Genomic DNA, 144,179 nt, shown 5'->3' on the forward strand with positions numbered 1-144,179 from the left:
TATTTATTTATTTATTTGTATCATTTCTAGGCCATCTTTCTCCTGGTAAATGGACCCAAGGCAGCTCACAACATTAAAAAAAGATAAATCTGATAACACAGCAATTCAACCATACTACTTATTAAACATCAACTAAGTGACTTAAAACATATAAGACTATAAAATTAAACTATATTTTTAAGAAATAGATCAGCATGTGTAGCCTGCATAATTAACTTGTAAATTGCCCAGAGAGTGCTCGAAGCACTATGGGGTGGTATATAAGCAGCATGCTTTGCTTTTTTGCTTTTTATTCTGCTTGAACCTCCTTCAGCCAGATTTTCATTTTATTCCTTGAAATGTAAGTGAAAATGTCATACTCAAAGGAAAATGGAAAGCTACCAACATCATTCAGATTAGCAGTATCTGTCAACTCTGCAGCACCAATTCCTTAATGAAATACTTCAGTTCGATGAGGTATCAGGCCACTTTAGTGTGGGAATATGTGCACTCCACATCCATAAGAAGATAGTCAAGGAAATAACATCCAAGCATCCCATCCCCCTGCATTTATTTTCTCTCAGGTTAACATAAAACAGATTGACCTTTTTGCAATTCATAATAATAGAGTGGAAAAAGAAATACCCTTGTCTGCCATGTTGTTGCCGTGACTTGAGACAGAGACAGATTTATAAAGAAACATTTAAATAGAAGAGGGTTTGCTCAAATATTGTAAGGCTAATAAAAGTCAAAAGCCATAATCCTTGTCTTTAACAAAATCCTCCACCCCACTTTCAATGAAGCAATTCAGATTCCTGAATCTTGTCAAAATGTCGTTCTTCTGCTGAGGGGAATTTATGGGCTGGTAACAGCATAATAGGTGGGTTAAGAGGTAGAAACAGGAGGAATCATCCTGCTTTCTCTCAAAAATTATGTCCAAGCAGGAAGAAGTATCTAACAAGGCCAAACAAGGAAAGCCACAATTAGGGTCAAAGCACTCCAGGAGGCAGCAACCAGAGTCCAATTCTGAAATTCAAAATAAATTTTAAAAGGCATTTTAGGGCCAAGGCAGTATGTCAGAGGTGAGGAACAAGAGTTCAGACTTACACTCCAACAATCAAGGGTATTGGTACAAGGTTGACTTGTTCTGGCACAAGCAAATTGTTGTTTTCAATAGTCAACAGTTGTCTTCATGTTATTCTGTGGTTTAATGATGAAGAAAGTCTCATGGACACCACCTACTCACATCTGGGAGAACAACGATTATTTCAAAGTGGGCCGACTGAAGTGTTGCCCTAGCCAACAGTCCTCAACTAAGGGGGCGCTCTTCGACTGCTGGAGTCCCACTCAACTGCTAGTCTTTGGCCTGTTGAAAATGCATTTCAGCTGCAAGGTTTGACTTCTGGCCTCTTGGAAAAGAAGATTTCCTTCAAGCAGGCCACCGACACTGGAAGATACACTTTCTCTCACAACTCTTTCCCTGTGGCCTGCCGCTTTGCTTGGTCACTTCCCTGCAGAATTATATTTTCAGGCTGCACGCCCTTAATGGATTGGATGGGTGCCCAATGCAGGCCCAGCTTCTTGACTGCCTAGGATCTGCAGGATCCAGCTGTTATCTTCTGGTTATCTTATTATAGGCACCTTTGGCTAATCCTCACAAAAAGGCAGCTCTAATAAGGCATTATAAGATAGAATGGGAGGTATGCTTTTCAATTTGATTTGTGCCACTGTTTTGTATTCTGTGGTTAGATGAGGCTATGTCCTGAGTGCCTGAGTGAGAGGTGGGGTGGGGAATTAAGGAATATGAACACAATAAAAGTTGATATTCATATTTATTTTCCAGGGGTACAGTGGTGCCCCGCTTGATGACGATGATCCGTTCCATTAAAATCACTGTTAAGTGATATCGTCGTCAAGCGAAAGTAAAAAAAAAAAACATTGGAAGGCATTAAAAACTGGTTAATGCGTTCTAGTGGGCAAAATACTTCATTGTAAAGCGAAGATCCTCCATAGGGGAAGCCATTTTTGATTGCTGTCTTCCAGAAATAGGTCTGGAAAACAATGGAAGGCCATTTTGAAAACCCATTGATCAGCTGTTTTTGATCGTCATGAAGTGAAAAATCGGTTCCCGAAGCAGGGACCAATTCAACGTAAAGCGAAAAAAACCCATTGAATTGTTTTGCAATCGCTATAGCTATCACAAAAAACTAATCGTAAAGCGATTTCATCATCTAACGGGGTCATCGTGAAGCGGGGCACCACTGTATATGAAGCAAAACACTGTCTGTCCTTTTCAGGCCACACAGAAAGAATGCTCCAGACAGGTGCACTTCATGATGATGGCCTCCTTCATGATGCCATACCATGCTATTCCACTAGGCATATAATAGCCAATAAGGCTTACATTCATTCATTCATTCTTTGAATATCCCTCCTATTTTCCAAGAAGGCTATTAATGATCTGAGCATATATAGAGCCATATAATAGTGCTAGCAAAACATGCACTTTGTGGAAATGTATGGCACAAGTGTGTCTAAAAAAATAAAGAAAACACCAATGTGAGAAGTACAGCCAGCAAATAAGGTTAACTGTACGAGAAGAGCTGCATGAATTGGTGGTGGGTTTTTTCACATGAAGAAGTAATGAACTGAACTAAGTTTTAAGAAGTAAGTAACTGAACAAAGAAACAATATTTCAGCATTTGCATTTAAAATGTGCCATTAGTGAGGGGCCTATCATGTTGGGCTTGTCTGACATCTATTTTGGTATATGTCCCATTGCTACCTGCTTTTAAAAACTGTATTGCTTAAGCTGTACTCATTTTTATGCAGAAAAAATTGTTTCTGCACAAAATGTAACATATAGTCTAACATTTGAATTGACAAAGCATAAATGAACAATTAGAGCAAACCAGAAGTAATGCTTCATTCAATTCCTTGGTATGACATAGATCGTAAAGTTTAACATTTTTGTGTTTGTAGTGTCTTGATAATACTTACGGATGTTAAAACGAGAAGCAGTGGCTCATATTTCTGTTCATAAAAGAGAACTTTCTCATCTTTGGACATAGCAGTCCATTTATTCTTGTTCTCATCCTCCCTCACTTTATTTTCATACCACCCCTGAGGTGTAGGTCAGGCCGAGAGAATGTGACTAGTACAAGATCATCTAAAGGAGTCCTAATTAGGATTTGAAGACCGACGTCCGTGAATCCTTGTTTAACACTCCAAATGTTACATCCAACTGCTCAGTTAGTCAACCAGAAGTACAGGGACTAGCTTTCCTTTTTATTACTAAATGTACAAATTACATCTTCCCTTTATAATTAATGATTAATGAGAAAAATTGGTGCACTCGCCTTTCCTAGCACCCCAATCCTTGCTTAGATTAGGTTGTCTAAGAAATGACCCCTAGTTATTTTCAAAGATCAGAATATATGGATTAGGATTAGGATTTAGAGTCACCAACGCTGTAACTTTTTAAACGTTGTGCAAAAAGGCATCAATACCGCCTTGCATCTCTCTTATGGACCAAAACTGATTTTGAGATCCAATTTTCTTCTATGATTCTATGAAACATTTCTTTTTCTTCATAAAAATAAAAGAGGCATCTTTTTCTTTAATTTTACTACATGTAATTGATTTGAACCCTTGTACTCATTTTTGAGATCCAAGATGCAAATTACATTACAGCTTCCATGAGTGCCTTGAAGATTGAAAGTAGATATTGTAATGAAATGTTCAGGATTCCATTCTTTAGTTTCAAGATACTAGGAATGTCAACCTTATATGTTTTCCACCTCAGTAACAAACTGAGAGGGAAACTGCTTCTTTTTCTCCATGGAGTGACAATTCTTTGTGTAAGATTTTTTAAAGAAATTTGATGGGTTTCCATGGATGTTTCATGCTCTCTTCCCCCCAGAAAAAAAATGCAAATCTCCACAGAATTATTATAGCTTCTTTTTTAATATTTTTTTTTATTTTCCAAAATAACATTTACAAATATACAAAGACAGCACCATATATAAAATGGAAAAAAAACATATTATAAGGCTTAGCTTACAAGCAATCTTATACACTGATATACTTCTTCTGGCAAGATTTTCTCCATATTGTTCATTTTAATTTCTATTTATTACGGAACTTTTGCTTTCCACCAGTCATAAAATAAATTCCAGCTCAAGTAGAAAATTGATTTTTCTTGTCCTTTTAATCTCTTTGTTAGTCTGTCCATTTCTGCGCATTCTAGTATTTTTTAAATGACCATGTCATCCTTTGGTGGACCTCCCTCCTTCCAAACCAGACCTGTGCCCATACTAGTCTAGCTGCTGTCAATACATGTGATATTAGGTATATTTATATTATTTGATAATAGTCCCAACAAGAAAATTTCTGGTTTAAATTCTAATTCTTGCTTGGTCATTTGCTTAATCCACATATGAATTTTGATCCAATATTTTCTTGCTATGTCACATGTCCACCATGCATGGTAATAAGTTCTTTCCTGATTTTTCCATTTCCAACATTTGTTTGACATATTTCCAAAAAATTTTGCAAGTCTGGATGGAGGGAGATGCCATCTATAGAACATTTTATATAGGTTTTCTTTATAAGAAGTTGCTAATCTTAGTGGGTTTTTTTTTTTTATCCTGGTTGTAGATTAATTGTAATTGCATTTGGGGCCACCATGAAAAAGTCAGCCCTTGGCTTTCCAGTTGAATTCTTATCTTTAATAGTCCCTCCTCATTTAGCGGCTCATTATATGTTGTTATTTCCCCAAAATTTAACAGGTTCGTGTGCATAAGTGCTTCCATGGGTGAGATCCATCTAGGTGTTTTCACATATATTTAACTCAAATAATAAAATGGTGAAAAAGGAAATGAATATGCTGAAACACAAATTGAATCTTAGTGATACAAAAGAAATGGCTCAACAATATTGTATTTCTTGTTAAATTGTTGTTTGATATATTAGATTGTTCTTAGTCTTTTTATTGTTAGCCGCCCAGAGTAGATGTTGTCTAAATGGGCAGAATATAAATTTAATAAATAAAATAAACAAATAAAGGCTACAAAGCAAAAAAAAAAATTGAAAACACAAATAAATCAGGACGTTGGCTAGCATATAAAGTGAAGAAACAGAAAGAAAGGAGACAAATAAATAGATTAAAAGATAAAAAAGGTATATTACAAACTCAAAAGACCCAAATACACAATATAATAATGGACTTCTATACTAATCTCTACAAAGTATGAGTAATAGATGAGAAGAAGATAAGAGATTACTTGGAAAGAGCAAATCTTCCTAAACTATCAGAGGAAACTAAAAGGATGATGAATGCTGAAATTATGGAAACTATAAACAAACAAAAAAAATGAGAAAACCCCTGGACCAGACAGACAGCCTGCTGAATACTATAAAATATTCTGAGAGGAAATTGTGGAACCATTTAAAAATGTTTGTAACCAAGCACTGAAAGAAGCGAAGATTCCAAAAGTTGGTCAGAAACAAATATTACACTAATACCCAAGGAAGGAGAGGATCGGACACAAATAGGGAACTATTGGCCAATTTATCTTCTCAAAGTAGATTACAAAATATTTGCATCTATTACTGCGGAAAGATTGAAAAAGTACCTAACACAATTTATACATGAAGATCAAAACGGTTTCATCCCAAAACAACAACTGAAGAATAATATAAGAATAATAATAGATATCCTAGAATATTACGAAGCACATCTGGGAAAACAAATGGCTCTTCTATTCCTAGATGCTCAAAAAGCCTTTGATATCTTAAATTGGGAATTTATGAAGACACAACTTGAAGTGATGGACTTTGGACAAAGTTTTTAAATATGATAGAAGCAATCTATACAAAGCAAACAGCAAAATAATTGTAACTGGAGAAAGAACTGCTGAAATTGAGATTGCTAAAGGAACACAACAAGGATGTCCACTCTACCCATTGTTGTTTATTCTTTCATTGGAGATATTGAATAGAGTAGTTAGATGGAATGAAGGAATACAAGGAACAAGGATCAAGATGAAATCTATAAACTTTAAGCTTTTATAGACGATCTGGTCTTTATTTTAGAGAACCCAATAGAAACAGTTCAAGTCTTACTCCAACAAATTAAGGAATATGGCAAAGTAGCTGGACTAGAAATTAATCAAGAGAAAACAAAATTCTTAACTAAAAATCTAACTCCAAAACAAAAGACCCAACTCATCTCAAACACAGAAATTCAAATAACAAAAAAGTAAAATATTTAGGAATTAATTTAACTGCTAGATGTTCCTCATTGAAAGAAGATAACTATACAAAACTCCTTGAGCAGATCAAACAAAAGTTGGAAATATGGGAGAAATTACAACTATCATTTTTAAGTAAGATCGCAATGGTGAAAATGAACATTCTTCCAAAAGTAATCTTCCTCTTCCACAATTTACCAATTAAACTAGAGCAGAAATTCTTTGAGGAGCTAAACACCTTAGTTGCAAAGTTCATATGGCAAAAGAAGAAGCCGAGAATCAAACGTAAAATATTACAAGATGCAAAAGAAAGAGGAGGATTTGATTTGCCACACTGGAATCTACAGTATATTATCAAGCAAGCACCTTAACATGGATTAAAAGAATGGATAAAGCTAAAAAAATAAGAGAATATTGTACCTAGAGGGACATGATTTGCAAGCAGGCTGGCATGCCTTTCTTTTGAAAGAAATATAATAAGGAATTCTTTGTTAAAAGTCTGGGGAAAAATTAAATGTAAAATATATGTGAGAATTATTTATTTATTTATTTATTTATTTATTTGATTTTTAACCCGCCCCTCTAGACCATGTCTACTCGGGGCGGCTTACAAAATAAAACAAAACAGTATAAAAATATATAAAATCATAAAAATTACAACTACAGTTTCAATTTAAAACAATTAATTTAAAGAGAGGATTACCAAGATGGAATAGCAAAGAAAAAGAAAAAGAGAAAGACTTACAGCTTCTGTGTAAAAAGAATTATTTCCTGCACAAGATTCCCTGGAAAGGACACTAAGCAGCAGAAGATTTGGCAGTCTCTGGCACCAGAAAACAGGGAAGAAAGATAGTGGCCGGCAACGGGGGAAGAGGAAAAAATAGAAAGGAGAAAAAAAATATTATTCGCATCCGTGTCTGATCATCCTGAATTCAGGATACTGTTATGTACCACAAGTTCAAACAAAATTCAGAATGCCATTCAAGGTACAATTCTAGACTTCAAATATAAACCAAACCCTGTATGAACTTTTAAGAGCCAGGAATGATGAAGGTCACATCACAGTGCTCTGAGTTAGAACACTTCCTTGACATTGGTGCCCATTTTCAAGAGTTGGAGATGTGTAAAATTGATTTTAATGCCACCTTCAAACACAATCCTTTACTTCACGTTGCTAATGGAATTTTTTAGGCACAGGAAATAAAATCTCACATGCATTCTAGACTCTAAATTCAACACAGTGTGATGTGGATTCCACACTCTACCTATTTAGAAAATGATCCATCAGCTCAGCGGGAACCTATCTATGTCACTAATTACACAGTTCTCTGGCTGCAAGACATTATCAGTGAATAAATTATAATAAGGAACAGTTAGAGTTCAATAATGAACTTTGGAAAAGATAATAAGATTGTCATTAGACTGACAGAGCTTTGCCTGGGAGTGAGGAGAGAAGTGGGCTATCAGATGCAGCGCTTTCGCAAAAAGAGTGTGCCATCAAATGCATGAAAACGTATCTTTCATTTAGTTGGGCAGAAAACACAGAAGCCCTTCACTCCTTGAGCCAGCAATATGCTGGAAATGAGATGATCCAGCCTATGAGGAGTGCTAGATTTCTGTGATTGCTGTGTAGGTATTTAGCTGGTTAGTTAGTTACATTTACCCCTTGCCTACAATTGAGAAATGTTACTATGATAGCTTACAGATTCCCAAAGCCCAGCATGGCCAATTGTCAGAGAGTCTAATGGAAAGACTAACAGGGAAATATCTTCATCCAAACTATTTATTTATTTATTTATTTATTTATTTATTTATTTATTTATTTATTTATTTATTTATTTATTTATTTATTTACTTACTTACTTACTTACTTACTTACTTACTTACTTACTTACTTAACTTACTTACTTAAAACATTTTTACAATGCAGTAAGGCTCACCATCCATTTAAAAACCTCAGCCAGTCACTAAGGGATAGCTAGCTTGAAGAGAAGGATCTTTGCCTGCTTGCAAAAGGACAGAAAAGATGGGGCCATCTTCCACAAGGTATTGTGTCACCAAGAACATTCTGGGTCTGATCATGATCTAAGCTAGTGTCAGTGCAAGTGGATCTGGTCAGAATCTCTGTTTGCTATCAGGAGGACCCACAAAATTAAATGGAATTCTTTCCTAACGAAGAAAAAATACAGTATGCAGCACTTCTACACAAAATGAAGACTCAGACCAGATTCCATCCCACATCTGCTCATAATGGTAGAGCATGCTATAGATATGTGCCCATAATGGGAGCTGGGGGCAGGTTGTATGAACAAGAATTATCTCTGGCCTTCTTGGGACAGAATTCAATTTGAAAATGACATGTTTTTTTTCTAATAACAGTAAGTATAATTAATTGTGAGCAACTTACAAAATGGTGTGGTGTCTGCAAATGCATTAAATGGAATAGATTACTGTATTTGTTGGCGTATAAGACTACTTTTTTGCCCTGAAAAACATGCCTCCAAGGGGGGGGTCATCTTATACACCTGGTGCACTTCAGTTGGGATAGACATAGCTGCCCATAGTGGCCTTCTGAAGCTCGCCCGGTGCCCATAGTAGCCTCCTGATGCCTGCCCACCTCATTCTACATACCATCCAGTATTGCGTGGTATCCAGCATGGCCGTGGCGAGCAGCAGCAGCAAGACAAGGGTGCCAGCCTTTTTGACATGACCAGCCCGTTCTGCTCAGTGGGAAGAAGCGACACTCTGGCCCACTCCTTGTCTACGCAGAGCTCACACATGTGCACTTTTGCACTAATGCCGGTCACAGGGAGATGCAGGGGCAGGCTGAAAGTGCTGTGGTCGCGCTGCAGCGTACAATGGTGACAATGAATAGCGTACAATGGTGACAATGAATAGCACCTTTTATTTGGTGTGTGGAAAATGTGTGGAAGACATACGGTGAGTATATAACAAACTCTATATTTTGAGTGGAAATGTTGGGGGGTCGTTTTATATGCCCAGTCGTCTTATACGCCAGCAAATATGGTAACTGTGCCTCTCAGCAATTATATGATTTTACCCCACCTTTGATTAGGAAATAATTTTGTACATAAGGACCCAAAACATTGGACAAGTGTTTAGATTTGGATCATGTTTAATGGGGGTTACTACACAATGTGGCACTGTGATATAGCTGGTTTATGAAGTCAAGGAGAAGAAAACATGGAAATATGCATTAAAGGTGGAAGAGGCAACACATCCATTATTTCACAAAATTAAATGTATGCCTGTCAAGTTAAAAAAAAAAGAACTCAGCCATTATCTGTTTTTAATATATGGCAATACTAATGGAATGGGCTGAAGAGATCTGAAAGCAAATGCAGAAGCATTTGTACAAAGAGTCAATTTTAAAAATCAGTCTAGCTGACATCTGATTTAGCTGCCATCAATCCACTCAATTGAAATGTACTCTGTTTCACTGTTGGGAAATGTTCCCTAATGAAGGTATCTGTTCTTCCTCTTGTTGTACTCATAAACCCGTTCAAAATCCTTGGAATGTGATAACTACTGAGCATAGCAGAAACTGCTGTCAAAGATTTGGCTGGTTGTTTCTGAATCAGTATGCAAAAGAACCAAGATGCTTACTGAATGAGTGAAACTGTGACTGGAAAAAAAAGGCTGTAATTGAATGGGTGGGAAAGTTATGCCATATAGGCAGTATGGGAATTTACCATGAAAATGAGTGCTAACTCAAGGTAAACCATCTAATTGTTCATGTTTTCCAAACTAGGCACCAGTTTTTAAAATCACACCTCCACTGCTGTAAAAATTCTTGTAGCAAAGTTAACGAGAATAAATACTCCCCGAAACAACAGCAAACAGAGACAGCTTGGCCCACAGTGAGAAATAATAAGTTGGCTCATCAAAATTTCTGGCTGAATCATTTGCGATTCGTAGGGCTCAAACAAAGCTGGAAAAAACACCTAAAATGGCGCTGCAGAAATTGAGTCTATATAAGGATAGAAAAAATGGGCTACATTTCTTTTATTCATTTATGATTCATTCTAACGACATAAAAGAGAAGAGGGGAAAGCAAGCACCTGGCTAAATTATCCCTGGCCAAGATACTAACAGAATGGAAATGTTAGAACAGATGAAAATGAGGTCACTCTTGTTTAGAGAGGTTGGTGGGTGAGATCAAAGTGCTCCTCTCAATGGTGTCTGGTCTTTCATTAGGATCTAAAGAACAACCTGATTAATGGGAAAGGGGCAAGGCTGCCACTGGCTTTGATGAACTGAGATACATGCAATAGCATTAAGGTGGGAGTGAAATAAATCAAACTAGGGGGAGTCATTAGCATTCAAACGAATTTATCACTGTCTGAGTTCTGCCAGGGTGGGGAGTGGGAAAATGCCATATTATTTCCAGATTACCTATAGTTGTGGTTGGCACAAAGAATCAACAATTAAGCATAACAGTCTTGATCCAGCCCTGACTATATGGAGGCTTTTTTTGTAAGGAAGCAGTTCTTCTGATTAGCTTTTCACCCAGGAATGAGGACAGGAGAAACTCAGCCACAAGTCCTGTCTCCACTCAAATAGATTTCTAAATTGGGTTTGATGTGCAACTCTGTCGGGGATCATGTTGGGTTCTCTGAGTCTCACCAACCTCCCCTTCTGGGGGCCCAGAAACCAAGGAGTACCCTTGGCAAAAATTTTGTCACCCATGCGACATTTGATTAAAGGCACAGAATGAGACCCTACTGCCCCATCCCTTGCATTCATAGAGGGGTTCAGTTTTCAGCACTATTCTTCTGGGTACAGTCCATCTGACTGGGCCCCCAGTTGACTTCACTGGAGACCCAGAAAGTCAAAGTCTGGAAAAATGGGCAGGAAGTATGACCCCCCCCCCCAATCCAGGCTGGAATTCTTTTAGGGAGAGTTGGTAAAGGTAGGTGAGGGAATTTGGGCTCCACAATGCTATTTCTCCTGGAGCTTGCTTGGCCACACGTGTTGCAGCTTCTGTCTCCAGTGCCAAAGCTGGGTTGGGGTAGATGCTGCAACTCCTGTTGGGTCATGAAGATGCCAAGGCTGGGGTGACACTGGATTAGCTAAGGGCTGCATTGCCAGAACTTTAGGTCACTGATTCCTTCCTTGTCTGAATGGGTTGGTCAGGAGGAGATGGCTCCACTTGTCCTCTATGTCTGCTTTCACCTCTATGGAGTCGTCGAAGATGGGGTCCCACTGTTCCACTGAGTCATTGGTCACAATGACTCAACTCTGCAACTCCTGCCCTCATATTCCACATCATGCAGTGTTCCTTCTTCCACCTGCAGTGGCATATCCTCACCAGATAGGAACCCAGGAGACATGCTCTCTCCTGGGCTCTCCTAGATTTATGTGATGGAGTCAGACAGCCTGATGGAGACACACTAGGCAACCCCCTCATAGTGTCCAAATCATGTATCACCATTTTCACATTTGAGAGTGGTTCAGCTGAGGCTGCAAAAAAGCTTATTTCGGTGCTTGGATTATTGGTGTTAGTACTTTGGTTTACCTTCCTTTTTTCACCTAATACTTCATGCACGTGTGGCGACCATTTCTATTCACTCAGTATCAGAGATATTAGATTTTATCAATCAAACAACCATTTTATTTATACCCTCTTTCTTTTCAAAAATATGACAAAGTAGCAGGCCAGCAAGCAGAAGGAAAAGAAGGAAGGAAGGAAGGAAGGAAGGAAGGAAGGAAGGAAGGAAGGAAGGAAGGAAGGAAGGAAGGAAGGAAGGAAGGAAGGAAGGAAGGAAGGAAGGAAGGAAGGAAGGAAGGAAGGAAGGAAGGAAGGAAGGAAGGAAGGAAGGAAAGAAGGAAGGAAAATATAAAAATTATCCATAAAAAGTAACATATCCAGGCAATGAGGTAGCAGTATGCAAAAACAGTATTAGATGTGAGGGATGTACAAAAACTAGACACATTTTTTGGCAGGATGGAATGACAAGACCACCTCCAGTTGAGCAGAGGCCATTCCAGTCCCACAACCACTCCACTTCATTGGTTTCCACTTGCAGAAGTTGGAAAATCTGCAGTGTGATCACTGGGGAACAGAGGAGGAGGGGGGAAAAAGCAGGGCTCCATGTGAGCAGCATAGCTCTTACAACGTCTAACTCTGGCCACAAAATTCTATGGATGCGCCAGGTCATATGAAGGATACCTAACTGTGCAATAATTTCCCTCATGATTTTACATGAACTGATATCTGTGGCAACCAGAATATGAGCAAAGAAGAGAATTAGGGATTCCATTGTTTGCTGGGGAATCTCTGTGGTCATTGCAGACACAGAGAAGCAACTGCAGAACCAGGACTTCCATGTGTGGTAAGGTATATGGCACTTTGGTTCCCTAAAAAGCTGATGGAAAGGTTTTTAAACATTTAAACTGCCAAAGAATTCAGGATTTATCCACAAACATTAACTTATATCATTTTGCTCCAAGACAGCTTGGGATTGGAAATGTGCTGGTCGCTGATTCGAAACTGACCAGATGGAGCAATAACTTGAGTGGGTGGATTTGCAATTCATGGGACTCATCATCTATGTTGGGGAGTTGTGGAAATTACTGTAGCAGCTGTTATTAATAATGAGATATTTTGTGCTGCATATGGCACTTCTCTTACTTTTATGACACCTGACACACAGTACACGTGTTGGTCAACAGAACATTATTGAAGAAGTAATTCATCATTTGCTGTGCATGCAAAATTCCAATTAACATTAGGCATAACTTGAAATTGTGAAATGTATTCCTCCACAAGCAATCAAAGCTGCCAAAAATGCAAAACATCACCTTTGAAGCTATTCCGACAGAGACGACAATTGAGGCAAATATATTCTGCCAGTGCCATCACCAAACCCAAAGACAAAGAATCCTCAGAACATTTCAATTATCTTCAGTTTTCTAAACTCAAACCTAGTCAACATTTTTGTTTGAGGAAGGGTGGATAATGATGGTGATAATGACAGGGGCACAAATGCAAGGTCATGCTTGTGTCTATCTTTCATATAAATTAATTTGGATCACCCTGTGGCCCCACACAATTGCTAAAGGTTTCTATGAGTAAGTTTTGTTTCTGACCCTTTGCTCTCCCTGAGCACATGGTCTGAGGGGGCGGGGCTTCTTCTTTGCCCCTGGAAGCTTAGCAGCTTAGCTCCATACAAGTGCTTCCAGCAGCTTCAAGCTCAGTCTCTGCACAGGGAGCAGAAGGAGAGCTGTGTCTGGGAGGCCATCTTCGACTGGGTGTTTTTGGGTTTTTGTGTGTGTGTGTTTTAAGGTTTCTGTGAGTAAGTTTGTTTCTGACAATGTGCTCTCAGTGCTTGGCAAACAGGCAAGGCATACAGAGGTGCTTACACGGTGTTTAGCAGGGGGGTTTAAGGGAAAGGATCAGACTTCCTTTCTTCTTCTGTCTCTTTTTTTAATTGACTGACCTAATTGTTCAATATGGAGAGTGATGGAGTTGCTCCAGTCACCTGAAACAGCTGTGTCATGTTTGTATTCTTGCCAAAGGATGTGCCTGGCTACACATGCACCACGTGCAAGTTGGTGGCCCACTTGGAAGATGAAGTCTGGCAGCTGGAGACCCATGTTTCTAATCTTTGGATTACTAGGGAGCATGAGGATTTCTTGGATGGGGCAGTGAAGACCATCTTCAATACAGAACACATGGAAAACATCATTGAGGAGGAAGGCAATTCACAAACACAAGAGGCAGACATGTGGAGGAATGTCACACACAGAAGTAGAAGGCCCAAGAACCTTACAGAGAGTTTGGAGCTACAGAATAGATTCTCACTTATTAATCAGGAAATGGAACAGCAGCAAGAGCAGCGGTGTCAGCCTGCAGAGAATATCCAGAGGATCCAGGAACAATCTGAACATCAAGTGTCCCCTACCAAGCTTCAGAGGAGACTAACTGTGGTGGTTGGGGACTCCTTCCTCAGAGGAACAGAAGCCACAATCTGCAAGACTGACAAGATGAATTGTAAGGTGTGCTGTCTCCCTGGAGCCAAAATTCATGATGTAAAAGAGAGACTAGACTGACAAGACTCATTAAGCCCACTGGCTCTTACCCCTTCCTTTTGGTTCATGTGGGAACAATGACACAGTGAGGCATAGCTTTCAGGACATCACTAAGGATTATGAGGATATAGGTAGGAAGCTGAAAGACCTGGGTGAACAGATTGTAATCTGATCCCTCCTCCCTGTTGAAGGACATGGCCCATGAAGGGAGAGGTGAACAACTGGCTCCACAGATGGTGCTGCCAGGAACAGTTTGGCTTCCTGGACCACTGTCTGCTATTTCACAAAGATCGTCTTTTGGCAGTGGATGGGGTGCACCTCACAGAGGCTCACCCTAAGAGGCTCACTAATCTGATCAGGAGAGCTTTAAACTGAGTTCGGGGGGGGGGGAGAGACAATAGTTTTCAGAGCAGAAATTCAGCAAGTGCTGGCAAGAAAAGCCCAGCAGGGCAAGTAGTACTAGAGAACAACAAGGGGAAGAAAAACACACATGGTCCTAAATGTCTCTACACTAATGCACAGAGCATGGGAAATAAACAAGATGAACTGGATCTCTTAATACAGCAAAATAAATATGATATAATAGGTATCACTGAAGCCTGGTGGGATGAAAATCATGACTGGAATGTAGTTATTGGAAGGTATAAACTATTTCAGAGAGATAGACCTAGCAACAAAGGAGAAGGAGTAGCTTGATATGTTGAGGATGCTTATACTTGTGAAGAGATCCAGGACTTAAATCCAGGAAGCCAGGTTGAGAGCATCTGGGTAAGAATTGATGGGGGGAGAAGCAAGAGGGATGTCATTGTGGGGGTATACTACAGACCAATAAGCCAACCCGAGGAGTTGGATGATGCCTTCCTGGAGCAGACGGCCACACATTCAAAAAGGAAAAATGCAGTAGTAATGGGAGATTTCAACTATCCCGACATATGTCGGCAGTCAAACTCTGCCAAGAACATAAGATCCAGCAAATTCCTCACTTGCCTGTATCAGCTATTTTAGATCTGATCTTAACCAACAGGGATGGTCTTGTTAATGGGGTCGAAGTGGTGGGATCCTTAGGTGGGAGTAACCACTCTCTCTTGTTATACAGTGGGAAGGGGAAGCCAAGTGCAATGAGACATGCATTCTAGACTTTAAGAAGGCCAATTCAGTAAACTTAGGGTATTACCGGCTGTAATTCCATGGACAAAGATACTAAAAGAGAAGGGACTTCAGGATGGATGGGAATTTCTTAAAAGGAGGATACTAAAGGCACAATCTAAAATTGCTCCAATAAGAAAGAAATATGGGAAATTATGTTTCTGTGCTGTGATGGGTCTTGGGGGGTTTGTTTGTGTTTTGGGGTTTTTCCCCATTTCCGATGGGTCTTGGGGTTTTTTTGTTGCCTTTTGGTGTTTTTTCCCATTTCCAATGGGTATTGGGGAGTTTGTTTTTTTGGCTCTCCCCCATTTCCGATGGGTCTTCTGGGCTTTGGTTGCTTTTGGGTTTTTTTCCCCATTTCTGATGGGGGGCAAATCATGGACCCTTGCTTTTTCCATTGTTTTCTTTGCATTTCCGACCTGCCCCCTTTGTTTTCTGTGCATTTCCAATGGGTCTTGGACACTTGATTGCTTTTCTCCCCCCCCCCTTCAGCCGGAAGGGATTAATCACGTTTCCAATGAGTCTTGTAGTTCCTATGACCCTGCCATCTTCATCCTCTTTTATTGGATTCCGTTCCTTCAGCAGGTTCTCCCACCAGCCATGATTCAGCTTCTACTGTTTTTTTCTTTTTTCTACATAGCATACCCCAAGCCACATGTTTCTATCGTTCTTTGTTTTGCCACATGTACTGTCTTAAATCCATTTTCTTCTCTTTTTTTGCAGCCCGATGTGCTCCCCTTAGTCATCTAGACCAATTTAGGTTGAGCTTGATGCTTTGTAATTATATAAATCTGTTCTGTCAGAGAGGAAGTGAACGTGATAGTGCCACAAAAGTAATTGTGGTTGCCCAGTAGGCCAGTTGTGCTTCATTTTTTAAGAGATTGTTCCTATTGGGAAGAAATTATTCAGGTTCTCCAAACACAGCCTGCCATGGCCCTCTGTGCTTTCTGGCCTCTCTCACCCATACTGGCAAAAAACCCAGATACACTTGCATGTGAAATTTCTTATAAGTTAAGGATGGGAGGTCAAGTGCTCTCAGTTACCTAAGACCACTCAGTGTACAAAATAAATGGACTTGGCATTAAAAGCTGACAAGAAAGCAGACATGCAGGTGGCTAGGTGATATGCTGCTTAGAAGCACTGGCAATTCAGGAACGTTGTGACACTGAATTCAACTTATGTCTCTGTTGGATTCTAAGTTGTCTTCCCCCAAAAATGTTCATTTCCTCATCCAGGTCAGGCAGATCCTGGTACATTTACTCAAATGTAGTGGGAAAAATAAGGATCAATGGATTTTCTTCCTTCTCTCTTTTTAGAGAGGAGTACTGAACATTAGGGGGCAGCACTATTTGCATGGAAAATATAGTTGTAAAAATGCCACAAATACAATGGTGTTTGCTCAGTATGCTGTTCTTGCTTCAACAATTTTTTATTATTTTATTCTATTTTATTTTTTGCCACAAGGTTCAATCTCTGGCATCTCCAGTAAAAGGAGAGCCGGGAAGCCTATGACACTTCAGAAGTTGTTGAATTCCCATTTCTATTAGCTCTTGCCAGTCTTGTCAAGTGGTGCTAGTCAACAGGAGTAATTCATCAATATCTATTTTACTAATGGTTCTAATTATTGAATTAAAGGTTCTCGGGTAGCAGGACTAGGAATGGGGGTTTTTGATCTTCAGTATGTCTGAAGATCTTGACAGTCACTGACAGCCTTGGTAAATAGCACTGGATCAGATGGGGCAGTGGTCCAATTCAGTATAAGAAACAGTGAGATCTCAGCTGCCTATACAGTCAGCATGCAACACAAACAACATATGATAAAACAAGGGCCAAAGCAGGAATTAAAACTCTACATGAGCAGCAGTGCACTGGAAATGAAGCATATTTTGTGCATGCTTTCTGGCTAGTGGTAGGACAACCATCATTGTTTAAGACAGATGTATGCAGAATGGGGAGATGCCAATGAACTGGGCAACTTTTCAAACTAGAGGCAATGCCCTTGAGATGAGAGAAGGAGGAGGAGAAGGAGAAGAAGGAGAAGATGATGATTATAATGGATGCTTTACTATTAAGAGGATACACCAGTGAAGTACTTTTCAGTAAAGTTCTCTGCTATAACCATCAGGAGCTGTTCTATCAAACAAGGACATAAAATAGTATTATTAGATGCTGGCAGGCGTTCTAGGCATGGGATGGGCATTTAAGTTTCATAAGCCATCAATAGGCTTTTTATAGCAGCAGTCCTCAGGCTGCTTTGATTTCTGGATGTGTGTTTCTCAGTGTACTCACAGATGCACCAGAATTAATATAGTATAGCTATAAGACTAGAGCATTCAGCTCCTTAAACAGCTCCTGGGAAGTCTCTGTATCTAAAACTGCAACAAAAAGTCTAAGAAGATTACCTTCTGTTTAGATAATATTCTACTAATTGTGCTGTTTTATTTTCATTGTCATTTCTATTAGCCCATTTCTGATTCCTTGTCAAGCAAAGCATTCAGCTGTATTTTATTTGACAACATAGGCTGCAAGGCTCCAAGAATGCTGACTATTTACTTCTAAAGAGGGTTATATTCCAGAGCAAGTTTGCCAGCTGCATCCGTAACTTCTTTCATTGTGTCGTAATGGAAATATACACTTTATCTCCTTCAACCCCTTTCTAAACACTCTTCTGAGTCTTGAAGGGTAGAACCTGAGCTGTCTGTGCCCACAGGAAGAATGAAACAGTCACCTCAGGGAGTTCATTTTTGGTGCTGAAACTGTTAGTAAATGGCAGTAAATTGCTACTTACTGAATGTATTTTACTGCCTAGAAGGAGATGAAGAGACTGTGGAATTTTCTGTCTCATGTACCAAAATAATCTGGCTTGCTTATTGAAGAGAATGGAGTTTGGAATTATCACTGAAAGCTGTCTTCAGTGAAAGCATTTTTGAAATGGAACAGATACTTGTGGGAGGACAAAGGGGTTAGAGTTAGCTATCCCTGGGTGCTTGTCTGAGGGACAGAAGGTGAAGAACAGAAAGAGATGGGAGGAAGTGAGGTCTGCTTTATAGACTGATATCTTTATAGATGTCAGTCTATAAAGCAAGGGAACAACAAAACAGGCAATATAGACAGGAAATACTGCTCACAAACCCTGACTAGCTCTATCTATTTTGTATTGCTTCCTAGGGCGTTTCCCCATCACTCTCAGCGCTATGTGCCTTGTCTTCTGGAGAGGGCATGGAGTATAATTTGCTCCTCCATCTCAAATAGCTAAATGTCTTGGGCTTATAGTTAGAGGTTTAGTCCTCAGCATCTCCATAGGAAGACTCTAAGGAACCAGCTAAGAAAATCCACAATTGAAAACAAAACAGCTTCTGCAAGTTAGGCGTATTGCCTGATGTTATAAAGCAATTTCAGCTTCTTAAGCCAGCAACTGACCTTAATTTTTACATACCCCACAATTTTTTAAAAAAATAAAAAAATAGCTATGGTTTCTTCCTTGCTCATCTCTTAAACAAAAAGAGTCAAGGTAGAGATATTAAGAGGGAAATGCATTCACTACATTTAACTCATTTAGCCCAACAGGATGAAATCGGTAGAAGGTGCTGGGTGACCACACACTGGTGTCTGAGAAACTGAGAGGGGCCTCCTGGAAGATCTTAAAAAGGAGATGGAGTTGGGTGTCATCAGCACACTGGTGCTACCAGACCCAAAATTCTGGACAGCCTCTTTCAGATTTTTCATGCATATGTGAAATACTACAGGGAATCATGGAACTCTAAAACACTCCACAGGCTATTTGTGAAGGCTTTCACGTTGATGGGTATCAGCTGGTCTTTTGTGTGTAGCGATCACCGGTCCTTGTGGCTGGTAGAGTTCGTTGACTTTTTGCACGCTGTATTTTTCAATGCTGGGAGCCAAGTTTTGTTGAGTTTCAAACTTCCCTCTTTTTGTTGAAGTTCTGCTGGTGTTTGTGGATTTCAATGGCTTCCCTGTGTAGTCTTAACATAATGATTGCTGGTCTTGTCCAGTATATATCCAGCCAGAGTGCTGTCCTCTGAAGATGCCGGCTATAGAGACTGGTGAAAGATTAGGAAGAATAACTTTCAGAACACAGCCTAAGAGCCCGAAAAACCCACAACAACTCCACAGGGTAATGGTCAAGATGTTGAACAGGAGTTCCCCAGGACCATTATCTTTCACAAAGTGACACAAAACAAGGGAAAATCCCAAAAGCTGACTCCTTTTTTCATCAGTTAAACACTTCTCACCCAAACACAAAACAATTGTCAGGGCTGTTTTTCAACAAGTGTGAATGGTAGGGGGTATTCTGTAGAAAAGTGAGCAAAAGAAGGTATTCTGTAGACCTTTTTGACTGCTGCTATTATTGTTGTCAGCGTTCAGGCTGTGTTTTGCTATGTAAAGCTTGGCATGCTTTTTCTTGCTGGCAACATGGGCACAATATTATGCAGCAATATTGGGCTATTTCCTGGCTTTTTGAATCATGGCTATGAAAGCACAATATACCACATTCATAAATTGGAGATTTTTTAAAGAACAGAATTATTCATATAGCCATCTGAGAAACAGCATGCTGTAGAGAGGGGATGGTGACAATTAGAACAATATGGTTTATACCAGTGAAGTCGGACTGTGGCAAGTAGACCCCCACAGCACTCCAGTATCTGAGGAAACCACCATACCCTGGCTAATGGCCTGACCAACCCTACACCATTCTGTATTTCAAACAAAATGTCTTGCTTTGGCTATGCTTTATAATAATAATAAAAAAATTCACATGAACATGGCCCTATGCAAAACTAGAAAGGCACATCCAGTGTTGCATTGCTGTGTGTAGATTTCTTCCACTGTGTCAGACAACTCCTTGGACCATCTGTGCCTTAGCTACCTGTCCTTGGACTAGGGAATATTAAAAGTCAGCAGGGAGACACTATAGTTATAAAATATCTGGGGATGGAGGGCAAACAATTTGTATGCAGTGCTGAGGCAGTGAAGAATTTAATGACTTTGTGCCTCTGATCACCAGTAGAGGGAGATAAAACAGCAGCAGCTGAGGCCAGCTTTGATTCTTATTTAATAGGTCTGGAGAGGAGACCCAAAATACTGCCTTTCATGCCCTGAATGTTTTGAATGATCTTTAAAAAAAAAAAAAAAAACAAAAACTTTGTATTTCTTATTCCTAAACGATCTCACTGCCCACAGTCAGTGAAGAAATAGTTAAAAGTGTAAAGCCATTGATCTGAAGAAATAGCAATGAAATTAATAAAATGTGGGGACTTGACAAACAAAGAGTCTTATTGGGCAAGCCAGATTCTATTTCCAGAAACCTGTCAAGTAAATCTGGAACACAAGCACTGGTGTGAACAGAGATATTCCAGATTTAATCCTGCAAGTTATCTAAGCGCAAAGCTCTAGGACTTCTTGTTTATATGAATGTATAAAGTAAAATCTCTTGTGTATATATATCCTCTATATGCATATTTCCTAATGCCTTTGTATGGCATTAACAGCAGCATGTACACACAACTTTAACCTCTCAAAATATAAAAATGTCTAGATTATATATACAAATCCCACTATGTCTACTGAAAAAAAATGACAGAGAACTGCAACATTAAAAGACCTTCCTTCCTTCCTTCCTTCCTTCCTTCCTTCCTTCCTTCCTTCCTTTAGCAAGACACAATGCAAACCAAGATCTTGCTGTAAATCTTAGTCTCCCCCACATTTTTTTTTACACTTAGCTGATCCACACTGATCGTGGAGACTAAGTAGTGATTTAGGAACACGGGAACATAAGGAGCTGCCTTATATTGAATCACACTATCAGCCCACTTAATCCAGTTTTGCCAATTACTGGCAACAACTTTCCAAGCTTCATACATGATTCCATCCTGTTACTACATAGAGATCCTTGGTATAATTGGGTGGCATTCCATCTTGGGAAAAGCCAAGGCTGACCCTGCTTATTATTTGCAATGAGATAAGACCAGGATGCTTTGGCATGGTGGAATAACATGCTTGAAACACTGGTTGGGATGTTTTATTTGCATAAATACTGTTGCTTTCCTCCAGCCCCCCCCAACCCTAAAATCATAATTTGTTGTTTTATTTTAATTTTTAAGGCTGGCTCACAGCAATCTCATATATTCAATTCACTTTTTGCAAGCTAGCTTGGTAATGCTGATTAACTAAGTGGAAAACAATGGCCTCTCTGAAGCAACAACAAGGATATTTTTCAGGAACAAACTTAGTTCCTTTTCAGCCCTGCTGAAAATGAATAGAGAAGCATACTTCCAACAGAAATTAACTCAATTTTAAAAAATGAAACTGCTGTGGCTGCATCCAATTTTTGCATAATGGCACGTTGCATCAAGATTACCTTCAGTCTGAAGAAGTGTGAAAAATCAAACTGAATTTGCCTTTGATACAGCATTCACAGATGTTACATAAACAGTGCAGCGCTTTTCCAGTGGTGGCATTCAGAAGTCTGGCCATGGAAAAGTCACAAACAACAGATGTTGCTGTAATGGACAACATTTTGCAGCTCAGCATCTTTGTACTAAGCACTCCTATGCTACAAATAAATTGTTCTGAAGGTAACTTGGTTCTAAACTCCACATTACAAACAGTTTGTTAAGTAAGGAAATCAAGGGTATGGTCAAGGAGAAAATGAATTCATTTCTACAAATTTCACCAACAGGGGCTTTGATGAGCCTCAGATATAACAATTAAAGAAACACAACACCATTCCAAATTTGATCCACTGATAGAGAAGATCATTCTAGGCAGCGAAAGTGGTAGATTTCATGGGGAGACCGAAGAGATAGAAAAGAACAAAGAGGAAGAGGAACAGCAGGAGAACACTGCATAAAAATTGTGGCAATTATTTATTTATTTAGAGTTTTCCTCAAGCAAAAATCTCAGTTCTTTGCAAAATCAAACAGTTGGCATTATAGTTTAAAAAACAGGAAAAAAAATTAGAGCAGCAAAACAGACACAAAATGAGCCGTCTTAAATATAACAGTTTCATACATTAAGTTTTCTTCAACATAGATGCAAAAGTGCCACCCATCTTTTTCCCAGATGTTCATGCAGGAGCAAAAGGCTTATCAGGATTCACATCCTAATGACACTTTGAAATGCTTCACTTTCTCCAAAACTGGCTTCTTTTCAGGTAATCTTAGGAGCACTTTAATAACTATGCAAGTAACCTACAGTACTTCCTTGCAGGAGCTTCTCCTCCTGTGACAATCAACTCTCCTAAGAGATGCTTGACTGTTCGGACAGAGAGTAATTAGAAGCCTGTGCCCCCTTATACAGCTGGGTTGAGTGCTGGTGACCTCAGCCAAGGGCTGCCCCAAAACTTCTGCTTACAAGTCTGCCCTAAAAGATACTTCAGCAACTTTATAAAATTCCAAAAAAAGAGAGAGAAAAACACATGAGTTATGTAGTCTTTAGACTAACTGAGCTCAATCAGGTAGGACTCAGTAGCATAAATATGGCCAAATTTCTCCCTCAGGGTAATACTAAGACAGCTATACCATTCAAGAGGCCAATTGATTTTTATAATTATTATTTTATTTAAAAAGATATAAAGATTTACAAAACAAAGTCAGTTTAATGCAAAAGCAAGCATATTACCATTTTCATGGCTTGATACAAAATATAAATGAAGCAACAATTCTCTTTAAATACAAAAACATTAAAAATCCTAAAAATCACTAAAAAGCTCTATTAGGGTAGGCAAGAGGCATAAAGCCCCCCTTTCTCCCTAGTCTCCCTACATCTCTATCAGTCCTTTACCTGCACTGCCCAGCAGGCCAAAAGGCCTAGAAAAACAGTCCAAAAAGGTCAACGATTGAATGAAAAAAAGAAAGAAGAGTAAGAGTTCCTTTTTCAAGCTTCGCTGGAACCTCCCTTCTTCTTCGACTCTCAAGCTGTCATCCAATCAAGGCACGAGGTCAGGTAAACAGTTACTCCTTTTCTTCTTCCTTTTCTTCTCATGGGAACAGGTGTTGTTGTCCTTAGCATGTCTGCAGCTCCGCCATAATAAATGACCAGTCTTCTTATCTAGGAATGTTCTCCTCAGGCCTACAAGAAAACATCCCCACATCCCTCTGGAAATACACTGCCAGCATACAGAAATCATTTATACTGAGAACCAATATGGAATCCATTTTACATTGTTCACTACTACATATCCCATCTTCAGTACAAGATTTAAACCACACAAACCAATCCATGACATAGCTCTCTCTCTCTCTCTCTCTCTCTCTCTCTCTCTCTCTCTCTCTCTCTCTCTGTGTGTGTGTGTGTGTGTGTGTGTGTGTGTGTGTGTGAGAGAGAGAGAGAGAGAGAGATTTGAAAACTAATTGAAAGGTTCTGAGTCAGAGGCTCTTACTGTGGAAATGAACATTATGGGAAGCACCATAAAGCTGCTAAACCCCACTCCCCTGGAAGAAACAGAATAAAACTAAACCATGTTTTCAGCAGAGCTGAAAAAAGCATCAAATGTCACAGAAAATGTCATTGTACTAACAAAAGGAATGTCATATGGGTGGTGAAGAAAATACTGATAACCTTACAGAGTACATTACAGAGAGCAAATGCTCTGTCTAGAAGAAGACTATGATAGCCAAGAGGAAAAAATTAAGAGTACTGGATGCATTATAATGTTTATTCATGGTAGTGAAAGAAAACAAAAAAAAGCTGCTATAGGGAATTTCTCTATGGAGAGGATTCAAAAGGTGGGGTAACTAGTGATCATTAACCTCACTTTGTAAGATGGTGGAATCCAGAGCCAAATTTAAGAAGCCGATCACAAAACTCAGACAGGCTTGCACATGAAAAGACAGTCTTTTGAGGCTCCTTGTCCCAAGCTATCTAGCCTTTGTAAATTGAATTTTTCACTTTGAATTGTATGCAGAAACAGACTGGATACCAATGTTTATGTTCTTATATGATACATCTTCTGCTTTGTGAAGGTGCCAAATCAAGAATAAAGGAAGCTTCTCTGCAGACAGGCTTTTAGGGGAATGGACATCAACAACAGAATGATGGTTGAAAAGAACAGCAAATGTTTGTGGAATTTGGGCAGAGTTATCAATAAACAAAATGAGCTGTGGTGATTCATCTCTATTTGACAGTAGCCAAACATAGGTGAAAGGGCTTAGGGAGACTGGAGCCAAGCTGAACAAATGGGCAAGGAGGGAAGTGACATCAGTAATGCCATTTTGAAAAGCATTTGAAAAATATGATTGGGATTTGGAGACTATATTTCTGTTAACACATCCTAAAATAGCATTTCCTTTTTTTGCAGCCACATCACACTGTTGGCTCATATTCAGCTTTTGATCTACAACAATTCCAAGATCCTTTTTACTTGTAGTGTTACACAGCCAAATGTCCCCCATCGGCATCTGGATCTGTTTTTTCCATGGTTAATTCATTAAAGTTTTCAGTTCTGTGTATATGTGCATGTTTGTGGGTACATGTATATGCCATAATTAAGGGAATGGTGAGCGCACTGGTTACCTAGTTGCAGAGGCTGAGAGTTTAGTGCCCCTCTATGCTTCCTGGAAGAAGATTGACATTTGTAGCCTTGGACAAGTTGCACAGTCCCAAAACACTCCCAGAAAGAGAATGGAAACTCACTTTGGAGTACTATAGAAAATCTTGGAAAGGGTTGCTATAAGTTGACAACACATAATAATTATTATCAGCTCTTAGGTTTCTGGACCGTAGATGATTTTGAAAAAATTCCACCTGATCATAGCATGTCCCAAACTCTGACAGATCTCTACAGTACAATGTGTAAAGTTGGAACATATTGCTTTAACTGCACCTTTAACTTATATTAATTATCTAAAGATGTTATTATCTATCTTGTAACACATAGCTTGCAGGCTTATATTCTTCAATTTTGAAAAAAAAAGGTGTATGTTGTTTTTTTTAAAAAAAACTTGAATATAATGAGTGGCTTTTGTTAGAGGAATCATTTAGTTATTAAAGCTGAATTGCAGTAAAGGTAATTTTTTTGGTGTAAACAACATACAGCATCCACATGAATCACTACAATTTCACAGTGATCAATGCTATTTTTCTGCTTTCAAGAGGTTTGCCAGATCTTCCAAGTACTGTAGGTTAAGTGATTTCTCAACCTTCTATTTAATACAATAAATTTTGTCAGAAGTTGTTATGAATTTTTCTTGCTGTGAACACTATCCAAAGTATAGCAATTTGCATAAAATCCCCCTTGACATTATAAGCATTTTAAATGGGTAAGAAACAAAGTGACGTTAAAAGAAAGATTTTAGCAAGGTAGCTTTTATTTAATCTAGCTAAAACAGCATGTAATAATAGACCTTTAAAATGTCACTAGTATTCTGGGAGAAAGAGTTGTTCACCCTGACAATGTAAACCAAAAGCAATGACAATCATTGTCTCTTCGTGCAGCTGTAGCACTGGGTGCCTAACACATTGGAAGTTTTTGATGATGTATCAAGCTGATTTAGACTTTGATAACTTTTCTACTCTGTGATATATCTTCCATATTTCAATAAAGGTCAGGGACTATACAGCAAGGTACATTAACTGCAACACAATGTGGATGATCACAGCTGCAGAAAACTGATGAAAATAGGTAGAAGACCTATGGCGAGAAGAAGCTGAGTATGCACAGGCTGCCTTTGAAATCATATGACAGCAAAACAATCTAACACAGAAAACACTTTAGCTAATAAACCACACAGAAAACATCTCAAATATTGTGGGATTTATAGGTGTCACCTAATTTATTCTGAACAACAGGATTAATAATGAGGATCGTATAACTTGTCCATGCCTTTTTTTTCTTTCCTTTTTTTTATCTAAAACTTTAGAATGGTTAAACTGCACTTCACATAAACCAGACCTACTGGACTACTTCTAGATTTGTCTCATTCTGTCCTCTGGAGTAGACAACGAATAAATGTAGCATGTGCTCTGCACCAAGGATGGGCAGATGGATGAAAAGGTGAAGAAGAACAGAGCACTCTTTTTGGACCCACTTTCCCACGTCATAGACATATGTATTAGTCACACTTGTCTTTCACCTGTGCTATTCACATGATTGCTACACTCACTGATTCTGGATGCTAATGACTAAAAAAGGAAATGGGAATAATGTAGACATCGTAGCTTTACCCCACTGCCAGATCCCATCCACCAGATGTAATGGCTAAAAAGAGTTGGGAGGATAGGAGCAGCCAATAGTTCAAATGGAACAGTCTTCCAGTGAGAGAGATGCTCCTGTTTGGAGGGTACTGTGTCTCCTTAAGATAAAGATGCCAGAGTCACCAGAAGAGATAAATCTGACAGTTCTTTTCAGTTTGGGTAAATGAGTGATTGGTTGGTTGGTTGCACTTGTATATTGTGCCAATTAGTGCTGAGCACTATGCTGGGCAGTTTACATCCAAACTAATATAAACCTAAAATAAATCACTAATAATATACTTAAAATAAACCATACTTATACACAAATGAAACAGCAATCATCTAATAATTCAAAAAAGAACCAAAATGATGGCAAGCAGGAAAAATCAAAATTATCTATCTGTAAGATATTAAGTGGGGATGCTTTCAACAGCTTGGGTAAATAACCTTGTTTTAAGCATCCTGTTAAAGCCTTTGAGGCAAAAGACCAGTTGCAGCTCCACCAGGACAGCATTCTGATGGAACACGAAAAAGCAGAAGATGCCTCGTATATAAAAGCTATCTCACTTGGCAACTAGATGTTATGTTGTGCCACTGTGCATATGGACTGTTGACATTTTGACTGAAAGGTATCTATCTCCCTGTAGCAAAACAACTAGTCACATGTCTACTTTTAAACCTCATCCATTTTTTTAGTCAGCCAAATTCAAAGAAAAAAGAACAAGTAAAATAAAATAAAATTAAAAAGACAAAAACCTTGTGGCGCCTTAAAGACTATTATACTTTAACACGAGCTTTCGTGAATCGAGTCCACTTCTTTATTGTTTTAAGAGGTCAGAGGTGTCCTAATATGGCACATCAACTGACACCTATAAGACCATATAAGATTGGAGAAAGCACAAACTAAGAGCGTTGCATGTCATTCCTGATATAGTAATGGCAAAAACCTTTTTGTTGGTAGTATAGGTGGCTTGTCACCTTTCTAAATATTGAAAACAAGGCACCCCACATTCAGCCCACAAGCTACTGATAGCAAGAGAGGATGGATATAAGAGGGCACCAACATACCTTTAAGCCACAAACCAAACATTTCTGACCCACTCTCTGTGGCACAAATGAGGCTCTTATCATTTATCGATATAGTCTGAGTATTTATTTCCAATGACACTTTGTTGCTTCTTCGGTTTCTACTTTCTCTCTGGAATACAGCCCAGAGTAGTGCTGCACCCAGTGGTCCATCTGCTGTGCTCGGTCCTGGATGATCACGCCTGTAGCAGACTTCAAGGGAGCAGATTTCTCCTGTATTGGACCTAAAGCCTGCTTGACCCCATCATACATTCCCTTGATGTTACCTGTCTCTGCTGCTAACTGTATCTGAGAGCAGAGCTGAAGCCAATAATTGTTTGAACATCTCCTGGCAGTCTGTTGGACTTGGCTAGCTCAGCCTGGAGGCATGGGGCACATCACGGCCTCTCCCAATTTGAGGAGACCCTCACCCAGCAGGCTGAGGCAAAGAGGCAGTCACGAAAGCAGCAAAATCAGGGAGCTAGACAGGGTACAGATTGTATTTGTCCTCAGTGTGGAAGCGATTGTCACTCTCGAATTGGCCTTCTCAGCTGCACTAGACACTGTTCCAAGTCCTCCATGCAGAGCACAATACCATAGTCTCTCAAGACTGAAGGATGCCTATGCTATGCACTTTGTTGAGAAGAACACGGCCAACGAACCATTTGAAACATGGTTTGTGAGTTAATCTAACGAGAGATGGACAGAATTTCATTTCAATTTGCTTATATAAAATATTTCCAAAATTTGCAAACCTCAGATTCAGAATGGAAAGAATAGCTATAACTATTGAACCTTGGTCAAGATTTCAGTCCAGTTTTTTTCTGAAGGGGTCATCAAAATTCTCAGATGAAAGAGAGAGATAGGGAGGACTAGACTGAGAGCGATGAAAATTTGTGGATTTCCCCATTCCTAAAAGTAATTAAGAAGGCTCTGCGCTGAAATTCCACTAAAATTTTGTAAGATCATAGGCATTTCTTTTGCTAGAGGTCAAGAAAGCAAAAGGCCAGGCCTACTGAGTTTCCCAAGGAAAAAAGAGATAGAGATATGCACTAGAGATATGAAAGTGGCAACTGAGGATTATTGTGCCTGAAAATGAGCATGCAAGAGTTTTGTCCATTAAACAACGACAAGGCTCCAATACACAGGGGAGAGAGATATCACAGAAACAGACTGAGATGGTGATTACATGATCAAATAAGTTTGGATTTGTTCTGCATATAAAACAGGTGAATTTGAAGTATATTTTAGTTCCTGTATGACATTATATGATTCAACTCAATCCCATGAAAAGCTTTTTTTTCCTCTGCCAGTACAGAGGGCTTCAAATTTTCATTCCAGAATAATTTGATCCAGCAATTTCCCCTGCATATGTTTTGGTAAAGATGGAGTTCTATCTTTCGTTGGTGTGTTTCAGTGACATAAGCAGACTGGGTGTGTCCAGGACCATGGAAAGGCGCTTCCATATTCATTCCTCTACCCTGATTATCCTCCAAAGTTTTAATTTATCACACACACACAAAGCCAGATGAAATGAAAGATGTTTGGAATACTGCCACCTTTTTCCGTAACCCAGCTATCCATAAAAGGTAAGAGGAGGCTGGACCAAAAGGAAGGAAGGAAATAAGGTGTGGTAGGTGGAATTGTGAGTCACATCACAGACAATATGAATGGTGAACACACAAATCAGTCCGTAGGCCTTATGTCTCCACTGTTTGCAATTTGAGAAGTAAAATTGGTGGTGAATCATATTGCAAAAAAGCTGAGTCCTACTAATTTGTTTCTGCAATGCAGTTATGCCCTGAGATGGACAAACCAAGTTCCTGTTTGAAATAAAGCCTTTAAGTAACATGATATATCTACAATATAGCTAGAATCAAAATATTAAGAAAAACTGAGAGGCAGATAGCAATAATGTTGAGCAGCATTAGTAATGTGCTTAGCTAATTTTGAAAATACTATACTGCATGTTGTTGGCTTTTAAGAGGCAAGTAACAAATTGAAAAGAGACATGACTACAATCAATATGATTAGCATCCTAGTCTTGTTCAGTTGCTGTTGCTGTTCCACTGCAAATACCAAAAAGAATACCATGGTATGGGAGCAAGAGCTGAGAAGAGCCACTCTCCTTGTATATATAGTAGATCAGAGAAAGGCTTCCATTTCAATGCTGTTAACATTGCCTATTTTGACTGATAGCTCCATTGAAGAGCAGCTGTTTTTGACTTTATGTACATTGCACAATGGATGAAATGTTGCCTGTAGCATTCAGCTGCTCTACACAAATAATGAATAAGCCATGGGTGCCCCTGAAATAGCGATGCTCAGTAAAGCACAAAGGGGCTAAATAGTCACTACACAAGATGAGAGTTTCTTCAATTTGTTCCTGAGCAGGAAAGAATAGTTGATCAGTAAAACTGAAGGAAATGCAAGGGAATGGTATAATGTATTGGTTATCAACATAGCAATGTATCATAAACACATGAGGAAGGAAAAGTCTCTCTGACATAAGTCGATAAAGTGACCTTCTGAAGAGAAGTGATTCCTGTATCCACAGACACTCCCCACAAATTTTGGATGCTGGAAAGTCATTAAATCTCACCATGATGGAATGAGAGAAAAAACTAACTCAGCTTGATGAGCTTTGCCAACCGGTTTTTAGTGATTACCCTTCTTCACCTACTGCCATTAGAAGGGATTTTGAGAAACAAATTTGTCCTGAGTGATCTGAGAATTAAGGATGAATAGTTTGTTGAATGGCTATCATTAAGATCTCAAAAGTGGCTCCTTCCCCCCCCCCCATTGGCACCAGAACAGTTTCTGAGGATGCCTCTTGGCCCAAGGAGATGGTAGAAGAAATAGATGTTGCATTTAGAGCTGCTAACATCTAGCTGTCAGTGATGGATCTTTCCTCCCCATACCACCATCACTTTTAAGGAACCAGCTTCATCTAAGGAGGAAGAAACAGATGACACTTGAACTCAAGAACAAAAAGCAAGAGGAGTACATAAACGGCAGGAAGGTAGGTAGGAAGAATAAACGGGACAGCAAACAGCATGTCAGTGCAGGAGGACAGTAAATAAAGTGGAACCCCAACTTTGAAAGACAAACTAATTTCCATCCAAATGGACAGCTGATTCAACCATTAAAATAATATTGTTTTTCCTATTCCCACTCACTCCTCTTAGAGAAGGCTGAGGGTAGGGACCATAAAACTGGCTGATTTTTGTAAACTATTCTGGGAACCTGTCCTTTCCAATTTTGATTGACTACTAGGGTGATATTTTTTTTAAGAAATAAATGTCTTCTGGAGCTCTATCGTCATCTGACTCTTAGACTGCTGCAGGGTATGCTGAATATAAACTATATGACAGAACTAATCTGCTCAGATTTCTGCCTTCTCAAGTATACTATGATACTTCTGATGCCATTGGACCATTTCTTACTTGGCACAAATATCTTGAATAACTTTCTTTATAAAAACTACCTTTCAATAATCACTTCAATTTCAATTATTTTTTCACTGCAACTATAGATTAACCCCAATGTAGTAGAACATAAAGCAAAAGAGAGGAAAATACTGGTATGAATCTTTCTGACTTATAAAATCCCAATATTATTAAAAGGGTACAAAAATTCATTAATGATTTTGAAAAGCTCTTTTGTTGTTTCACAAAAACTGTTAAGAAATTTGTCTGTCATTAATAGTAGGTATCATATATGCTGATGATTAAATTATCTTTTTATTGTCCCAGTCTGGATCCTTCTATCCTTTCTAATGCAACTGATCAAATTTCTATAGGTCCACGTAGTTTGGGCCAATGGCAACAGAAATCTGAGATTGGTCAATGCTCCTCCAAACAAACTTTGCACATACATGTTGTACCTGTAGGCTTTTACCAGATTATTTTTAACCTGCATTTCTCCAAAATGTAGATCACACGTAATGCATTAGGGTGAAGGATTATCCTATTACACATCAACAGAAAGGAAGGTGTTCATCAGAAAAAAGAGATGTAGTATATTTGCATATTATAGCCTTTTAAAAAAACTTAATAGTGCTTTTTGAGGCAAATATGTTTTTAAGGTAAATTAATAAAATATTTGAAACATAAAATATAAAATATTTTTAAAATATAAAATTACTTTATATTAAAATGCAAAATGCAACTAAAAAGCAGAATAAAACACTGAAAATGACAGCAACAGTCAAAACTCCAGTTTGTAAAATAAAAGTATATAAGCACAGCACTGATTAATTTAAAGGCAGACTGGAATAGCCAGACCTATAAGGAAAATTCCAACTCAGAGGACACCTTGCACATATTTTGTAGCAAGATATTCCATGAGGAAGGATCCATCAAAGAAAGGGCCTTGCTCCTTTCATTCCCATCCATTTATTTTCACATTTAACCATCAGCACATGGTTAATATATACTCTTAAATATTACAACATGTGGGCTTTTCTAGCCATTAGGTCAGAAAACAGCCTTGTCAGTTTGCTACATCTGTGGGACAGGATTGTTTACTACCAAGCCATTTTTTTAAATGTGCTGATTTCCCCAGTGCATGTAAACTATAGAATGAAGGAATCTATGCATTTTATTTTTCAAATGTGTGCTTGTAAACATGCACTTGTTTTATTAGAGTCTCTAAGTATCACAATTATTCCTTTGTGAGTTGACAGCTGGCAACTCCAAGTTTCAGCTTGATTTGAAATGGCTGAGAGATGGATTCCAGGGGTAAAATAACCCCAGCTGTGTAATGGACATGCTGACAGAATCTTTAACTAGAACGTTGTTCTCCACCTTAGCAAGCAGCGGGTGAAATTATAGGTCAAGAAGGAGAGCTGTATTTCATGTGATTAGAGCCTGTTTGCATTCCTTTCCATAGAAAACAAAACAAAGAAAAAAAGAGGAAATGCAGGGTACACAGGGATTAGAAAACCTCAACTGTTTTGCTTGCAGGGTTAGTTGTTTTCCTTGTTAAAGTAATCTTAGGATAATAGATTTATATCATCATTCAGAATTAAGATAATGAAAAAAATGCATGGAGATATGAGCTTGGAGATACCTTGGTGGATTTTTTAAGCAATTTTTTTTTCTTTAAACATGTTTTGGAGATGTGGAGTGGGTGAGTGTAGGGATTGCTGAGGGAGGAAAAAAATAGCTCTGGGGCTACAAGCAGCCATTGGGACACATGTTGTATTCCATGTTGTAGGAGCTAAATTGAGATTTTGATTTATAAGAAAGGAAAAGTATAAAATGAACCTACCCGGCAGTTAAGATCTAGCCAGGTGGCCCTTTTGAAAGAGCCATCCCTTAAGAAGGTAAGAGGGTCGGCTTGTAGACAAAGGGCCTTTTTGGCAGTTGCCCCCAGACTATGGAATGCCCTCCCGATTGAAATTTGTCTTGCGCCGGCGCTGATGACATTTCGGCGCCAGGTCGAAACCTTCCTGTTCCAGAAGGCTTTTAAATAAAATAATATTATCTGTGGGTCCAATGGCAATTATATATATATATTTTAATTGTATTTTAAATGTTGAATTTTTATTGTATTTTAAATGTTGAATTTTTTTGTAATTTAAATGTTATAAGCCACCCAGAGACCTTTGGGTAGTGTGGGTGGCATATATAAATAAATGTGGAACTCCTCAACATGGACATGCTGAAGAATTTAGGACCAATGTGACTTCTGCTTCAAGCAGGCCCTTGGGTTCAGGCTAAAATACCCACCTTGAGTGCCTTCCTCTCCCTGTTCTTAATTATAACCCTTGGCCAGCTCACAATATTTTGAAGACTGCTGCCACTGCCATGCCACCGCCACCACCCCAGTCCACCCCTCCAACACTCCCTTATCATAATCATTGCCACCACTGCCAAGGTCTCCATCTGGTCTCTGCAGCCATGCTGTGTAAAAAGGGAGATTGGCTGCCTTTTGCAAAGATGGCGGCTGCAGCTTCATTTAGGGTAGGGAAGCTGCAGCTGTCATCTTTACAAAGGGTAGCCTGGATTCCCTTAGCCTGACTTAAGGGAATCAGTCAGTCAGTTAGTCAGTGATGAAGTTAACTCATTAGACTCAGTTATGTAACTAATTAATACTTTTTCACAATATGTTTATAGAAGAACAGTGAGTAAACTAAAACATTTTATTCTTTCTCGTTACCAGTGTATCTGAATGAAGAGACAATAAGTGTCAGTTGAGTAAACTAACCAAATAAGGAGTAGTATACTGAAAGGGGAATTGAACCCAATATGCTCAGTAGGACCCTACCAGAAACATTTTGTCAGCTGCATAGTAGAGGATTTTTTAAATTTAAGCCATACTTTATTTCCCACAGCATTCTGCTCCCAAAATAAGGCTGCCTGAGCTGTACCTAATCCAGCTAAAGCTGTGCTGAATCCAAACTCTTCCCAACCCAAGGAGTTAGAAATTATTTAGGACTACTCTGACTCACGACTAAATTTGTGCTCGCATTGTTACTATGAGTTAGGGACAGCTCCCAACCTCCTTGTTCTCTGTCTTTGCCCGTTTTTTGGTTCTGCTGGCTGATCTTAGGCAGCTGTCCTGGCAGATCCAGGTGTGCCAAAATATCTGATATCAGCCAGCACAAGGGCAAGCGTGCCTGCACAAGAGCCTTCTACTCACAACTGGCATACATTTGAGCTTGGGCTGTACTGTCTATTTAGAAAAAATAACAAAGGGGAATGTGTAAGTGATTCTTAAAAATAAAAAGGATTAGAACAAGATGTAGTGCTCAGCATTTTCTACCTTTATTGCCTTGATCCACATTCAAAGTATTCAACCTTAAACCCATCCTTTTTTATTAGCTGAGCTATTTTAAACAAATGTATTATTAATACAACTGAGAACATGTCTTCTGCTCTGCTGAAATAGCCTTCGTCTTTCTTGATATATACATAAATGAAGAGGTTAGCACATTGCTCTTCATAAAAGGGAAATAATGATTTCTACAGCCAGCCATTAAACACCACAAAAAGATAAATAAGACACTGAGTTTTACCGTTTTTACATTAGTCCTGGGGGGGGGGGGCATAGCCTAAGGTAATAGTAGACATGGACTTCTTTATAACTAATAGGTGCCCTGACATTGTTGGATCATAGATTCCCCACTTCCTGAACTAAGAATTTATCCTGAGTCTATCAAACCAAGCCATGGGGAAAAAGAAGGAGATAGATTAAAGAAGCCAGCAAACATAAAAGATGGAACAGCAAATGCATATCAGTACTGTAGTTGCTTTCAGTTCAGCCCAAACAGCACCACAGCGTCAGCCTTTATTCCTGCTCCAAGCAACAGCCAAAAGTTAAGAGCCTCACCTGAAGGGGCTGTTTCCTCAGACTGAAAAGAAACATTCCCCATAGCAGAAATATGAATACCACTTCTTACTTGGCTGTGCATTGGTTGATAAAACTATGTCTTCTTCCTGGTATGATGTAACACCTTGCATAACATTTGAATAGGTAGTGATGGCTGCAGAGCTCTGATAATCTTCCTGTTTCTGCTAGCTGCAAGCTTTTCTCCGAAAAGGAAGCTTGAGTGGGACTTGGTCTAACTAAGCCTCAAACGTCTAAGTTAGGCCTTTCTCTCAGATGCATCTCATTGAAGTGTTTGTAAGTTCCCTGCAAGTTAGGTAGAACTTCCAGAACCATGCATTATGATATTTGTAATCCTAAAAATCCAAAAATCCCATCCATAGTCTTCATCAGACGTTTTTATAGGCTCTTACTAAGCAATAATCAAAGCACATTACATCCTTTCTGTATTCAGCGGGGTAATAAGGAATAATAGCCTTCATTTCCTATACAGCCAGTACCCTCAGATAAACATTTCCTCGCACAATACACAGTAGGACCCCCTTATCCATGGGATCAGTATCCACTGATTCTCTTATACACTGTTTGAAAATATTAAAAATATTAAAAGAAAAATCCCCAGTACAGCCTGTATATATTTTAAACAATAAAGTTATGAGAGTTGGCCACTAGAGGAGCCAGAGACCATGCTACAGTATGTGTAGTATTCACTCCTGTATTAGAATAGTGTTGGCTATAATCTGTGTTTTTCAGCAGCTGTGGAGGAGGACTTGGAACTAATGCCCCACAGATATGAGGAACCTACTGTATACCCTGTTGTGTCATCACCTGCCTAGTAGTTAGTTATCAACGTGCTTTAAAAGCAGTAATGACCCCTCACTTTTCTATCATTGCTCTCTGCAGATGGAAAACAAAATACCTGAAAAGGAGAACCTCCTGTCTCCATTTGAGTAACAACCAAGGTATTCCAGGGTTCTTGCTCACATTTAGAGACTGCACATAAACATGAGTTTCTCAACATGGACAAACCAATGACAGAGAGGGTGATAAGGCTAGGTGCTTCGCTCTAAGCATGTTGAGGCTTATCAACTATGCAAGAAATGGCTGAATAAGGCTAGACTTGGCATATGGAATGTTTGTAAAGCACAACACTAGGAGGCCACCTGTACGGAGCAGGGAAGGGTAAGCAAGGCAATGTCTAAAATGTTGTGATTCTGTCAGAAGTTCTGTTCCTTTCATTACAAATCTTGGGCATTGAGATCTTTCAGCTGTTATGTGTTGACTCAATATCCTAAGCTGAAGTGGATGTCAGTACTATGGGGGAGCAATGTTATGACCTTTTTGTCTAAATTTTTATTGGGATTTCAGTATGCAAAATGGGATAACTTTTGGAGGCAAATTACCTCAAGTTCAGAAATCACTGATGACCTTATCAGTTGCTTCCTGAGTTATAGAACTCAGTGTGTAGACAATAATGTCAGCAATGATCTCTTACTGAAAGCAATATGTCTCCATAAATGAATGCCATTTGTGTTATGGCAGCATAACTAGGCAAGAGAATTTTGGCTACTGGGAGCCATTTTATTACCCACAATATGCCTCTAAATACAGCAGGATGTGCAGTTGACAAGATAAATAACAATAATGACAACTATGCCATTGCTGTGCCAAAAATAAAGGTAGGGATGAACCCTAGAGTGTTTGACTACTCTCTCTACTCAGAAAGAGCACAGAAAAGATAAATTAATAAAGAGCATTCCTAACAGTTTCATAGTTAAATCTGTGGTTCCATAAGGAGTAAGGAAATATAGAAATGAGAGCACTCCATTTGTTTTACCTCACAAATATGGGAAAATAGCACATTTGCAATAGTGGTATCTGTGGATGGAGAAGAAAAAATGAATCTTTCCCACTTAGATGAGGCACACCAGCAAGCAGTTAGTGTGTGTGTGTATATATATATATCTATATCTTCATTTTGCTGTTTCAAATATTAGTTTGCTGTTTCTTCATGAAAGCTGATTTATTTGAAATGTTATTACTTGAAACACCCTAATCTTTTTGTAATAATTCATATACTGGAGATTACATTTTTGGAAGGCAGCCCAGTGCTGGCTCCAATCCTATTTATGGATTAAAGGATTTGAACAGCCTTGCAAGCTAGATCTCCAATAGCAAGGATAATGTAAACCTGGTTCCATATAAAATGCTTTACTGCTGCAATAGTAACCCCATTAAAGGCAGATTGTTAGAGGATGCTGGACAAGAGGACTTTTTTCTTTTTCATTAAAGGGGATAGGAGATATCTTGAGCCCCTGAAGAGCAGGATTTTCTCACAGACCTTGTTAGGACATTACTCTGCTTTCTTTTACATTTTCTCGTGTGCCTGGAAGGCCATCAAGACAATTAATTACAGGATCTGTGAGACAGATCCTGGAAATATTTTGCATGTCTTTCCCCCATGAAGAAACTCCTGTTTCGTTCAGAATATGAGGCAGAAACAGCCCATCAGATTGCATTCATTCTGAACTTGGAGCAGCCCAGAAAATAATTTGAAGATAATCAACACAATCCTCTAGCTATCTACTCAGAGGCACATCCTATTTAATTTTGTGAGGCTTACTCCCACATAAGTGCTAGGATGTTGAGGGCAAGCAGGACCTCTTCAGCACCGAAGAAATATTAGTATATTTAATTAATTTCCCAGATGATGAAAAAAAAAATCCCCTGAAAATATAATGTTGTGGGTTGGATAAAAAAAAGGAACATTTTTACTTTCAACTCTGTATCTTCTACTTTTGCCAGTGAACCCTTAATGCTGTAGCGGATAAATTCATAATAAGAACTCCTGCCATTTAAATTCTAATCTAAAATGTGACATGATGTTCTGCAAAGCTGTACCCACAAAAACTTCTCAGATCTCCATTCTATTGTCAGTTCCTACACTCTTCCTCTCCTCAAGCTCTCAGACTTTCCAGAGTACCCCTTAAGGATGGATAAGGATTTTATTTCAGTCTGGGTGGTTCAAATAATGTTTAAGATAAGAATATTTAGGATAAGAAAATCTTCAGGGTTTTTTTTATTTAATTGAATGTGGAAGACAATGTAACTGACATATTTATTCATCCAACTCTGAATACATAACTGTTTAAAACTGTTGCGAATATGTTTAAAACTGGGTTTGAATCTCTGTGGATTTAGTCAGTGCAAAACAAATTTGTCCTCCTAGGTGAGAACAATTCAAAACTTTTATCTGTGCTGGGTGAGATAACAAGTGTATTTGTGGCACTTTTTGCACAAAATTCACAAAAGTGGGGGGGGGGGGCTTTTTCCAGAAAAGTTCTGCACAGAAAACCTTGGATTTTGCACAACATACTTTTTTTAAAAATGCCAAGTGCAAGAAAAATCAAACAGTTATGATGAACTGCTGCTACTCACAGCAGTTACCCTTCTTCTCGGCTTAATGTATCCAGACACCCTTTTAAACTGAGATGGGAAAAAATCTATGAATATTCATTATACCCTCAATTGTAAATTGGGGTTGTCATGTCTTCTACTTTCTATATCAGAACGACTCCTTATCAGTCACATGATGAAATTATAACATGGTGCTCTTGATGCTGGGAATAGCTGAACTTGTTGGATTTACTTGTTACCAATATTTGAGAATGTTGTTTCAGTTCAGTCTTTTAAATGTAGGGGTTTTGTTGTTGTTGTTGTTGTTGTTTTACTTATTTGAGCCAGGAGAAAAGTAAATAAATTATTATTTTAATCCCTGGCAGCATAAATAATTACCACCAGAAGGAATAAATAATCCATGGTCACTTATGTGTCCACAGACCAGTTTTGAATACCACTCAGTTTCACCAAGGAAATTCTATGTAATAGTGTCAACATCTCAACTTTTCTGACCCTTTCAGAGGGATCTAAAATAGCCTGAATATGTTAGCTGTACTGTGTGTTTTGGCAAATAATGTTGCCTAGAGATAGATTTTGAAACCTGTTTTGTACTTGGAACCTAGTCTCCGATATTTTCAGTCTGTAAATGTTATTTATTAATAAATACAGATGAACCTATGAGATCGGCAGCTGTAAATTGGTTTGGCTGCCTCTGCTGGGCTGAATGCATGTAGACCACCAGATGGGTTCTGCTGAATTGCTCTGCTGTGAATACATCACCATGACTTATAAGCAGAAAATTCTTTGTTCATTTTATTCCTCTTTTGTGTTCCAAATGCACCCAAACACTACTGCAGACAAAATTATTCTGTTAATGCTGCTTAAATGGTTCTGTAATCATTCATGCCAGGCTTTTTGATGCAGCCATGTTCTGGCTGACAGCCGAAATGTTTAATGGGGTCTCAGATGGAGTTTTGATGGACATCTGTATGACTTAGGATATTTATGCATGTAAACAGAACCAGCATGGTATCCCTGCCTACACACCCACACCCACACCCACACCCACACCCACAGAGAGAGAGAGAGAGAGAGAGAGAGAGAGAGAGAGAGAGAGAGAGAGAGAGAGAGAGAGAGAGAGAGAGAGAGATTATTAGTCCAGGAAGGAAATCTAAGCAAGCCCAGGATGGGACAAGTATGCTTAAACTTATCAAGACAGAATCTTGTTTTTCCATCCATTCCCCCCCCCCTTACTAACTCATCAGAGCAACTGAGAAGAGTAGGGATGCAGGCAACCTTCCCAAGATTTAGTGAACACTTACATACACAGCAGGGGGGTTCTCTAATCAGAGCACTGTGCGATACAGTAAAAGACAATTGATCTTGCTTGCAATTAGATGGTTTTCAGAATATTTCATATGCTTATTAGAATTATGATGAAGGACAAAAAAGGGTGAAAGTCATTAATGCATGAAAGAGAGAACCATTTCATTCTGAATGGATGCAGCACTGATCCTTCCAGTTTTCCTTAAACACTTCCTTTTGGGGGCTCCTTGTACATGCTGGCAAATCAAATGAATGCTTCATCTATACAGTTTGTGTGAATATTGGTTGTATTTTCAGTCTTCTGTGCTCCCAAGTGCTGCATGATCTTAGAGTGAGTACTGAGAAGGTTGAAGGAGGAGGAATCTAACCAAGTTCCAAAATCAGAATTATGTTTATATTTGTTTCATTTATATTCAGTAGTTGTATTCTACATGTCAATTGGATTTTCAGATTGGTCACCCAATAACCAGGTATAAGGTCTAAAATACAGGTTAGGCAGAGTTAGGACGACCCCTTCCTTAAGAAAGGGTGAGGTAACCACCATAGGCAGCAGATGCTGGGGTGCACTAAGAGGTAGCTTCTCAAGCTGTTCTTTCTGTGCCCCCTGGCCATTCCTCTCTCATCAAAGACAGAGCTATGTGTGCCCACACAACGTATCCTGATCCTCTAAATTAAGTTATGGTACCCAAATGTGGTGGAAGATACTATCCTGTTGTCAATGTTATAGTAATATGCTACTGTCAATCTATTCAGCTTCTTTGCATGGAACAGAGGCATACACCCCCTTATCCTTTCCCTGGATGAAGACAAGAACAAGAGAGGGGAGAGAAAAACAGACCCACTTGCCCACTGACATCCAGTCTTGACTAGGTTCTTTGTTCTTACTTTGTGGTGAATAGAAGGTTTCAATTACATCTTAAAAGTAATGTGTAGTTTGACCCTGCAGAGCTGCTGTCAGTCCATAGAGAAAGCAAGACACATCAATTATCTTACTCAGTAGGAGGTTTCTTTGCACTCCCATGTGCTTACCTGCATAGGCATCCTTCAGTCTCGAGAGACTATGGTAACATGCTCTGAATCGAGGAGTGTCCTCTCCAGAGCATGAAGCCTGGGTAAGGTAATATGGAGGATAGGCTGTTACCCAAGCAGCAGATCCCCCCTCTCCACATTGCTGAAATGGTCCAATGGAAAGGCAAGAGCCAATACAACTGGTTCCAGCAATGTCACAGGAGTTGGCAGAACGACACATGCTGCCTTCGGGACTCCAGCTCCGGATTTTGCCTCGAGGTTAACTCCTGAAGCCTTTTCCATGAGTGGATATAGCCACAAGGCAGTGGAGGTTTGAAATTGGAATTTCAAATTTGAAATTTCAATTTGAAATTTCAATTGAAATTGAAATTGTGCTTACATTCTTTGCCCATTCTAATTTTACTCAAAGTTACCTGTCAGCCATTTCTCTCTTCCATGGAAGGGAATTATGGGTTATTCATTCCTATATTGAAAAAGGCAACTTGTATGGTGGAGAATGATTCTGAGTAGGCACGTATGAAGTGTGGGGGGGAATTAACACCATTCTTCTTGTGCCCTCACCTTTTCTGCTCCCTCTCCCATCCTTGTAGCCCGCCACCAGATAACCATCCCTTTGTTCACAATCCTAACTTCCTATCAGTGTTTTCTTTAGCAGGAGAAAAACCTATAAGGTAAAATGAATCAAAGAACTATATGTAATATGTGATTTGGTCACAATTTTAGAAGTTGATGTCCCGACAAATTTTGTTACTTGCAAAAATATAACAAAATCAGGATTCCACTTTTCCTCTCAGTGGTAATTAATGGCGATTCTGGTTTAGTTATTTTGGAGCAAAACATAATCCGTCATTAGCTAGAGATGGAATCAGAACCCAAAATTTGTTTTTATGTGAGTTGGTTGTTTTTCAAGCAAATGAAATTCAGACCAACTCAGTTATCATGAGCCACTTGTCCATTATTTCTTGACACTGTAACAATGAAACTGTGCAGAACACAAAACTCACATGAATCAGGAACATATTCAGGCTCTGAAAGAGGGGTAGAAAGTTACAGATCATCAGATACTCATGAAGTAACATTACAGCCCTCATCATTGACCAGGCTACCTGGGACTGATGCAGACTGAAGTTTTGCAACATCTGGACATTCTCCAGACTTGCTCTAAAATGAACACCTGTTAGCACCAGTTGTCTGAACTTGGAGGCACAAACTAGACACAGGGGGGACAACCACATATATTAATATCAAATATATGCCTTTTTATTATTACCCCTTTCCTAGAGCAGGTTGTGTGTCATCATGGCCATTCATGACTTAGGATGTACCAGCTCTCAGCAATGATGTTGTGCGTGGATCCAAACCAGTTTCTATGTTTCTTCAGCCAAAAAGTCTTTTTTTCTTTTCTGAGCATCTTATGCAACTTATCTTGAATGATCAGGTGTAATAATCTGTTCTTTTTGTTTCTTATTATGTAACCAAAGTGTTCTAGCTTTCTGTACTTCAAGTGCTTTACAATTTCTTAGTCTTCACTTCTTCTTTATTGGTCAACAAGAAATCATTAGCATTCTACAATAAATTCATGCCTCAGATGTTTCTGTCTTTTCTCACAGCAGCCTCTTTTAAAGTTGACAATTCCATGCTGTGCAGTAAAAGTATGAATGCTTAGTGTACTTACTGTTGACTATGTATAATGCAAGAGGAATGGGGTATTTTAATATAGAAAAGAGTGTCCTAGTAAATGTACAATGGTGGTTTTCTCCAGGCTTACCTTCTTAGGTTCTGTTGCTTTAAGCATTTTTTCTTGTCCAGTTTGGCTTACATCTGCTATAGAAGCTGGGTTAAGAAAAGTATTTAGGCTAATAGAGCACAAAGGAGTAATGGAGGGGGGATCTAACTCCCTTCACTTCTATACCTCATCTGTTAAAGCAATCCTCTTACCTCCTGCTTTGTATGTAAACAGTGCAGGGTGGATAAATGAACTACATTTCTTGCTGCCCTACCACATTTACTGTATCTGTGAAATAATAAATCTAATGATCAACAATTTCATCTGTTTCATTTGCTTCTCACATCCCACTTAAACTTTCAGTAAGACTAAATAGGCTGTGCATTTCAGCCTCAAGTGGCTAATTGAGTTCTTTAAATGTCAAGAAAGGGAAATACCATTTTACAAAGATCTGTGTACCCTTTCTGTAAATGTGCTCATTTTGACTAGGCTCAAAAGTGATATAAAAGAAACTAAAAGAAAAACAAGCCTTAACCTGGTGCTCAGCTGCCTTATGTGATGGCGAAAACCATTGCCAGGGGGCAGCACATAATACTCTGCCCCAACGACTGCATACACCTAACTCTTCTGTAGACCTTTGTGCAGGCAGTGCTAAGATCTGATGAAAAGTCAACAAAGTCAACAGTCACAGAGAGGTTTGTAAGCAATTTCAGCCAAAGGTGTGCTCAACCCCCATCAGACTTTAGTGCTAGACAGACAAAAAAAAAAAAGGAATCTTAAGGAAGGACTTGGATGTGCACCTCCTCTCCACTCCACAGTTGTTGTGTTCCTCTGCACAAGGTTGCAGTTATGGACATAATGGCCAAGTAGTCAACAGCAATGCAAACTGTTCCTCATGCATACAGAATACAAAGGCAGACATACTGAGCATTAATCAAATTCCAGAAGTCAAACTCCATATTAGGGTTTAATAGCTGTGTTAGGTCAACCAAATTCTTTTTCCTTGTCTCTTTGTCCTTGTCAACACAATGGCTCCTTCTTACTGAAACAAGCAGTACTTCACTGAAGAGAACCACTTTCTACTGTTTCTCCCCTTCCAACATAAATAGGAAAGGACAGGGACACAAAGACTTTGAGATGAAGTTTTGCTTTTGATGTCTTACCTCCAACAACTTTTGCAAGTATTTATTTACCTTTTTTCCCCATGTGCAAAAGCAAACTTAGTGAAGTAACAGCTAAAGCAAAGCAAAGTGTGCTGCTTATATACCGCCCCATAGTGCTTCAAGCACTCCTGGGTGGTTTACAAATTAATTATGCAGGCTACACATTGCCCCCCCCCCCAGCGAGCAGGGTACTCATTTTACCAACCTCAGAAGGATAGAAGGCTGGGTCAACCTTGAGCCAGCTACCTGGGATTGTGAGTACAGTTTTAGTTCCAGTACAGCAGTTTATCCACTGTGCCATTATTTAGGTCAGTGGTTCTTAACCTTGGTTATTCAGGTGTTTTTTAACTGCAACTCCCAGAAACCCCAGCCACCATAGCTGGTGGTGAAGTCTTCTGGGAGTTGCAGTCCAAAAACACCTGAGTAACCCAAGGTTAAGAACCACTGATTTAGGTGATTGTAGCATTCCTGGTCATGTGGCAGCCACATAATGAGGCACACCACCAGCTCTTTGTTAATTAGTGTGAATTAGCCACCACAACTTCTGCAACTTTGCTTCCATGTGTGGAAAGGACAAATAGGATTATGACAATTGGATCAATGAGATTTATGTAAGTGTTGATTTATTTTTAGCAGTTGATTCAGTGGGTCTATTCCAATTGAGGATACCAACAGTTTTTAGCCTTTTGGACTCTGGACTTTACATTCATGCATGTGTCACTCTGCAGTAAATACAACACACATATACAATATCGAAATTAGTCCTTGCACATGGTCTTTGAATGAATGTATACATACAAACTGAGTTGGGGTATTTATACATCTCTTGAATGACCCCATGATGGGACAAAGCAAGAAGTCACTGGTCATTCTCTGGGCGAATAACATTTTCAGGTATCTCTAATATGGCAGTCACAATTCACAATTAGAAGTTGGGAAAGAAAGAAAAAAAATAGGAAGTTGAAGTAGAGAATACTATTTACCATAGAAATGAAATTTCCTTTCCTGCTGTAAAGTCATTGATGAAATCATTGATGTAGCATCTCTATTGCAGATCTGGGGAACAGGAAGGGTAGGGGCAGAAGGAAAATGTAAAACGGTTGCCTCTCTGTGTTGCCCTTTTAAAGAGTAAAAAACAAATGTGCCCATTGCCCCTTTAAAATTTCTCCCTCAGTCTCTTCCTGGTGGCTGGCTTAAAAAGCTTCTTGGGACTCTTTCCTAGCAACTGGAAAAATGGGGAAAGATGATAATGAAAATGGAGTATTCAGCTCTGCAGGCTGCTGTTGGTGCCCTTCTATCCTATCTAATAACAGCAATAATTAGTACTACATCGTTTTGTCTGTGATCTGGCCTTACTGTTTGCATTTTCTCATTCACAGGAATGGGGCCTTCAAAGACAGCTCAACATGCACAGATACAGTCACAGACCTGGACAAGGATTTGTTCAGAAGTGTCACCAGAAGGACGCAGGTCAACTTATGTACCCTTTGTTTGGACACAGAGTGGGCTATGCAGCCTCTGCACATTCATAGTTAAAACCTTATGCTTTCTGGTATATAATATAGCATAACTATCTCTTACTGTACAGAGGCAGGCACATACACCAGTTGTGACTACAAGAAATCAGTGATGGTATCACAAAATTAAAAACAGAGTAATAAGTCCTGACATGATTGTGGATGAAAACTGAGAAGGTATACTACAGGGCATTGCAAAGTCAAAAAACCAAACCAAAAGGAAAACAGACTTTTATCTCTGAACCAGAGTTGCCTTAGCCTGCTAAATAGAGTTGTAATTTTCTTCCTCCTTTTGTAAGCACTGGAGGTTTACAATTCTTTTAAATTTGCTAAATTAGGCAGTGGCACTTTAGCCATCAGGAACACTTCTGTCTTAGTCACCAAGTTTGTTTATTTCTTTGAGCAAAGCAGAAAGTTGGCACGTTCCACCTCCTGAATATATGAAGGGAATTGTGTTCTATAGAGACTCTGTCTTGGCAGGCTGGAAGTCATAAAGCCATTTTTTGCAGTGTCTACTGAGGAATCAGAGGCTGATCTTGATAAATAAAAAGTGACATTCATAACAAACAAAACCCCAGGAAAAGAAAGATAAAGGATAAGAGCTTTACCATCATCACTATAAAAATCCGAGTGATAAATAAAGGATATTATAATTCAGAGTCCCTTCTTGGGGAGGGGAGCATAAATATTGTCAAAAAGAAAGATGGATCATCTGTGTTGTTTACTTGACAATAGTGTAATGGCTAGTGGATGAGGCATTTAGCAGGATATCAGAAAATCAGTGTTAGAAATGAAGACAACATTCAGCACCTGAGCATATGTCCTGCCTGTGCATTGTAAGGCATTGGGTGGTACATAAAAAGGGAGGGGGGAAGAGAATAAATATGCACTTAATGCTGCAGAAGAAAATGTTGGATCCGAGTAGAAATGCATTTGTTTCAGAAGCATTCAGAGACGAGGTAGTACAGGACAAATGCAGAAAACTGTGGCATGTAGTAATTTTGTTTCAAGTAGCCATGCACTGGTGTGGTGTGATGTTCTTTTAACCCACATTTATCTGGACACAACATTTTAGTCCCCCAGAGTTATGTTTTGTTGCAGAATGAACTGCCTTGCAATGTAGACATTCAATAGCATTGTCCTCCAAAAAAGTTTCAATCACTTGCCATGCTTTTTAACACACACAAATACACACACAAATAGGTGTAACGTTGCCCTAACCAATTTGCCACTGCTATAGATTTTTGTTCCTGCCAATGCAACACAGTGGGACAAATAACACACAAACAAATAAAGAAATACTGTATGCTGTTTTTCAGCAGCCATCATGCTGAGAAGCACAACTGATGTAGTGCTCAGAGGATGTTGGAAATCAGTGTGGATACAGAAAACACAGGGTATGTCAATTTAACCCTAACTCTAACCTTAAGCAGTTACCTAGTGTGATGTAGTGGAAAGAGTGATGAACTAGGACCCAGCAGACCTGACTTCAAATCCCCACTCAGCACTGGAAACTCACTTGGGTTGTCAGGGTGTTGATAAAACCACTCTTTATGTATCTCATTTACCTTGAAAGCACTATTGGCGTTGCTATAAGTGGGTTCTGAGCTGACAGCACATTACACACTCTAATCCTAATCACAACCAATACCTTAATCCTAACCATGTATTAAAAGATTCGCAGTTTGTTTTCTTTTGGGGGAAATAGTTTGGTTTACTCTAATTTCAACAAGAAGAATGTCTCAAACCTGCGGAATTCCATTAGCCACAGTGAAACAGAAAATGTGTCTGGCCATCTGTCTGAATGTCTATATCCTACTGTATCAAGGGCAATGAGGGCACTATCTCATTGACTTTGTTACTTTGAAAATGCTGTGTCTGTGCATATCTTCCTTCATATGTAGATTGTAGGGAACACTGATAAAAATACAAGAATTATGCCACCAGACAGGAGACGTGCTAAGCCAACTCCATACAGCATACCCACTACTAAGAAAAGGAACTTTGTTTTCCCAAACTTCACTTTTAGTGGAAACTAACTTAGGAGAAACTCATGGCAAAAATTAGCTGTCCAAAAGTGCACCTGGTTTGGCAATCCCATAGAAATTATGTTTATATCTGACATACAGTATATTTGTGCATTTCTCACTGGAAGCTGGGGAGCTGAGTGGGTTGAAGGTCAAAGGTTGATGCTAGAAGAACAGAGGAGCCCATCTGGTAATGAGAGTGTGACAGTGTGGTGTCTGGAGTTTCTCAGAGATTTGACTGGCAGGCAAGGCTGGGGCTCCACCTGGTATCACTATGGAGCAGCAAAACCATTCCAGGAATGTCACTGCTGCTTCTACCCTAAGTAGTCTCTCTGTAAAGCTTTTGTGAAACTGTTAATGGCTGTATGCAAAGCCAGCTTCTGATGACTTAAACTTCACATAGCAGTTGGTCCCTTTCATTATCAAACAAACAAACAAACAAAAAACACTCAACTAACAAAGCTATGCCAGATGGATTATAGGAATTCAGGAAAATGAGAGAGAGAGAGAGAGAGAGAGAATATGTTTCTTATAACAAACTGAAGAAATCCTAAACTGGAAGGAGGATGGGATTCTCAGCTGCCTCCACAGTTGGTTGAACAAAAATCAGTTTCTCACTAGCTTGAGGGTAGCTGCTACATTTGTTGGTCAGGCATCATTACAGAAGGGGAAAGAAAGAAATGTGAAGGAAGAAAGAAAGTTCTGTGAAGCATGGACAATTGCACCATGTGCAGACATTAAAGTGTGCTGCTTATATACTACTCCATAGTGTTTAAAGCACTCTTTGGGTGATCTATTTTATTTTATTTTTTATTAGGCAGACTACACATTGCCCCTGTCCATGAGCTATGTACTCTCTTTACCAACCTTGGAAGGATAGAAGGTTGCATCAATCTTGAGCCAGCTACCTGAACCCCAAATCAATCTCACGGTGTGCAGTGTTTTCACTGCAGTACTGCAGTTTAACCACTGCACTGTTCCTTAAGCATTTTATCACATCTCTTGCACTTGGCTTCTTTTAAAGTAATCATCATGGCCATCATCGGTACTGGAGGTCAAAGGAGACATAAGATAGGGAATGAAAGTCATGTTGTACTGAGTCACACCAAACTCCTATCTAGGCCAGGACTTTGCTTCCCAGTAGTTAATGTGAAACCCTCTAGCAGTATATGAGGACAACAGTACCTTAATCCCTAGTACGTACTGTTCAGAGGCATACTGTCTGTGGTACTGTGGAACACCTCTTTGTTTATTCACCAATCTACTTCATTAAATTGATATCCCTCCTATCACATTCCTATAGCTTGGAAATGTTACTAGTGTATTTTTGGGAAATGTAGTCCAGAAAAGTAGTAATTCCAAGATCTGTATCTTTCTTGTTCTTAAACCTTTTTTCCTAAATTGAAATGCTCCAAAACCTTCCCTTGCATTACATGAGCTATACAACTTACAGAACTTCACTTAGAAGACTTGTATGTTGTTATTGTGTAGTCGTTAAGTTGTGTCCAACTCTTCGTGACCCCATGGACCAGACCACGCCAGGTCTTCCTGTCTTCCCGGAGTTTGCTCAAAAGACTTGTATACTGCACTCCTATTCTAGGCCCCAAGAAATGCATTTGCGGAGGGAATGTGGTGACATGTGCACAGGCTGTTCCCCATCTATCCTTGACTTTTCTGTCTTAATAAGAAAGATTGGCAGAGAAGCTGTAACCATGTGCACCCGAATGGATCCTTTGCATGATTAGGAAACCTACACACTCATGTCTCTAGTACAGGAATTTTGTAAGTGAAGCCGAAAAACAATACAGACATTTTCTAAATTATGCCTGATGGATGATGTAACAGCTGATGCTGATTCTAAAAACAGGATAAAAAGAATAAGAAAGAAGCCATGGATTGTTTCAGAATTTAATCAAGAACATATTGATAGCTTGGCTATCTCTAAATCAGGCAGCAACAAAAAAAATCTGTATCCATGAGTATGGAAGGATGTAATCCCTGTCAGGCATCAGAAATACACATACATGCACTCAAAATAAACGGAGGATATTAATTTATTAATTAACTTAATCAATATCCCACTTTTTCTCTAAAGACCTCTAAGTGAAGCTTTTTCTCACCATTACCCTGTTGAGTAGGTTTCCAGTCCAGTATTCTGACTGCTAGATACACGGTTTCTCTTTTGCATAGTTCCTTCCCCATCCCCTACAACTAGTTATTCAGTTGTGATTCTGAAGATCAACATAACTGTGAAGATACACAGACTTCTTTTTCTTAAGTCGATGCATGTCTGGCCAGCATTCATGGGGTTGAGAATAGAGATAGGGACAAAAACCAGTCTTGGTTTGTGGGTTGTCAAACTTGATGACCCACAAACCACGGGTTGCCCCCAGTGATCCGACAAACCATGAATCAATTTGTCATGTCAGTCCATTGGGTCATTTTTATAAAAAGACAGCCTGTGGGACTATCTTTTTTTAAAAAAATCTCCGGCCCCTAGAGCCTTCCTATGCCATGCAGCATCAATAGAGGAGGGAAGGGATCAAAGCGGTGCCCCAGCTGCACTGCTTTTGCAAAGGCAGTGGGGCTGCGGGATGGCTTGAGTTCCCCTTTCCTTCTCTTTCTATGCTGCGTGCCATAGGATGAGGAGCGAAGGGCTCAAAGGCAGCGGGGCTTGGGGATCACTTTGATCCCTTCCCTCCTCTTCCTATGCCATGTGGGCTTAGGAAGAGGAGGAAAGGGAGATCCAAGCCATCCCCCAGCCCCGGGGGGGGGGGCAACCTTCAGGCAGGCTTTAGCAAACTGCCTAAGGGGAAACCTTTCTCTCCTTATGCCCCTGAGAAACAGCTGATCTGCCGAGACATAAGCAGATAGGGATAGACAAAGGGACAAATATAAAAGGGTTATGGTTGTTGTGGGTTTTTCGGGCTCTTTGGCTGTGTTCTGAAGGTTGTTCTTCCTAACCAAAAGGATTATATTTGTTGTTTCGTGTTTGTTGGGGTTTCTGGACTCCGAGAATATGAAGCAATGAATATCTGATGAATCAGGAATTATATTTGTCCCAGTGTCTAGTTGAGAAGCCTTCATATCTGGAACTTCTGCACATCACACAGGCATGCATGAGGGGGAACGCATGGGAAACCAACATTGGGGTGGCCTATTCTTTTTTGGGTCTGGAGTCTGCCGTGACTTTTCCTTGATACACAGGCACATTTTCCTTTTTTCTTTCTCATCAGCCTCATTTTCATCATAGCAAGAGAGCGGCGGGAGGCTCATTTTGCAATTTCAATAAGAGCAACCATAGTATAGGTCATTCTAGATCACTTTGTATAGAACTGGGGAGAAGATTATGCTAGCCACAATGCCTACCTTTAAAATCCCCACATCAGCATCTGCCACTTCAATTTCACAGTAAGCCATTCAACAGAAGAGTAGGAAATTTATGAATGGATTTGCTGTCTAATGCATTCTCACTTCTAAATGACAATCTAAAAAATGCACAGCACACCCCTGCCATCATTTGGCTGTGTGAATCAAATCCAAAACACCTGTGCAGTAGAGGCATGTACACAGCTGTTCCAGTTATGCAGTGGATCGGTCTGAAGGATAGGATACTTCTTTGATTGAATAGAGCTCAGACCCTTTAAAAACAACAGCAAAAATATGATGAGAGTTTACAGGTGCCAGAATAACAGGATGCATACCTTTCCAGCATGAATGTTCATGAAAGCGAGGAATGCACTATCAGCCCCTTTAGCAACAGACTGCTGTAGATTACAGTCTTATTGGATGCATGGAAGTTAAGTGCCATTCAACCTTGTTGGCTTACATCTGAGTATGTACTGAGTATGCATGCAAGGCCATGAGTTCTGCTGATAATAAGGAAATGCGATCATACAGAAATTTGAGGGGAGGGTTTAACCAAGATAATTCTTTTGCAGGAAAAACAACCAAAGATCTTGCAGCACATTCAAGACAAAGCCACTTTCATTGGCATAAGCCTTTGTGGACCTTACACTCTACTTCATCAGATGCAGGAGATTCTGCAGCATCCCATGGAAGGAACTTCTGTTATTTCACCATGTGTAGAATTTAAATGGCACAAGAACATTTTCTTTAGCTTTGCAGACCAAAGACTGAACATGTACACATATATTGCTGATTTTTTACACAATAGATGAGTGTGCATAAGTAATTTCAGACATTCATTCTGGTGCTGAGAGAGTCGCATTGCAGGCACCTCTCTCAGCACCAGCCTCGTCTATGTTCATTAGAGTAGCTGGTGGTCTTTGACTTTTCATGACTCAAAAGTCAAACTCCCAAATATACAAATATATCTTTCAAATTCATTGTCCCAGGATTATTAGAACCCCTGGATTCTGCAAGTTTTTTTAATATGACTTTAACTACAACTACAAGAGCCTCGTGGCGCAGTGGTTAAACGCTGTACTGCAGCTAAAACTCTGCTCACAACCTGGGGTTCAAATCCCAGGTAGCCGGCTCAAGGTTGACTCAGCCTTCTATCCTTCCGAGGTCGGTAAAATGAGTACCCAGCTTGCTGGGGGGGCAATGTGTAGCCTGTATAATTAAAATTGTAAACCGCCTGGAGAGTGCTTGTAGCGCTATGGGGCGGTATATAAGTCCAATAAATAAATAAATAAATAAATAAATAAATAAATAAATAAATAAATAAATAAATAAATAAATAAACTTTCTCAAGCTGGTGAAACGTTAGGAAGAACAACCTTCAGAACACAGCCAAAGAGCCCGAAAAACCCACAACAACCATGTGAGCTAACTCTTTGGAAACTGACTCTTTAGAGCATAAGAGGAAGTCTGCTGTGTTACATCCAATGGATAGTGCAGTTCATAGATGGGCAAAGTGTGACCTATGCAGTGCATGTGGTCCCAGTCTAATTTTCTACCTTGCTTGGATCCAGAGTGGTCCTCTCGTGCCACTCGGACAGGGAAATAAAAGAGTTCTGATACAATTGAGGGTGTTTTCCTTCTCTAGGAGAACTCTAGGACTAACGGTTTAAAAACATTGGCAGCATTGTAACATTCCCTCCTCTCACCCTCATTGCCTCCAAAATCAAAATTGGCATCAATGTGCTTTTGATTCTCATCTCCCCTTCTTTTTGTCTTTCTATTTTTAGTACTCATTTTTGACTTCTTGTAAAAATGCAGGAATGTTGGGACAAAAGTTGGGCTCCCAAGCAAGCCAGTACAGCATGAAGCAGTAAACAATGTCTATCCCCACCCACCCAACCACCCACCCACCCACCCACTATTGTGTTGCAGCAGTGTTGGCATCCTCCATGGCAAAATGCCACAGTGGTATCCATCCCCCTATGCTTTTGAACTATCCAGAAGGTAGATGGCAGTAAATGTCTCATCATATACCGCCCCCCCCCCGCTTGTGACATAGGCCTGTGTCTGCCTTGGGATGTGAAGAATCAGTGGCAGTCCCTGCCCACTATTTGAAAGAAAAGAGGAAGAGGAATCAGCCCACCAAGGAAGAAGGATCAGTATCCCCAACCCAAAAAGAAAGTGGGTATCATTAGCTGTTATTTGGGTACAGTGATCACTGGTCCTTGTGGCTGGGTAGAGTTCGTTGACCTTTTGCAGGCTGTATTTTTCAGTGCTGGGAGCCAGGCTTTGTTGAGTTTTAAACTTTCTTCTTTTTTGTTGAAGCTCTGCTGGTGTTTGTGGATTTCAATGGCTTCCCTATGCAGTCTGACATAATGACACACATCAATCACAGTGACAGATCATCTCTCTCCCTTATCATGACAATACACCCACAACAAAAACATGCTGATCACCATAATCACCCAATCTCCTGAAAAGGACAAAAGCTGTTCCCACTATCCAATAAACTGCAACAGAGCATAGACAGAGTTCTGACTCCTGTCCTCTGAAGAGGCTGCCCATAGAGACTGGTGAAACGTTACGAAGAAAAACCTTAAGAACATGGCCAAAGAGCCCGGAAAGCCCACAACAACCATCAGAACCCAGCTGTGAAAGCCTTTGAGAATGCACTGCTGGAAGTGTTTGTTTTTATGCTGTACTCATGGTTTAAAGAGCAGTAACCCAAATGTGTATCCCCCTAACTTTGTACCTTTAGAAAACAATTATGACTTCCCTGCTTCATATATTTTTAATTTCAGATTAATTGAAAGAACATTTATCAAGGCCTTGGTAGCAAAGAAATTAAATATTTTATATTAATGGAAGTATTCGTATGTTACAAAGTTTGAAAAGCTTTGAAGAATAATTTCTGCTCAATAAATAATAAAACTACATTGGTCATGTAGGTGTACAATTAAATCCTCATTTTAAAAGGTATACATTTATCATATTGTAGTAATAAATTAAATAGACAATTCTCAGCTATACTTTTATGAAAGCTAAACAAATCTGTATTTAATGGCGGGAAGATGTGTAATCAGCGTAATTGTCTTTTTTGCTGTAAGTGCAGTCTTTGTTGATTCCATGTAATTTAGAAGTATGACCTTTATTCTGTCTTCCAAACTCAGCAAAACTTTTCTGTTTGTCTTTTAGCTGCAGGCATTTCATTCCATTGCATTAATAAAATATGGAGTCCCAGGCATGGTTGTATACAAGAGAGAAGCTACAGTAAACAGAAACAAGAGAATTTTCCCCCTTCACAAGGATATTTAGATCCCTTGTATACCCTGATCTTTTACCCATTTTTTTAAAAAAATTCTCACTCAATCCAGTAAATCATGATCCTAAATTAATGTAATAATATTTCCTGTGTATTTGTACTCGGCTCTTCTCATTGAGGCCTATTGGCTTTATGTACAACCCTGTGAGGTAGCCTAAAATGAGAGACTGTTAATAGATGAGAAGAAAAGTAGATATGAACATAACAGATGGAGTTTTTCACATAGAGGGCTGCCACCATTACACATCAAGCAGGCATCAAATTTGAAAGCAAAAAGGGCTTACTGCCTGGAGAGGGTGCCCTGTCTTATAAACACAGAACTGTAGAGCTGGAAGGGAATCAGGGGTCATCAAGTCCAACTCCCTGCCAGGAAAACCACAGCTAAAGTGTTCCTTACAAGTAGTCATTTAACCTGTGTTTAAAAGTCTTCAATGAAAGAGAGCCACTACCTTTCTGAGGCAGTAGTTCCACTATCAAACAGCTCTTATTGTCAAGGTGTTCCTCCTAACATGTAGCTGAAATCTTTCCTGTTATTTGAAGACATTCATTTGAGTGCTTCCAACAGACAACAAGCTTGCTCCATCATCCATGTCGGTTTATATCACCTTTCAGTCTTTTCTTCTCCAGATTAAACATATCCAGCTCCCTCAACTGTGCTTCAAAGGGCTTGGCTCCCTTTTATCATCCTGGTCATTCTCCTCTGGCCACATTTCAACTTCTTAATATCCTTCTTAAACTATGGTGCCAATACTTTAGCAGTATTTCAGGTGAAGGCTGACCAAATCAGAATAGTGATATTATTGCTCCCTTTGATTTGGACACTATATTTCTGTGGATGAAAGACAGCATGGCATTTGCTTTTTATGCCACTGCATCATATTGTTGACATGTTTACCAACTGGACTGATAAAATATTCAGTTGTGTTGCCCTTATGGATCAGCCACTATTGATAACCTGAAAAACAAAATTGATGTCAGGGTAGGAATAAAGTGAGTGGAAATAGGAAATTTGTGCAGTTCTACTATTCCTCCAAGCAGCTTACGTCTGATTCCCAGGTGATGGAAACAAGAAGCCCCATGTCCTCCTGATGGTGAGTATCCACCTATCCAGAATGTTGAGTCAGATCAGTTTTTTCCGAGCTGATGCCTGTAAGATGTGTCAGATTGCAGATCCCACTGATCCCAGCTAGGGTAGTTCATTGTTCATGCAGGCTGGGGATGATGGGAGTTGTAATGTAGCACAGCTTGAGGGCACCAGGTTGGTAAAGGTCACATTAGAAGAAATAGGGGTCTGGTACAGGACAGCATTTACGTATATGCCTAAAAAATGTGCCAGTTCAACTATTCAGTCTGTAGGCAGAAATACTTCATAGCAAATAATTTAGCACCACGTTCTTCTCCTTAAAGCCGAGGAGAATTCGGTGGGATGAACAGCTTCTGCCATTTTTAACAAGTAATATTACTGTTCTACTGAGCCACAAAATCGTGTTATACATTATAGTTATAGTTAGTACTATGCAAATAATAATAATAATAATAATAATAATAATAATAATAATAATAATAATAATAATAATAATAATAATAATAATTAAACCACCCTACATATTAGCTATCATAATAGATTCCCCTGGCTACTCCACACACACCCAACTTGGTCTAAACTCACCTCCTATTGCATTAAACAAGCAGACATAGCTCTTATGCAAGCCTGGTTTGTCAGGTAACCTGTCAGGTATATAGGCTTAATGTGTGGAAAAAGCACATATAAACACAAGACAGGAGAATTTCTCTTTAGGGGGATACATTTCACCAGTTAATGCCATTTGTCTTGGAACCAGTCAGGATAAAACAACAAATATGTTGGCTTTCCTTCTAATATCAATTCACTTTTCAGTCTGCCTCTCGTTCTCACCACTGATCTTTCTGCAAGAACAAACATGACTTATAATAGTAGATAATTCTTCTTTTTTTTCTGTCAACTGTAATTATTTTGAATGGTAACTGAAAATTCTTTTGGCATAGCGTTATAGAACGATAGGCTGTGTTTTGCTCATAACATGTCCCTTTCATAAAGAAAGCATTTTGAGTGTGGCAAGTAACTGAAGCATCGTATATCACAAATGTGATCTGAAAGTTGGGGTAGAACCGCACTTCCCTCCTCTCCACTAGGCTGCAATCCTGCATATGAACAACTGCTCCTAGAGATCATGCATTAATTATTTACTAGCCTTTGTCGAACAACTAAAGAAATATGTGTAGGACTTTGGAAGGAAAAGGGTAAAATACTTCTCTCTTCATAGTATTCAGAAAACACAACAAATTTTAGGGCAAAGAAGTCAGAAACATAGTACAGTGGGTCCATTTGCTTGTAAATTTTATCCTTTCCAGGAGAAACAATAGTAGCTTCTGGAGGAAAAATAGTTGCTGGATAGATTAGTGACTATCCTAAAAAAAGATTACGGTAATAGGCCAAAATCATGTCACTTAGAGTAGTGCATTGCTCTAGATCAAGCCGATTGAATCAATGGAGATTTGGCAAGCCAACACCTCCTTGGGTGCCATTGACTCAAATGAGCCTACTGTAACTGTGACTTACTTTGGAACAGTAAGTTGTAACTAGAGTAGGCCCATTTGAATCAATTCAACTTAGAGAGGAATACCATGATTATGCATCCTTCAGTCTCGAGAGACTGTGGTAACGTGCTCTGAATAGAGGACTTGGAACAGCATCTAGTGTGGCTGAGAAGGCCAATTCGAGAGTGACAATCCCTTCCACACTGTGGAAGTGAGGATTCCCAAGTGCACAAAAAAATGAGCAATGCACATTGCAAAAAACAAAAGCAACAGCATGCCACATAGATGGATATTACAATGTCAGTTGTAAAAGATGGATAATAATATATGGTGACAGTAAGCATAATGAAAAGGGAAACTCTGTTAGGTGTGGATTTCCTCTCATTTGTTACAAAGCATAAAGTAAAATGGAATGATCAGAAAATAGTAAGACACAGAATGATGTTTCCTAGAGATGGAAGCTACATCTCAGTGTATCTAATACCTTATCATTGATCCCTAGAATGAAGCTCACAATACCAAACTGTGTCCACAGTCCAGCACAGAGATTATGGAGAAACCTGTATCTCTTCACTGTACACTATATTTATGAGGCTTGAGCTCTGAAGATAGTTATTCCTCCTCTGACCATTAGAATCAACTTTTAATAAGTTGAGCAACCCTGCGTGAGAGGAAGATTCATCATGGAAAGATCTGTCAAAATGCATGTCCTACCAGGCTGGAAACAACAGGGTAGAAGCTGAAGAAGAAGGTAGGCAGAAAAAAAGTATGGTATCTCCAGGACTTCTGATATTTCCCCCATTCTGAGGTCATGTACAGGAATTGACTTCCCTGGATCTGCTCCAGAAATATCTGCTTTTAAATACATAACAATTAGAGCACTGACACTAGAGTGGCACAAATGACAGCAGTTTCCATGGTGACAAGGAGGAGTCCTGAAATGGCCAGTCTCCTTCTCCTTTCAAAAACCTCCCTCTTTGCAACATGGACCATGTGATTTGTTTACAATTCATTTAAAAGGAATTATAGACTCAGTTTTCCAGGTGTCTCAAAGTAACATTAAACGTGTTTGCATTATATGCAGGCTCCATTTAAAAGCAAATATTTTTAAACAGAGATGTTTACCCAAATTATTATTTCTCTTAATTAAAAGCTGATTAAAAATCCAATTCTAATTTTTATTGCTAATTTTTATGCAGCCTGTCTTCATCTCCTTAAGTTAAATGAAGGTACTATATAGTGCCATTTATAATAGCAATTACAACTCAAGAGACATCAGTTGACTGCAAAGAAAAATGTAAAAACACATTTGTACGGTTACTTGGAAAGGAGTCACACTAGATTATGCTGTGCAAACTGCACAGGACTTCTGCCTAAGTAGAATGTTCGTCAAAGTGGAAAATATTTTTAAGAAAAACATTTACAAGATTGGAATGTATGGGTTGAGGAGATGTAGAGTATATTCACTGAAATTAACGTGACAAGGAAGTCACCACAAACTTTAGGCCCATTAATTCCAGTGGGTGTGCTTGAAACGTGACAATGTCTGGATCCAAACTTACCTGTGGGTCTCTCTTCAGTTTCATGCACGCCAACTCTACATATGTCTATCTGGAAGAATGCTCAGTGAGGCTTATTTCCATGTATGTCTATATAAGATTTCTACCTCCCTCTTCAGGCACCACTGTTTAACCCTTATTATTTCCTTTCTGAAAACCAGAGCATCAAGGCAGCATGTAGTTTGGTTTGAAATGACCTCAAGTTGCATTTGAACAAAGATTTTGCCTGCATTATCTTTGCATTTTAGATATTACCAATGCATTGGATGAGCTATGGCAGTAGTCAGTTTTGCATGAAACAACCAGCACACTTTAGTTTTTATGAACTAAGTTGCATGTCCTACCTTCCATGAGTCTGATTTATATACTACATCATATACTCTGTCACTAGAGATTAATGAACACTTTAAAAAAAGACAGAAGGGAGCTGTTATTACAAATGATAGATGCTGGGATCCCTAAAGAGAGCAAAAAGAAATCTTAAGATTGTGTGTGTTTCTTTCATCCCTTCCAGTAAGTTTGTTGTTGGTTTTACGGAAAGTTCATCCTGAAGGCACACGGCAGTTGCATTAGCTTTGCACGATTGAGCTGTTTAAAATTTCAGGGTTGTCCGCCAAAAAAATAATAAGAAGAAGTTGTATGGAGGGGAATGTGCTGACAGCAGTAATGTTTCGGTAATAATTCATGTGTTGTAGATGATGCTCTGGAAAGCAGCCCAGCTGGCTAATGCAGATTGGTGATGCTCTCCTGCTGATGGTTGTGCAATTGATTGGCATTTCTGCTCCATCATGAAATCAGTTTGCAAATTAAATGGAGATAGCTGAAAAGGAGGGAGAACAGAAGTGGGGCATCACTGCCTGAATGCTCTGCACTGGATGGGTTTCAGTGGGATGGGTGAATCTCAACAGAAACAAGCTGGGTTCGTCCACTCAGGTTTATTCCAGCTAGTGTGTCATCTTCTTGCCTCTCTCCAGTTCCAATCCCTCTTTTTTTCTAACCTAGTGATAGACTTCTGGAGAGGAAAAGAGAGAATGGAAAGGCAAGAACCTCCTTTCTTTCCTACTGATCTGCTTCTGGAGGAGTCAGCAAAGCCTACACCCATCTGTTCTATTATACATAAAATCATTGGTTACACACCGAATCTCCTTTTGAAACAAGAAGCTCCACACACAGCTTGAATAAGTTACTCTCATATAGCAATATACCATTCTTTAGATAGCTAAAGGATAAAGATAATGAAGGATTTGAGGGCTGCCTCAAAGCAAAAGACTGAATAATAATATTTTGCAGTACATCCAGTCATATATATTCAAGAGAGGTTTTATCAGAGCATAAATGTGCTGATTGAACATATGTATATGGATCTAGCACCTCTGACTGATGCTTAAAAGGCACAATTGTGCAAATCCATGAAATAATGAAACAATGCTGGACAATCCATGTTAGCCCCATTTTTCTTCATTACACCTTGATCTTCCTTTGCTTCAAAGTCTATTAAGTGACTTCCATATGGTCCAGCTAGAGTCTAATCCTGGGGGGTGACACACTTCAGCATTCATCCATTTGACAAGGTGTGTTGTTTTTGTTCCCCATAGGCTTAGTATAGCCTTTTCTGCTTTATTGGATAGAGTGATAGACTAGGACACTGGAGAACAGGGTTTGAATCCCTACTTCGCCATGGAAACTCACTGGGGGAATGGAACTAATAAAACTACTTCTTAAATTTTTTACTTACCTTGAAAAGCCTATCAGGGTCACTATAATTCAGTCCAAATTGGTAGCACAAAAACTTTCTCAAACATTTCTGGCTTAATATTGAGAGCTTTAGATCTATGCAGAAAGCTTTTCCTCAATTTATGCCATCATCTAGGGGGTTAGCATCCACGAAGTGGATGAGTTTGGTACTGTATCACCTTATTTCATTCATTATTTACTAAGACATCTTAACATACTTCTGAAGGGGCAACGGCAGCTTGTTTGTTTATTTGATTGTTTGTTTATCTATTTATTTATTTTCTATAATGTCCATATAACAGATGTTTCTTGTGTTTACAACAATCACAAATACCATAATTAAAATTCAATTTAACAGAAGAGAAAATAAAAATAATAAAATACAAATAAACAACACAAAAGAATTAAAATACATTTGCACAAAAACATTTAAAATATTTAAAATGGCAGACTTGATCAATCTGCAGGTATAACGTTTTGGAATGCCTGCCTAAATAACAGAGTTTTTAAAGTCACCAGTGAAAAGGCCAGATGAATTGCAAGAGGTAGTTCATTCCACAATCAAAGAGCAGTTGCTGAGGCCTGTTTTCTTGTCTTCTCCCTCTCGGGGTTAGCATCCTCAGTTGGCCGGCCTGAGATGTCCTTGCAGGATGTACAGATCCTGTTAGAAGTAGGTGCTGTGCCAGGTGCTGAGGTCCCTGACCGTTTGGGGCTTTATAGACTTTTAAAAGTCTTTTTAAAAATTACTTTTTCAATGTCAGTAGGTTACAGTGAGCCAGTAATAATCCTGCATGATTTATTAAGAGATACATCCACTTGTTTGACATGTGCTGGTTTATACTACACGGTGATATCATATTCTGCACAAGGACAACACTGTTCTCCTAATTGTTCGTGGGTATGCACCACAGTCTGACCCGGCCAGTTTCCTAAGTATGCGGCAGCTTTCTGTTTAGTGTTTAGACAATATTTTTTAAAAGTCAAGGTTTGATCAGAGTGATGCCCAAATGCTTTGGGCTAGGGTAATGTCCCAAAATCTTTCCTTCCAGCTAATTTGGAGCTTTCTCTCTGCTTCTCTATTCTTAAGTGCTAGTCACAGACCTGCATTTTAAAGAGCTTGTTGTTTTATAATATAAGGAAAGATACTCTGATGCATAAGTTAGCTGGTGCTCAGTGGCCTCAAAGGTTCCTCCTGCACTGCCAAGGTAATGTCATCAACATAGCTTAAACTCCTGGAGCATGGGGACATTGGTTGATCATTTGTACAAATGTTAAAAAGTAATGGTGCCAGGATGCTACCATGTGACAGACCATTCCTTTGATTTCCTCAGCAACTGTACCTTCCTTGAAATTCAAAAAAAGAATATTTGGGTTTGAAGTAGAATAGTGGCCATTTTTGTTAATGATAGTAGACAATATCATATGGTGCTGTGAGGCTGGCAAATGCTGCTCCAGTTTTTCTATGGATTTCAAAACCATCTTCTAAATGCTGGGTTTTATTTAAGATTTGAGCGGTACAGTTCTTTCCAGTTCTGAAGCCTGCCTGTTCTGGAATTAGAAGGCATTTTATTTTAGGGGCCAACCAGTTTAATATCCTTCATTGAAACACTCCTTATAAGTGGCATAGTAAGAAGATTGGTCTGTATCTTTGGGGGTCTGATGCCTCTTTGTCTGGTTTTGGTATAGTGATGACTTTCATCTTCTGCCATATTTTTGGAATTTGTTTGCTCACTTGCTGAAGAGTTGAAGGAGTTTTGCCCAAAATGTTTGTGCTTTGCCCAATATGTTTAATTTTCACAGTCAGTATATAGTTTAGTCCTATTGCTTTGCCATTCCTATATCTTTTTATGGCTTCCTCTAATTCCACAAATATGAAGATAGTAGAAAGTTCATTGGATTCACTCTAAATATCCTTTTGATGTTTTATTTCTATTATGTGTCGGTTGCTCTTCTACCAGGTGCAGACAAGGTAGCAAAGTGTAACAGACCACCCCATTTGAAAATACAGATTTATACTTTGAAGATAATGTTGTGCCACAGTTATGATTGAGAATGTCTCCATTCAATATCCCTAAAGCCATAAAGCTTATTATGTGACTTTGACTACTCAAGGCCTTTCAAACTTTCTGCACAGGGCGGCTTGTGAATAAAAAGATGGGGCCAGTTATGCTAGCCTGGGCTCTTTGGAGAAAGGTGGGATGTAATCCATACTGTATGTAAGTAAATACCTAAATAAATAGACCACGCTTGCTTGTTAAAGCTCTGACTACATATGCTGCCTTTTTTTGGATATTTGACTATGAAGACCATTACCAGTGCAATCCTCATATATTCATTCTACAGTAAGACCCTCTGAGTTCTAAAGAACTTACGTCCCATGTGTTTAAGTGGGTATACAACTGCAAGGTGAGTTTAAATTATCTAAGAACAAGGGAGGCTGGAATCTTACTCAGTTTATTAAAAAAATCATAACTTTTCTCCATATCCAGTTTCTTCCTGGTATGCACTAGACGTACTATAGGTAGCATCATTGTTGTTATATAAAGTCTGTAGAACATTTACCAACATTGTGTCAAGCATTACTGTAAATAATTAAAAATGAACATTTAATCAAATTAACTAAATGCATTTGGTACTGAAACATACTTGCTGTAAAAAGAAACTTGCTTTTATCTCTGCTCTCCATATTAAAATATATTTTAGAGGGGGCCCCACACTAACATTTGCAGACAAAGAAATGATAATAGAAAAGTTTATTTTTTAAAAAATAATAATTTTAAAAGGAGGAATACAAAGTTTAAAACATTGCAACCTCCCCACCCCGCAGCTGTTTTCTCTCCTGATGCAAGCTTTGGATTTGGAATAGACATGGGGACGGATTTAAAAAATGGATTGCGATATTTGTGGAAAATTGTTGATTTGTTAAATATTCATCCCTTCATATTTGTCAGTTCCAGAGACCCTGACAAATACGAAGGGATGAATATTTTCCCATTTTTATTCATCCCCCATATGAAGAGAGGGAAGGCTAGCCTTCCTATGGCTTTTCCATTCTACCTACTCTCCTGCCAATCCAGATTTAGCTCTACTTAGTCTAGACACGTGGTGAGATGTGGTGGTGCTGTGGGCTAAACCGCAAAAGCCTGTGTTGTAGGGTCAGAAGACCAGCAGTTGTAAGATCTAATCCATGTGATGGAGTGAGCTCCCATCGCTTTGTCCCAGCTCCTCGCCAACCTAGCAGTTCAAAAGCATGGAAATGCGAGTAGATAAATAGGTACCACCTCAGTGGGAAGGTAAAATGGTGTTCCCTAGTCACACTGGCCATGTGGCAATGGAAACTGTCTTCAGACAAGCGCTGGCTCTACAGCTTGAAAACGAGATGAGCACCGCCCCCTAGAGTCGGACACCACTAGACTAAAAATGTCAAGGGGAACCTTTACTTTTACCTAGTCTAGACACAATGAAATGAGCAGGACTTAATGTAGTTATGACTAACTCATATCCCATTGATGTCAGTTGACCCATTCTGACTAAATCTGGATCCAGCCCAGGAGGGGGGAAAGGGAGAGAAACTATATGTTTGCTTTTAATTTTGTTGTACTGTTTCTTCTTCTTACTGAGTAAAAGTATGTCATAGGTTCCCAAAGTGGTCTATAAGGACCCCCAGGGATCAGTTTCAACTTGCAGGGGGTACACGTCAGAGAGAGAAAAAATTAGGGGTGCACGAGATATAAATGGAGGTCTATGTGAGCAGATCCCATTAGGCAGATCATAATAAATTTTTAGGCGATCAGTAATTACACCAAACACAGATTCTGTGTAGATAATATTTTATAATATTATTTAATTAGGTACTATGTACTATCTGTATTGTGATGTGCTGCATTCATGTGTAAGTTCATAAAATTATTGGTAAAAATTTATGGTAAATGTCGGTGTGTTGTAAATAGGATCAACAACATTTTGTCATTTCTCAATACTCATTACATAGTGTGTGTACGTACTTGTATCAAAGCTTTGCATAGACTTGTTTTATTCATAATTGATAAATAGGAGTGTTAGAGATGTTCAGTTGTTTTCTGAGTTTTGAAAAATGGCTTAAATGGCTTAAAATATATTAAACAATTTAAATAGAAAATAGGAAAAAGTCAAGTGAATCAAAATCATCTTCTTTAGAAGTTCCTAAGAAAAGTAAGTACAAAATTTTATACATATTTTATAGTCATTACGATTGCATAGACGGTCTACAGAAAACAAATAAGTCGGGGCAAAAAAAGTTTGGAAACCTATGATTTATGTAGTTCCATCAGTGTTCATGAGTGTTCACTGGAAGGACAGATCCTGAAGCTGAGGCTCCAATACTTTGGCCATCTCATGAGAAGAGAAGACTCCCTGGAAAAGACCCTGATGTTAGGAAAGTGTGAAGGCAAGAGGAGAAGGGGACGACAGAGGATGAGATGTTTGGACAGTGTCATTGAAACTACCACCATGAATTTGACCCAACTCCGGGAGACAGTGGAAGAGAGGAAGGCCTGGTGTGCTCTGGTCCATGGGGTCACGAAGAGTCAGACATGACTTAATGACTAAACAACAGCAACAATCAGTGTATATGTAAGGACAGACCTTTGGCCTGAGTTCCCAAACTAGAATTCAATACAAGAAAGACAATAGAGGCGAGGAAGGGAAAATCAGACTGATATACCATACCATCCCACTTAAAGCATTATCTGAGTGGTTTACAAGTTAATTATGCAAGCTACACATTGGACAGTCAATATACAGAGAGATATGCTGCAAAATGCTAAGCCATGATACTACCACTACCTTACATGCAAAAGTTGTTCCAATCCTTTTAAACTTTAAATATGCATCTGATTCCTAGAGAAGTTGCTATTCATATTTTAAAAAGGTCCCAGCCACTCACCTCCAATCTTTCCTGTTCATCTATAATTAGATTCCTCTTTCCTGGGAAAGGCAATGGCAATCAGTCCTACAAACAGCCATAAATGGAGCCATGTGGTTTGCAAAAGTCTGAACTCATATCAGTGCCTAATCATAGCAAAAGAGCTGTAAGTGCATATAGAAGGATTCTGTAACTTAGGATGAAAAAGTGTGATCAAGAAACTGTTCTGATAAACATGCTTGTTATTAATGTACCGCTAAAAGTGCAATGATGTGGTGGAATGAGTGTTACAGACCTTCTTTCATCATCAAAGTCCAATTTTTGCTTTGCAAGATTAGATTCCTCCTTCCCCACCGATGCGGATTTGAAATTAACATACATTGCCAAAAACAATTATCCCTTACAGACAGAGGGCTCCAGTACATGTGTGAATGCTCACATATAACATGCTTGTGTGCACACACAAAGCTCCCTTATTGGAAGGGATTTCTGAAGGTGAGTAGTCTGCAGAGCATACAGAGGTACATCTGCAATTGAGGACCCTTCCAAACAAAGGATGTTTGTTCCTCAATATTCCGATTTTACAAATTTTTTCCCCTGCCATCCGTGCAACATTCCCCTTGATTCAGTTAGTACCTTGATTTTTCCACATGATATTGTATTATTATTATTATTATTATTTTGTCTTATTTTATTCCAAGTTGAGGTTTAGTTTGGCTCTTTTCATTGTAGTGCACATCTAGGGTGTCGTGACATAGATGTGTTAGTGGGAGCTTTCCAATGTGAAGCTTTAGATTGGCACGAGAAGGGAACAGTGTCAAGAAGGAAGCAAATGTCTTTCAATTTTCTTCTATCTCTTAAAGAAGTGGATATACTTAAAAAGAAGATAAATTGGCTTGTTTTGGTAAACTATGTGTTTTTCTGGCCCCAAGCGTAAAATAGGCCAAAGAACAAATGTTCCATCTGAAAGAACTTTGAATCAATGCTTGCCTTCACAGGAGGTACACCTGGGCATCAGAATTCATGTACAGCTTCACAGTCAAACTAGTTGTGACACTTCACCAAATGGGGGAATGGACAGGCATTACAAGACAAAGTAGACTCATATTCAGGCCTTGTACACTATAGAGCAGCTGGAATAATATCCTCCAGCTCCCCGTACCACTGTTACAAAGCTGAATACATGGGTAGGGAAAGTGTGAAAAGGAACTCTAACTATATTTAGCGGGCTGCAATTACAGAACTCCATACTGTCAAAGACCCTGATAAAACAATGTGTCCACAAAGCCACACCCCATGGGCTTCTGCAATCAAGTTCTCTTCAGTATTATTGCCACTCTCTTTTAGACTTTCTCAGGCAATCAAAAAAAGGTGAAGGATGGAGGGGAAAACTCTGAAGGTCCTTCAACCTCAATAGGGATTTGCTGGATTGGAACTCTTCTGTGATGAAACAAGGGCCTCTGGTCTGTTGAACCTACTGCAGTCTTTACCTCCCCTTCACCAGCCTTCCATTTGCAAAGGGAGAAAATGGAGTGTTGTTACAACGAAGATCACAGTAAGGGCAAAGTGTAAAGCTCTTCTCCCCCCCCCCCAAGCAATGGACTAATTGTGTTTAATTGACAAGGTGCTAGGGAGTATCTCAGCTGTTGGGTCAAGCATGTGATACAGACATGCCCCAACACCTAGCTATAATTAGCTAAAACACATTATAGAAACCTTATGTGAAGACCAGCAGGCATCTGATTCATGTGTAGGAATACTCAGGTACATAACATCATTTAAATGGATTTTGTTAGCTGTGTTTGAGAGAATGTAATTTCATGACAAAAGACAAAAAGACAGTAGTCACTCTTGGTATGATGTGTACCATTATGCAAAATGGGGGATGATTCTGTACAAAGAAGAACCGTAGCATGGCAACCTTGCAACAAGAAGCTGGTCAGTTGATTTTAATAAATTAGAGTGCTGAATATTAGTTGGGCATGATGCACACTCCTTTTTCAATCCACTGGAATTTTGAATTCAGAATTAAGCTGTGAAAAAGCCTTGCAGTCTCTGTGTGTATGTTGTTCCAATGTGCCATCTAGTCAAAACTGACTTCCCATGATCAAAGGAGACTGATTGGGATCGGGCAAGCCCAAAACAAGGCTCAGTAAGTCCTGCCCCCCAACCAGCTAGATGTCAGATGCCAATAGGCATCTCTACCTCCCTGCCTCTTCTCAGGAGGGGCTGGAAAAGAGTCCCGCTGGTGCAGGGATTCGCACCACAGAAACCTTAAACTCTATGTTCCTAGCTTTAAATATTGTCTTTTCATTAGGTAAACCACCATTGTATACTCATTGTTTTCAGCTTTAAACATTGTCTTTCAATTATGTAAGCTGCTTTGAGTCCTTTTTAAAGAGAAAGCTGCGGTAAAAATATTGTAAATAAAATAAATAAATAAATAAATAAACATGGTTTCTTTTAGGGAATAGTATGGAAAGAACCCACCCTGTGGAGGTGGGAAGTTGAATTAAGGAGGCCACCAACATTCCTATTTTTATGCCCAGCTAGCCCTTCAGCCTACAACAAGTAGGAACCATAAGCACAATGGCGTTATAAAGGGTCAAACTGTCTGGCCATCATGTTTCAGGACATGAAAGCTGGAGTAATCCTATATAAAGTCTGCCAATGCAGACCAGGCTCATTCCAGCTAGATCAGCAATGGTCTGAACTATGCATTTTTTCTTTGCCCATAGGAGTTTGTGTCTGGGATATTGTTGGTTGTGGCAAAGACGCCAAGATGATTTTGCCTTGCTTGGGTTATTACTTAAGGTTGTACAGGTTGTACCAGAACAAATCTACGTCTGCCACTCAGTGATGGCCATAGCAGGAGAGTGGCTCAACATGAGTCTAACAGTTATAGAACAAATAAAATTGACAAGCAAGCCTGTTTCTTGTGCAAGCTAGAAAACAGATACAGTGCCATCCCAAATTAACTTTAATTTTTAACTTTCAACCTACAATACACCACTTTCTTAAAGCTGTAATTTATAAAGCTGTGGCCAAGTTTAAACCCAAGTCTGTTGCCTGCCTCCACGTCCTTGTCAAAAACAAATCATTTTCCCGGCTCTGTGAATGCCTTTTGTATTTATTTCATTCTGAAAAGTATAGAATTTCAGAATTACAAGAGAAAAAATATTTACCCTTTGAACTAAATATTTGTTTGAGCTAAAATGAAAAGAAAGCATATTTTCTTTTTTGCTCCTCATCATGTAAGAACGTTTCTAAAGAACAATAAAGCAGTTTGGCTAGACCAGTCAGTAGTTAGTGCTTCTCTTCAGCATTAGTAATTTAATATGGCATTCAGTTTATGCATCTACAGATGTCTGTAACAAAACCCAAGGTTTCTTCATACACAGCTTCTTTTGTTGTAGTAATAATCTGCTTATTGAATTTTCTCCAGCAGTCATAAAATAGAAAAATTCTGTAAGAAAACAAGCTATGCTACATTAGCACAATTTACTTGATATTCGGACCGAATATCGCTGGGTTTCATGATGTACATTCCTCTAAATTGCACAGAAACAGGTGGGTACAGGAACACAGCAAGGCCTTTAAATGAATTTGAACGAAGCCATGTTACAGTAAAGACAAATGCATATTCCCTGAGATTAGCCCAGTTTTCCTTCCCCAATGCTGTTTTCTCAGAGATATATGCCTCAGCAATCAGACCTGCTGGTTAAGCTTGTGTTCACCTTCTCAAGACAAAAGAAACCATACTAGAATGTAAGATATGGTGGTAAGGAAAAACTATGGCCAACAGGCATATTTCACCACCTGAGGATTCTTGACTAAAATGTGCTAAGAATATTGTTTAGTTTGGCCCAAAGAGAAGGAAAGAGACAAAAAAATCCGGATTCAGTGATGCACTTTGTTTGAATCCAATTGCCTCCACCAGAAATGGTGGTGATTCTTCTCCTACTCCTATGCACTTGAAACTCCTGCTCTGGATTTGGCTTTTAAAGATCCTCAGATACATTCAGTAGCAGGAGTGGACTTCTATTTTGGCCATATCATGGTAGTAACTTGGCATCTTGATATGTCTCATATAGTTACATCAGTTCCAGTTAAATTCAGACAATTTGAACCTTATTAGCTAGGCATGAAGAAAGGATGCACACAGTCAAAGGAGAAACTCTCTCTTTGGAGACTCAGTAAAACTTGCATGAAAACAGGCATGACTAGCTAGCTCTGAAATGAAGTCTAAGAAGATGTTTGTTCAGGTAGTTGGCAGATCTCACTAGAAGACACCTTATTTTATGTAATTCGGGTACAGTTTTTTTAAAAAAATTCTTCTGTGTCTCTGAATGTTTATTTCTAGTCAACATTAATATAGCTTGTACAACCTGTTTGGCACCCTTGTATGATTCAGCTATTTGTATTGTTAAATACACCCACATACACAACCTTCCTCATGACAAGTGCCAGCAGTGAAAACATCGATTTTATGCTTTTTGCTATCTGGAATGCTTTCTGTGGAGAGAAGACTCCCAGACCAGAAGGTCATGTTTCAAACAGGGATGACGGCAAATAGGAGCACACAAGAACTGGTGTGAACTCCTACAAAAAAGCTGCCATTTATACAGGCTTCCACCCACCTTGCTTTATCTACTTAACCTTTTCTTCTTTCAGAGGCAGTTGTTATTTCAGACAGGCTAAAATTGATTTCACCACCCATTTTGCCATGACATTTGCTTGTTTTATTTTGGCAAATGGGGATGAATGCTCCCCCTGTTTCCATTTCTATGACCTCTGTGCTTTCAAGCTTGTTCACCTTGAAAGAGGGAAGCTCTTCCACACTAAACCAATTAAATATACATTCAGCAGGGTTCTCGGAAAGATCAGTAAAATAGTGTACCAGGAAAAGAAAGCATTTTAGAATGAATTATTCATCAGAATTTCAATTAATTAGGAAACAAAAACTCTGTCACTGTGTCCACTATGGCCAGACAGAATTGTGTCATCATGTAAAATCTACAGGGTTAAGGAAAATAACATTTCCCCCTCATTGTCCATTCATCAGCCTTTCTGAGAGCCAGCATCCTGTGTCAGCAAATTTATAGTAAACTTTGGCCAAAAAGTTTACCTTCCATTCTACTAATGATGTGTTGGTGTTTGCAGTGTGACTCAGAAGTGAATGGATATGTGAGAGGTTAGAAATTAATATAGACAGAGCTGGCCCTGCCATTAGGCAGAGTGAGGTAGTCAACTCTGATAGCAGACATGGGCAGTGAGTAGTATAGGAAGCAGCCATTTGGCTCCATCTGTTCAATGAAAGATCTGTGTTTTCCATGTGAGAGATAGTGTTCACTTATTGTTTCTTAAGGTTTCCAGGTCATCAGCATCCTATTCCCAGGGGTTCTTGTGATGAAGCAAAAACAGGGCATGCAAGGACTAGAAAAGGGGACTAGAAATGTTCATGGAAAAGTGATTCTGGACATAGACACCAGGTTCTATGCATCCTACTTTGCTCCACATAATGAGGTCCATTTTAAATGTAATTTAGTCAACTACAGGGTGGTGTTAGTGAACAGAGTGATGGACTAGGGCTAAGGAAACCTGGGTTCAAATCACTACTTGGCCATGGAAACTCATTAGGAGAGTGCTGGTAAAACCACTCCTTAAATATCTCACTTAACTTGAGAGCCTTCTTAGGGTCTTGATAGCACAGAATACACACACACACACACACACACACACACACACACACACACAGGTGATTACAATAAAACCTTGCCAGGAAAAAGAAGAAGAAAACATACAATATTTTATACCTCTCCCTCACCCCACCATCCTTTTTTGTTGACAAGAACACAGCAGCTACAAGAATGTTTTTTTTTAAAAAAAGTTTCTCACCCACCCCAACAAAACCCTGATTTTGCTTTCCTTTTCCCTTCTTATTTTATCTCGTTACCCTCCCCCCTTTCACTTATTGATCCCCAGACATATCCCAACAAAAGTCCCAGGGAGTCAAAATTCAATTTCCCAATAGAGATGAGAAGCTTCCATGCAGTGTGAAGTGAAGAACAGAAGAAGACAACCATCTTGATGCAAAGACCATCAGCTCTTTCCAAACTATTCTTCCCTTTTGATTTAACATTTTTAACAGTGCAATACCAGATTCACACTCATTTATTTGCATTGTACATTCCTCACATGCACTAAGGGACTACCTTCAGTGTTCAATTAAGCTTGCTCCCATAAAACACATCCCTCAGACTGACATTGCTTCAAAGTACAACTGATGCAGATGACTCAGAGGTTTATCCTATTGCCCGCCCAGTCCAGAATAATGAGACAGACACAGAATGTATGGTAAAAACTAGGGCCACAACTTTATTAATTTATTGAGAATTTAGAACTTCTCTTTTGACAAGGGGGCCTACTGTAGTGCTAAAACTGGTCTGTATCTGGAGTCAGCCTTGACCTTCCAGTCCAGACCACCAATCGAGTTCCTCAACTGGACACACACTGTCCTAACATACAGCATGTCTCCGCATCTCCATTATCTGTGGTATTCCAAGTCTGCCACATCCGGGCCTACACACCTTAAGTGCTCAGCACCCTTTGGGGTCCCCAGGTGCCCTCCCCTCAGCTACACCTCTGCTACTGCCATTCAAAGAGGGGGGTGCTTTGCACCCCATGGGTGCCTTCTTTGGAACTCAGCTAACCTTTATCTTTCAGCACTACCTGCCATGGCATAGGGACTACTTAGTATGTCCCATGCCCCCCACCATGCTGAAAATTTTGGCCCTAAGACCCCCTTATAAATCCTTAAGAAACATATCCAAACCCAACTCCGAAAGGTGCACACCATCTTCGCTATATAACTCCTGTTGGGAAACCTTAATTTGAGAATGGATGATGACTGACTCCAGGCCTTGACGAACTGCCCTGCCAACTTCTCTGTTGACACCTTTCCAGGCCTTGTCAATCCACTTAGGATCATGCGCGCTCAAGGGCGGGGCTTTGTTGCGGTGCTGCCAATAGCTCCAGAGAAGAGCTCTCTCTGGAAAAACTGGAACCGTCCAGTCTGGGATCCCCTTTTTGAAATGGGGATCGAAGGAGAGTATAAGAGAAGTCTCTCTGAAGCAGATGGTGAGCAGCAGAAGGAGAAGAAAGGGATGCAAACCCAGACTTCTTCCCTCTGAAGAAATCACCCAGCACGGATTGGAGCGGGCGCCATATTTGGCATGGAGCCGTGAGTAACCCTTTATTGGGGAGAGGAGAACAACCAATATAAGCTTAAAATATATAACAACTAAGTAAGCTGAAGCCTTTGATTTATGAAACAGCCCCATTAAGCTGAAAATAAGAATGAAAATATTTGGCTGAAAGAAGAAAAGCAGCGGCAAGCCTATCTTATCAGTCTGCCTCAAAAGCGAAACTAACTTTCCTCCCCAAGTGAACTCTTAATATAGCAGGCTGATTTCAAAGCCGAGAGAGTGAGACGGAAAAATAAATCTTATGTTTCTGGAAAAGAATCCCAAACGGTTCTAATGCCATCGGACAGGATTTAAGAAACTTGAGTTTCATGAATGCAGTTTGGCTGGGACATATTTCTCTTTGCCTTTTCCTGGACTCTGTGAACTGTTAATAACAGAATCTGGTTGTTTTCTGGAGAAGAAAGAAGCAGCTGACGTGGTCGACTAGACTGAGCAGCATCAAGGGGTTAATGGAAAGATCATAAGACAGGCTTCAAGGACAACTATTAGACAGTTTGAGACTCTGTGATTGTTATTTTGTTTGCCGGACTGTGTGTGAGACTGATAACAGAAGCTTGCTAAACTCTGGAGAAGAACAAATCATTGTGTCACGGTTCTATTTGATTTTGAATTTGCTGGGTTAAAAGTTGATTTTTATAATATGATATTTGGATAAAGATTGGAGGGAGATCTAAGGGGAGGTTTATGACTAGTGGTTTGGATTGTTGATAAAATTGTGGAAATTGTTGAAGAATATATAAGGGGCAATCATTGTGGTTAAGGGCATAGTATTATTTATACAAACCCCATTCATTGGTAAGCCTGAGATGGCCTCCAAAAATTTAAGACAACAAATGGAGACTTGGTCTGTTCAGTCCCAAAGTTTTGGAACAGTGGTACAAGAAATAGAAAAGGAATGGCAGATTACTATGCAAAAGATAATAATAACAGGGTTTCAGCAAGTACATGAAGGTCTTAGCAAAATAGAAGATCTGATGAAAGTGACGGAAGAGGGGACATTAGATGCCAAACAAAACTTAAATGAAGCTGCACAAACTTTAGAACCGTCTTTATTGGGCATGACACCAGGTAACATAGATGGGATAGAGAGTTATCCAGTGACCTATGCAGCTTCCAAAATTTAAAAGCATTATGTTAAAAATCTCAAGAAAGAAACACTGAAACAAGAGAATCTTATTGTGAAAATATGGGAAGTGACAAAAATGTATATTCTGTCAGATGGGCTGAAAGACTGTTCAATTCAAAAGGAAACTGAACAATGGGATGTGTTGTATAAATGGCTACAGTTACCAGATAGTGTTGGAGTAACATAGAATTAAACTAAAATTAAATGATAAGATGAAAGCAGGAGGGGAATCAAACTGTGAAAAAGCAAAAAGTTGATCTGTTATTGTAATATGAATTGATTGGATGATGGTATACTCTGTGTTCTCCTATCCCCCTAAACTTTTTCCCCTCTTCCCTATTCCCCCTTACTTTTTGTATTCCCTACCCTGTCCTTAAATAAACAAATAATGAAAAAAAAAAGGATCGTGCGCATTCCACCAAACCAAGTGTGGTATAATCGCCAGCCCAATGATGATTGTTTTGGGGCACCGTGCCACAAACGCCCTTAGGTTCACTATGACCTGGAGGATCAGTGGCCTGCCCGACCTTTGGGCTAAGTCGTTGCCTCCCAAATATATCACCAGAATGTCAGGGTGCACACCCAGAGTTTCATGAACCCGTCCCAGAGCATGCCTCACCATCTCCTCCATTTTACTGCAGCCACAACTCTGAGGCCCAAATTACGACGCCAACTGCTCCGTCTGGCATATATGGCTGCACAAAACACGTAACTGTGCCAACATAACAGAACTCAAGCTCAGGCGAACAGCTTCTCAGGATCCCTGCAACAATAAATAACAACCAATACCACAGAAGCACCTAACACTATGGTAAGGGGAGAACGTAAGCACGATATTTTCCAGACAACCATCTGCCCACTCGCTTTATATCTGCAACTCCATATCCCAGAGCTGCTGCTGTGGATGCAGCACCAATTCTAAAGGAATGCATCCCAAATTGCCAACCTTGTATCCCAGCCTTGCATAAGGCCTGAAAAGTAACCTTCCAAAACTGATATTTTGTAAGTGGTGATGCATCCCTATGACATAAAAAAACCACCTGCTCCATCTCCTATAAGCTGTAAAAATTCCACCATGGACCATACTGGACAAATCTCAACCTCAGAACACTGTCCTAGCCATATCACTTGCCTTTTTCCCACCTGATCCATCTTGGATCTACACAGGTGAAGTGCAATGCTATTCTTTGATACTACCACGTCCTTCCTCTGCAAAGAGGATAGTGATGTGTCCTTTTTAGATGCAGCCATCAATTCACCATCCATTTGCCATCAATCTCTCAACCACTCCTTCTCGCCCCTCTCTCTCAACAATCTTCAATTCAAACCTGCTACACAAAACCTCGAATACTCCCACACAGCTGAGTCTGACCAGAGGGCTGTGCCGATGCAGAGCCCCCCTAAACCTTGCTGCCTCAAAAAAGCTTTGTGCAGACCAGGTGGCAAAAGCGAAATCGGCTATATCCACAGCCAAGGAGCTTCGCACCAATGCGATGAAAGGAAGGAGGGCGAGGAGGAGCTGGGCACCCAGGTCCCACACCCCATATATCGCAGAAATGGATGCATCTGTCTCAACTGTCCAGGTGGGCAAAGGAGACCTGCCTCAGCGGTTTTCGTGCCTTGCAGAGAGGCCCTTGTGTTTATAATTCTGTTCATAGTTGTTGTTTTTTAATTTATTGGTTATGTATATAATTGATTTATATAAATGGTGGAGAGCTAGCACAATCTGCAATGGCGGGAACTTCTTAGTCATCAGTGCTGCTTCTCATGTCTTCAGTGTGATGAGTTAATTTCGATTCAACTTGGGACCAGTTTACGTTCCAACTTATTTTCAACAGTTAACGCATAATGGAAGCTCAAACAAAATTTAAACTTAGTTACCATACTGTTACCAAAGAAACTAACTCACTGAGCCAATACCATTTATTTCTAACCATTATTGTTTATTGTTGTCCTGTGCAGAAGAACTGACAAAACTTGGGGGAAATTATTTCTGGTGTTGCAGTTTCCAGAATCCCCAAGTAGTGCGTAGAGAGGTTATGCTGGATATGGAAAGCCTGCAAAGGAAACGGGTAAAATAGCTCAATATTTCTCCTGGCCTCTTGGCAAACCTAAGACAGAACATATTGTCTAGGAACAGGCATTTAAGATTATCTCGGTCACAGCAAGATCTATAATGCAGCCTGGGAACAGATTAATATCCAGCATGGGTCTTGCTAAAGAACACCAAGCTACATTCAGTCAGTAAGTGAAAAGGGTTATGTTAAAACAACAATGACTCTCTAAAACCTAACCCTTTGTACAAATCAACAGCTTCCATGTTTTAGGTAATTTTTATTTTTCTTCCCAGTTGCAAATATATGGCAAACTCATTAAGGTGGGCAAGCAGAAACCTTGGATAGCACTAAGAAGAACCAAATTCTATTCCCTAAAATATCTCCATTGCATGGCATTTGGAAGATGGAATACCTGCAGCACAGAAAATAAAGTACATACTATAAGGGTGTTTTCAATTGTTAAATTATTGTTTTTAGCATGAACATCCTAGAAATCTTCAAAAAAGAGGGAAAAGATGATGGATGTATAGATAGGCAGACATACAGATGAACTGGACCAGAGGATCATTCATTTAACTCTGGTTCCCTTGGTGAACCATATCTTTTGTAATACAGGATCTTCACCTTGCCTACCTTCACACATACTCTTGTACTTTGTGAACGATGAAATAAAATTAATATTTAACAGCATAGTCATGGGATAGATTAATTTCTGTAGTATTGGCCAGGTTGGGAACTTTCCTGATCAACCTGAACAGAAATGGATTTCAGCCGATGCCCCTGAACTGAAAAGATAATAGATTAATCTAACATTACGTGAGTGAGAAATGAATTCTCTCGCAGTTTCTCTTTCTCCTCTGTGTGATGATGTATCTTGTTATCTGCCAGAAATGTAAGTTGCAAAAATAGTGATGCATGATACACAACTGAATGTGTACTTGAGATTAATGAGGAAGGCAAATAGCTTCCATAATTATAGCTTGTCAAAATGACCATGATGAGTCTCTTTGCTTATAAATTTACTTGGATCGAATGGAGGTTCTAGTCATACATTTGCATCTGTGCATAAACAGAAAGAAAAATAATGTGTTTTTCAGAAGGTTTCTTTTAAAAAGCTAGATGTACATATTTGACCACAACCTTGGAAAAGAAAAGATTCAGCCACAGGTATTAACAGAGGTGTGAGGCTCTACAACCCACCCTCCATCCCATAGGAGACATTCTGTCCCATTCCATCCCCAGGCACATTTGTGTTGTTCCAGATCTCTGGTCTTTGTTGTTGTTTGTTTTTTTAAGAAAATATCCCATTAATGGAGAGAAATGCAAATGGCTATGAACCATGGAGGACTACACAGTATCCTCATTGTATCTCCTATATACTCGAAGCCAATACAATAGTAATCCTTCCACACTCATAGAACCATAGAATAATTGAGCTGGAAGAGGCCTGTAAGGCCATTGAGTCCAACCCCCTGCTCAATGCAGGAATCCAAATCAAAGCACATCTGACATATGGCTGTCAAATTTTCTCTTGAATGCCTCCAGTGCTGGATTGCTCACCACCTCCAGAGATAATTGGTTCCATTGTTATACTGCTCTAGTTAAGAAGTTTTCATATCTAGCCTAAATGTGGCTTGCTGTTGCTTAAGCCCATTATTATGTGTCTTGCAATCTGGGATGATCAAAAGCAGATCTGCCCCTTCTCTCTATGACTACCTTTCAACTATTTGAAAAATGCTATCATATCTCTCCTTAGCTATCTTTTCTCAAGCTAAACATGCCCCATTCTTTCAGTCTTTCCTTCTACGGCTTGATAGCCAGTCCTTGATCATCCTTGTTGCCCTCCTCTGAACTTGTTCCAGTTTGTTGGCATCTTTCATATAGTATAGTATCCAGAACTGGACACAGTACTCTAGATGAGAGTAAACACACACATACACACACGTGAGCCAAAATATTGTTACTCAAACTAATAAATCAGACTAAAATAGACATATTGCATCATTGGGGATTTGGTGAGTCAACTCCTCCATAAGTTCCATTGATTCAAATAGACTTACTCTAACTGAAACTTGCCAAATCCTCATGCATTTAATGGCCCTACTCTAGTGACATGTACTTCACTAAGAAACAGGATTTGGGCCGCTCCTCGTGATGGAATAATATTTCAGTATTGTTTATTAACCTAAGCTGAATGAGAGGACAAAGAAAAAGTAGAATCTTGTAGAACATACACATACCATCTCAACAATGAAATATTTATCTTTCTCCTGCAATTCTGTGGAATGACTGGTTGAATATCTGCAAGGGGATATATGTACTTCACAGCAATCCCCCAGTGCCTGATTGGGTGGAGTGTCCAGGGCAGATCTGGAGTATTATTGAGGATTCACCTATTATTCAGCTTTCTGTTGATAGTAGCACCTCAGTCTACTGTTACTTCCAGTTTCCCCTTTTCACAGCTGCAGTTCCTGAGTATCTTTTTAACCCTACAAATTCTAATTGGGATAGAATGGATTGGTCATGGTGTTGCTCTCACCATATTTGCTCTTTACATATCTGTCTACAAACGATGCATATAACTAGTTATTAACATATAAAAGTTTTCATTGCTTAGATGTCTCTTACATTACAACACTGTAGTGTAGTCAGCTACCAGTCAGCACTGATCCATCACCAGTTTTTGGAAAAGTGAGATTACAACTTCTAGAATACTCCAGGAAACAGCCAGCAGCCAGCCTGGCTGGGGAATTGGGGAAATAGCCTTTCAAAGAAGCATTTTTTCCCAATTCTTTCATCACTAGGTTTTAACACTTTGTAGTCCAATGACTATTAAGATGGCTAAGATGATAGGCTGGGCCCCCACTCCTCCAGCATCTTCGATTTGGCCCCTTCATGTGCATGCTAAAAAAAGGAGATAGAAAAAAAACATGAATATATATATATTAGCTCCTCTTTGGTGAGATCCAAATCTGGGTGAGGAATCAGGCTGAAGAAAAGTCCAGGTCCCTTCCATCCAGGTGTTAAGTGTCCCATCTGTAGATTGAGGTGTTCACAAGAGATGGAGGTATTCGTATATGAATACAAATATCCCCACACAGCTGGACTTAACACTCTCGCATGCAGTGGTGGAGGCAGCCCCACTCATCCTTCCAATCGCTTCTGGAGCACCACTCTCTTCCCTCTTGGCTGGCCACTCAGCAGCCATGCAGGGAATGATGGTCCTCCCTCCCTCTGCCTGGAGTGGCTAGCCGAGTGGGAAGAGAGTGGTGCTCCAGGAGCAATTGGAAGGATGAGTGGGGCTGCCACTGGATGCATGAGTGGATGGTTTGGCCCCAGCTATGTGGGGATATTTGTATTCATATACAAATACGAATACCTCATCTCTAGTGTTGACACATATTTTAAAGTACAACTGTGATTTGAAGTTGCATGCTCTGTATCTCACACAGGGAGCAGTCAGATGAGCTTATAGCAATCAATTTGTTACCTTTGGGTATGGTTTGATTTGAGCTATTTTTTCCAAGATCACATGTGTTTTTAATAATAGTGATCCCTCCTGCCATATTTGTCAGCTGTTCTGCTTCTTTCTGACACACCTATAGTTTATTTGTTGTAATTTGGAGTGCCCCTAATTATCCCATTCTGGATTCTGTGTGCTTGCTCAATTTGTGCCTAAATAGAGCTGTGAATGGCATAATTTTCAGTGACAACCCTGTGACATATGCAGTGGGTTGTGACTGTAGAATGTATGGCAGAGAAATCCTCTCCTCTATTTCCATCTTCTCATTTTAAAAAAAAAAATATTCTAAGTGATGCAGCACTTTTTCACATAGAAAAGTCAACCTTTTAACCAAAAGTTGTTTCCCTTTAAACTGTGGAAAGGATTTTTCCCCAAGTCCACAGAAGTGAAACCAGCAGTTTAGTGAACATATTTTCAAAACAGACAAAATGACAAAAAAAATTAGTAAATGCAAATTTCAGATGATTTTTGAAATGCCAAAATGAGTAAGCCAAAGGGGAAAGTGTAATGAAATCATGCAGATAAGATTGGGAGCAGAAGAAAATTAAGCAATATATTTTGTTGGTGGTGTGTGCTTATTTTCTCTCTTATTTTGCTTATTTCAATCTGGTTGTCTTCTTTGCATCTTAAACAATTAGTGATGGAATTCAATAAACTCCTTAAAATCTAAAATGTTAAAGATATACCACACTTAGTTTCACATTAGAAGAGTTTTCCTCCTGACCAGCTGATGGGACCAGATTGCCAAAGCCAAATTACCAAAACAGAAGAAACATTTTGAATCATTTGTCAATGTTAATTATATCTTTCATCCACCTTTATTTGGCTTGGGTTGCATTAATTAATTCCAAAGATCTTTCAGGCTACTACCAAATTATAAAATATAACTTTGTATTTCTTGCAAAAATATTTAAATATATATAAAGCTTTATAATATAGGAATATACTATAAAAATAAGATTTTTGCACAAGGTTGCTTTAATGACATGCTCTAAGAAATATACAGCATCTTAACTTGTACAAAAGCCTCTATGTTTTAATGAATCTAGATTGAACCAATTTCTTTTAAAATCAATAAAAGGATGCCATTTAATACAAAAGGTTTCCATTACATTTTTTCCTTCTCTAATGTAAATAAATTCAATCCATTTCATAATTTACATCACTTTCTATAATTCAATCAGGTATTCCCTTAGGGCAGGAGATCCAGGGCCATGTCATTTCTTTGGCATCAAACTTTTTGCAGCATCCAAGAATCTTCACTGCAGCTCTTAACGTTTTCTAGCAATTTGCTAATCCAAAACCCCAGTGAAACTGACAATTGGATCAGTATTTATTGGTCTCTTGGATAATTTGGGCCATAGTTATAGCATTATCTTTAATGCTGCTTATTTTTTCACTCTTTTCAGTGATTTATACCAAAAGGCTCATGTGACTAAATGAAAAGTTCGTTTGTTGACATCATAATGCTGCATGACTTGCATGCTGCAAGAAGGACGCTGACAAATTGGAACAAGTTCAGTGGAGGGCAGCAAGGATGATCACCAGGCTGGAAACCAAGACCTATGAGGAAAGACTGAAAGAACTGGGCATGTTTCGCCTTGACAAAAGAAGACAGAGGGGTGATATAATAACACTTTTCAAATACTTGAAAGGCTGTCAGGCAGAGGAGGGGCAGGATCTGTACTCAATCATCCCAGAGTGCAAGACAGACAACAATAGGCTCAAGTTGCACGGAGCCAGATTTTGATTGAATATCAAGAAAAACTTCCTAACTGTTAGAACAGTAAGACAGTGGAACCAATTCCTTTGATTTATATTCCTGCATCGAGCAGAGGATTGAACTTGATGGCCTTATAGGCCCCTTCCAACTTCACTATTCTATGATTCTATGAGTTCTAATTTTGCCTGCTTTTGAGTGATTTTTCTGTGTCTGTAGCAGCTACGTGTCATATATGATCCATGGTTTGTTTAATCAATGAATAGCTAAAAGAAAGAAAGCAGCATTTGCTAAACTTTTCTGGTGAACTCATGTGTAAAAAGGACAGTTTTTTTTTCTTGAAATAGAAAAAAATTCAGATTCAGAAATAGAAAATAAAGATTCAGAATTTATTTAGAAAACAAAGAGAAGTGGTAGTATTTTTTTGTTTCTGAAGTTATCTGAAATGAATTGAGTAAATATGAGGCAGCACTGGAACTGGATTAGGAGATTTGGCACCATGAAGATACAAAATACTTCATGAGGGGGATCAATTGATATCTGTGAGTCTCCCACAACAAAATAAAGTAACGATGTGATGAAACCAGGAATGAGTTTGACAGCATAACCACTAACAAAAAGGCCAAGCCCTTCTGGAAACCCTAGTGACAGAGACTTATAATGGCTCAGATCAACTCGATTATTTATCCTATCCCTGCGATCAATTAGCACTAGAGATGGGCATATTTGTATATGAATACAAATATCCCCACACAGGTGGAAATAATGAGGGTTCAGCCCTATGGGGCCAGAGTGTCCACTCATGATTTTGCTGCTGCCATCGGCTCCACAGAGGCTTCCTATCATGCTGTTTTCCACAATTGATTACCCACTCCTGGCAGGAGGCAGGATGACAAGCCTCTCTGCTAGGCTGCAGAATGGCTAATCAATTGCAGAGACTGGCGTGCTAGGAAGCCTCTGTGGAGCCAGCGGCAGTGGCAAAATCAGGAGTGGACAGTCTGGCCCCATGGGGATGGACCCCCGTTATTTCCAACTGTGTGGGGTTATTCGTATATGAATATGAATACCCCCATCTTTAGTTACCACTTTGCATCTTGGCAAGTGAAGAAGGATACTAGTCTGCTATTCACATCATTTCCATTTTCAGTGCTGTGTGTGTGTTGAGGAATTTTTTTCTTTTCACTTAGGCAACCACAGATCTCATTTTGCATTATACTTTAGAACTGGAACCACTGAGTGTTTCTGTATCAATGGAACATGAATGTCTCAAACTGTCATGGTAACAGTAGCATTAAGAATAGTACCTAAACTATGTTTCTCTACCCCTTCCTTCAAGCTGAGCATGGGGCAGGACATTCTGACCTGGGAAAGGGAGAAGGTGATGGCTAAGGTGGAACGCCTGGAGAAAGTCAGGTAGAGGAAACTGCCCTGTAGCTTGGGGCCATAAGAGAAGTCCTGGAGGAGGCTGGGAAGAGAAGGGGAAAAGAGAAGATGAGGGGTGTCCGCCTGAGGGAGGAGAATCCTCAGATCCAGAGGAGGAGTGGGCCTGGGGTGATGCGGGGAAAGAGGTTGATAAGGCATTCAGTGGAGGGGAGATGTCTGAGATTGAGGAGGACTAGGACTATATTTGCCATGAGGACCCCTGGATGGGAGTCCTTCTTGAGCTCTATGTGCTCCAGGAGCAAGGCAATGTACATGATGGACCTCACCCAATCTGTTGTTCCTGGCCTTGACAGCACTGTTACCAAGCAACAGCAGATCCTGGTCTTCCAGCACCTACCCAGATGTGACACTGGAGGCAGCAGTGCTTCTAGGAAAAACAGCTACTTCCCCTGCCACATCCCTATTCTTCATATAGATGAAAAAAGATAATTTAGCACAATGCACTAAAAATGCATTATATGTGTATTTTGTTAACCAACAGTAGGTGGAGCTACTGCTTTGTGCTCTCTAAAAAGAACCACAAGGCAGTGGATGTCATTCTGTCCCATGTGGCAGTGAATGTTGGGCAAATCACTGTTTTAAGCACCTGTTTCCCTTTCATAGAAACAACTTTTCTCATTGCCTTTTTGGGAAGACCAATGAAGTAAGGATTACTTTGCATGTTAAAATGAGAAGAATGTACTGCATTAGTTTTGATGTGCAGCTTGGTGCTTTGGGGGTCCTATCATTAAAGGCTGTTGTGTCTATTATATCGCTCTTTCATTATCTGTAGATTCTTTAACCAGATTCCAAAGGGTCTTTCCATTCACACAAGGGACCGGAAGAGGAATTTGTGATTTCACCCTTGCACAAGTAGCAGTAGAAAAACTGCACAAGGAACTAACTGTTCTATGTTCAGAGTAAATTACAAATATGCTTAATTATGTTGTCATACAACAACCAACAACATATTTTTATTGGCATCTGTTTATTAATGTTGCTTCATGTTGCCTTGAAATCTGACCTTGGAGAGAAAAGTGGGATATGAGTCACATGAATTAATAATAGATAATCCATTGTGCAAGGAGAAAGAACAATGATGCCATCTTCTGAGATGCAGTTGGAGAGAGGACGTGAGATGAGAAACTTGGGTGTCACATAAGTTTCTACTTAGAACTCCATTAGGCAGTGGCTGCCATTTTGTACAACAACAATGCCAGAAGACTCAATCTGCACACAGAAGTTGCTTAAACTGGGGGGTGACAGAAATCTATCTATCATGAATGTTTTCCCCCAAACGTATCAATGATGTTTATCCCTCAAACTGTGAAGAGCAGACATACGTGCCCTTGCTTTCTGTTTAAAATTTTTTAATTAAAGTTTCAATCAGAATTCCAATAGAGAATTCTGAAATGACTTGATTGCCATGAAAGCCATACAAGGGCAGAGAGCTCCAGCATGTATAGAACAGAATGTGCAGATGGATTGCTGGAATGGTAGCCCCCAAATTCTTCTCCTGCCTGCTCACTTCGGTCCAACTGAGTCCCAAATCAGTGACTTTAACCAGACTTCATGTCCAAGAGCTCTCTCTGGGTGTGGCAGGCAGCCAAGTGGGCAAGCCAGCAGTAGCAAGCTTGTTTATATGAGCGACTCCAACAGAGCAGAGCTACTTGCATCTGTCCCAGCATTAAGAATTTGACAGTTACCTTCTTGTCTGAGCCAAATACCCTCTGAAGCGTGTGTGTGTGCGTGTGTTTAAACAACTAATTCTCTTTTCTTTTCTTTTTCATTATTAATCACTTATACAAAATGCTGTCTTCTCCTCTGGGGCAAGGCACTTTTACAAGGAATCTTGAACAACCCTTGTGTTGTATTTCATATTATTTCACCGCTGCCCCTTACTGTATCAGTATTGATCTTGTGCATTTCCCATTCATACACATGTCCTTCTCCTGGGATTTTTGCAAAGTCAGTGTTTTTAATAGCTTTTTTCCCTTTAATAAATGCTGAAGTGCACACTTTTACTTCTACAATCATATGGATAACATACTGTAATGTTCTGCTTTCTATCAAGGACAGAGAGAGATTTCACTGACAGGTACGTTTTTTCTGCTAAGCGTGCACCTGTAAAAAAATTACAATCAAAGATGCTTTGACTTGAATCAGATGCATTTGGTTGTTTGTCTTTCTTTAAACAATCTCTCAATCCTGTACTTGCTCTCTATGCTTTTCAAAGGGAAAGGACACTGGTTTTACACACAGACTTTTTACATTCATTGTGGAAATGATTGCCTCTAATCCAAGAGAGAGAAAGATCACCTTTCCATATCATATTTTCTGTGTCATCTTTGTCTTATTCTTGCACTGGAGGCAAGAAATCTCCTTGGCTTTACCATTCTTTGAAAAGATTTATCTGAGCCAATGAGAATGGGGGATTTGGTAAGTATCCCTCACATTTTTATGTGAATAGCATGGAAAAAGCCTTAGCTGGAATTACCCTGGGATTATGCAATTTGCATATACTGCTAAGGTGATGTTGCACTCAAGTGTGAGGTCACAGGCATATCCAGAGAGTGCCACTGACACACAATCATCCTCTATATCAGTGGTCCCCAACCTTGGGTCTCCATATGTTCTTGGACTACAATGCCCAGAAGCCTTCACCACCACTTCTGCTGGCCCGGATTTCTGGGAGTTGAAGTCCAAGAACATCTGGAGGCGCCAAGGTTGGGGACCACTGTTCTACATGGCAATTATAAACACAATAACTGTAGCATTGGGTGTGAATGGAGATGGGAAATCACAATTTCTGCAAATAATATAGTGCAGATTGCTAGGAGAATGCAATGTGTTCTCAACAACAATACTATGAGAGACAGAGAGAAGGACAGAGAGTGAGTATGAGAATAAGAGTGAGGGAGCAAGTGAGCAAGAGAGTGAACCAGAGAGAGAGAGAGAGAGAGAGACTACCAGGATATCCAGAAAAATTGCTTGTGGGAGGAGGGATCATGTGAAAAGGTCCATAAAAACAACAAATAAAGAGCTGTCCAGGGAAAACTCAGAGCCTCATGCACTTTTCTTCAAAAGCCAGGACTTGCATGCATAGAGATGATTGTGGACAGCTAGAGGAGACAGCCCAACCCTCTCTACCCTCAACACCATGTGACACAATCAAATGTGGATAAGATCTATACAATGCTTGGAAGAAAACAACTACTGTACTCAACTCTCTGTGTGTCAGAAAAATCAAAACAAACTAGCACAGGCATCCTAGCATTTACCACTGCTGCTGTCACTGATGCGGCAGTGCCAAGATACTATCAGGCAGCAAAATGAAACTCCAAGATATCCCTGTAACAGCTTGACTAATTCTGCAGTGTAACTTTTAAACCTTTTAGAGGATTACCCGTTAAATTGGTTTCCCCCCTCCTGTGAGCCTCCAGCACATTCAATGTTTTTCTTATGAATGCTCATGATACCATGCCTGCATGATGTGAATGAGAAGCTGAACAAATCTTCAGATACAGCCACAAGGTAGGAACACCTGGCCTACCAGAAATGCCAAGTTGAGGCACATAAAATCCTCTGCCTGTCTTGCAGCTCGACCATTTGTAAAGCCAGGGAATGTTCTGGGAATAACTCATGCCATAGCAGTACTGAAGGATGCCTGTTTTGGACGCTGCAAGAAAGTTCTTTGAAACTTGAGATCTCTGGAAGATGAGGACAATCACAGAATTGTGATCATGCTGTACCCACAAACCTTCAAGGAGCTCTTTGCTCCGAATAGAAATGGCTAGTTTTAAGTTTTTAAAGAAAGGAAAGCTCAAGAGATAATAAGCACCAACTTTCTGTATCTTGCAATGTATGAGCCTTATTTTTAATTCATTTACTTGCAGTCCATTAGGTATCTGGCTGTGGAACCTGATTCCTCAGTGTGCCTCCTAAGAGCTCATGTGGCCTTGGACATGTTCCACAGTCCCAGATTGCTCCCAGAAGAACAGAATGGTAACTCACTTCCATGTACTCTATATCTATAAAACTCTGCATATGGTCTCTATAAGTCAGAATTGTCTTGATGATATGTAATTATTATTTATTATCACTGTATCCAAGGTGTGGGCAAGCTCTGTTGGGCCAGACCAAAGGCCCATGTGCCACACAGAGCACCTCCGTGGGTTAAAAAAATGAAAGAAACAAAAATGGAAGTTGCTGAAGTCCATTCCTGACTCCTGGTAATTTACCTTTTTCCCCTGCCACCGTTTCTTTTGGTAGGCAGTGTAGGGGAGGGGAAGGAAGAAAAGGACCTGCATGATTATCATCCCTGATCTACAAAAACATGGCTGATGAAAGTTCTCCAATTCAAAATTCGTATAGAATTGGATCTATGGATTTAGCATTTCAAATGACATTGTCACATCCATAAATATAGACATCTGCCACAGACATTTCTTTTAAACACACACACACCAAAAAGGTGGGGGTATATTCTCCTTCCCTCTCTCCTTCTCTCTCTTTTTGGCCTCATACATTGACCCCAAGAGTCCCATGCTGTTTTTCAGAAGCGATAAGGCCAGGAAAGCAGAAGTAACAAATTTGGGTTGTCCCCATTTGAGGAGGAAACTGGGCCTCTCTGTGAGTTCAAGAAATACAAAATGTGGAAATATAACCATCAAGCTATCCCAAACCGTAGCTCTCTTACTTACACTCAATACAGTGGAATTTGCACATTGTCAAAAAAATTCCTCAAAATTCACCAAATGCAATTTGGGGGAAAAAATCTTGAATGAGAAGAAAACATAAGAAAGACAGGTTATAAAGCTGCAACTCTCTCTAGTTATCAAGTACATGCCCACTGCAAAGTGGAAAAGAAACATTTCCCCTTCACATTTTTCACATTTTATATGTTTTTTCTCAGCTGAACTAGGTCATGGGGGCAGCATGGACTATGCTTCCATATATAATTGTTACTATGGAAGCTTTCCTTTTAATGGTGTATAAATTACTCTAAAGATAATGATTTTATCCAATAATGGGTTTTTTTAATATTTTAAAAGAACTTAATAGCATCTGAATGCCACTTAATGAATGCTTAGTTAGGAACAGTTACAGACTGAACATTTTGGGTCCTATTAGCTGAGGAGAAGAATATAAAAGGAAACCAACTTTGCAGCATACATTTCTTTTGCAGGGATCATCTCCTAAATCCTGAATTTACTGCTTTGGCATATGTCATGTAAGCATTCTGACTGGATTTTCACAGTCCCAATTGAAAAAACTAGAGCAAATGAGCAGTTTCCATTTTAAACATGATATCTCACTGACAACATCATCCACTCTGTGGTCCTTCCATTCAGATTTTTCAAAGGTTGGACACTTTTCACATAATATATCTGAAGGGGAGAAATGTGACAAAGAAAAAGATGAAGAAAACATTAACATTCAGAGAGTAAAAACAACATCACCAAACTCTGGTTTCTCTACTTGGTTTTGCAGACTCAAATTATCTCAAAGGCAGCATTAAAACATCTAATTAAAAGGCATATCTTCAAAAGTTTTAACTATCCAACAGAAGTAAAGCTAGGTTTTCCAAATAAATCAAAATGCAAATTGTTTAGAAGGCCTGGACATTTGCCTCAGTCAAAGCCTGAGTCTGTGGCAGGATTTTCCACCTCAGAAATAGTCAGATCACTTCTGAACCTGAAGTATCTCAAGTCCAATGTGGGGGAAAAAGGGGGGACTGAAGGTACATTGGATTAGAAATATACTATTTAAAGCACATTTACACTATGTCATGAATATCATGTTACCATCTTTGTGGGAGCCATGAGCACAGAGAGAAACTACACGTCACATACTGGACTTGCAAATCTGTTGTTCTAAAAGGAGTTTATCTTACCTAAGTGATAGCATGCTGACCTTATCAGGTTAACATTTTGTGTCACTCAGGGACTTTCATGTTTTAATGAAAGAGGGAAAACACATAAGATGCTCTTTTCTTCATTGTCATGTTCTTTTGTTGATTCCTGAAACAGAGTGTCTAAATCAGAAATGATTTCTATTAATGAAAGAGGGATATTAAAAACCTTCATATTCTTCTGTGCATTGCAGTTTCATTTTAACCTTCCTTTCAGTACTTGTCTGTCAAATTGGCTGGGAAATTTTCCTTCCAATAGTGCCATGAGGGTTCCTGGGAGCAACCAATCAGAAGGTCCAGGAGGATGGAGCAGGAATTTTGAATGTGTAAAAGGACCAGATTGGTTGAAAACCAGGGACAAGTGCTCTTATTCTTTTTTTTTCATAGTCCTTCCTTCTAGGTGGGATTACTGTGTGCTGTTGAACTCCATTCTGCTGCACTCCACCTTGGATTGTGCTACCTGCTTGCTGCCTGCTTTGAAGGCTCAGAGAAAAGAGAAAACATCAACTGGAGTAGGGGGAGATGTTTGTTTCATTTGGGAGCTTGACTGTATGTTTTATGTTATAATTAATGCTTTTCAGCAACACTTACTTGGGAATAAGTCTTATTGGACTGAGTGAAACTATTTCTCAGCATGCACATATAGGATTTCATTATGCTAAGAAAAGCAGGGCCAACTACACTCTATGGAGGCAAAGAGTGTAGTATAGTATCGCTGCTGCTTTCTGTGCATAGTATCGCTGCTGCTTTCTGTGGGCCCTGAACATGTCATTATGAATCATAAGAATAAAATGTACATCTGCTTCTTCAAAAAGTTATGATAGAAAATAAACTCAAAAGTTCTTCACACATAAAAACACTACAATGGGAAGATTATGTATTTCCTTTAAAATAAGCAGACTGCTGCAACATAAGGAGAAACATTTTTTCAGTAAATATCATGGAATATCTTTGAATTTAATATTTCTCACAGTTCTGGAGCTCTATATCAAAACAGAATGTGGTACAGTGGTATATATCGGAATGTGTTACGGTGGATAGAGTGACAGATCAGAAGACCTAGGTTCAAATCCCAGCTCAGCTCTGGAGACTTGCTGGGCAGAGGTTGTAACAGGTGAAACCATTCCTTAAATATCTCACTTTCCTTGAAAGCTCTACAAGGGCCACCATATGTCAGTTCTTGGTGACCTATAACACACACATAGCAAAACATTAGATTCGGTCATAATCAGAGATGGGGACTACTCACAATTTTAGCGAGTTGTCCCATTTCATGAGTCATCAAAAGTTGACGACTCACGAAGCACAAAGTTGCCCCCATGAAGCAATGAATAACTAATATATTTGTCGATTCATGTTTTTTTTTAAAAAAAAACACCCCTGCCACCCCCTCCACCCCCCAGCCCCCTGACACGCGATTACTATTAAAAAACAAAACACAATTCTGCCTACCAGCTGCCGATCAACTGATCGATAGCCAGTAGGCAGAATGGTTGTTGTTGTTATTAAATACAAAAGACAAATAAAAACGGGTAGATATTCATCCCTTCATATTTGTCGAGGTCTCTGGAACCCATGAATATGAAGGGATGAATATTTAACAAATCACCTATTTTCGTCGAAAAAGCCGATCCGTTATATTCGTCCCCATCTCTAGTCATAATTCATGCTTTGTATTACCTGCGGGTTTTGGTCAAGCAGTATTTCTATATAAGTTTGTATTGTAGGAGCAGCTCATAGTACAGAGGATGGGTAAAACCTTTGCTATCCCTCTCTGTCTGTTCGTGCTTGTCTGCCTGCCCCTGCCACAGAATTCGGTTTTGAAACAAATATGCCACACTGGCATATATTTATGGCATATGATTCCCTGATAAGACCGTTTGACACAGAAAAAATAAAAGACTTTGTCCACTTGTGTTCCTACTTAAATGATCTATCCTTCCCTTCTAAGAGCTGGCCTGTATCTTTCTGGCAGAGGGCTAGGCAGTGCATAGATGTTAAGGGAGTGTGCGTCTGTGACTTTATCTTGTCTCTCGCAGAGTAAAGCGCAGATAAACGCACACAACAGCTTCTTCTTTTCAGCAGTGTATTTACAAAATATCTACAGGATATACATACATACAGCACTTCAGTATTCAGTATTCAAACCAGCAGCATGACATGCAGACATCAGTACACAGGAGAAGAGAAAGACTGTACAGAGTTCATTTCTTAAATACAATTCTGGCATCAGTCTGGTCCAATCCCGTCTAAGGTGACTTCATGCACACAGGTGTGGCAATCTTCATATTGCATTGAATTGCATCAGCCAGGGATGAAGGAATGACGTCATCTCAATCTTGTTCTGCACACACACATATTATGTTCAGGCTATATAAAAATTATATACCTTAACAATAGATGATTCTACGAGATGCAAAATAACTCCTTGTTCTGCCTTAGTGGATGGGAACCAAGTGTTAAAATAGATTGTGCTGAAGATAAGGACCACAATCACGGGCCAAATCACACCAAATTTCACAGTGTGGACACACCAGAAGTTAAAAATAGAAGAGAAGGAAGAGGAAGAGAAAACCTTCCAATTGAACAAGAGATTATTGCATTGGAAATAAAACAAATAAACCCACTGTTTATAATCCTTAACATATTTTATGCTTGTGAGACAACTAGATTAAAACAAACCAAAGGAGAAGCTCATTATTTAATGAAAGGCTGGATACTGAAGGTTATGTCACATACTTTTCCCCATAATTAGAAAGTCTATCCTTTTAATATCAGTGAAAACTAATACAGAAAGCAGTATGGCTTAAATTCAGAATTAGAAGCAAATCTGGTGATGAAAGAAATATAAGATTCCTAACCAAAGAATGTCAGTCTCAAATGTCCTCCTGTCATCTTAAGAACAGAGGCACAAAGTCATTGGGAGAATTCACAAAAACTTTTCCCAACATCAGGCAGTTCCACAAACAGCCTTTCCTCCAGTAACTGCAGATGCTTTTTGAAGTTAGAAGTTTCAGCTCTTGCCTCTGTTTTTTTTCCCATGTACCTTGGCTGCAAAAGTCTTTTTAATAACAGCCCCATTAACCTCCTTGCTTGTCATACAAGTTGGAATGCTTTCAGTGCCACAAGTAGAATAAAGAAACCTGACATTCATTCTTTAAGCAATTAGACTTTGTAAGATCAATGGTGTGCATTTCATTAAGGAAGTATCAATCTCAGGAGTGTCATAAAAATATCTCTTTGTAGTGGAAAAATGCACATGTTGACAAGATGAGCAACACAGACCGTTTCACAAACAGCTGCTTAAATGTACTAGCCATTGTCCTTGGTCAAGGTGCTAAATGAATGCCAATGGGTGGCATTAGTGTAGTTATGCAGGAGTGCTTGCTGCAGCCTTTGCACATGAGGTGACTGCTATCATGAAACCCTAATTTCCACTTGCACAAAGAGATCTTGGTTGCCACCATGCCTGAATGCTGATAACATCAAACTACTCACATTATGGTCCACTGGACAATGTTCAACACCACTGGATCCAGACCCCTGCTATTTGCAAACGGCACATTCATAAACCAGAGGGTGTGGTTTGTTTTTGTTTTGTTTTTCAAATAATTGGATTGCCTTTCCCCTCAGTTAATTCTCAAAAGGCAAGTTACTTTACACACACATTCACAGATACTCCCTCCCACCCTGAAAGAAGATGTTGAGTTTTGGTAATTATCACTGCACAAGAATCCACCAATGATCTTGTGCTGGTAAAGCAAATAAACATTCTATAAGGCAATCCCAAAAATGCAGGCATCCCAAATAAAAGATAACTTTGAAACTATATTTCTGATCAGTGCTAAAATTGGCAGAGATGTAGCAGACAATCTGCTGTTGCTCTGGGCCATATTTCAGAATGTTTGGGCAAAGAGTTTTCAAGTTATGGCTTTTTTAAAAGGAAAACTGTTTCTTCCCATGCAAAAACAAATGACTTTAAACATCCACAGATTTAAATCAAATCAAATTAATTGTAAAGACTGAACCATTACGTCTTGAAAGTGAATTATTATCCTCTACTGTTGTTGTTGTTGTTGTTGTTGTTGTTGTTGTTGTTGTTGTTGTTGTTGTTAAGAAGGAGTCCATGCTGCAGGAGCTGAGACACTGATCCTCCAAAAACGCTTTTCAAAGGGTAACATTGAGACATTCTTATAAACTGAGCATGTGTGGAGCAGGCTTACTCCCAAGGTCATTCCAAATTAGATACTGTACATTGATGCAGCTTCATGACCAGGAAAGGGAGATGCTTGTAGAGCAATGAAAGGTCACAGAAACAGTCAAAATACAGGTTTTCTTTAAAGAGTAAGGGGGAAACAGTCTTGCTTTAAATAATAATGGAGTGACACTGCTCCGGAAAGATACATTTTGTCATGTATCTCAAGGGAATTAGCATACAATTTCATAAGGCATATTCAAAGTATATCTGCATTACATTTGGAAGGCATTGAGGCTGCAGGGGCTCACTACTATTCACACGTGTTGAAAAAACAGTCCTGACAATTGCTTTCTGTTTGGATGAGAAGTGGTTAACTGATATGTTGGAAGCCGCCTAGAGTGGTCCATTGGTCCAGATAGGTGGGGTACAAATCAAATAAATACTACTACTAATAATAATATGAGGTCTGCATATATATAATGATATACCCTCATAGGGCTCTTCCAACAGAATAGTGAGTGATACTTAGTGTGGAAGAGCTCAATGTACACACATCACTAAATATGGATCCAAATACATGAACAATTGAGAAGTATTTCCAGGTCTTGGAAGCAAGGTTGTGGCAATCAGTGGCATATGACAAGACTGGATTGTAATATTCCCGCAACCCCTTGTTCTTTCAGTGCACTGGATGTTGTGTTTATGTGTATGAAGGGACAATATAATGTGTATGGAGGAACAATATAATGTAGTATGGGGCACTGTACATGATTCCTGTGTAGGGGACAGCATCAACATTTCTCCTTAAGGCATAGGTCTTTTCAAATGCAGCCGTGATGTTGATTCTCAAACAGGGTAGCAGCTCATATTTGTGATGCAATGCACTTCTTATAGAACAAAGTAACACACAGGAGAAATGCCTTTCTACACCCCACTTATATAACAGAGATCCAGTTTTGCTCTACATTCAGATTTCTAAAGGAGGGTGGGAGAAGTGGAAGAAAGATTAATCCTCAGCTGTTCATGTTGAATAAGAAGGGAAATGTATCCTGGTTTCCTAACTATTTTTAGTCTGATGGCTCCAACTCACATAACTTATGTACAGCTCCTATTTACCCAGGGAATTATTGCCTCAAAGAAGCAGTATGCTACAATTTCTAAGAGTTTCAGGAGATGTGAATGAAAATACCAGGGAAGACCTCACCACTTTTGATACACTTCTCTCCAAATACTTCTCTGTCCCTTTCCTCCTTTAGTACAACTGGCCTGTATCTAGCTGACTGCCTCATTTTTATCTTTGGCTAGACACCACGTGGGAAGTTCTCTGGATTATTTCCACTTGACTACAAGAGCATCTGTCAACAATGACAAAACTACAGCTATAGTTAGTTGTGGAAGGGCAGTTTTAATCTGTGCATTGCCCTCTTGATGGGCTCAGCCATTTGGTGTTTTAGAACATACCCTTTAGGCAAAGAAGCATATTCTTCCCCTGCTGATAACAGTGTAGGTTTCTGCTCACAACAGGGTAAGTTTCACTGACTCAAAGCATCTGCAGAACTAACAGAATAAAGACATTTTCAAGAGTCAGGATGGCACTGCAGGATAATTTCCCTTTTGTAAGGAAAACTAGGTTCTTACAATTTTCTTACAAGACCATCTTTGTCTGCATATTTGTAGATTGTGCAGTGATTATATAAACATAGCAAGAGATATTAACAGTTTGTAATATTAAGTTTCCATTGGATCTTTAAATTTCTGCACAAGTTTCACAACAATTTATTCATAGTTTCATTTTGGACCAGTTGGGACCAGTTGCCTTGGATGAATCTGACATTTCTCTGAAGAGACCCATTTTTAACTCTGCATTCAGAATTTGTCCAAAGCACCGGGGTATCTAGAAGTTGAGTCATGGCAACTGGATGTCTTTCTTATTAGGCTGAAACGTTTCACTACTCATCCAAGTCGCTTCTTCAGTCTGAGGAGAATTGGTTAGAGACCCCTGATGTATCCTCCATGTTGGTTTCACTTCCCCATGGTCTGAATAGGCTCATTAGATGAACAAAAGATGGGTGTTTGTGTGTTTAGTCGTTTAGTCGTGTCCGACTCTTCGTGACCCCATGGACCAGAGCACGCCAGGCCCTCCTGTCTTCTACTGCCTCCCGGAGTTGTGTCAGGTTCATGTTGGTTGCTTCGCAGACACTGTCCAGCCATCTCATCCTCGGTCGTCCCCTTCTCCTCTTGCCATCACACCTTCCTAACATCAAGGTTTTTTCCAAGGACTCTTTTCTTCTCATGAGATGGCCAAAGTACTGGAGCCTCAGCTTCAGGATCTGTCCTTCAAGTGAGCATTCAGGGTTGATTTCCTTTAGAACTGATAGGTTTGTTCTCCTTGCAGTCCAGGGGATTCTCAAGAGCCTCCTCCAGCACCACAATTCAAAGGCATCAATTCTTCGGCGGTCTGCTTTCTTTATGGTCCAGCTCTCACTTCCATACATCATGACAGGAAAAACCATAGCTTTGACTATTCGGACTTTTGTTGGCAAGGTGATGTCTCTGCTTTTCAAGATGCTGTCAAGATTTGTCATCGCTTTCCTCCCAAGAAGAAGGCGCCTTTTAATTTCAGGGCTGCTGTCTCCATCTGCAGTGATCATGGAGCCCAGGAAGATAAAATTTGACACTGCCTCCATATCTTCCCCTTCTATTTCCCAGGAGGTGATGGGACCAGTGGAAAAGATGGGGGGGGGGAGTGAAACTCCACTTCTGCAGTTCTACTCCACCCACGGTCATGGGTCATTAACAGTCATTAACAGTCATCTTTCTGGTGGGTGTGGTCCATAAATGGGAGACAGAATGTATCTAAAGCCTCCACCTCTGTTGAGTGAGGGATTTTCTATATGTACATACGGATGGAGAAAGACTGCAGAAGTAAGGTTTTCACTAACACACACATACACGTCCTTTGTCCATCCAACGAGCCAATTCGAACCAGGGGGAAATCAAACCAACATGGAGGATATATCAGGAATCTCCTGCCAGCTCTCCTCGGACTGTGAGATGATCTCATCTGGATGACTGAGAATCTTCACAGAAAGTACCAGTATACTTCAAACATACTGTATTTACCCAGTATACTTCTAGCATTAATAACCTTTAAGCAATCAATTGGCCTGGGGAATATAATATACTATATTTTACTGGAGAGAGAATAAGAGTGGAGATAGGATCCAAGTTGCTCCACTTTCCCCTGTGATCCTTGCTGTCAATGAGCCTTCCCTGAGGCTATGAGAGGTTCTCAAATGCTTCATCTATGTGCAAGTCAAGAGGAAGGAGTCTGAAAGCTTCCTGGAACATTCACAGCTTGAAACTTTGATATAGGAAGTGTTCTGTTATGTCCATCTCTTGCACTTCTGTTCCAAGACAGCACCGCATGTGCATGTTGAAAACAATGCAACCACTGTAGAAATCCTGGGGGGAAATGGTATCATCATCATCAACCACAACCATAACCACACTCACAATTTGTGACTCTGTTATGATTTAAGCAGGGGGAAGTTCACCAGTAACTAAGCAGTCAACATCCCCACTTAATCAATTTAAATTGTCTCCATGGAGCAGGAGATCTCACTGTGCTTTAGGGTGAGATGGCTCCTAACTGTACATGACAGATGACAGTCTGACAATCAAAGAATATATCACTAGATCAGAGTTGGCTATCTGCAAATGACAGATGTCCACAATTGCAAATGAAGGGGAGAGGTGAATCTATTGCAGAAAATCCAGAGGTCAAATGGGCTATTGCATAGCCAAGAATAGCAAGAGGAGGGTTTGTATAAGATAGTGTGCAACACTGTGATCTCATCAATAGCTCTGTAGATTTAATGTCATCCAAATAACGCATATGTCACAGAAAAAATGATACAGACATAACTGTTTCATAGATACAAAGCTAGAGTGGTGATATTTATTTTCCAGTACAGAAGACCAAGATTTAACAGGGCCTTTATTTGATGTGCAGGTGTCGAATCCTTGTTCTGTTCCCTAGAAAGTCTGAAAAAGAAAACTATTAATCCTTCCTGTTGTTTAAAGACCAGTTAGTCAAATACTTACATGCAGTTTGTCTTCAGCATTTTGATTCAAGCTGAATAATCAAGCTGGAAAAAAATATTTTTACCTATAGAGAAATCATTCTATTTTTTTCTCTCTCTTTTTTCTCCTTTTGCCCCTTTTCTTCATTTGCTCTGCAGTCTTATTTTGCTTTACCATTTCATCCCTTCCCTCTCATTTCTTTGTCGCTGTGTGTTCCTTAAAGTAAAAATGATAATTAAACTGTTTGATTTACAGCTATATTACTAATCTGCTGTTTTAATGCACAGCTTTTCACACCACAGCTTCTATTAATAGAGAGTAGTTTAATAATATTTTTAGAAATGAATTTTTAAAAATCAAAAAAGCATTCTTGCCTAGGTTCTCCAAGTATTTAATGAATATTTAACCTTAATTATCTCGTTCAAGCAGGACAATTCTATGGAATCTGACATGACTCCATCGGAGCTTGCTTGTGCAGGCCAGGCTGAAATGTCCATCTCAATTGAACTGAATAGTCTAGCAAGAAATTGTCCCTTATCTCCTTTTTTGCTTTCCTTTATCCCACTACCCACCTTTGAGTTAATAATAATAATAATAAAACAATAATAGCAGTATATTCGGCATATTTTATGATCTAGTAACTCCTGATGCTTATGATGATGTATTGAGTTCTACCTTGGATACTGTTGCTAGGTGGAAATGGAGAGGATAACAATATGTCACCATGTTCCTTTGGCAGTACAATGACATAGCAATGTGTGGGAGAAGCCAACTGTCTTGCTTTCAGTTTTTGCATGGCTTTTTTTTTTAAAAAAAAGGCTTTACATAATCACTTCTTTCCCATTTTAATCTTTCTCAACTCTGTTAAAACAGCCTCCAAGTATCTAGATGCAGCACAATTTTGCAAAACAGTATTTTGCAAAATGGAATCAATATAGGTTTCAAGCAACCGTGATGTTACATGTTAACTTCAGAACAACAAGAAGAAGTGAGCAAGGTAGGAAGTGACTAAAAAGTTGACACATCTATTCAAGGGTACAACAGAGCACAACATGTTATTTAAAATCAAACACTATGCAGAATAAAGCCATGATCAGGTGGAAGATTCCATGGATCACCATAGCTTGCCTTGTTAAATGCACTGCACATTTATTATGTCAGTGACTGTCAATAATATTTTTGAGCAAACAAAAGACTGCTTTTCTCAGATATTATTTTATTGTATTATAAAGGTGTTTCATTTTATTATACAGAATTCATGCAATGGCACAGAGTACCTGGCTCAATACAGTCCCAGATACTAGAGAAAGAAACACAAAGATACAGACACACTTTTATAAGTCCCTTTCTGTAATGGGACTTTCCAATGGACATGCTGACCTGGACCTTCTAATGTCATGACCAGGACTTTCCTGAAACATCTGCACTTGTTTCTACCATGATTGCCCAAAGTTCCCCTTTTCCCATATGTTATTTATTACTCTTTGTCCCACATCCCCCAGCTTCCAGTAATTTGCCTCAGTATTAGCAAAAGTCAAGTAAATTCAGCTCATACAGATCCTGTGCATGTACTCTATATGAACCAAACTTTTCCATCCCTAAGAGTTGTTAAATCTATGGGTGGAGATTCTCTTTTCCGCGGTTTCAGTGCATATGTCAAGAGCAGAAGCACAGCAAGCATTTTATGATCTCAAAGTCACCTGACAAGTTTCAACTATGACAGTAAAGGCTGCCATTGAGGAACATTAGGTTTTGTTATTTTCAAACCATAGGTTCCAGTCCACTTTTCTTCCTCAACCCCTCCTGCTGCTCAGTCTTTACTGAGTCCTAACTAGTTGCAGACTAATAATCTAGTTACTAGTCTGCAACTGACAGAACGCAGCAAACTAACAGGCAGACTCCATGAAAGATTAAAGTCCTGCAGAAAATGTGTGTTGTGGTACAGAAGTTTTTCAGTACCCTGGACAGGTCATAGGGAGCAGTCAACTTGCTCAACAGTTACTTCTTTGCATGAGCTCCCTTTGGCTTGATAACTATTGCAAACCTGCAATGTCATATTGAAAAGGTGAGACGTTTAAGTGGCCCATCACCTGGCCTAGAGCCCATCTCATCATTGTTGTTCTACCATTTCTCATCAAGCATGGTGCTTGTGTCGGTGAGCAGAAAGATCAAAGTGTGAGACCCTAGAGAAACCTTTTCCAAACTCAACTCATTGCAAATCTTGGGCAGGTAGGAGGAAAACCTTCTCCACAAAGGGCAGAGCTAAATGGTGGAGTTCAGTGCAGTGATGGCTGTCACTTTGGACAATTTCAATATGGGGTTAGATTAATTCATAGAGATTTCTGCTTAGAATGGCTGGTGAGCATGCTTTGCCAGGCAGAGCCTTTTTGCTTCACCTTCCGGGATAACACAAGACTGCTGGGTCTCCCAAATGCATCCAGGAGAGGAGGGGCAGTGAGCACCCATTTAAAAGAGTGCTCCTTCCTCATTTGGGGCTATTTCAAGGCTTGCATGCTGAGGGAGAGCATCATTTTGCTGGCTGGCTATTGTGACACACTTTGCTTTGGACTGGGTGTGTGTGTCAAATCCGCACTCGCACACACACAGTTTGAGCTTGGGCACCTGCCTTCATTTGGACACTATTTTAATTAGCAGAAGGAGTAAAGAAAAGAAAATAGTTTTTTTTAAAAGGAGGTACATAAATAAATTTTTTAACAAGTCAGGAGCAAGGGTGTTTCACCATGCAGTGCAGCTGCGGCCACATGGCCATGTAGGACCTAGCATCTTAGGGCAGTGAGATAGATCTTGGTACCACCTGCTGTTTCTGATTTTTATACAAGAATAATTAATTAAATAATTTTTAAAAATTAAAAAGGAGGGAAGGGACTTCATATTAGCACAAAATAAGGAGGTGCAAGGTATCTGAATGGCAGTAAGGGCAGTGAAGGTAGGGAGCAGCTGCACATACACACACACACACGCACACCCCTTGTCCATCCCCCCCATCAAAAAACCTTACACATACAGGTAATTAGCTGCATAGCTCAGTGGCTTAGGTCTCTGGCTGGGAAACAGAGACTGGGAGTTCAATTCCTCACTGTGCCTTATTTAGGATGTGCAGCCTCATTTAAGAATAATATTAAAATTAATAAATAAGAGAAGTGGTTAGGTTAGGTTAGGCTTGTCTAGAAAAGGTCACAAGTAGGGAGATAAGCCCACTGGTACAAGGGGGAAGCTTACCCCCCCCAAAAAAAAACACACAACGCCTATGGGTCTGGAAAAGGGCAAGGAGCCTCCTAAAAGGTGCACAGTACCCCAGGCTTCCCCTTCAGCATCATCTTCTGATGAAGAGGCTATTGGCAGGAGCTCCAGGCCAAGTTCACTGTGCTGGAGGTGGAGTGTGCTGTCCATGAGGTCTGGCCATGAGCGGATCTCAGCCTTGTCAGTCGGTAAGGGAATCAAAGAGTCATAAACGAGCAAAACTTTGGGCTTTAGCTGATGATTTGTTCTCTTGTTTTGCTGTGCTAGAGGCAGAACTGCTTGCTGCTCCAGGGGTGTCAACACCAGTGATGGGAACGGAACCGTGGGGGTGTCCCAGAGGCAAGTGTGGGAAGTGGCATGCAGTCCTTCAGAACTAGGGATGGTTTTGGTGTCAGGCAGCAAAAGGGTGATGACCACAGCAACACAGGATCTGTCGCCAGGTGGAACTGCAGGTACCATGCAATGCCTCCAAGATAAACACAGTGTATCAACACAGCCCATAGAAGAGTCAATAGGGAAGTCTGCCACACAGTTTGTGAAAGTCTGGGAGCAGTGATAGGGTACCCTGATATTCATTTGGATAGGCCCAAGCTCTTCAGGAATGACGGGGTACGTTTGTCCAATTAGGGAATGGAGCTGTTCCTTAAGGATGTTCAGAGGGGCCCGTGTGTGGTTGTGGATGATGTTGGTGGGCAAGGGGCATCACTGGGCTAGTCCCTGTACTGTGGCAAGTAGTGCGGAATGAAGTTGGATCATTGAGTCCCGGTGAGAGCACAACTAAGGTGATAACTCAACCAACCTCCCAGCACTGCGAATTGTGAGATTACAGCATGGGCGGGGGGAGGATATGCTGGGGCCAAAGCCAGACAAAGGGCTGCCAATAGAATCAGGGACTTGAGGCCCGGGGGTGGTCAGACCAAGGCCGGCTGGGTTTGCACTGTCTATAGGACCATGCAAACTCGGGACAGGGGACTTGCCTGTTTTCATGAGAAAGGGGTCCGGTGAGACCCAGTTATACTCATTCTGCACTATGGCAAGCCCCTCTTTGTTGTTGGACTTAATAAAGTGTGGCCCTGGTTTACCCCATCACTTTGTTTCTTGCGTCATTATTCTGGGGTGGGGTGGCGATGTCTGTATATCACTAAAAACAGTATGTTTCACATATCAGTTGCTGATGAATGTGACATGTAGGGTGCAATTGCACTCGTGCACTAGTGCAGCACCTCTTATAGACAGCCAGCTAGTCACTGTGTGAGCAAAATGCATCAGCAGATAGGTATTTTGTGAGATCCAACAAGGTTCCTCCTTTATTCTAATATCACAGAGCAACATGGTAGAGTTTAGAAATGTTACTTTTATGACTATAACTTCCAGAATCCTCCACCCATCATTACCACTGGCTGACTTGAGGGTTCTGTACCATAATGCTAAACAGTAACATTTTCAAGCTTTTTTGGTCATTTATTTATTTATTTATTTATTTATTTATTTATTTATTTATTTATTTATTTATTTATTTATTTATTTATTGCATTTCTATCCTGCCCTTTTAGACAAAGTCTACTCCGGGCGGGTTCTATCAAACATTGTAAACTAAAACAGTTAAAAACAATTCAAAACAATAGTAATTAGTAATGCTTAGTAGTGCTCAAGGTGGGAAAACAGAAAATTATAATCAAAATAAAGTCAAGTATTGACAGGATGGAAGGCCTACCTAATGAGCCAAGTTTTTAATTGGCTCTTAAAAACGCCCAGCGAGGGAGCCAGACAGATCACTGATGGGAGGTTATTCCAGAGCTGAGGGGCCACTGCCGAGAAGGCCCAGTTTCTTGTTCTTTCTTTCCGGACCTCTCTCGGCATTAGGCCCCTCAACCATCCCTCCTGGCTATGGTGAGTGATTCAGGTAGATCTAGGTGGGAGAAGGCGATCTGCCAAGTATCGAGGCCCTAAACCATTTAGGGCTTTATACGTCATCATCAACACTTTGAAGTCAATGCAGAAGCGAATGGGCAGCCGATGCAAGGCAAGCCAGAGTGGGAGAGATGTGCTGGTACTTTCTCACCCCACTAAGGAGTCTGGTCGCCGCATTCTGTACCATTTGAAGCTTCCACATCAATCTCAAAGGTAGCCCCACATAGAATGCATTACAGTGGTCATTCTCTTCCCTGTGATTAGAATTGCATGGTGATTATTTTTAGGCATTCCTATTGGAATCTCAGTTACAATCCGAGACAGCATCTTAAAAAGCAGAGACATCACCTTGCCAACAAAAGTCCACATAGTCACAGCTATGGTTTTTCCAGTAGTGATGCATGGAAGTGACAGCTAGACCATAAAGAAGGCTGGCCGCCGAAGTATTGATGCCTTTGAATTGTGGTGCTGGAGGAGGCTCTTGAGAGTCCCCTGCACTGCAAGGAGATCAATCCTGAGTGCTTCACTGAAAGGACAGATCCTGATGCTGAGGCTCCAATACTTTGGCCATCTCATGAGAAGAGAAATCTCCCTGGAAAAGACCCTGATGTTAGGAAAGTGTGAAGGCAAGAGGAGAAGGGGACGACAGAGGATGAGATGGTTGGACAGTGTCATCGAAGCTACCAACATGAATTTGACCCAACGCCGGGAGGCACTGGAAGACAGGAGGGCCTGGTGTGCTCTGGTCCATGGGGACACAACTTAATGACTAAACAACAACAACAACAATTGGAATCTATTGTTATCACATAAAACAAGTTTGTCTTATGGATAGACAAACTTGGATAGCTAAAAGGAAATTTTAAGAAAAAATTAGGGAGTCTGCTCAGAGTCTTAAAAATATATATATTATAGTGATTCAGTGAGTTTACAATAGAAATAGGCAGCTGCAAAGGGTCCAGTCGTCTTTCTGGGAGTTCCAGACTCCTGAAGATCAGACTCATTCGTTTTTCTAAAACCAAATGAAAGTTAGATCAATTCTGGGTTTAAAATTTTGCTGTTTTAGTTAGGAGGCAGAGGTCAGGGTTAAACTGTGATTGATTGGAGAATGGTGCCTGCAGCTATATGGCACTGGGGAGTCTGAGGGCAATGAACTTCACAAAAGTCCCCATCATCACATGTAGTCCTTGCTACCTTCAAGGCATACAATTTCCACCTCTGCTTTATAGCATGAAGTAAATCTGAAACATTCATCTCAGGCTACGTTTTGGGTATCAAGAGATTTAGGGTGTAATTAAATGGTACAGTTATATCAGTTTAATTCCACTGTAATGTCCATGGTACCATCTCATACAATTTGGTGAGGAATACAGGATTCTCTGCTGGAAACATCTAGTTCATCCCCCCCCCCAACTGCATAAGAATGGGATCAAACTGCTGTAACTGTGCACCCTAGAAATGCTTTAAACTGTTTGCATTTTCCAATGATCTGACTATGAACAGAGAATTGGCTGTGGCAATATAGAGCAGTTGAGCCACCTGGCGACAAGTCTGCTCATACATGCAGCCACATGACTAGGCAGATGACCAGACCTCTGCATGTCACTGCAACCACTTTGACATGTGCATTTGTGTGCATGAAAAACTGCAAAAGGATACACACCACAGTATCCTGTTCAGCAAAATGCCAGAAATTAGAAATTGAGATGATATTTTATCAAAATAAAGCAAAAAAAAAAAAAATACATGGTATTTGTTTTTAAGATGTCAGATCTGTATAAATCATGTATTTGTCCATCTCAGTATATTAATATTTATCTTTTTCAAATAAGATATAGTAAAAGAATGCAATAAAGATCATTTTCTCATGCAATAAACATAAAATTCCACTAGCATCATCCTTAAAAGAGTCTGAGGGTGCCACTAGACATGAATGTTGTCCCGGGTGTTCAAGTTGAGGTGAAATTCAAATATCATTTAGATAGGTGTTTCTGTTCACATTGAAATATTCACTTTATCCCAGGTAGTTTCAGAGCAAGAAGCCACATGTACCTCAAATAACTGCAGTTCCCACCCTTCTCTGTCTTTTGGACCACATTCTTCCCAAGCTCTTCCCACCTTTCCTTTCATCACCCTGACATTTCCTTGCAAGTGGCACAGCACTGGATTCCTTTAATATTTTGTGAAGTGTAGCACTTATCTTAACAGAGACTGTGACTAGAGGAGGAAGCTGTTTGGGGTTTTCTGACCCAGCACTGTATTGGATAAAACAGTTTTTTTAAAAATGCTTGGAGCTAAGACAACTGAATAGGACAGGCTGTCTCCACTGCACAGTGCCAAAGGAGTGTGAGTGGCCCTTTGAGAATGGTCTAGAACAATAGTTAATCTGCCCTGACTGGAAAAAAGAATGGTGGAACAATTTGATCTGTTGCGGACTTGCAGCACAATACTTCTTAAGAAGCACTCCCAGATTTGCACAGCCATCATATCTGAACAGGGGAGCTGTATACTGCCATGTCACATCACATTGAGTATGCCACCATCAACATCAGCAAAGTGGTAGAGAGGGTGGTGGCTGACCAGCTTCAGGCCCTTTTGGATGAAACCAACACCCTGGGATCATTTCCAGTCAGGCTTCAGGCTGCACCACAGCATGGAAACAGCATTGGTCACCCTGTTTTATGGCCTGTTGAGGGAGGCCAACAGGGGCAAAATGTCTCTGTTGGTCTTCCTCGATATCTCAACTGCATTTGATACCATCAACCATGGTATCCTCCTAGGGAGGCTCTGTGAGTTGGGAATCAGTGGTCTGGTGCTTGCCTGACACCAATCCTTCCTGGAGGACCATCCTCAGACAGTACAGCTTGGGGAGATTGTATCAGCCCTGTGGAGCCTCAATTGTGGGGTTCCACAGGGCTCAATTATCTCCCCAATGCTGTTTAATATCTACATGAGGCCACTGGATGGGGTCATCCGGGGGTGTGGGGCTTTGTGTCATCTGTACGATGATGACACCCAGCTCTACATCTTTTTTCCAACAATAGTGAATGCCATTCTGTCTCTTCAGCACTGCCTGGAGTCCGTTCTGTGATGGATGCAGGAGAATGGACCGAGGATGAACCTGAAAAAGACAGAGGTCCTGAGAGTGGGTGGCCCCACCTTTGGTAGTTTGGGAACCTCCCTCTCTTTTGGGGGAGTGACTCTCACCACAAAGAGTGAGGTTCACAGCTGGAGGGTCCATCTGGATCCAGCTCTTACCATGGAAAACCACATGGCGTCAGTGGTCTCTTCTGCTTATTTCCATCTTAGGCATATTGCCCAGCTGCATCCCTGTCTTGATGTTGGGCGCTCACCACTCTGATCCATGTGCTTGTAGTCTTGAAATTAGACTACTGTAATGTGCTCTAGGTGGGGCTACCTTTGAGATTGATGTGGAATGGGACAGAACGCTGTATCTAGACTTCTCACTGGGGTGAGAAAATATCAACATATTTTTCCCACTTTAGCTGCCCTGCATTGGCTGCCCATTCCGCATTGAAGTGTTAATGATGACATATAAAGCCCTAAATGGTTTAGGACCTCAATATCTAGCAGAATGCCTCCTCCCACCTAGATCTACCCGAATCACTCATGCTAGCCAGGACAGGCAGCTGAAGGGCCTAACACCGAGGGAGGCCTGGAGAGAAAGAACAAGAAACTGGGCTTTCTCAGCAGTGCCCCCCCCCGCCATTGGAACAATCTGCCCATAGATATTTGCCTGGTTCTCTCACTGGGTTTGTTTAAGAGTAGACTTTCCTTCCTGTTATCACTTAATTACTTTTGCCATCTTGATTTATATTATTAATGTTGCCTCTATTTTATTACATTATTTTTATTTTTATGTTTTATTGTTAGCTGCCAAGAGTAGACTTCAGTCTAGATGGGCAGGCTATGTATAAACAAACAAACATCACCTAGGATACACTATGCAGCACGGATTCGGAACAATGTGGGCAACCCCAATCACTCCAAAAGGACAATAACCCCTGTCAGTAAACCAAAAAGGTCTCAACAGCCATGGAAAAAAGACAAGGTGGTTTGCAATTTGCAGCATGTTGTGTAGTCACCAGAAAACACATTGGACTTAATTGTGGCAACAGTGGGACAAAACCTAGTAAATCAGTATGGCTGCATCCTGAAACTGAAACTTTGAAAGGCAATTTCTAATCAGGAAAAGCTGTAGGGCAGAATAGAACTCCATCTGAGCGACACAAAGCACCAGAACCACGCAGAAAGAAGAGAAACAAATAAATTATCTGCTCCTATGTATGAGGCACATATTTGTGATGCATTGTTTTAAAGCGAGTATAGAATCTACATGCTGCTCAAACCTTAGATCTCTCTCTTTTGATGGTTAGAGACATATTGTTGGAAGATTGCTGGCTGATTACTGTGGGTGGGACTATCACTATACATTTTCACTAAAGCGATGCTGGATAAGAGCCAGGAATTGGACAAAATAATGTTTAATGGCCCAGAATGACTGATAGACATTTTCTTAATGGGAGCTAAGTATTAGGTATTGTGAATAAAAGTGGAAATAAAAAGGTAAGACAAAAGTAGATGGGTTGAAATGGGGCTGTATTTATTTCAATTGATAAGATCTGCAGAGATGACGGATTGTGTGGGAACATTTGTATAAAGGAAACTACAGGAAACTAAACTGCAAGCTACTTGGATGAGACTACCTCTGCTGAAGGAGAGTAATGGCAAGTTTGTTACTCCTTCCCTAAGGCACACCGTTACAGGTTAACAGAGTTCTAAGTCCTTCCCTCCCAGAATCCCTTAACTCTCTGAGCATGTGAAACAGCTTAGTCCTAGGAGATAGGACTATGAAACTATGGCAGATCAACTATGAAACCAATGAAGCTTAAGCTTCAGAGCCCCTATCTAAAGGCCCCTAGAAGCTACTTTAGTCACATTTTTTTTTAAAAAAAGAGGGGGTGATATGTTGTGGAACAACCCAATTGAAGAGGATAACAGTGATTACCCTAGACCTCATTGCTGGTTGTTGTAGGTTTTTCGGGCTGTTTGGTTGTGTTCTGGAGTTTTTCTTCCTAATGTTTCACCAGTCTCTGTGGCCGGCATCTTCAGAGGACAGGATTAGAACTCTGTGTTCTGGTGTAGTGTGTGGGATAGTTGAGTACTTATAGTTGTGGGATCAGCTTTTTCTCCTTTTCAGGAGATTGAGTGATCAGGGTGTGTCACACACACCCAGTTCCCCTGTTTGTTCTTCCACACAACCCAGGTTTACTTTCGGGTATGACATTTACTTTTCAACCCTTTCCACTGTCACCAGAGGAGTTATTCCTCACTATATCAAATATGACTCTTAAATCAGTGTTATTCAATAAAACAATGTTTATTTAAGTGTTTATAAGTAAATCATATAGAGTAAATAATGGATGGTCTTATTTTATTTATTCAATCAACTGTGCTTTGATAACATTTATATTTGCTTATGAAGAATCATTTTCATCAACTTATTTATTCATTTCTTATCTTATTCCCTATCTAGTACTCTTCTCTAACACAAGGCTGGTCCTAACTGCCTAAACCGCTTCTCTCTAACTCAAGTCCCTAACTCTAACTCATATCCCTAACTCATCCCTAACTCAGACTCTAACTGAACTCTGTCTTCCATTCTTCTTATATTCCCTTAGTCCCACCTCTTCTGTTCATCCATTGGTTGATAGATCAGGGTTCTATTGTGATGGACAGGAGTGGTTACTGACCTGTCCGTCACAGGGTGTTTTTGGTTATGGGTGTATTGTTTTGATAAGGAGGGAGATGATCTGTCACTGTGATTGATGGGTGTCATTAGCTAGTCTTTTGTGTGCAGTGAACACTGGTCCTTGTGGCTGGGTAGAGTTCTTTGATCTTTTTGCAGGCTGTATTTTTCAGTGCTGGGAGCCAGGCTTTGTTGAGTTTTAGATTTTCTTCTTTTTTTGAGGAAGCTATGCTGGTTGAGTTTTAGATTTTCTTCTTTTTTGTTGCAGCTGTGCTGATGTTTGTGGACTTCAATGGCTTCCATGTGCAGTCTAACATAATGATTGCTGGTGTTGTCCAGTACTTATGTATTTTGAAATAGAATTTCATATCCAGCTTGTTTCAGGATATGTTGATTTTTCCAGTTGTTTTAGTCTGCAGTGTCTTTCATGTTTTTTGACTGTGGTGTGGATGCTGTGTTTTGTGGCCACAACTGCAAGGTATACAGTATACTTCTGCAGTGGTGAGGGGGTCCCTTTTGACCTTTGCTACCCATAACATTTGTTGTATTTTTGTGGTGGGCCTTAATACTATTTGTAGGTTGTGTGTTTTCAAAAGTTTCCACATGCGGTCCGTGACCCCTTTGATGTATAGCAGAAATACTTTATTTATGGGTGACTGTTTTTCTTCTTGAGTACAGTGTTGTTTTCTCAGTTTGATGGCTCTTGTGATTTCATTCTTGGAATAGCCATTTGCCTGTAGGGCCCAATTCAGATGGTTGAGTTTGGTGCTGAGAAATTGAGCTTCACAGTTCTTATTCGCACTGTTTTGATTATGTCTCTTTTTTTGTCATGGATGATGGTTGGAGTTTTTGTGTAGGTACCAGTCTGTGTGGGTGGGTTTTCTGTAGACTTTGTGTCCCTTGTGTCAGGTTTGGGTATGGCCATGACATCTAAGAAAGGGAGTTGGCTCTCTATTTCTTTTTCCAAAAGGACAACAAGCTAATTCCACAGCTACAAATACTCAGCTGCACCACACACTACACCAGAACACAGACAGAGAACTCCTGCCCTCTGAAGATGCCGGCCACAGAGACAGGGGAAACGTTAGGAAGAAAAACCTCCATAACACTGAAAAACCTACAACAACCATCAGATCCTGGCCATGAAAGCCTTTGAGAACCCCCTCCCCTTAACTGTTCAAACCTCAGGGTCCCCATAATATAGATCCACCATCACCATTACATTAGATCTTAAACTATGTGAAGTGTTCTGGAGTCCTGATTCCACTCCCTAGCAATCAGACTTGCAACTGAAGTCCATGTTTAACTGTCCAAGACAAGGAAGCTCATTTTTAGATCCTGGTAAGTGAGAAAAGCTCCTGATTTTACAATCACTTTCTCCACCAAAGGAGTTCCCTTTTCTAAAGAACGGTTGTCATGAATAGTGCAGCTGTAGGTTGCCCATCTGAAGGACCATAGTCTAGTTTTCATGATCAAAGTGCCTCAGGGAACTCACATAACATTGCCCCTATGTTTTCTCCACAGCAAGAATTAACCTAATTACTGTTCACACTAAAATTGCCTTGCTAGCCAGTTCACCTAGGCAAACAATGAAAAATTGGAATAATGCACTTTAAGCTTCCCTGTTTAAAGCTCATTTCAAACAGAGGGCTGCAGTTTCATGAGATGCAGGTTTCCAATTCTACCTCTGATGGTGTGGATTTGAATGTCTCTCCCAATTCTCTTAGATAAAATGGTTGCCAATCACTCAGGCCCCCACTCCACCCCAACTCATGGAGAGCTGAAGATTGAAACCTACACCTTTTATGACTGCAAGCAGATAATTCTGGTTTTCATGTGTGGCCATGATTTTTGAAATGTTTCTGTTTTTTCTGCACCATACCCACAGACCTGTGGATCGCAGACAGATGAAGACCCATACAGGTCAAAAGCTAGCTTCTGTGCATTTAGGTTTAGTGGTCTAATAAAACCATCACCCACTGTTCTTGCCTTTGGATCCAGAGAATTTTAAGGCCGATGCATGTTTACATGCCTCTGTCCAAAACTATGATACCATAGGGTTTCTTTGTTTTTGTTTTTTTAAATGGGAATTGCACTGACATTCTTTTATACACATACATTACATTCTGCATGTTCTTTCATTTATTAAATGGTGGTTTTCCTATTTTTTCTGCTGCATTAGTCTGCCATTCCCTATATATTTATAGACTTTGATTTTTCAGAAAAAAAATCTAAATGAATAACTATGTTAGTTATACAATGACACTTGTGGTTTGTGGGAAGTATGTGCTATGAATTAGTGTACCAGAGTACTTATTAGAAGCTTTTGTGACCAGGTCCATGAATACTTAAATTTATATTTGCCTTCATTTGGGTTTTTCAAACAAAGGTTAAAGCATCTCTCAGTGGTCCTGTAGGTGTAGATTTCCTGTTTTGGCAGAGAGAAGACTTGTTTTATGATTCTATGATACATTTGCCAGAAACAAATTGTCACTTTAAAGTAAGTTATTCACATACCAAACTACTAAGCAGCAGCTGACTCAGGGCTCAATAGTGTTAGGTATGCTACAGAATGGCATGGAATAGTGTATTTGACTGGGCCAAGCATCTTTGCAATCAAGGATTGTGATGCTTTGGATTAGAGCTGTGCATAGGACTCCTATTCCTATCTGGAAGATAAATCAGGGGTTTAGAATGTTTTCCAGTTTGGTCTGCTGTGATTCGTACCCAATATGATTGAATCTGTGCCCAGTGTCCAGGTAAATCTGTAAACCCATCATTAACATCCACAGGGGAAAAACATGGCTATAACTTTGATGTGTGGCTATTTCATAATGTACATGAAATCTGAAGATATGACAAATCTTAGAGAGGACAGTAAGCTTACCAAGTTTCAGACAGTGAGGTATAGAGTTTTGCATCCTTACATTTTGTATTGTCCATGACAAAAGGAAAAGAGCAGGACATAAATTGCTGAAGCTTGTGCCCCATCTAATCTGATTATTGCTCCAGATATAAACTGATTTATAAATGTACTTTGTCCTATAAATATATCTGGATATTGTACTGGATCTCATATAAATGGGTTCAAATTAGGCTGATGTTGTTAGCAATTTGGGGTTAATGTGGGTCCAGTCTTACTTTGAAAATAATTCTTCTCTTTTACAAATCTGAAGCATATTGCTGTACTTTGCATTTTACAACATCAGACTCCTGTCTATGGACAGGATGGGGTGCAGGAGAGAAAGAGGCTTCAGAAAATGTAAGCTTGCTCTCCAGGGTGTTTCAGCTGATCAGGATTCTATTTGCAAAGAAAATCAGCTTTGGAAATCATTGAAGGAAAGATCTTTTTTCCCCCCTATGCTGCCTGCCAGGTAATTGAACTGATCCATATGGAACATCAGATCATTGCATCCCGTAATATAATTTTGTTTCTATTATCTATCTTTGTATGTGATCAATATGATAGTCTTTTTTTAAAAAAAAATCCTTGCTAGGCAAAATGCATTATTTCTCACTAAAGCAAGAAGGCAAAGGGGCATACTCTGCCCCCATGCTATGTGTCTCATGAAGCAGAAAAGCAATTCAGTTAGGCTAAAGGCTACAGATGAGGCAGTATATTCTTGGCAATAAATGCAAATGATTTGAATTCATTTTCCTGCTAAGAAAAAGACAGAGACAAAAATTAATGCTAAAGATGTTGCAGATCAAGGATTTCAACTTTATGCTGGCACAAAATTATCATAAAAGAAAACAAGCAACTAAGGAGGAGAGAGGGGAAAAAAAGATTCCACTGAAATAATCGGTGCTAATGAAGAGTCCCTGCACTGGGTTTGAAGTACCTCTCTGCACTGACTCTCTTTTCTTCCTCCCCCCCCCTTCCCTCCCCATCACACACAATACCATCAGGCCTTTCCTGCAATCAGTCTGCTGAGAACAGCTTGTAAATATTTGGATGCTCATTGGCCCATGAGGATAAATCGTCCTCCCTTAACATCAAAGAGTTCCTCTGCTAGTTCCTTTGTTAGGTAACAAATGGTTGCGGTTTTTGAAGCACATTCAGATTTCTTTTAATGAGTTGTGACATTTTCCTTAGCCTTTTTTTTCTCTCTGAAGGAAAGTGAAGTGGTCCGTGCTTGATTATTAATCACGATGAAACAAAGAATAATAATGCTGATTTCTTCCGTTCTCTCTGCAAAGACCAGAAATAGACAGAAGTTCACCAGTGCAAAGATAAGTGGATTCTCTTATAGAACAATCACTGGAGTGTGTTCTCGTATATACCAAGAGATAATATAAAAGCCTCTTTGCTGGAGCATCCAAACACTTCAGAGTGTTTTTCTTCCCCTTCCCCACAATGAGGTCGAGCAGTGTCACTACCCTTGGTGAACCGAAGTGTTGTGTAACTACAGGTTGTCATACTCACTTTGTGTTGCTATTCTTTTTTCTTCAATGGATATCACAGTACAGGGAGTATTAGTGCAGGTCCAGAACATGACGGCCAGGTTACTGAGTGGAGCCAATAAATACCAACACATCTCCCCAGTTCTGGCTGCCTTGCACTGGCTACCCTTCTGTTTCTGTGCCAGTTTGAAGGTGATGATTCTAACCTATAAAGCCCTAAACAGTTTGGAACCTGGCAGAATGCCTACGTCTAACCAGATCTGCCCATCCTACTCATTCATCCTGTGCAGGACAGTTGAGGATGCTGATCCGAAGAGAGGCCTGGAGGAAGAAAATGAGGAACAAGGCCTTCTCAGCAATTGATCCTCACCTATGGAACCAATTACTGCCTGCCATCCACCTGGCTCTTTCACTGGTGACTTTCAAGAAACTACTAAAAACTTGAATGGGCAGGCCATTCAAACTGCTCCACTAACAGAACTCACTGAAACTATTAGCCACTGGTCAATTACCACCATCTTAAGTGCTTCATGTATTTTATAATGTATTTTAAAATGTATTCTATTTTTATTTATGATTATTTTGAAGTTTCAGCTATGTAATTAATTTTTGTCATATGGTGTTTGATAGTTGTCTTTAGTCCCTTTTCAGAAGTGTTATTTGTGCTGCAAGCTCCATTGAGGGCGCTTGTCAAATGAGGAGTCCCCCGAAAAAATTCTGTGGTTTCCTGTCTGGTTATGTCACTCACAGCAGCTTTATCAAAGGCACCAAAGCAGCCCTTTCACCCTTTGTGCCCTTCCTCTGCTTTCTCGGGGGGTTGAGTTTCTGGCACTAAATCCCTGGGCACACTCTGTCTGTCTGGGGACCCAGCTGACTTCACTACTTCCATCTCTAACACCCTAAGCTCTGCACCTTCTGTTGGGCAGCAAGGGCACTAAAACTGGGGTGATGGTAGGTCATCTGGGGGCTGCATTGCCAGAGCCTCAGATCCCCAACATCTTCCACTGCTGAATAAGCTGGGAAGGAGGAAGTGGCTCACCTTGTCTATCCCTCTTTTTGCATCTATGCAGAGGTGCAGAAGATGAAGTCTCAGTGCTTGACTGCCTCCTCCTACATCTTCCACTTCATCTGACATGTTTGATGATGACCAGCATGATCTGTTCTTGATCATCCCAGAGTGCAGGAAAAGCAACAATGAGCTCAAGTTACAGGAAACCAGATTTCGATTGAATATCAGGAAAAAACTTCCTAACTGTTAGAGCTGTAAGACAGTGCAACCAATTACCTTGAGAGGTAGCGAGTATTCCAACATTGGAGGCATTCAAGAGAAACTTAGAAAAACAACCTGGCAGATATCCTTTGATTTGCATTCCTGCATTGAGCAGGCAGTTAGACTTGATGGCCTTATAGACCCCTTTCAACGTCACTAATATTTGATCCTATGACCCTGAGCTCTGCAACTCCCACCCTCTTTTTCCTGCTATCTCACCTCCTCCAGTTATCCCACATCAGATAGTTTTCCCTATGGAGCACACCGCTGCCAGCTAGGGGCCTGGGAGAGAGCCTCTCTCCTGGGCATCTCTGGAGTTGTGAGCTGGGGTGCTTAAGGTGACCCCCTCACAATAAGCAATTAGGTTGCAATTTCCCACCAGCCCTAGGTGAGAAATTTGGTAGGTCCTACACTACCTGCAAGGGCACATCTTTTTAATTTTTAACGTGTGGTTGGGGAAAAACTGTACAGCAGGAAAATGACAGGTGTGGGATTGGAGAAATAGAAAAAAATAGATTACACTTCTCTTTTTAGTAAGAACTTAAATAAAAGGTGTTGTCTTGTTAACACAATTTATATAAAGGCTAGGAAGTGTTTAATTTCCATACTGAAATCAAACTGACCAAACCATTTTTTAATTTGTCTTTTTGGCCAGAACTTCCTCTTCATCACCTTCATCAGTACTGAAAGTCTGCAACCTCTACTGACTGGAGTGTAAAATTGACTAGTTTAAGCCACCAGCTGAGCTGTGTATTTCAAAGCCAATTGTGGTGAAAACTGCAAAAGTTGTGAGCAGAAGCTTCTGCTGTACTTAACAGATACTAAAGTCAGATTTGAGCTGGAGTTTTCAGGAGGTAGTAGAGTTTGACATAAAATCTGCTTTAAAAAACAACTGTGGCCACTTAACCCCATGCTTGCCTAATGATCACTTTCATAAAACACTTTATAAATAAAAAAGAAAAAATAGTCATGGTGATGTGGTGCACATATGAGATCTATTTAGACTCGATTGCTGTGTACATTATTTAGACATCCATTACAGTTATTATCAGTGTGATAGCCTTGTGGTGAGTCTCCATGCAACAATCTGTTTATAATATTTATGTAGTTACTGTCCATGAAAGAGAAGCCGGCATGTGGATTTCTTGTTCACTGATCATTCAAATAGCTCTACATCCAACAGAGGTGATTTGGTCTGTTAAGAAATATAATCCTCAACCTTAAGCATTAATACTTCTATATGAGCTTGCAAAACAATAGTCCTAGATCAATGTCATGTTTTTATGGCATTGCCCACCCAACCCTGAAATAAAGACAAATAATATGGGTTAAAACTCAGGCCACACTTTATTGACTGAAAATTCAAATTTGCCATCATTTGGCAAAGGGGGGGGGCTGCAGTAGTGCGGAAACAGGTAAATCGCAGAGGTATCAAAATACCCCTTGATCAGCACATGGACAAGTCCCCGGCCCCGGGTTCCAGCGGTCTTAAATACAGCAGGAAACTGGCCAGTCACTAATAGACACCCTCAGACCTCAAGCCATCTTTAATTGATGACTGTTGGTCCGGTAGTGGCCCAGTGCAGCTTTCCCCCCAATCACTGTAATCGCATGATCTGCAGTGCTGGGAGATCCGATGGGCTGTTAGCTTACCAGATTTTGCAGTGGGACTCACCAGAAAATACCTTTTTTTCCCACGCTACCCACCACAGCATAGGGACTAGCATAGCTAAGTCTCATGCCCGTCATCAAGTCGCTCGAGCTCAACAAGCAGGCCCCCCTTGATGTCTTCCAGGAAGACATCCAAACCCAACTCGGAAAGATGTACTTCATCTTTCCAAAAAAATCCAGGCCTATCCAGTTGGATCCTCTGGTGACAAATCACCGATCCAAGGCCACTGCAGACCACTGTGCAGATCTCTCGGTTAATGCCCTGTGTGCCATATTAACGTCAAGAAAAACCTGGCATCTCTCCATGCCAACTGAGGAATGATCGTGGACCACACGATCCACATAGCAGGATACCTGGCATTTGACCATTTCAGGTCACGCATAATGTCCAGGATCAATGCCTTACCAGGATGCCTGGGCAAATCATTGCCGCCAAGGTGTACCACCAACACATCCGGTGGAGACTGGCCAAAGGCTGCCAACCTTCACAGCTGGCACCACAGCATGCCGTGCAGCCCTTTCCATGTGATAACCTATTGTGATGCTGATTTAGTCACCTTCTTAATCAATTGCTCTCCAATCACCTGATTATATTATTGACTTGCTGTCTTCTACCAAAATTAATTATTTAGATTAATAGAATCAAACAGTTTAATTATAATTTATTCAATGAATAAATTACTTAAATCACTGTCTTCGGTGACTAATTAGTTAATAATTAATTTATTATGATTGTTAAATAATTAAAATTAATTAACGTATTTAATATAAAAGGTATATATTAAGTTCTCTCATCTTGTATTCTTATTATGTAATTATTTTATAATTTATTTATTTCTATTTTCTCTTTTTTTTATTTTATTTATTTATTTATTTATTTATTTATTTATTTATTTATTTATTTATTTATTTATTTATTGCATTATTTTATTTCTTTATATATATATTTTAAGGTTTATTCTAACTTCTTAATACTGTCCTTAATTTATTTAATTTCCTTTTCATTTCCTCTCTTTTCTCTCTCTCTCTTTTTAAAAAATATATTAATCCTTGTGCGGTATGCCTAGTCATCCCTTTGGTCCACTAGCTTCTTGTGACACTGATACAACTAAAAGAATGAGGGAGGGGTGAGCAGTTAAACTGCAATAAAGGAGGCTTGGGAATTAGGCAACTATTCCCTCTCAAAATTAATTCAAAACAATGGGGAAGGATCCATATCAATAATTGCCACCAACGCACCGATAGTGGGACCCCGAACCTACCACTGATACTCAAATTTCTTCACAATTAATAATTAATTCAATCTCCCGTCTAGTATTTATTTTCTTATACTGTCTTTTCCTTCTCTCTTTTATTCTTTTTTTAATCAATGACCCCTTTCGCGCCTAAGCACAGCCAGCGCTAACTGTGCCACTGCTGCTACCCCCTCTGCTTCAACTTACACCACAACTACATAATTAATAAATAGCTTAATGCATGCAATAATAAAGTAGCAATAGAACCCTGGGAAGGAGCTGATGCTACCCTCCCCTCCTTCAGTAATGCTCAAAACTCTGATGACGCAGTTCAGATCACCGCCAGCAGCAACTCTCTCTCTCTCTCTCTCTCTCTCTCTCTCTCCCCGTGCCTGAAAAAGAAGAGGGTGGCTTGAGGGGGAACACCCCTTAAATAACCCGGCATCCCCCCCTTGCTCTTTAGAGCTCTCGAGAGATGTTCAAGGTCTTGCGTTATTCGAGGGTGGGAGGCAAAAAGCCAGCCATGCTGCCCGAAGCCTTGGCTCGTCGGCGGCTGCAGCATTGTGCTCAGGGTGAACTAGCTGTAGGCAACATGTGGCACTTCAGATGTTGTAGAATGGCAACTCCTATCATTCTCACTGATAGTTATGCTGGCTAAAACAGATGAGAGCTGCAGTTCAAGTGTTGTCTCTCAGAAGAATCTTTCCAGCACCTATCATAGTACTGTTTATGAAGACACTAAAGTTCAAAACACATCCACTTTCTTTAAAAATAATCCTGGGGTGGGGGTTGTAGCAACTTTGGAGATTTTCCTCTTCTTTTGTCCTGGAATGATGCAGTCATCATCTTGTGTCAGATCTGTGTTTCCAGATTGTATTCACAATCTGGCCTCTAGAAATGAGAAGGCAAGTCACAAAAGGCTGAGTGAAACCAGGCTCAGAATTTTATTATCTCAAGAATAAGACATTTGCCAATGGTATAAACTTGTACAATTCCTGCTAGGTTAACTAATGAGAGCTCAACCATACTTTGGACAAGTTAGGATTTAGGGTTGTGTGACTCCTAAATCCCTCCACCCATAGAACAGTGTGCTGGCTGGGGGATCCTGAAACTGAGAGCAAAAGAGGTTAAGTGTTACATACAGCTATGACCTCACCTGTCCGTCACTGCTAAAGCTGTGAGTCATCTACCAATGGTGTGACGGAGGGTGGGACATAAGGGGTGGAGCTGTTGTATAAATGGGAGTGAATGTGTGTGAGAGATTTCAGATAGGGACTGATAGGGCTTGGATAGGGTTTAGAGAGGAGTTAGGAGATCTGTGATATATTGTGAGAGTCTGTGTATGCTGCCTTGATTATAGTGATTGAATTATTATTTATTATAAGTGATTTACCATTCCTTTTATTTGTACCCAATAAACCTGAGTTTTATTTTGAATCATATTTTGGCCTGAAGCTATTTATTTGAGGGAATGGTTGGTGGCAGTGGAAAAGAAGAGTGATTTAGAGTGACGTAGCGACCCCCCTTTGTGAGGTAGAGGGAGGCCGTTACAGTAAGTTTTCCAGGCTCTGAGTATGTCCGAGTCAGTCCAAACAAGAAGGACAGCCCTGTTTATCCCTGGGCTTCATACATACTTTTGAGGTATTAAATGTCACTCTCCTATATAACAGCCCTCCAGCTCCCATAACAATTAGTGCATAGAGTGAACAAGACCAAAAGAGTCGTACAGCTTTCATGGTGAGTCCCAGAATTCCCCCTTTTGCCCTAAAAGCACCTTTTAATGTCCAATCAGAACAGATTTTTGAGACCTTGAACCTCATTATAATTTATGCTGATTTAATTCAATGTCTTCCCATGAACAACCATTATGCTTGAGATGCTCACTTGACCAATCAGGATATCTGGCCAAAGTACAAACAAACAAACACCTGAGATGCCATCAGAATAGCAGGTATTTCAGGGGGCAGGAATGGCTGGTGTATATATATTGATTTGGATTCCTACTTTGAGCAGGAGGTTTGACTCAATGGCCTTAACAGACCACTTCCACTATAATTCTATGATTCAAAGGAGAATGTTCTCAGACTGACTACCTACTCACCACTTTGTTCCTGATCCACAGGCCATAATCCAAATAAAATAATAAAAGAGGTTGAAAGGTAACTAATATTTTGTCCTTCTCCAAGACCACCAAAAGTTATTGGGAGATGATTTACAAACCTTGGAATTTCAGGAACTGGTAACCATAGAATTTCCTGTGCCAAAATTGTTCAAAGACTTTAAAGATCATCAAGTGTTGGCAGGCAACTCTTTGGTTTTCCTTGTTGCCAACCCAATTTTTTCCTCCTATTCCAGATAACATCAAGAGACGCACAACAAAACTCTCCAGATATTTGTAATTAAAAGCAGTCCTTTCTCTTCATCAGAACTGGTATAGCTAGCTTACTAGGTGCTGCTGAAGCCAGCTAATATTTGCCAAGGAAAATGTTCATGTTTAATTCTTCTCCTTATCTAAACACAGAAAGTGTCCTGGCAATGGGACTTGGCAAAAACCCACTTTGCTCATAGGATTCTAGTCATGGGGAAATGAATAAACTCCCAAATTTGATCTTCTGCATATTTATAATGTTGACTGAAGTAGCTGATTGCCCAGTTCAATCATATGTCTAGCAGGACATGCAGCTTGAAGATCACATGATTTTCCTCATCATGCCAGTCACCATTACATATAAACTGCCTTCTTTGTTCCCTTTCCCCATTGTTGTAAAGTTGTTACCTTCTACCAGCCTGATGGCAGAATATTTCTTTATTGAGTTTTTGGTTACTTGTTTTCATGCTAAATATCACCTTCCATCAGGAATTATTCCACTGTAACAAAGAACGGAGCCATTAGAGGCATACAGTAAATTCTATAATGACAGAGGAACAGTTTGCAATAGAAAATAGTGGTTGGGTAAAATAAGTGTAGCTGCCTTTATCGTTATCTGAAGTTCCTGCATCATTGAATGCCATTATTGTATAACTGTTGGAGTGTCTGTAGGCTCACATGCTGGCTTTAATAGGTTTGATTGGGAGAGAACCTTCTGGGCTAGGATGACTGTCAGTTTGTCCAGCACTAACCAATTGTTCCTTCCCTGACTCTGAATTCAAAGAGGGACACATCTCGCTGCTCTATGTCTTTTCGCTCTCTCACAAGTCTGTTGAGCTCTGTTGTTAAGAGCAGTCCTGTTTGTCACTTTGCTATTTGATCTGTTCAATTGTAAGTAATGTCTCAGAATAAGTTATTGAGACCTCAAGTGCCAGTTAACAAGAAAGTGGTGGACTCTGGGAACTTAAAGCTATTTTGCTCTGTGAATCCCTGCACTTCTGCTGTACAGCTAGAGGAATCTAACCAAAAATTCAAAACTACAATAATAGGAAAGGATGTTATGTGCTTTGTTTTATCTTATACTATTAGATACTATTGCTTAAGAAAAGAATAAATGTACCTAATGGTCTCCCGTGCCATATGCTGAAATCTCTGCTTTCTCTGAAGCCCCCCTGCATCTGTTGAAAACTGCTTTAAGGTTCAGGGACTGCTCAAATATGGTACACTATCTGATAAAGGAGGTTGTGGAGGATGGGACACAGTAAGTTCTCCCATTAATACAAACAGAATTACTTCTCCCTCTAAAATCCAGTGTGGTTTTGTTTTGTTTTTGTTTGTTTGTTTGAACTGCAGACAAGTTCCCTGACCACAGTGATAGTGTTTCATCGCTGGGGACTTCTAAAGACTTGGTCAAAATTTGCTGTACTAATTCCTTTAGATCCCATTACTACAGCATCCCATTCTGAATCAAAGACTAGCTCTGAATAATGAAGAAGGGCTATTTTGGATGTGTCTCATGTCCTTTATCTCTTCCCCTTTGGTTTTAGTGGAAAGGACATGGACGTTGTGCTACCTCCAGCCACAGTGGTGGATATGAGTAGTCAGGAGGAAATACAAAGGTGAATACCTTTAGGAACCTGTGTATTTAGACATGTGAGAGAATTATTTTTGTTTTATATTGCCATCTGTCAATAACTATGAAGACGCTTGAAGTATTTTCCTATTACTAAGTTGAAATCTTGTGGAAAGCCCTGTGCTCATAATTATATCCAAGACAGACTTTTGACTTGTGATGTAAACTTTTTCCATTTCATATATTGAATTTTCCCTTCTTTTACCAGTTCCCCCTGATCCAGTCACCTTGTCAGCTCTCCTACCCATTGACTAGTCTTCCTGGTTGGGAAGCAAAGGAAAGCTCTGTAGAAACCTGATAAAACTGCTGGATTGCTCAGTGGTTTAGGCAGAAGTTGGGTGTTCAATTCACCACTGTGCTTCCTTGGCAAGGGCTGGACTCAAGTGTTCCACAGGGTCCTTTCTAGCTCTGCCGTTCTAAGATTAAAATTATTCTCCAGTCTCCTAGTATACATAAGGTGGGGGAGAGAATCGCCTACATTTAGAGATGCATTTCCACCGGCTGGTTTCTTCTTTCCCTTACAAAATAATTAATTTATCTTCAGTAGTACTAGGACAAAGACTGCAGCTTTACACTCTGTCTGTTTTTTGTTTGTTTTTTTGCTGGTTTGTTGTTGCTTTGGTTGTTTTAATAAATAGAAAGGTGTCAGTCAGATTCCTGAGAGTGGTGTCATGTCTAAAGATCCTTGATTTTCCCCAGGGAATCAATTAGTAAATGTTTGAGGTTTCTTGATAGTCTCAGTAAAATAATTTGTCCAGTTTTAGCAAGCTGCTTAATATCTATTTAAAATGATGATAAAATATTGTAATTTTTTCCTGGAAGTATTTGAAAGCTAAGATTCAGAATGTGAATTGTTCTTCTTGCTCAATCCCAACATTTCTTACCTTCCAGGAAAGGGATATTACATCTTAAGGTAGAAAAGGAGAGAATACTGCATATGTTTGCTCTTATCTCCATCTTTCTCTAGCACTGAAATATGCCATAAAGGTATCTTCTGATGGCATGAACTGCCTGAGATGTGATTTTCTGTTACTCCAAAACTATGGGGAGAATCACATTTATCACACTGGAAGTTTTTTTAAGATTAGAATTCCTTCTATCAGATGCATGAATTGCTGTCCTCAGTCACCAGCAAAAGTGAAAGGGGAACACATATGCACAATTGTAGAGAAGGAAAAAATAGGAGTCAGTCAGCATCTTGGAGTGATGCTATTCTATTCTCAAAACATCCCCAAGGATCAACTAGATCAGTGGTTCCCAAACTTGGACTACAACTCCTAGAAGTTCTGGCCATCACTGCTACTGCTGAACGCTTCTGAGAGTTTTTGTCCAAGAACAAGGTTGGAAACCACAGAACTAGACAAAGATGGCAACTCTATGCCCTCCAGATGTTCTGGACTATACTGCATGTTCAATGTGCCATGGTCCATAGATTTCTGTTTTGGTGCCCTTTCCCTGTCTTCACAGGCTTCTTATGGCTATCTTACTATTACAAGAATGGCTACTGACGTCCTTCTGCATAATTTTCTATCCAGTTTTGGAAGTGAAATGTGCCTTAAAATGAGCACCTTTTCAAAGGTACTCATTTCACTGCCCATAGGACTAGAACATTAATATGAAAAGTTATTTGTGCATACCACCCAGCTCCAATTACTGTATAGATTTTGGTTATCTGGGCAGGCAAGGATGAGCCCAATGAACAGCATTTTAGCTCAGGTGAGAGGCAAGTCATTTAAGAATCAGAGTCCTTTGAGATTATTAGGGTGGAATTCAAGAAAGCCACCCCTGCTCGAGCAATCCTATCCTCCAGGAACAATACATGTCATGACCCAGCTTCCTGTGAGGGAGAACCTGGTGGGTCGGACAGAGAGTAACTGGAAATCTGAGTACCCCTATGCAGCTGGGCAAGTCCTGATGACCTCAGCCAGGGCGTACAGCAAACGTCTTCTTACAAGTCTGCCCTAAAAAGATACTTGCTGACCCTTAAGAAGGCTCAGCAGGAAGTTACACATGAGCTTTGTAGTCCTAAGATCTACCTGGCTCAATTAGGTAGGACTCAGTAGCTTAATGTGGCCTTGCTTCCCCCCTCAGGGTATAGCTAAGACAGCTTCACTGTTCAAGAGACCCAAAGATTTTATAATTGATCTTTTTATTAAAAAAATATAGATTTACAGAATAAAGTCAGTTTGATGCAAAAGCATAGCAATAAATGTTTTCAAGGCTTGTTACAAATTACAATTAAAACACATAATTCTCTTTCAGTTACAATAACTCTAAAAATCTCTAAAAGCTTCCTTAGGGTAGGCAAAAGGCTTAAAGCCCCCCTTCTCTTCTTCCTTGACTCCCTACATCTTTCCCAGTCCTTTCCCTGCACGGGGCAGCAGGCAAAAAGACCTAGAAAAACCTGTGGTCCCATCCAATAGGAAAAATAGGAACAAGATGGAACACTGCACATGGTAAAAGTTCCTTTTCCTATCTTCTTGGCTCCTCCTGTCTCCTTCGTCTCCCACACTGTTATCCAATCATGGCATAATCATGTGAGCCACCCAGAGTAGACTATGTCTAGATGGGCAGCATATAAATAAATAAATAAATAAATAAATAAATAAATAAATAAATAAATAAATAAATAAAGAAAGAAAGAAAGAAAGAAAGAAAGAAAGAAAGAAAGAAAGAAAGAAAGGACAGTCCATTCACATCATGCCTCCTTTTCCCATGAGAAGTCCAGGTGTTGTTTTCCTCAGTCTATTGTCTTCTCCACCATAACAAGTGTCTGGTCTTCTTATCTTGTATTGGCTTGTACTGGCCTAAAGGAAAAACATTCCCACATCCCTCTGAAAATACATTCCCATCATACAAAATCATTCATACATAGAACCAATATGGAATCCATTTTACATTGTTCACAACTACATATCCCATCTTCATTACATGATTTAATCCACATATTCTCATCCATGACAATACAAAATGGCTTTCCTTTTGGAATTGCATTTTTAGTCTGAAAGTTACTACTCACGTGTCCAAATTTGCTTCTCAAATGCTTGTTGAGTTTCATTACCATTTTTGATGATTTGGCAAAAAAAAAAAAAAAAGTAGAGAAAAGACCAGCTGTAGTGTGGGCAAGTCTCCATAGGGATAATTTTTGACCACAATTTTTCCCCTGCAGATCCTTAGAAACAGCAATGTTTAATTGATGTCCTGATGAAATACAATGTTAAAAGTGTATCAAATAGCTATGTTTTCCATCCTTTGCTGTAGAATTAATCCCCCCAATATCTTTTCTGAGTATTCAAACTAAAGAAAAGAACTGGAAACAATCTCTCCTTATACATCTGGCCATAATGTTAAAACTCCATAGGTACTTTTATCATACAATAACCCAATACATCAGTTAAACCTGATGGACCTTTCTTCAATAATCACTAATGCAGACAATAAATCTCTTTCAATGGTAATTTTTTTCCTGCTCACAGCAGGTTCCTTTGCATATGGGATACATGGGTTTCAGTGTTGGTTTGGAGAAAAGGAAGATATAATTATTCAAACACATAAGCTGGAATGTCTGTTCTGATGTCTTATATTTCAGCTGTCCACGACTACACATGCACGCCCAGACAAATGATGGTTTTAGAAGCCATGTGCCTCAAAAGGCACATTCACATCACATTATAATTCAAACTAATATGCTTTTGTAGCACAGGCCCATATCCCTGAGCTTCGCTTGTCTGTCTGCATGTGCTCCTAACACACTACCATGCTTTCCCACTGCTCCTGTTCATTTAAACACAAACAAGAATTTCCAGATGGATTGCATTCTTGATCACAATTTGTACAAAGAAAGTAAAAACAAAGAAATTAGTTCTCCATAAAGGTAAATTTACATCTGTGCCTGTAACCTCCATGTGAAGTGAAATGTTGAAGATGTAGCAAATAGTCTCTAGAATGATAAGCCAACAGACGGTTTGCCTAATTGTGGCCATTGGAGGCTGTGCAATTTTGTGGGAATATGGTGGATTTAATATGGGGTACGTGGCTGTTGACCCTCCCAGTGTGGTGTAGTGCCTAGAGCATGAGATTAGGATTCAGGAGACCAGAGTGCAAATTCCTGCTCTATTATTTATGCATTGTTATTAATTAATTTTTTATTTGATTTATATACTGTGCCATTAGTGCTATTCTGGGTGGTTTACAAAAGAAACCAGACATATACAAAAACATAAATAAAACAATAATAATAACTGTTATAGAGTTAAAGGCTATTAAACTATCATGGAAACTCAATTGTAATGGGGTAATGAGAAAACCACTCTTTATGTATCTCACACACCTTGAGAAGCCTATTAGGGTTTCCAGACTCTTGGAATTTGTCCTGCCTGGCAAATGCTATGCCTCAACAGTAGTGTAAAAGATGTTTGTACTTTTGAAATAAAAAACAAACTGCTGTTAACCCAGCAGCTTTTTAGGCTATGGTGCTCATCAGATCATTCTAGCACTCCCTCTGTATGTGTTGCCTGTCTAGTGAATCTTACATGGGTAAGGCTAAGATGCAGTGGAGTTAAAACAGGAGTATTGCTGGTTAATAGGGAGTTGAGAGAGAATACATAAGAGGAAGCCCAATCTACTCAACTTCAGAGGCAGAAGATTTCAAAAGAAATCGGAGCCTGCTCCGCTCCCCAGAGAAGGAGAAATATCTTGAAAACAAAGGTTAAAAATAACACTTCAATGGTTTGGTTCATTTATGTTACTCTTTTTTCATTATACGGGGTTCTCTATATATTTTTTGCACATCCAAAAGATCTTGATCCATTTATTAGTAAAATAACATATTTCTGTTCTTGAGAAACGTCTTAAACTGAATTGTTCTTTTTTTCAAAGAGAACTAACATTAGTGAGGGTACAGAGGAAAAATAAATATTCATATGTGACCTACAGAGTTATTATCCTTATCTATTCTTGATTTGAAGAAAAGATAAATTATGGAACTCCTTTTTGCAAGGAAATGGCTCAAAAACTGGCAGAGAAATCTAACAGTTTTGGAAATGATATTATATATGTAAAATTACTGACAGTAATTGGCAGCTGAAAACACCAAACTACACCATCACTTGCCACTATTTTGTTGTTTGGTGGACATCAGGTATGTTTCACTCTCTTGAAGAGACCCTAATGATAAAATAATTCAGAGCACCTTGTTCGAAGTGTGGACCAAGTCACAGTTTTGAATTAGAGTAAGAGGAAAAATGTTTAGTTTTTCCTCCTCTTGCCTCTCTAGTCCACCATTTCAAACCACAATCCTTCTTCTTCCTTTTTTCATCTCTTTAATACCATCAACTTGAGTATTTATTTGAAAACTCTTATCTCACCCTGCAAACACTGGAATACAAATACTGACAAAGTCAGATTCACCCACTGTCTCAGAGCAGCCCAAGCTCTCTTGCAACATCTGGTAGGAAGCAATGTGTTCCCTGCACATCATTGTTGTCTTAACTGCACTGCTAAGTCCTGGAGAAAAAGATGTTGCACCCCTCTTATTGGATGTAGCAGCACCATATCTTTCCTTATATGGTGCCACTGGAGAAGTGACAGATAACATAGCACAACAACTGGCTTAGGCTGGAGCCAGCTGTTTGTTTGTTTGTTTGTTTATAGTGTGCCCCAGGGGCTCCCACTGAAGCCAAGAAAAAGAGGAAGGATGTCCAAAGAAATTGGTTAAAATTGTAGCACATGGAGAAGGGGCAGATACCTTCCTCTCTAGTTCTGGGCAATGTGCCAGGGCAACATTGGAGAGTTTGCCCATAACAGCAGCTCTCTCAAGAAAAGGGAGTGCTCCTCGGGCATAAGTGCTGCTTCTGGCTGCCCCGTCCCATCCTCAACACCAGCCACCTGGCTCGGAGGGGAGAGAGGATTTATAAGCCAGAAGCCTGTGCCAGGGCCCTGCTGGACCAGTGTTCCTGCCTTAGGGGGAGTCTTCTGTGTTATCTGCTGTCCCTCAGGCACTGGGTGAGAGACAGTGTCCTGGGGAACTTTTGGCCTGCACTCCCTTGGCCCTGCAGGACTGGGCCCCTGCTGCTTCTGGCTGCCCCACCCCATTCTCAACACCAGCCACCTGGCTCAGAGGGCAGAAGGGGCTTTAGAAGGGTGTGTGGGGTTTTTTTTAAATTGTTATTATTAATTGCCATCAGGTTGCATAGAAACCCACAGTGGAAATGAGGGAACAGGAAGGGGGGAGAGCGTTGGAGGGGGCAGCCATTGAGGTGGTGCAGGGTAGGGGAAGAAATGGTGGTGGGGTAGAACATGCCCACGTAGGAGATGAGAGGTTAGATATCTTACATCTATCCCCTCTCCTAGTCCTACCCCCAACCAGATGGTGTCAGGTGATCATATCAGCAAACCCTCGAGCCACACGGTGCTGTTGATGAATGCCAGGTCAGTACGAAATAAGACTGTCCTCATCCATGATGTAATTCTGGATGAGGGTGCTGACCTGGCATGCATTACTGAGACCTGGGCGGGAGGGGAGGGTGGTGTCCCCCACTCCCAGCTGTGTCCGCCTGGCTACTCAGTCCAGCACCAGTATCACTTGGAGGGTTGAAGAGGGGGAGTTGCTACAGTCTATAGTACTCCTTGACTAGGCTTCCTATCCCTTTGAGAGGACGTCTTGAGGGCCTGTCTTGTGTGTTGGGTTCACAAGACAGATTAGGGATTCTGTTGGTGTACCGCCCACCCTGCTGCATACCAACAGTCTCCCTGCCTGAGCTGACGAACCTCCCTTATTTGGGCAGAGTGTTGGAGCGGGTTGTGGCCGGGCAACTCCAGGCGCTGCTGGATGAAACGGATTTTCTGGATCCATTTCAATCGGGTTTCAGGACGGGTTTTGGTACGAAGACTGCCTTGGTCGCCCTGTACAATGACCTTTGCCGGGAGAGAGACAGGGGGAGTGTGCCCTGTTGATACTCCTGGACATCTCAGCGGCTTTCGACACCATCAACCATGGTGTTCTTCTGGATAGGCTGGCTGGGTTGGGAGTTGGAGGCACTGTTTTACGGTGGTTCCACTCCTTCCTGGCTGACCGTGTCCAGAGGGTGGTGCTGGGGGACAGTTGCTCTGCCTCATGGCATTTATGTCATGGGGTTGCTCAGGGCTCGATACTGTCCCCCATGCTGTTTAACATCTACATGAAACTTCTGGGAGAGGTCATCAGGAGGTTTGGGCTGAGGAGTCACCAATATGCTGATGACACTCAGCTCTACCTCTCATTTTCCACCAATCCAGGTGAGGCGGTTTCTGTGCTGAACTCGTGTCTGGACCTGATAATGGACTGGATGAGGGTTAATAAATTGAAACTCAGTCCAGACAAGATGGAAGTGCTGTTAGTGGGTGCTCCACTGGACAGGTTGGAGGGCCATTTCCCTGCCCTGAATGGGGTTACACTCCCCCTAAGGTTCAGGGTCCACAGCCTGGGGGGGCTCCTGGACCCCAGTCTAACTTTGGAAGCCCAGGTGGACTCAGTGGCCAGGGGCGCCTTCCTTCAGCTGTGGAAATTATACCAGCTACGGCCCTACCTGGACGAGCAGAGTCTCATGACAGTTACACACGCACTGGTAACATCTTGTATAGATTATTGCAATGCTCTCTACTTGGGGCTGCCTTTGAAGATGGTCCAGCAAGTGCAACTGGTCCAGAATCAAGCTGCACGGCTGGTGAGTGGTGGTGCCGCTAGGGAACACATTAAGCCAATTCTGATTAAATTACATTGGTTACCAGTTGCTGCCCGGGCCCAATTCAAACTGCTTGTTTTGACATATAAAGCCCTAAACGGCTTGGGCCCTGGATACCTGAAGGAACTTCTCCTTCCATATGAGCCTACCCGGTAGTTAAGATCTAGCCAGGGGGCCCTTTTGAAAGAGCCGTCCCTCAAGGAGGTAAGAGGGATGGCTTGCAGACAAAGGGCCTTTTCGGCAGCTGCCCCCAGATTATGGAATGCCCTCCCGACTGAGATTTGTCTGGCACCAACACTGATGACATTTTGGCACCAGGTCAAAACCTTCCTGCTCCGGAAGGCTTTTAATTGAAATAACATCAACTGTGGGTCCTGATGGCAATTTTTAGAGTATCTATTTTAATTGTTTTATCTTTTATTGTATTTTATTTGTATTTTAATTGTTGTAAGCTACCCAGAGACCTTTGGGTAGAGTGGGCGGCATATAAGTTAAATAAGTAAGTAAGTAAGTAAGTAAGTTCTGGCAAGAGTGAGTGGCATATTTGCCCCAGCCAACCCTGCTACCTACAGCATGCCTCTGCTCAGTATGGCAAATGGCAGGGCTAGCCACATACTATTAGTGGGGGTGACAATATTTATCACTTGACAAATGAATATTCCTGTTCAAGGTAAAGCATTTATTTATTTTTGGGGTCTTCTGTCAACTGCCCCCGAAACATCTCTAGTAAATGAAATGAAAATTAAAAAGTCCATCATAAATATCTTCAAAAACAATATGTTTCTTTTATTTGTTTAATCAACAAGCAAACAACCAAGTCAGTGTGGCGTGGTGGATAGAATGGCACATAAAAACTTAGGAGATTCAGGTTAAAATTGCTGCTCAGGGAGGAGGGACTGGAACACACCACATACCTGGAAAACTTTGATACAGCTGCCATAACTTGGAAACAAACTGATGGCATACAATGCAACAATATGCAATACAAGTTAAAATTCCAGAATAATTAAATATGCCTGTAAAATGAATTCATTAGGACTTAGGAGACTCAGGTTAAGGTATGTAAAATGAAGGGGAGGGAAGAGATCAGAAAATAAAACAGTTGTAAAACAATCCCTGGAATCATTCCAATTCAGTTTGGAATAGGAAAAAAAAATCAGTTTTCCTTGGAACCAGTAATGGGGTCCATCTATATATCTCTGGGACTAAAGTTCTAAAGTGACGCGGACCCAAGATAAACTACCTCACCTCATGCTCACTACTTTAACAGTGCTTGCTGAAGGGACTAGCTTTCTATGTCTCAGGGGCTGCTATTACAAGAAATAGGCTGAATGAATACAGTACTACTTCAGATAAGCTGGTCCTAAATGAGTCAGTTTTTAAGGTTAAAAATAGCTCCTGAAACTGGACCCTGAAACCAACAAGCAGCCAATATTGCTGATGAAGAATAGGTGAAAATAAAATCAAATTAATTGCCTTGTGCTAATGTTTTGCGACATTAATATTAGTAGTACAATCAATGTATTTCTCTTCTTTATTGCTGTCACAGTTTATAGTTATATTTTCTATTGTCTCCACTTTTTGTCCTATTTAGTCTATATAATTCTATTTAAAATGCAGCTACATTCAATAAATGCTATTGGGGGAATAGGTAAAAAACAGGAAAGTGGTGTGTAGAATTTAACTCTCTGGTCTTGCAAAATTGAGGCACACCATGAACTTGAGCACTCTAAATACACAAAAGGAAATGTGATTTCTGCTATCAACAGGAGTTTCGACCCTTAGGTGCCAACCAAAATCTACAACTATATGAGTCTAGGACAGTCATACACCCACTGACAATCCTTTGACTATGCCTCCTCAAATAGCTGGAATACTATTTTTGCAGAGTTCAGAAAAACTAGACATTACCTCCTTTCTCCTCCCTCTAAACAAAGTAGGCTTCAAAAAAGAAGCCACCTTTCCACAGTTTTGGTGGCACTGGCTTCCAAAATCTTGATTAAGATTCATATCCCACAGCGATATCACATCCCTGCAGTGCTCAGTTGCAGGAGATAAGGTCCTCTTCATAAAATTTCCACAACCACATTCCCTGTGAAATGAAAACAGAGAAACCAAAGCTTAAAGAATCCAAGGTTGATTTCTCTTGGTGAGGGAATTGGGAGGCACCAAAACAAACGCAAATTGAGTGAAGCAAAACAGATTTATTTCCTAGCAAATCAGTGCAACCCCTAACAAGAAAATACTCCTCATGATCCAGCCACAAAACCTTTTATAGGTTTGCCTCAGATGGAACCCACCAATGAGCAATCAACACCTGGATCACTGATTGACAGTTGCCTTATAAGGCAAGGCTATGCACACACCTCTAATCTCAAGGGCAAGAAAATGTTAACTCTGCCAGTATTTACTTATTGCCTTTAAAGCTGACTAAGCAATTTCAGCGAAGCATGTTAAGGTACATTAAGTTACAAAGAGGATAACAAAGGAAAAGAAAACAAAATATCAATTTAAATTTCCCAAAACACTTGTCTTTAATTTTAACCAAATTGTGCCTCCTTTGTAGCTTTGTATAATGGGGGAGGGGGGGAAATCACAAAAAGAAAGGATGCTGACTCTCCCTCCTATGGCTTTCTTGTAGTTTCAACATTGTTTCCATGGAGCATATGCATATCATGTATGAATTATGCACAAGATTCTTGGTTTTTTTCCTTTCAAATGTGTATATTGAGAGACCACAAGTGTCCCTGCCAAATAAGGTCCAAAAAGAGGTTACAGACGTGCTGTTGAGCTATACTGTTCTAAAAGAAGAACATCCATTATTCTCAATGGAGCTGTCATTTTCTAGAATAAGCAGTAATAGTTTAAAACGAGGGGCATATGGCAACTCTGAAATACACAAACACACACACACACATTCTGATGGCAGTTCAGTTTCCCAGATGAATGCCTGATTCAGCTGCTAGTGTGGACCCCAAAACAATGGGGGCAATGGGGCCAAGTTCTTCCCAAGTCTAGGCTAAGGGGTCTGAACCTCCCATAATCAAAGGCCAAAGAGACTAGGAGTTCTCTTATTGGAACCCCCTCAGGAAATATCAGATGCATACTAAAATAATCAGGCAAAAGATAAGAATTACTGTTGTAGCTGAGCCCTCTCAGAAGCAATTAAGGCTTATTTGGAAGTAAGCTCAACTGAACACAATCTGAGGGGAATCCAAATACTTTGCTTGCAAAATGTACTTATTCCTCTATCTGCATGTGAAACCAAGCACTAAGCTAATTGATGTGATCACAACAAGAGGTCATCTGTCCTGCTGTCAGTGGCCTTAGAAAACATCTGCACTCTATAAAAACAATTTCATTGAACAATGTAGGGTATGCCTCCAGGGGCTGTGAGGACTGGCAGAAAGAGGGGCTCCACTTTTACTACATGTATTGGTCCTCCACTGAAGAAAAAATGTCTACCATGTCAGAATCCAAAGTCAACCTTAATAGACTTGGAGTCCCAAAACATTTTTTGTTTCCCCTTTGCATTCTGCATATGTTATAAAGTTTTCTCCTGACGTGTCTTCTTGGCAGAAAGGCAGCCCAGAAATGAAACAAATAAATAAATAAATAAAATATGCCTTATTTCACCACACCAGATACAGTTCTGTAAACCTTCCTTGTTGCTGGTTCCAAATTCTGGAGCTCCCTCTCATGAGAGGCCACGTTTTTATGTTTTAAAAATGGTTTTCTACTATTTAGCTTCTGTGGATAGCTTATTTGGGTTCCAGTATCACAAGAGAAGGGCAAAAGATACCTGCTTTCTCCAACCAGACTCAGTTCTATACACTTTCATAATGTTCCCCTTGGGGTTTTTTTGGGGGGGGGGGTTGGTTTTCCCTCCTAATCTAAGCAGTATCAGATATTACAACCTTTCCTCACAAGGAAGTTATTCTATTTCTTTGATAATTTTGGTTGTCCTTTCTGTGTTTGCCATACATATATTTCAGGTGCAGGGGATGTAGATGTAAAGAATATTCCAGATGTGGACAATATCTGGTCTAATGGTAGTATGACATTGACAGTTTCTTTCAAATTCCTTCCATGACCATTACATTTTTTTTACCTTAATTAATTCTTTCTGCTTAGGGTTGTTTTTAAAGCTTGAGTTGCATGTATATTATCAATTTTCACAACAATGAATAATTATGACAGATATATTATTTATTTACTTAGTCTGTTAAATAACCAGATATAAAAAGTACAACTAAAGTAAGCAAAATTCATAATAACCTTTCTGTCATGGTCCTAACTGTTCAAAGATTTCTAAATCTAAAGGTACTAAAATAATTCTTCCTGTCTGTTTTACCTCAAGAGTTATGTGGGAATGTCTTCGTTAGTTAATCAATAATTGATTCAATGTCCCTTAATGGCTCATTCTGATCAGATACAGTCCATTGGGCAAATGCTCAGCAAATTACATGCCAAGGTTCTTAACGGGTTTTCTGCCCATGTAAGGTTGTATAACTTTGGTTCAGCTGTTTTACTTTAGATTTAGACTGAACTTCACAGAGAAGCCAAAGATATCAGATGTTGTGTACAAGTGATCTGTGACTGGAAAAATTGCATCGACTCATGTAAAGCTGCCCAGTCCTTCAGATCAATGTCAGAAGCCTTATTGACAGTAAACTTCCTACAGATGGATAAAAGTGGTAGGACCTTCTTAGTAATGGTGCTTCTGATGCACTCTACCACCTTTCTTCTGAGGTAGAACAAACTAATAGGCACTGTCTTCACAAATAAAAACTCCCATTACATATTACTAATAAGAGACTGGCATGACCATTATTCAGATGTTCAGAAAGTAGTTAAAATAAAAACTAAAGGAAATGGTTTTGCTAACCCTGTCTCACTGTTTCCATTTTCCTTATAAAACAATAATTTCAGGTGGAGAGACTGCCTTATACATGGAGCAGAACCTAGAACAGTTACTTTTTTGATCACATCTTGTATGGATCCTCCACTCAACATGGCTGTGGGATTCTGAAATTTTAATCCAAAAATCTAATTTTTCTAAGGTCTAGTGTGGAGCCCCTTCACATGATCTAGACCAGGAGTCTCCAAACTATGGCCCATGGACCACATCCAGCCCGCCTTGCCTTTTTATCCAGCCTGGCAGGTGGGTGGGTGCGTGCGTGCATGCATGCAGTAGTGCAGATGGGTGGGCGGGAGTGCACACATCTTCCATTGGCCCTCAAAAATGTCAAGCATATACAATGTGGCCCTCCCACTGAGAAGTTTGGAGACCCCTGATCTAGACTATAGAATAAGCAATGTTTCCAGTTCACATAAAGAGCGTATAAAAGGCTCTCCTCATTTAACTGTGTTTCTCCACCTAGGTAGAGTGATGATGGAAGGATTAGGAACTGTGTGCTTCTTTTCTTAGCATGTTTATTTTAATGTGATTGCAAATAGGGCTATGGTTTCTTCTGGAATGTTCAATGATGTATCCTCGGCTGGCATGCAAGTAGCATGGAATTTACAGAGGTTCCACAAATAAATAAAGATAAAAACATGTTCAAGACTCTTCATTTAAGTGTTCTTAAAGAGAGTGTTGTGCTCATCAGAAATTATGTGTGCATGTGAGTAGAACAGGAATGTTCTTAGCAAATGAGAACACCTGGCTGTCATAGTAGGCGTTTCTCTCATCTTCTGAAGTATATAAATTAACTTGCTTTGTTTGATGATTAGTCTTCAGGACTATATTGGCCAAAACCATGTAGCTTAGCATAGTAAATTGCATTAGAATAGGTCCATTGAACCAGTGGGGTTTTAGTGAGTCAACTCTCCTGCATACATTCCATTGATTATAATAGGTCTCCTCTAACAGCATTGTACTAAAGTAAGTCTCAGTTAAAGAAGGCTAATTTGAATCAATGGAATTTTCACAGCTGTTGACTGGGCCCATTGCTTCAAAATGCCTACTCTAGTGTAATTTACTATGTTAAGCAACAGGATTTTGGCCACTCTGGTCTGAAAATGACAATGAAAAGAAAATGCATATTCTTCCACATATCAGTGGAGTCCATCAGATATTTAAAGTAATGGGGGGATATCAGATATTATTATATAAGAAATTAAAGATTTTTTTAAAAAAGGTAATTGTGACCGTAAATTCTTTTGACTTAGGCACTAGAACTGAACTTACTATTTTTTAAAAGTAACTTCCAAAATCTGAAGCACTCTTGTTTCTGTTTCTCTGGTGAAGATTCTTCTCTGAATGGCTGCAAGAGGATATTTAACATCCCCATTTCAAATGCTTTGGAAAATACCATATACAGTAACAACTTTGTTGGCCCATGGAAGTAGTTTACAGGTCTTTCATGCAGATATTCCAGGCAAACTTCAAAAAGGTTCCATCTTTGACCCACTTTGCTATCAAACAGAATTCTTATAGGAACAAAGTGTTAGGTCACTACATTCATTAGCGTGCTGAAGCAACAGAATACCCCACAGAATAGGATCTCTTGTACTTTAAAAGCACACCTATTCTTAAAGGCTTCAAATATCTCACACTGGTTCATTTTTAAAGCTTCCATTAATTTGGCATGGCTGTGTTTTTGTTTATTTTGTTTTTCAGTTTATGTAAATGTCAACACCTGTAGTTTTGTCACATATGCTGACAGGCCATTGTTCCGCCTTTGGGCATTCTTTCTTCATTAGCCACTTTTGGTATAGATTTTTTGCTCATGAGGGATACAGAAAGAAAAAAAATGTAGACATAGCCTTCCAGATTACTCAGCAGAGTAATTCCACACCCTAAGACCATCCAAATGCACTGGACATTAAATCCTATCATGTTGTAGTTGGGAGGGTGTTGTTGTCAAGAGAATACTCAGGAGGATGGCCCTTGGTGGCAACATTTCTGCAAGGGATTATCTGCATTACATCAGTGACATCTGAAGGGTAACAACTGTTTGCTGGAGAAAGTAGGAAAGTCCTCTGCAACTAATTGGGTTTTTCTAGGTCTACTACTTGGTTAGATAAAAAATGATCTGAGTGGCTCTTTTGCAGGCTGTGTGATATATGCTTTGACCTGACTTCAGTGATAAGCAACATATAAATATAATGTACAGGAGCATATCAAAAAGTCTTTGGACCTATTTCCTCTCAGTTGATATGGCATTAAGGTAAGTGCCTGGATAATTGGGGTGGCCAAGCAGAAAAGCAGTCTGATAACATTTTGACAATGCATATTTTCAAATGTAAGGACAGTGTGTAACTGTTTGTATTTTGGAGAACAAAGAACAAAGGTGCAAATGGTTTTCAATATTTACTTGCATGTACATTTCAGATCAGAATACAGATGAGTGTCTTTCAGTTTACTGCAACAATATTCAGCAATGCTCCAAAACCATTTCTCCTCACATCCAGAACAGAGGATAGCTTGGGACACTAATTGCCTCACCTAAATATGATTGTTATTCACCTAAACAGGGGCTGATTACAAGGCAATTGCTAGATATTCAAGAGGGAAATGACCAAAATTCTGTCCCTGTCTCATTAAGAGGTAATGGATTTTCAGCAGCAGCCTGTAGCTCAAGCAGGGCTAGACGGGGGCTCACACTGTCACTGTGAAATGACTACTCAAACTACACGCCATCAGTGCAGACTTCTTTGGTTATATTGGCCATCTCAGTCTTTAAGTTCACTATATATAATAGTGAAAAACATCTACTTCTGCTTCATTGATTATGCAAAAGCCTTTGACTGTGTGTGGACCACAGCAAACTATGGCAAGTCCTTAAAGAAATGGGTGTGCCTGACCACCTTATCCATCTCCTGAGAAACCTATATGTGGGACAGGAAGCAACAGTTAGAACTGGATATGGAACAACTGATTGGTTCAAAATTGGGAAAGGAGTACGACAAGGCTGTATATTGTCCCCCGGCTTATTTAATTTATATGCAGAATACATCATGCGGAAGGCTGGACTGGAGGAATCCCAAGCCGGAATTAAGATTGCCGGAAGAAATATCAACAACCTTCGATATGCAGATGATACCACTCTGATGGCAGAAAGTGAGGAGGAACTAAAGAACCTTGTAATGAGGGTGAAAGAGGAGATTGCAAAAAACGGTCTGAAACTCAACATCAAAAAAACTAAGATCATGGCCACTGGCCCCATCACGTCCTGGCAAATAGAAGGGGAAGATATGGAGGCAGTGACAGATTTTACCTTCTTGGGCTCCATGATCACTGCAGATGGAGACAGCTTCTTGGGAGGAAAGCGATGACAAACCTTGACAGCATCTTAAAAAGCAGAGATATCACCTTGCCAACAAAAGTCCGAATAGTCAAAGCTATGGTTTTTCCTGTAGTGATGTATGGAAGTGAGAGCTGGACCATAAAGAAAGCTGACCGCCGAAGAATTGATGACTTTGAATTGTGGTGCTGGAGGAGGCTCTTATATATATATAATGCTCCAAACCCATTTTTATCACATTTCTTATATCTTTGCAGCAGTTGTTTCTGTGTACCCTTGCATCAGTTTTAGGTTTCTGTCTTTGAAATGTGCCATGAGTACTAGTAGGCTTTTGTCATGTGCCAAGAATGTTGAGCTTGGTTCTGATACTGATCATAAATATTTGAGCTGGGCATATGCTCCCTGTTCCTCAATTCTTAGTGTATCTCATCCACTCTGAGCTGATGTTAAAAGACACTACTTTAGTTGGCGGATCCCAATCTTCTAAGGTTTTAAAAACAGTAGTTCCTGTAAGCCTAAAATCTGTCAATTCCTGTTTTAGAATACCAAGTAGTGAAGAGGAAATTAACACATGGTATTGTTTGCATTGTTCTGTCACAGTAATTTGTAATACCCAAGGGTGTAACTAGCACTGATGTAGAAGGGTATTGCAGAAAAGACTTATGAGGCCTGGGTTGCATTGTATTGCATTATAACACTGTTGTCAAGGCTAAGAATAAGGTAAATGTCTATGTAACTGCAATGAAGGATGGCAGACAGCTTCTTTACTATGTTCTCGTCAGTATCTAGCCAAGCTTAGAAGCTGTAACAGATTTTTAGCAGCATTACAGTATGATAGTAGTCAATGAGTGTTATTGAACTAAACCAGCAATAATGATCATGATGGTTATTGTGATGCTAAATCTGTTTTACAAATAGGTTTTGTTTGTTTTTTGTGGTTTGTTTTGTTGTTGTTGTTGTTGTAAGTTTTTGGAGCTGTTTAGCCATGCTCTGAAGGTTTTTCTTCCTAACTCCTGTCCTCTGACAGGCAATAATATTTACACACATTGCTTTCCCTTAAGAAAAAAACCAAAGTGAAAAAAAGATACAAAAAACAAAGCAGTTGACAAAAAATAATAAAAGAGTGATAGAACAATAAGAGCCAAAAAAATAATAAAAGAACAAGGGTAATGTTAATAACCATATTAATCAGGAAAGTGCATGTGAACAAATAAGTCTTTTTTTTTCCTTTTCCTTTTAAAATTTGATTTATATAGTACCCATCTGGCAGCCAGGGCCAGCCACTCTGGGCAGTTAACAGCAGATAAGTCTGTAGCTGACAACATAAATAGCTCACACCAGAAGCTTGCCTCATCTCAATAGGGAATTCAATCTACATTGTGGGTGACAACCACAATCAAGATGGCCATTCTCTGCACCATGACCAAATGAAACCACTCAGATGACAAATCATCACCAATAATGAGTACCTGAGCAGAATGGGATCCTGCTGTGTGTCCCTGTCCACTGCTCTGATCACAACACATGTACAAATCTACAAACTACCTTGCATTACTGAAAGAACACAGTGGGGGCTAGAACCAAAATTGCATTGATATTCTTTCTTTCTCCTTCTCATTATCCAGCAAATATGTGAAAATTGGTAGAGTTCAGAAAAAAAGCATTCAAGGTAGAGAGGTAATGCCACCCCCTCTGTCCTCTCTGTCTTCCCACTGAGACCTGAAAACTCTAATACAATGGAAACAGAGCTTGAGAAAGTCAAAATTCTGTGCTATTGTTCCAAGAATTTCCTAGCTATCTTACAGTTCTGACAGAGGTGCTGCGTTACCAGACTACGCCAGGGGGCATAATGGTGCAGTGAACTGCCCAGAGATGAAACCAAACAGACACTGTTGTAGTGTTGAAAGTATTATTTACAATAAAGTCCATATATACAGGGGTAAATAATGCTTCTCTTGGTCTTTATACAGTCCTGGTCATTCACAGTAGTTCTTCAGTTAGCAATGGTAAATTACAGTTTCAGTAACCAAAGATTGTTACCAATATAAAGAGTCCAGCATCCACGAAGTCTTCTCCTCTCACCACAGAGATAGTCTTCTCCAGGATCTTCTCCTTGCAATATGGCAAGTCTTCATCCAACGATGCAGAATATACAGCTCTCAGCAACAAGATCACCAGCAACAACAACAACCAACCCAAACTACCCAACTACCCAAACTACCCAACAATTTGTCTCTGCAAGCTTGGCTAGCTTTATTCTTGGTTGAACCAATCAACTTGGTTGTCACACAGCTGCCTCAATTAACCCAGCTGTGCTCCTTTTGTTACATGTTGCTTTACTAAATCTGATCCTGTAACAACTTATTCACTGAATTGCAATGAACAATTCCCTAGGTTGACTTTGAGACCTGTCAATCTCCTCCAATTGTTTATAGCAATTCTGTTACATACATTGTACATTGCCTTGAACATATACAGAGTTCCTTTTACATTCACATACATTATATCATTCCCAACATTTCACATGCTTTGTTATGTTTGGTTGGCCCCAATACTTTTGTTAAACAATCAGCTTTATTGTTTTCTGTTCCACAGTATACCAATTCAATTAAACCATTTTCTATGCTTTGTTTAACATTTTGGCATCTGATATCTGTGTGTTTAGATCTGCCTTTTACATTTGGTGAGTTTGCCATTTGTATGACAGCTTGATTATCTTCAAAAACCTTTATTTGTGATTTTATATTCACACCCAGATCTTGTGCCAATTGTTTATAGAATACTAGATCTGTACACAATTCAGATAATGCTGCATACTCAGATTCGGCAGAAGACAATGATATAAATTTCTGTCTAGCTGTCTTCCAGCTTATCAAACTTTCTCCCAAATGTACAGTCATGCCTGATGTTGATCGTCTGGTTGTTAAATCACTACCATAATTTGCATCGGCATAAGCAGTAATAGACAGTTCTCCCACTGGTTCTAAATTTAGCTTTTTATTTTGTGCCTCCTTTAAATACCTAAGTACTCTTTTTGCTGATTGCCAGTGCCTTTCATTCGGCTTGCTTACATTCCTAGATAGCAAGTTTACAGCTATAGAGATGTCTGGTCTTGACCATCTGCTCAAATATAGTAAGCTGCCTACCAGTGATCTATATACATCAATATCACATTCCGGGCCATTCATATCTTCTTTCTCAAACTCTATGTTCATAGGAGTTGCTGCACCTTTACAATCCTCCATCTTATATTGTTTTAGGAGTTTTAATATTTTGCTCTTTTGGGCTATTTTAAATCCTTTCTTACTTCTTTCTATTTCTACTCCCAAGTAGTTACTTATTTCTCCCAAATCTCTCAATTTGTAATGTTTCTTTAACATTTGGATTACTTCTTCAGCCTCTTTCTTATCCTTGGTAAATATGGCTAAATCGTCCACAAACACTAACACTATAACTTGTGTTCTCTCATTTATAAATAAACAAGGGTCAGCCTTTCCTTGCACAAAACCATTATCTTTTAAAGTTTTGGTTAAATGTTGGTTCCATTCATGGCCACTTTGTCTGAGACCATATAGACTTTTTTTCAATATCCAGCATTTACCTTCACTTTCAATTCCTGGTGGTATTTCCATATAAATTGTGTGTTTCAGGTCAGCATATAAATAGGCTGTTTCTATATCAACATGCCTGGTCATGAGATTATGCTTGGCTGCATAGGTTAAAGCAAATCTCAATGTCTCTGGTCTTAGAGCCGGTGCAAAAACTTGATCATAGTCGTTTGAAGTTTGTGCATATCCTTTTGCCACTAACCTTGCTCTATACCTCACATTACCATCGGCATCCACCTTCCTTTTAAATACCCATCTGGAACCAATTACTTTTGATTTTTCAGGCAGTTTTACCTCCTCATAAACCTTCAGTTGTTTTAATGAATTTAACTCCTTCTCCATTGCCTCTTTCCATTTTATTTGTTCTTTCTCAGGCATATTACATATGTCATTATATGTCTCTGGCTCAGCCACATTGAGACAGTAATAGGTCTCAGGCTTGTACCTGTCAGGAGTTTTTCTCTCTCTGCTAGACCTCCTAGGTAATTCTCTGTCCTCCTCGTGAGTTTCCCTCCTTTCTGAGTTGGATGGAATTTCTTTGTCTGATTGCATTTCCTCAGGTTCTACCTCTCTTTTTATTTCTTGCTCTGTTTGAGAGTCACTATCATCTGCACTATCCTCACTACTTTCATTCCTTTCAGGCAATTTAATTATTGTTTCTGGGGGTTTGCATATTTTGTCCCAGTTACTGTGCTCATTAAAAGAAGCACTGCTACTTATCACAAGTTTGTTGGTATTTGGCAACCCAAACCTAAATGCTCTCCTATTTTGTTGGTATCCAAGGAAATACATCAACCTGGCTTTCTTCTCTCCCTTTCTCCTTATTTCTTTTGGGATGTGAACCCATGCAGGAGATCCAAATACATGTAAAAATTTTAAATTTGGTTTTCTCCCAGTCCAAACTGTGTAAGGTATGTTGTTTATTCCACTGTGCCAAAGAATATTAATATAAAAATTCGCACAAAGTGTAGCTTCCCCCCAATATTTCTCTGATAAATTACTCCCCCTAATCATTGCCTCAGCCATATTCTGCAGAGTTTGGCCCCTTCTTTCAATAAAGGCATTCTGAGTAGGTGTATAGGGAGCGGCTCTCCTGTGAGTAATACCATTTTTCTTTAATATTGCTTGAAATTTGGCATTTGTAAACTCTGTTCCATTGTCAGTTTGTACCACTTTAACCTTTTTCCCTGTTTTACGCTCTACAAATTTGAGCCATTTTTCAAACTCCACATGTACTGCACTTTTATCTTTCATGAGGTAACAATATCCAAACCTGGACTTTTGGTCTTGGATAGAGAGAATGTATCTAGCTCCTCCTAATGATGCACTTTTGGGTCCAATTACATCAACTGACACCAAATCTAATATATTTTTCACTTGTACATCACTATGTTTCATTATAGGAGCTTTCTTACTCTTGGCTAATTGGCAAGCTTGACAATTCACATATTCATTGCATTGCTTTAAATTAACTCCTACTGAGTTTTCAATTGTTTTTCTCAATGTTTTGTAGTTTGCATGTCCTAGTCTTTGATGCCATAAATGAATACAATCTTTGTGTATACATTTGTTTTCATAGACATTGTTAGCCTTAGTACAGTTTAGTCTATATAAATTGTTTCTAGCATAGCAATTCAATTTTTCATTGTTCCTGCTAGTTATTACACATTTCTCCTCATAGAAAGTGCTAACAAACCCATTCTTTGCTAATGAACTCACAGAAAGTAAATTATGCTTCAAATTTGGAACATGTAAAACATCTATTGGTCTAGCAATATAAGGCAATTTCACTTTACCTTTTCCCAGTACCTTAGCACTAACACCATTTGCTAAGCATACTTGTTGTTTGGATACAGGTTGGTAGTTAAATATTAGCTGTTTACTCTTACACATGCTGGCAGTTGCTCCAGAGTCGACAATCCACTCTTCTCCCTGTTCAGAGTTATAAATTTCCTCAGTCAGGCTTAGTGTTTCTCTCTTGCGTCTGGTTTGTTTTTCTTTTCCTTTCTTAAATTTACAGTCTTTCATCAAATGTTTTCTTGAGCCACAGGAAAAACAGCGTTTTCCAGAATGAATGCTTGCAGCTGTGTCCCCCTCCTCCTCACTTTCTTTCAGCTTATCACGGTGATTAGTGAGTTTGGAGTCTCGGAGCTGTTTGTTATCTTTTCTCTTTTGTTCCTCTTCCAACAGTTTGCCCGTTATATTAATTACTGTTAGCTCTGCTTGAGGAAGAATTTCTAAATTGGTCACCAGCTGATCATATGACTCATCTAATGAAGACAGGATAATAAATGCTTCTTGTATTTCTGTAAATGTGATGTTCTTTTCTCGTAAATCCATCAACATTGACTTCATTGCCTCTAAATGTTGAAGCATACACCCTCCAGCTTGCAGTCTAGTTCGGAAAAGTTTTCTGGCAATTTGAATCTGGCTTCCAACGTTATCTCTTACGAAGAGTCTCCTCAAATCTTCCCATGCCTTCTTTGCCGAGTTTTGGCCTCTCAGGTGGATAAGAAGACGGTCTTCTAGAGTTAACCCAATAATAGCCAGAGCTTTGAAGTTTAGTGCTCTTTTTTCTTCATCTAGGACTGCTGGGGGATTTTCTACAATGTCCCATAATGCTTCCTTTTGTAATAGCAACTGAACCTTCTGCTGCCAAGTTGCATAATTCTCCCCATTCAACCTTTTTATGCACAGTCCAGCCATAGACATTTCGTTGGCCATTTTCACCACAGACTGTAGCCCACACTACTTGGCTCTCTCTGTTCAGCAGTTTCTTCAATAACTTCTTAAATTTATGCCTGGATGCAGTCTGGTGCGCTGTCTGGGCCCATAACCAATTGACAGAGGTGCTGCGTTACCAGACTACGCCAGGGGGCGTAATGGTGCAGTGAACTGCCCAGAGATGAAACCAAACAGACACTGTTGTAGTGTTGAAAGTATTATTTACAATAAAGTCCATATATACAGGGGTAAATAATGCTTCTCTTGGTCTTTATACAGTCCTGGTCATTCACAGTAGTTCTTCAGTTAGCAATGGTAAATTACAGTTTCAGTAACCAAAGATTGTTACCAATATAAAGAGTCCAGCATCCACGAAGTCTTCTCCTCTCACCACAGAGATAGTCTTCTCCAGGATCTTCTCCTTGCAATATGGCAAGTCTTCATCCAACGATGCAGAATATACAGCTCTCAGCAACAAGATCACCAGCAACAACAACAACCAACCCAAACTACCCAACTACCCAAACTACCCAACAATTTGTCTCTGCAAGCTTGGCTAGCTTTATTCTTGGTTGAACCAATCAACTTGGTTGTCACACAGCTGCCTCAATTAACCCAGCTGTGCTCCTTTTGTTACATGTTGCTTTACTAAATCTGATCCTGTAACAACTTATTCACTGAATTGCAATGAACAATTCCCTAGGTTGACTTTGAGACCTGTCAAGTTCAAATAGTAACTTTCCCAAGCTCTGAAACAGGAAATACAGTGGCATTATTTTGTAACAATGATAATAATATTTAATAGTTTGTTTCTCCCATGGCTCAGAGCTGAACATTCAAGCTGACCTGTACGTGTCTCTTTAATCTTGTTTCTACATTTGTCCCAACTTCCACTTATTTGTGCTTCTATGTCCCCAAAGAAACATCTTGTCTGAATCATCTCCTGGAATATTAGTGACAACTAACCATGTCTTCAAAATGCTGAGGAGCATAAAATGTTTTGGAGACCTAGTATTATATTTGCTGCACATCATGAACCCTAGCCTGAGAAACTGGAGGGAAGAACAAGCAGATTCAAATAGGCAAAGGAATGTGTCCTCTGGAATGTACCGCTCTGTCCTCTGAAGATGCTGGCCACAGAGACTGGCGAAACGTTAGGAAGAACAACCTTCAGAACATGGCCAAAGAGCCCGAAAAACCCACAACAACCATTAGATCCCGGCCGTGAAAGCCTTTGTGAATATATTGAATGTGTAGATACGTGACCCCTATGTAATAAGGACAAATGCAGAGAAGTTCCATTCACCCATAGCTATGTATTCCCTGGTTCTGAAAATTCACCAGATTGAAGAATTTTCTGGAGCATCTGTAAAGCCCTTAAGATAAATGTGAGGAGGACAGAGACCTGGATGTCCTTGTGAGTAAGCTGTCACACGTCAGCCCAAGCCCACCACACTCCACCTGGTCTACCACTGAGCCTATCACAGGGCATTTCACATGGGGCAAAGAAGAAGGAGGGGCTGTCTTACGTTACTCATGTGAAAGTCAGACCCAATGGAGCCCTGCATTGTCCTGTCAGCCTTGGGGACTGGAAAACAATCCTTAAGTGAGAGGAGGGAATTACTCTATCCCTGGTGCATGGCAGATATATATATAAAAGCCCTGCCACCAGGGGAAGAGAAATGAGAGGAGACTCCAAGGAGACAGGAGACATGATGCCAGACAAACCTGGACGAGGGTGAGGAGTCTGAGAAGGGGGAAAAGTACCCAGTGGAGATTACAGGGAAAGAACTAGAGACAAAACCCAGAGAAGAGACAGAAGGTGCCCCTGGGGAGTCCAAAGGAAGTCCCCAAAGAAAGTGACTGGGGAGTCACCCAGAAATATTGGCCTGGGACTTACTGGGCAGAACCATGGGGAGTGGAACTACATATACAAAGAAGACCCATGGAGATTGTTCTTTGTACTGTTGCTGGCATAGGAGGAAATGACCAATGCTGGTGTAGGAGGAAACAACAGGAGTGCTAACACCAGGAGAAGTCCAGGGAGGACGATTCAGAGAATCAGGACAGAAATGGTTCTCCCATGCTTGTCCATGCTACAATCATACCAACCTTCATTGTGAGGGGTGATCCAGAGACAGGGGAAATGTGGGTCAAGAGTCTCACAAACCTACTCATTAAGGTGTTCAGTGGTGAGAACTGGACTCACTGGACAGACATCTTCCCAAACAATGAACAGAACCAGGAGGCACAAGACTGTACATGGAGACTTGGAGCCACTGTCAGGAACTAGGAGCAAAGAATTGAGACTATTCATAGAACCAGTTGTTGTTACATCCCCCTCCTGTTCTGTTTC

The sequence above is a fragment of the Pogona vitticeps genome, chromosome 4 (assembly GCF_051106095.1).
Source record: "Pogona vitticeps strain Pit_001003342236 chromosome 4, PviZW2.1, whole genome shotgun sequence".
In the NCBI taxonomy this organism is placed as follows: Eukaryota; Metazoa; Chordata; class Lepidosauria; order Squamata; family Agamidae; genus Pogona; species Pogona vitticeps.